General features: G+C 40.0%; 2 protein-coding genes across 4 annotated transcripts; one reads left to right on the top strand and one right to left on the bottom strand.

Moving 5' to 3' along the window:
• Positions 1–75,154: 75,154 nt before the first annotated feature.
• On the top strand, positions 75,155–75,920 carry LOC104589173 (uncharacterized). Its single transcript, XM_010247392.3, has one exon. The coding sequence runs from the start codon at positions 75,370–75,372 to the stop codon at positions 75,787–75,789; it is 420 nt and encodes a 139-aa protein (XP_010245694.1). The 5' UTR covers positions 75,155–75,369; the 3' UTR covers positions 75,790–75,920.
• A 1,050-nt stretch (positions 75,921–76,970) lies between these two features.
• On the bottom strand, positions 76,971–137,728 carry LOC104589174 (Chaperone DnaJ-domain superfamily protein). 3 transcript variants are annotated; one of them, XM_088900157.1, is made up of 10 exons: positions 136,805–137,728; positions 136,380–136,709; positions 124,783–124,912; positions 98,539–99,032; positions 90,248–90,328; positions 89,682–89,780; positions 79,201–79,314; positions 79,013–79,096; positions 78,651–78,722; positions 76,971–77,630 (listed from the first exon to the last, which is right to left on the bottom strand). In XM_088900157.1, the coding sequence occupies exons 2-10, from the start codon at positions 136,701–136,703 to the stop codon at positions 77,361–77,363; spliced, it is 1,668 nt and encodes a 555-aa protein (XP_088756283.1). In that variant the 5' UTR covers positions 136,704–136,709; positions 136,805–137,728; the 3' UTR covers positions 76,971–77,360. The 3 variants fall into 3 exon arrangements, with proteins under 3 accessions (XP_088756283.1, XP_088756284.1, XP_088756285.1); XM_088900158.1 differs by lacking the exon at positions 136,805–137,728 and adding an exon at positions 132,855–132,987 and having other exon boundaries at positions 136,380–136,500; XM_088900159.1 differs by lacking the exons at positions 124,783–124,912; positions 136,380–136,709; positions 136,805–137,728 and adding an exon at positions 100,203–100,239.
• Between the last annotated feature and the right edge of the window lie 6,451 nt (positions 137,729–144,179).

The raw sequence follows: 144,179 nt of genomic DNA, 5'->3' as shown, positions 1-144,179 counted from the left end.
TATTATCCATAGATTTCTATTTACTTAATTTACTAAATTCTTAATTAATGAATTATTTTCCTAACAAATTATTTTTCTCTCATCCCGGAGCCTATTTTTAGGTCAATCAATATGTTTGGTCAGGTGGGTCATAGGTTGTACCTGTACTGTCCCAATAATAAATGAAATTTTATTAATTTATTTTACTAAAACAATTTAATCATTAATTTTTGTACAAAATTAAGTAAATTGTTATCCATAGATTCCTATTTGTTTAATTTATTAAACTTTTCAAGTAATTAAATTTCTCTCTTTCTCTCTCTCGCCCCCCCCCCCAACCTAAGCCTAATATTTAGGGTTATCAATAGGATAGGTATTGGTCAGGCCACGTTTAGTTTGGGCTCTGCCTTTATATCAACATAACTTATTGAAGCCCAAGTCTAAGCCTAGGCCAACCGTCAAGCTGATATTTTGAGCATGCCTGATCATATAAAGCTCGGAGTGCGATAAGGAAAGTTTTATTCTTTGTTTCTCTCATTTCCTAGAAATCTCTCTTCCATATTTGTTGCTAACTTGTAACTATTTACAATGATGCCATTATTGAAGAGGTAGTTATTCTCTCTTATTTTCTTGCCTAATTATTTATATACTTATTTTAAAAAGTTAAAAGATTTTGTTGATTTAATTTACTAGATTATTTAATTATTTCCCTCTCTTTATTACCGCTCTGTGTCCAACATTTAAAGGTTGCCAATGGGTGGGGTTTGTTCTACGTAGCAGGGATATTTTATTTATTTTATTAAATTAAATTATTCATTTATATATTTTACAAAATTATCTAAATTATTATCCATAGATTTCTATTTATTTAATTTACTAATTTATTCCATTAATTAACATTTTATGAATAGGTTAGGGTCTGAGTTGGGATTAAACCTATTCACAGGTAGTGGCATGTTCGGGAAGGGCTTTGTCTTTATATCTATAGAATATATTGAAGCCCAACTTCAAGCCCAACCCAACCATCAGGTCTATCTCTTGAGTCGAGCCCAATGAGGAAATTGTTATTCTTTAGTTTTCTCTCTCATTTCCTCACCAGTTAATTTATATATTTAGTTTTGTAAGTTAAAAATTTTATTTATTTAATTTGCTAAACGATTTAATTTTATCAACAAATTATTTATCTATATCTCTCCCTCCTCGAGTCTAATATTTTGGTTTATAAAGTCAGATTTCTGGTGGGCCTTAATCGGCTAGGGTTTTCGCACGCGTCCGTTTTCAGGGTTGTGGGCCCACCAAGTAAGGAGAGGTCATCCAATGACTTTAAGGGACACCATGGAAATGATGTGCATTCAGCCATGATGTGTGCAAGAGCCACTAACGAGTTATCATGGGCCAAGTCCTTATGGCCCATGGTCACAGCACATCAAACATCCAAACACCATATGTAAATGAGGAATTGATCCAATCAATTAACTGTTGTAAAGCCCATTGAACAGCCCATTTAAAATCCATAACATTAACAATTAATGTCTACTAGGTATATGCGCTGAATCGCAGTTAGCAGTTCAGCCCATACAGCTTTCCTCACAAGAGTGGGCTTTAGTAGTTTTAACCTTTTAAAACTAGGCTTTACAGGTGGGCCGAATTAATCCCTGCAATTGAACATCAGATTTGGAACTACAAGAGGGAGGAAAAATGGACTGAAAACAGTCCCCTTCCAACCCTAGATTCAGTCCAAACAGTTTTGGTCCAATCTAGTCCGAAAATGTCCGAAACTGATTTTCAATTCAAGAATTAATCCATGAAAGATTTGAAATTAATAATTTTGATTTTAAACAATCACAAATCAAATATGGACTATTCGCACCACCTGCAAAACAGAGGTTAATCACTAGGGTTGCAATTTCACAAACTGCAAATCGCAGAAAGCGATCTCTCCATCTGCAAATCTCCAGCGCCGCCTTCTTCTTCTTTCTTCTTCAATCGAGAAAATAAAAAAAAAACACAGAAATCCTATTTCTATTAATTAATTACATTCTTGATCAAATCCTATACATTCAATCTAGAAAATAAAAAGAAAATTATTTACAGACCGAATTGATGAATAATAAAAAAAAGGGTGCACAGACCATCTGTGCCAAATCTGCACTGCGATCTCCAGGTTCGAACAATCCATTAAATCAAAATTAATAAAGAATAGTTCTAAAAAAAATCTTGGATTTAACAGAAATTAATTTCAGATCAATCGCCCTTAACAAGAAACAGTTTCTTGAAATAAAGAAAATAATCTGTGCAAATCTTTGGCAGAACATCTTCTGTCCATCTGCGCAGGTTCAGATCTGATTTTCTTTTGGTTCAAGATTCGAACCTGTGGCTCTGATACCACTGAAAGAATGGTAGGATCCATTGTATGGACGCCATAAAGATTGCGGAATGGGTGGGCAAATTTCAAAAATTTCCTACCTTCTTCCAACTGGGAATCGTATTCCCTAATTTAAGAATACAATATTCAAGAATCCTACTTGAACCATAATCGAACCAGATCTAAACCAAAGACAAGGGAGGGATTATACCTGATCCAGAGAAGCAGTATCTCCCAAAGTTGGTGTTCACACCCAAAGAGGACACCGAGGTCCACTCCTGCTGAAGATGACACAACAATAGGTGGAACGGAACCAGCAAAGTGCGCCCTACACACTGAATCCTTCACAAGAACCCTCTGGAAAATCTGAGCACCAAATCTTTCCAGTCTTTTTCTGCAAAACTGATGTCAAGAACTGATTTCTTGACTTCTTTCTTCTTCAAAGATCGAATCTTGTCAGAAAGAATGGCAGCGGCTGGAGGAGAACTCCTGAAGTGAAGATGGCTGAAATCACTTCTCTTCTCTCTGGAGTGTGTATGAGATCTAATCTCAATTCGCAGGATGTTCTCTTGCACACAAACCCTAGGTTCGAATTTTGATTATTTTCTCTTAGGGTTTCTCCTCTTTTCTTCATGATTAAGAAACCTCCTAAGGAGTTATCCCAATTCAAATCTGATATGAATATGGTCTCCCAGAGTAGATAAGGTTAAAGGCCCAATCCTTTTGCTAACTTTAATCCCAGATCCGCCCCATAGATGGGTGATCATATCAGCCCAGCTCGAAAAGGGCTTTTGGTCCATTAAGTGTTCAGTGCTTAACTAGTTTCCAATCTGCTGCCTAGTTGGGCTTCTTTGTATGGCGTGGGACCCAAGCATTAATCTACACACCAGCCACATGGGTTTGGCCCAGCCTTTATTACAAGGCCTAGCCAAATTCACTGAAAAGCTCAATGAACCCCTGAGCCCATCACATGGACCCTATGGGACCAACACTTACATTAAGTGGTCCCTGGGCCAAGCCATCTTATAAAAACCCAAGATTAACCCATCAGGTACTATCCTAAATGGCCTTACACTTAACCTCTCAGCCCATAATGATCAAGCACTCCCCGACAAGAGAGGACCTCTCCCTTGGCTGCAAGGAACAGTGCTGCACTCTCCACTCACATGGATCCCGAGAATTAAAACCATTTGCAAACATTTTGAAACTGTACATATATATATATATATATTAATTCTGTAAAACAAAATTCCAATGATTGAAATCAACTGCTGGCAGTTTGGTTTCCATCAGAGAGAGTGCATTCCCGATCATTACCTTTGTCCGACAAAGGGGCTGATCCTGTCACTATGATCACCCACTCAGATGAATTCTCAAACTAACATGCCCAGGTTTTGACCCCCGCTAAGGATCTCACTGATTGGCATATCAAAGACAGTCCGATCCGACACCCAGTGAAGTATCATAATCGAGTCAAGGGGTCAGGTGTAACTTTTCAGTTTTGCCCATCTGTCTCCAAGGTCCAGGGCAATACTAGAAATCTGGTCCGGTTCAAGGACTTGAGTAATCCCATATTGCATGTGCCTTGGGTCTCACCCTGGTGGCCGAGATAGGCCATCCCAACACTTGGTGGCACACCAGTATCAGCCTTGGTAGGATGAATCTCCCCAGACTCATCCAATGGCTATGAACATTTAAAACTAACACAAGTCTCAATAAGTGTCCAGTTTTAGGGTCTTACACAGAATTATACCAAACAACATGAATCAAACATGCACTTTATTTATTTACACTAAATATCAAAAGTATATCAATTCAGATTGAAGCTAAGGGCATACAAAACTGTCCAACATTATGTTTAGATCTAGATAGCTTGGATATTTATTTATTTTTACCAAATGTTAGTAAATTATTATCCATAGATTTTATTTATTTACTTACTAAACTATTCAACTAATTAATGATTTAATTTATGAACAATTTATTTCTCTTTCTCTCTCACTTTTTAAGGCTACCAATGAATTAGTTCTAGTACCGGATAGGCTATACATGTCTTGTACTAATAATAGCTGAAATTTTATTTATTTATTTCACTAGATTAAATTATTCATTTATTTGTTTTAATATATTAAATAAATTATTTTCCATAAATTTTTATTTATTTAATTCAACCCATGACCAATATTTACGATTGTCAATGGTGTGGGTTTGGTTCTGGATAGCTTGGACCAGTCTTGCACCAATCACAAGTGAATATTTATTTATTTATTGTTAAAGTTAATTATTGATTTATCTATTTTAGAAAATTAACTAAATTATTATCCATAGACTTCTATTTACTTAATTTATTGAATTCTTTCTTTAATTAATTAATTATTTTCCTAGCAAATGTTAGACAGTTATGCCCTTAGCTCCAATCAGATTGATGTACTTATTGACATTTATTGTAAATGAATAAATTGCATAATTGATTCATGTTATTTTGGTGTGTTTCTATGTAATATTGGACACTTATGAGACTCGTATTAGTTTAGAATCTTCACAGCCGTTTGATAGATCTGGGGTGGCTTGTCTCAATTGCTAGGGTGAGACCTAAGGTACCTGTAATGTGAATTTTCTTAAAACCTTGAACTGGACCGAATTCCAGTATTGCCCTGGACTGTGGAGATAAATGGGCAAAAATGGAATGTTACACCTAACCCCTAGACTCGATTATGGTATTGCACTAAGTGTCGGATTGGGCTGTCTTTGATATGCCAATCAGTGAGATCCATAACCGGGTCAAAACCTATGTATGTTGGGGCAGTCCGAGAATTCACTTGAGTGGGTAATCAAAGTGACAAGATCAGCCCCTTTGTCGGACAAAGTGAATGATCGGGGAATATGCTCTCTGATGGAAATTTAAACTGCCGACAGTTGATTTCAAAGTGTTGAGATTTGTTTTGCAAAATATATTTATATAGAGATATACATATATATATATATAATATATATTATGGTTTTATAAAATGTTTGCAAAAGGTTTTAATTCTTGTAATCCAAATGAGTAGAGAGTGCAACACTATACCTTGTAGCTGAGGGAGAGGTTCTTTCTTGTTGGACAGTGTTTGATCATTAAGGGCTGAGAGGTTAAGTTTAAAATCATTGAGAGTTATACCTGATGGGCTAATCTTGCATATGCCCACAATCCTTGGTCCTTCATAAGGTGGCTGGACTCAAAGACCATTTAGTGTAAATGTTGGGCCCATTAAAAGCCCATATTGATGGACTCAGGGGTTCATTGTGTTCTGCAATGAATTCGGCCAAATCTTGTAACAAAGGTTGTGCTTCTGATTGATGTGTAGATCAATGCTAAGGTCCCACGCCATACAAAGAGAGCCAAACTAGCCAACATTTAAAGGGAAAGTGAGTAGTGTGACTTAATGGGCCTAAGGCCCATTTCAAACTAAGCTTAAGTGATTTAATTAAATGAGCATATTTTGGTTTATAATCTGATTAGGATTAGCAGTTGGATAAGATAAGTATTATCCACTTGAGAATCTAGATCCAAATATAAGATTTGGATTAAGAAACTCATTTCTAATTGGATTAGGAAGCTGATCAAAGGAAGGTTATAAATAAGGGGGCGAATTCTATAGAAAGATCACTTCTTTTTTGCATTCTTTTTCTCCCTCTGCTCTTATTGCCCTGCCTAGTTCAATCTCCACCTCTTGGAGTGACCAAGAACTACTCTTCATATTGTTTCTTGGTGAAATAACAATCTGAAGTCATGCTCACACAACCCTACACGATGTTAGACAGTGTATGCCCTTAGCTCCAATCAAAGTGATGTACATTATGATATTTAATGTAAATGAATAAAGTACATATTTTATCCAACGAGACAATGATATAGTAGCGGGCAAGGGAGTTTTTCTCCTCCCATTCTAGGTATTCTCTTCTTCGGGCCTCAAAAGCCCTATCTCCCGGACGATCCGAGGTAGGATTCTTGGCCACCTTATCCAGTTTCTCAGAGGTTAAGACCAGCATAAGGTTTTGGTACCAATAGGCATGGTTTGGGCCCTTAAGCTTGTTGTCGTCAAGAAGATTTGCAAATTGTCCGTTTGCCATTTTCTGATAAAAGAGCAAACATCAGTCCGCAACCTAATTTGATTCATGTTCATTACATAAATACGGCTTTTAATCTATGTTCCATTCTCATTTGTTCATTTCTGATATTTCCCTCCTATCTCAGTGACGGAAGACAGCAACTTGTCTCCGGAAATGTGGAAAACTACATAGGGTGCATGGAACCAACTGTTTCAGCTGCAAAACCCCACCACCTTTCTGTAAAGGGTCATATCCACTCATCATATGAGCTTTCCCTTTGGCCTCTGTTAGACAAGGTTCATAGCCATTTTAGGTTAAACCTTTCTGTCCAGTGAGTGCTCACCCATCATGTTCGTGAACGCCAAGGTACCGTGAGAGAGTTCCCATTTTCTGGTGAAGCCCTTCCCACATCGGTCTTTGACGCCCCGCCCCTATCATCTTATGAAACACTTAGACAAATTCAATAGCAAATGGATAGCCCATTTTCTGGTGCGTTTCCTCATTACTAAAGGACCCATCTTCATGCTAATGATGGAAGGCCTTTAGAGAGTTCATCATATGAATCTCCCTATCACATGCACTCATATTGCTAGAGGGAACAAGAATTATGCCCTAGCTTAATTTAGGTCAAACCAGAGTGGCTCCTACTGGCTTTCTTAAAGCTAGATTTTGGTGGGCCCTAATCGGCTAGGGTTCCGCATGTATCCTATTCAGGAGTTATGGGGCCCACCACTGAGGGAGGTCATCCAATGATCTTTAGGGACACCATGGCAATGATGTGCATTCAGCCATGGTGTGCGCAAGAGCCACTGCCAAATCTGCATGGGCCAAGTACTTATGGCCTATGAACGTTGCACATCACACATCCATGCATCACATGCAGGGATAAATTGATCCAATCAATTAAATATCTGTAAAGCCCATAATTAAAGCCCATTTTAATCCATAACAATAACAATTAACATTATCTAGGTATATGGGCCGAATTAGGGTTAAGCAATTCGGCCCATATAGCTTTCCTGCAAAAGTGGGCTTTTAGCAGTTTTAACAATTTAAAACTGGGCCTTACAGGTTGGGTCGAATTAAACTCTTAATTAATTATCAACCCTTAGGCCCATCAGTGGGAAATTAGGGCTGACAATCAACCTCCATCGAACCCTAGATTCGGTCCAACCAGTTTGGACCAATCTGGTACGAATGGGTCTAGGGTTTGATCTTTAATTAAAGATTTAATCCAAGAAAATGATCTGAAATTAAATATTGATTAAAGAAAAGCAAGAATCAGTCAAAGAGGGTTGTTCACACATCACATCCTGCAAAACAGAGGTGATAAGAACCCACTAGACGACCTGTTCTAGGAACTCTTGAATCAATTTGTTATGCGCACCCAGAAGGTAGAAAACAAGTTGTAGTTGATCAGATTAGAACCTTAAGGAAACTAAGTCCTTAAAGACCCCAATCTTGAAGACCCCACAAAGGTTGATCACTCCCTTGATAAGTCAAGATATTGTATTCTACCAAGAACACAAGAAGGCAAAGCTAAGCTTGCTGAAAATACTTCTATATTATTCATTGATTTTCGTGTTACATAGTTGTGGCATTTATATAGGCATGTAAACATCATTATCTTATAAAGAAACTCCTAATCTTATAAAGAAATTCCTAACTAATGATGATCCCTTTAATTTAGGAAAGCAAATCTGCTTTGAAATAGAAATCCTTCTAAAAGACTACAACTAATGACAACTAAGCATAGAAAAGTCAAAGTAAACCAAAACAAGACAAAACAAGCCCAACAAGCCCATCAAGCCCATCAATATATCTTAGCATGCGAATTGGGCCTTTTCTTATTATGTCCATGCGCCAAACCCATCAATACATCTTATGTCATGGATTTGAAGCTTTGTTCTTCAAGATCCAAGCCTTGCTCATCGTCTTGCACATAAGGATAGGTGATTATCCTTGGTGAAGTTTTGGACACTTCTAGAACAATCTTAGAGAATCTTCTAGAACAACCTCTTTGTCATGCACTTTAATGATTAAGCCTTGTAAAGCCTCTTTCATCCTCTTTGTTCTTGCCCTAGTCATTGGTCCACCGATTCCTTGCCAAGGATCTTTAGAATATTTGGGAATAATAGCTTGAGCCATTTGGCCAGCACCTCGATCTCCATTAAGAGGTTTGATCACAAAATGCAATTTCATAAACTGCAAATCGTAGATTGCAATATCCCCATCTGCGAAATCTCCTTCTGCGTCGTCATCTTCGATCCAAAATTAATAAAAATAGAAACCCTAAAATTTCTATTAATATTACATCAGATCAAATCCTATAGATTCAGTCTAAAAAAATAAAAAAAAATATTTTACAAACCAAAATAAATAGGAACTGCAAAACAAATGCAGTTTTCTACGCCAATCAAGATTTCGATCTCCAGTTGTACGAACAACCCATAAATCAAGAAAATTATAAAGAACAATATTAAATAAAATTCAGATTTATAAAATTTAATTTTAGATCATCATGAACAATCATTGTCAAGAAGCTATTCTTGATGAAGAGAGCTCAGGGGTAGTGGGAGATGTCTCACAAGTTCCAGTTAATAACCAACCTAGGAGATCTACCTGGGCATCTAGGCCTCCAGTTCGTTACGGCTATGACCAAGAAAGTTACTTGGTGGAAGCCACGACCAGTGAGGACGATCCCATGACTTATACGGAAGCTATATTGGACATAGATTCCTTGAAGTGGTTAAATGCCATGAAAGCTGAGATGGACTTAATGGAGGCCAATAGAGTCTGGACTCTGGTAGATCGCCCCCTGGGGTAAAAGAAATTGGTTGCAAATGATCTATAAGAGGAAGAAGGGTCCCGATGGTAAGGTTGAGACCTATAAGGCTCGTCTTGTGGCGAAAGGGTATACTCAGAAAGAGAGAATCGATTATGAGGAAATCTTTATGCCCGTGGCCATGCTTAAATCCATTAGGATCCTACTAGATGTAGCAACATACCATAACTACAAGATTTGGCAAATAGATGTCAAAATTGCATTCCTGAATGGAAATCTTACAAAAGATATCTATATGCAACAACCGCAAGGTTTCATAGCTACAGGCCAGGAACACATGGTATGTAAACTCAACCGATTCATATATGGACTTAAGCAAGCTTCTAGGAGCTAGAACATTCAGTTTGACTCTACTGTCAAACACAGTTTGACTCTACTGTCAAACAGTTTGACTTTGAGCAGAATCTGGATGATCCCTGTGTTCACAGGAAGGCCAGTGGAGATAAGGTTACGTTCTTGGTTCTGCAAGTAGATGACATTCTACTCATTGGGAATGATGTAGGAATGTTGACTATGGTGAAAGTATGGCTTTCACAGCAATTCTCCATGAAAGATCTTGGAGAAGCCTCTTATATCTTGGGACTTCGACTCTATAGAAATAGATCGAATATGATAATAGGATTATCCCAGTCTACTTACATTGACAAGATAGTCAAGAGATATAGTATGGAGAACTCCAAGAAATGAAATGTTCCTTTCAGGCATGGAATCACTCTCTCCAAGGGTATGTCTCCCAAGACACCTGAAGAGATTGAGGGCATGAAAGAAGTCCCCTATGCCTCTGTCGTAGGGAGCATCATGTATGCCATGCTGTGCACTTAGCCAAATATTGCTCAGGCCATGAGGGTGGTAAGTAGATACCAGTCTAACCCAGGACAAGAGCATTGGACCACTGTGAAAAACATACTGAAATACCTTCAAAGGACAAAAGAGTTTTGTCTGGTATTCGGTGGTAGTTCACTACAGATTCTTGGGTATACTGATGCCAATTTCCAGTCAGACCTAGGTGATAGAAAGTCAACATCTGGATACATCTTTATGATGGGGTCCTGTGCAGTTAGCTGGAAAAGCAACAAACAAGGGTCCACTACAGGTTCCATAACTGAGGCCGAGTACATTGCCGCAAGTGAAGCTGCCAACGAATCCGTATGGATGAAGAAGTTCATTAAGGAGTTAGGAGTAGTTCCATCTAGCACATCACCCATTTCACTCTTGTGTGACAACACTGGAGCCATTGCTCAGGCTAAGGAGCAACGAGCCCACTCGAAGTCAAAGCACATCGAGAGGAAGTACCATGTACTACGAGAGAAAGTTGGAAGAGGGGACGTCCTGATTCAGAAGGTAGCATTAGCTTAAAATGTAGCAGACCCATTAAATAAGCCACTAACATAGAAAGTGTTTGAAAAATACGTGGAAAGTAGGACTGCGGCTTGTACTCGATTAAACCTAAGTGCAAGTGGGAGCTGTTAGACAGTGTATGCCTTAGCTCCAATCAGCATGATGTACATTATGGCATTTATTGTAAATGAATAAAGTACATATTTGATTCATGTTATCGTAGTGTATTTCTATGTAATACCCTTAAATTAGACACATATGAGACTCATGTTAGTTTAGAACCTTCACAGCCGTTGGATAGAACTGGGGAGATTTATCCTACCATGGCTGACATTGGTGTACTACCAAGTTGGTTGGGGTGGCTTGTCTCAACTGTCAGGGTGAGACCTGAGATACATGTAGTGTGGGTTTTCACTGTATTCAACAGTGAATTCGGTCAGGCCTTGTAACAGAGGCTAGGCTGAACCCATGTGGCTGATGTGTAGATCAATGTTAGGGTCCCACGCCATACAAAGAGAGCCAAGCTAGCCAACATTAAAAGAAAGTGAGCCTGAAAGCTTAAATGGACCTAAAAGCCCATTTCGAACTGAGTTAATTGGATTAATTAAATAGGGGCAGATCTGGGTTTGGATCAGCAGATAAGGAACTCTTATCCACTTAAAGAGTCCAGATCCAAATAAAGATTTGGATTAGGACACTCCTAATTTGATTAGGAATAAGTTGATTTTGAACTGCAAATAAGACAAGGGATTATGCTTATCACTTAAAGAGTCTAGATCCAAATAAAGATTTGGATCAGGAAACTCCTAATCAGATTAGGAGGTTGTCTCTTTAAGGTTATAAGTAGAGAGCAGGGCGGACCTGAAAAGACACCAGACACAACACAGAGAGAAGACAAGTCAGTTGGACTGATCTTGCCTTCAGTTCTTTTTCTTCTTGCTCTTGCCACCCTACCCTGTTCGATCTCCCGTTCTTGGATTTGATCCTGATATTATTTCTTGTTGGAAGAAACAATTTGAAGCTGTGCTCACTACCCCATTCGATTCTTGCTGAAGAATCACAAGTTCTTGGTGAAGAACTACCTACTGATCCTACCTCATCCTAAGTTGTGCCATCATCAGTGGAGGGAGGATTTGGTACACTCTTTGGGCATGAACACCTACGTTGGGAGGAGCTTTTTGCGTGGATTCTGTATCAGGTATATCCCTCTCTAATCTTGGTTTTAGATTTGGTCCGGTTTGGTTACAAGAACGAACATTGAAAATGCAGTTTTCTAAATTGAGAATAGGATTCCCGGATGAGAGTAAAGAAATTTTTGGAATTTTGCCCAACCTTCCTGTAGGGTTCGGCCATCCATATGATGAATCTCCCATCCCTTCAATAGGTTCTTTCCCTTCTAAAGGATCCACTAGATGGGGTTTAGAGAGGTTTGGAGAGGGTGGATATACAAGTGCATCTCATCAGCCTCTTTCTCATTGTTAATCAATGAGGTGTCTCAGAATTTTTCCATGCTTCTAGAGGGCTAAGGCAAGGGGTATCCACTGTCCCCTCTGTTAAGGAAGCTCTAAATTTGATTATGAAGAAATGAGTGCAAAGAGGATGGTTAGAAGGCTTGAAATTTGGAAAGGAAGGCTGTGTTTATCTCACCTACAATATGTTGATGATACACTAATATTTTTTTCGAAGATAAATAAAAAAGAAATTTTATTGCTAAAAGGCAAGGTTCAAAGTAATGACACAGGCTGATACACCAGTATCGGCCTGTATTGGTAGGGTGTATCAACCTACCAACACACCAGTAGAGTGTATCGGCCTGTATTGGTACTTTTCATTAGGTTTTTCTTTTCAAAATCGGTTCTAAGAGGTCAGTTTAAGGCCCGACCACCCTCTGAACTAGTGTTTGACCCGATATAACCCCTGAAGGGGCGTATCGGGAAGCCATCGACACAATACATATTGGCCAATATGGGCCGATACGTATCAATACTTAGAACCTTGTTAAAAGGAAAAAACAATACAACATAACTAGGTGACAAGATGTCACCCCCTCCGGAGTACATCAATAAAGCCACAAAACAAAAAACAAACTTGCAGAAATAATACACAGCTAAGTACACCTCTCAAGAATTCAGATTAGACCAAAATTCAGCTCCAAAGTCCCTTTTCTGCAGTCCTTGAAACTCTGGAAGCAGTAGCACCCAACCAGTAACTATTGAACTAATAATAGCTACCAACTCTTCCATTCTTTTTTCTTTCCCCTCACAGCACCTTTTGTTTCTTTCCTTCCATATTTCCCAGCATACAACAAAAGGAATACATGTCCATAGGATCTTAACTTTGATTCCACCTTGAATTCTTGGCCAACTACTGAAAATCTCAGTTGGATGAGCCAAAGTACTCTTGACCATCTTGAATAACTTCAAAAAATAGGACTAGATTGGGTAATGAAAAGTTACAATGGAGCAAAATATGAGAAAAATCTTCCTCAGCAGCACAACATAACACACATCTAGCACCTAGTAACCAGATTGGGTAATGAAAACTTCACATGGGAGTTTCAGCTGGTTTATCACCTAGTAACCATGTTTCTTCCAACAAGTCAAGAACATACTTCCGTTGACAGAGGTTTATACCTTGCTTTGATCTAACAACTTCTATACCTAGGAAATACTTCAACTTCCCAAGATCTTTTGTTTGAAAGTGATCTTGTAGGAATGTTCTCAATCTATCAATCCCAACTCTATCACTGCCAGTTATGACTATATCATCCACATAAACTACAAGCAAGATCTTCCCGGTCACAAAGTCATAGCTAAATACCGAATGGTCAACTTGACATTGTTTCATTCCAAACTCCTTCACCACTTCACTAAATTTGCTAAACCAAGTACGGGAAGACTGTTTGAGCCCATAGATCGCCTTCTTGAGCTTACACACCTTACCATCCTCCCCGTAAGCAACAAACCCTTGTGGTTGCTCCATGTACACTTCCTCTAGAAGATCACCATGGAGAAAGGCATTTTTAATATCAAGATGAAATAGAGGCCAATCATGCATGACAGCTAAGGAAATCAACACACATACTGAGCCAATCTTTGCAACTAGAGGAAAGGTTTCTACATAGTCTACTCCATAAAGTTGAGAGTACCCCTTTGCAACTAAACGGGCTTTCAAGCATTTCACTCTCCCATCTAGTAGATACTTAATAGTATACACCAATTTACAACCAGCAACATGCTTACCTAGGAGAAGATTGGTGAGTTCCCAAGTATGATTGTGATGAAGAGCAGAGAGTTCCTCTTTTATAGCTTTTCGCCACCCTAGCAAGATAAGAGCCTCATGAACATCCTTAGGTATGGATACAGAGGACAGTAAGGTAATAAACTCACGATGGGAATCAGAAAGGTGAGATACAGAAACATAATTGGATATGAGATGTAGCATGCAACTATGTTTACCTTTTCGTAATGCAATGGGAAGGTCAATATCAGAAGGCAATTTGGTCGTGGAAGGAGTTGGATCAGCCACCAGAGTAGAAGGTGGTGGAGGTGCTGGTCTCTGTTGATGAGTATACACTTGACAGATTGGTGGTCTTTCAGTATGCTCTTGCATTGGGGTGGAGACTCGGGCATAATGGGAACCACCGGAATGGAATTATCAACCGGGAGAGGAAGAGGAACCTCTGTAGGAGGAGGGATATCAAAACCAAAGAAGTATGACACTGATTAAAAAAATGTAACATCAAGACAAATAAAGGATTTCCGAGTAAAAGGATTGTACCATTTATACCCTTTCTGGGTCCTAGAGTAGCCAAGGAAGATACATTTAATGGAGTGAGCATCTAACTTGTCTAGACCAGGACCAAGATTTTGAACAAAGCACACACACCCAAAGATCCTGGGAGTCAAGGGATATGGAGACAAAGTGGGAAATAAGATAGAGAACGAAGAATGACCATCAAGAATGAACGAAGGCATGTGATTAATGAGAAAACAAGCAATAAGTATTGCATCACTCCAGAAACGTTTAGGAACATTCATATGATGAAGAAGAGATCGAGTTGTTTCAAGTAGATGGTTCTTCCTCTCAGCCACCCCGTTTTGCTGAGGGGTGTGGGTACCAGACGTCTAATGAATAATAATACCATGTTGTTCCAAGTATTGCTGAAGTGAAGAAAGAAAATACTCTCTGCCATTGTCGGAACACGTCTAATGAATAATACCATGTTGTTCCAAGTGTTGCTGAAGTGAAGAAAGAAAATACTCTCTGCCATTGTCGAAACGAAAAATTTTACGAGAAACACCAAATTGTGTACACACTTCAGCATGAAACTTTTGGAAAATGGAAAATAATTCACTTCTTTCTTTCATTAGATAAAACCATGTCATTCTTGAACAATACAAAGATAGCAAAATATTTGTAACCATTATAAGACTCAATTCTGATTGGACCCCAAACATCTGAATGAACCAAATCAAAAGGACTCAACATATGACCATCAACTCTAGGACTGAAGGAAACCCGATGGTGTTTCCCATACTGACATGACTCACACTGCAAAGATGACAAATGACTCAATCATGGAACAAGAAGCTAGAGAGCTTTAAGAGATGGATGGTCGAGTCTACAATGCCACTGAAGAGGAGTCAAAGAGGTTTAAAGTGCAACTGTAAAGCCACCAATGTCAAGATAATACAATCTGCCAACTTCATGCCCTCCACCAATCTTCTTCCCCATTGTTAGATCCTAAAAAGCATGAGGAAGTGTAAAATGTGATAGAACAATTGAGGGTTTTGGTTAGTTTACTAATAGACATAAGATTAAAAGGAAAATTGGGAACATATAAAATAGAAGACAAAGAAAGAGATATTGTGTTAACATTACCAACACCGTAAATGGGGGAAGTAGATCCATTGGCAAGGATAACACTATTTGATGTAGAGGTTGGAGAAAAGGAGGAAAACACACCTGGAGTCCCGACCATGTGATTAGAGGCTCCAAAGTCAAATATCCTAGGTGAAGGCTTGGATGCTAGGCAAACTATACCTGAATGAGCTATGGTGGCAGTATTCTGATGTGAAGTGGCCTGAAGAAATCTCTCATACTCCTCTCTTGGAATACTCATCATCTTCTTCCCAGAAGTAGTTGTGACTATAGAAGATGCTGGACCAAATGGTTGAATATATGATTAGCCCATGTGGATGGTGGGCCATGCAAATCATAACAGAAGTTAACTATGTGTCCTTCTCTCCCACAATGTGTGCATTTCCTAGTAGTGCTCCCCCTTCCTCTGCCACAGCCTCCCCCTAAATCACAACCTCCTCCACTGCTACGACCACCCATAGGGTTACTACGGCCTCCCTTAACTGTACGACCACTCTTCTGTGCCCATAAGAACCACCTCAAGTGACAACAAGTGCTGATCTTCCGGAAGGTATGTAACTCTCCATGGGGCTAAGAGATATCCTATAGAAATGGGAAAACACTTCTTCTAGAGTAGGGAGAGCAAACCCTCCCAATATCTATGCTTTGACAGGTTCATACTTTGCTATCAGTCCCACCAAGAACCATATAACATCAAGTTGTTCCCTTTGCTGCTACTGAATTTTGATGTCTGAAGTTAAACGATGATAGACATTAAGTTCATTCCAAAGATTTTTTCATAATCACATAATATTCTTCAAGAGTCTGATTTCCCTGCTGCAAACTGAAATATTCCAAATAAAGCTGATAAACCCTTGTAGTGCTGTCTTGTCCAGAATAGAGTTTCTTGGCGTGTTCCCATATATCCCTTGCTGTATCTAAAAACATGAAGTTAACACTAATTTTAGGCTCCATACTATTCCACAACCGCGTCATAATTTGAGCATCCTCTTGCTCCCAATCACTAAAACCTGGGGATTCAACACTAGGTTTTTCCTCCCATACATGTTTCACTTTCTTCTTAGACTTCAGAAACACTTCCACTGACTTAGCCCACGGAACATAATTTTCAACATTGAGTTTGATGGATGTCATTTGGACACTTAAAAAATCAAAGGAAATCATCACACTCGATTTCTAGTCACCACTCGCATCACCCATTGATGCCATTTCAATCAACGAAGTTAGTTCTGCCCGTCACACACGAAAAAAAGTTCCAACCACTACACTACTGTTCTTCAACAACCACACCACACACTTATAATCACCACAAACTTGCCCTAGCATACATTCGGCCACCTTAAACACCACTGTACTGCGAACAGGCTGATTTAACACCACAGAGAAACCCTCTTGAAATTGCTCATTAGAGGGTCCACCACCACGATTGCACCTATTCGACCACCACAACTGTCACACATGGTGACAGCAGTCCACACGAAAAAAAATGTTTTTTTTGTTCACTCGAACTATTGCATTCATCCCCTGTCACCAAAAGTCAAGCCACCGAAACCCTGGAGGTTGCCGTAGAGATATGGGTTTCGCCACAGCCTTCTACTCTAAATTTCTCGCACTAGAAAAAAAAATGAGGGGAAGATCGGTAGAAAGCTATAAACGACTTTTATTAGTGGCACTTTGATACCATGTTAGAACTGTTCAGTCGAACTGAGAATAAAGAAAGAAAAAGAGAGAAGAAGGGAGAGAAGAAGAAGAATAGTGTCAAACTGAGAAGACAAAGAGTCTAACCAGTCGACCATACATTTAAATTTGACAAATAAGTAGATAGAAAATGCCCCTGCAAATGTAGGAGGCATATAACTAACACATTACTTAGATGGAAAAGACTAAAATACCTCTGTTTAGTCGACCCTAACAGATCTTTTGAAACAATCGTTCTAAGCTTGGGTGCTTTAACACAGCAAGACATTTGGACTTCTTCTTTGTTGTCACTCTAAATAATATTCTTGTCTATCACCAAGGCCAGTTTTTCCTATTGAGTTATCATGTTGGTCATTACCTGAGTACCCTTTCCTCCCATCTGGTATTCCAGAACAGTTTCCAGTATCAGACTCCATCCCTTCCTCTGTTTTCCCATCAGGAAACAAATCAATTGTTTCATGTCTTTCTCAAATCGTTGTTAATGCAATATACCAGCCCTCTTGTTGTTTCATGTTTCTACTCCATTGAACTTTCCGTAACTTTTCAGACTCTTCCTCTATTCCTATACTTTGACTGATTTACAAGCTCCTGTCAAAATACACTTGAACCAGAGCAAAACCTCCTTCAACCAGAAAAACCATGGCAATCTTTCCTTTCCGTATTTTCAGAAGCTCCAGACCTTTTGCTCTCATTTCTTCAAATATGAAATTCTTTGTCTCCACCTCTATTTTTTTTAGAGGAATTTAATCAGATTTGATTAAACGAAGAAAAAGTACATGAGAAGATGTACAAAATGGGGGAAGATCCCCAAAAATCACAGAGGAAGCTTATCACTATATAAATGATCCAAAAACATACCACATTTGGCTCATTCATCTGCTTATATGATTTAGTTCCCTAGGAATCCAAATTGATTTTGCATTTAAACGGTCCAAGGAGTCCCTACCCTCTGCCTAGTGGTTCAATCTCCAAGGTCTCCCCTCCTTGCCCCTTAGCCATGTTATAGTATTTGTTGAACACTTCCTCCATATTTTAGTATGGTATTTACAAGGTTTTTTTCCCAACTCAAATTTGCTATTTCCTCCCAACCAATCTCCTATGAGCATCTACATCATTCTTAAAATTCTACTGCACAAACTTAAGATCATCAATCTCTTAATATGAATAGGGTAGAAAAATACAAAGCAAAAGATATTTCCCCCTTTTTAAGAGTATCCACTTCCAACTAATGTGCTCTAGAAACATCCAATGATTGTGTACCATCCCAAAATTACTTTGCTTCTTCTCCAAAGATAACTTCTACAATTCTACTTATGTGTGGTTGCATAGATTTTTTTCGTTGATAATTAATAAAATTTATTAATATAATTCAATAGTTGCATACAAGCAAACATCCCTTAGAAAGAAGTGCGACATGCAACCTCTTCCAAAATAAAAGAGGGCATGCAAATTACAACTAAGTCCAAAACAATTGTTCGCTTGATACCCCTTGCTTAGCTAATGTATTAGCCATTACATTAGCTAACCTCCCAACCCATTGAATGCTCATAGCCATATTCCTTGTCAGCCATTTAAATTTATTAATTTCATCCCTATAGCATCAAGCTACAAACTTCAGATCTAGATCCTTCAGCCAGCCCACTACCAGTTCTGAATCCCCTTCAATCACCTAACTTCCCGCATTCAATTCATTAGCAATTTCTATTCCTTGAGAATCTCTTCCCTAATAGAGATTAGAGACCCCTACTCCCACTGCCCTAAGAATAATTCTTTCATAAGTCCATCTCTCAACAGTCAACACCCCTCTAATTCCAGAAGGACCCAACCCAACTCACCCAAGTTACCTTGACTACTCCATCAAAGTTCAATTTTATAAATCTTTTAGGAGCATCCACACCAATTTTACCCATTCCTTCTTAGATGAACTACTCACCACCACATACTAATTTGTCCAAATATCCTCGAATGAGAAAGGATAAAATATATTCATAGATTTGATGTATTGTATTACTCTATTCATCACACATTCTTCAACCACTCCCGTACTTCACTCCTCTAAGAATATCCTTGCATTCTTTTCTTCACAAATGGTCCAAATTAGTGTTGCTCTCACACACTTCCACATGATTCTTCCCCTTTTATTGGGCCAAGCATACGAAGCCAAATTAAAGAGCATACTTACCTTCGTTGGCAAATTCCACCTGCACCCAGACGAAAAGAAAAGCCAATCCCAAATATTAGCAGTAAATGGGGCATGAGATTAGTAAGTGGTAACAACTCTCCCCATTAGATTTACAAAGAATATACTAGTTTGAGGAAATGCACAAGAAAGGTTGTTTTCATTTGTAAATTATCCATTGTATTTATCTTTTTTTTTAATCAATATCCATTCTATTTATCTTCCCATAGTACACTTCCCAGAAAAGAAAAAAAGAAAAAATCTATTTTAGGAGGAATGGACCTACACCAAATTTCAATGGATGGGTAAACCTGAGGGTTGCTAGACTGAACAAGAAACTTGAAAAGGATACACAAGTGAAGAAACCTTTGGGAAGCAAGGTCCAAACTCATCTACCCAAATTAGAAAAATCCAAACAAACTTTTTCAAGGGTGTGCAACAATCTCACTACAGAGTGAAACTCATCAACTCTTTGGAAACCAAAGTCCCAATTAGGTCCTGAAGGAAACAAAGGAAATGCAAGGATTTCGAAATAGACTCCTTTCTTAACATAGAAATGGTATACAAAGAGGGAAACAAGTCCTTAAGAGAGACATTACCAATCCAAGCATCTTCCCAAAACTTAACATGGTTCCCTAAACAAAAATCATACCTGACCAATTTGAGGAATTGATGAAGGATCTCATGAATGGCCTTCCATAGTGATCAACCACAAAATTTTCATGCAATTTTCTTAAGTCCATCATGGATGTTGAGGATCCAACATATTAAGCTTCAACTCACTAACTACAGTATAACCCAATTAACTACATTCACCAATATCAATTCTCATAGACTTAGCCCATTCTAGATGGTTTGTACCACCTAGTTTAGCTGTAACTGCCCTAGGTGTTACCAGCACCTCCTAGCTTCACTCCATTATGAAATATGAAAAAATATAGAATGATATTTTATGAAATAATAAAAAAAAAGCATAAGCAAACATTTTTAAATTATTATCTTGTACTGAATCATTATATAAAGCTAAGAAACTAAGGTTATACAAAAAATTATACGTTGTCATCATGCCTTGTAAAACCTAAGAGTCAAAATTACATGATAGAATGAGTTCATGAAAAATTTAAACTCATAAAAAATGCAAATGATTCTAATAAATCAACCAAATTACACAAACAAAAACTAATATAGCCTCATATTTGAAAAGAATATTGAACCCGCTCAAAGCGGTAATTATGTCCGTTAGGAGGGCAATAAAATTGCTGCTCCACATATCTAGAATATCATCACAAACTTATGTATAATACTATCTCTTGTAGTCTACATAGTGCCAATAGTGTTCACTAGGGAATATATCGATTCGAGTAAAGTTTCATGTCAGTACCTGTGAAAATGAAAATATCTCGTGGAAATATTAGGAAATTTATGGGCATTTTAAACCATGTAGTAGGTGGGCTATGGCCCCACCAAAGTACTTCTTATGTGGAAGGAATGGTAGGATACAGCCCCTATCCTAATAGAGTGGCCTCCCAAACCATGAATCCTGGCTCCACCTGTGACTACCTAGAAAAGAGAGGTGTGTACACCACATTTTAGTAGTGTTTGATAATTGATGAAATAAAGACATTTTTCTATGAAATACAAACTGTTCTAAAAAAAAAAAGAAAAAAAAAATAACCCACTAAAGTTTCATTTTGGCTTTTGAATAACATATGGCTCAATTTTCAAACCCTTTATTTAAAACTATTTTTTAAAACAAAAAAAAAAAGACAAACTAGAAAGTCTCATCATGGACAAAGTTATTCCTTTTGCAGTAAATGGTTCTTGGGATGAAATTTCCGATTTTAAGGGCAATCCCAAACAACTACTATAAATCAACCAGTTCAAAAAAGTCACCAATCATACCTCATGTTCTGTATTGTTGCCGAATTCTGGATTCTAGTGAAGAATATGTTATCTCTGAGCATACTACAACTTCACTTTACCTTATCTCAACATCTGGGTACCTTGAGTATGATGGTACTGCAACAAACCAAACAAAATCCAAAAAGAAATGAATATCTTGATTACGAAAAGAACAGAAGCAATTTTCATTTATCAAAAAAATGAAAGAACAGAAGCGAGTTCTCAAATCAATCAAAATTAAATATTTCTTACCATAAGCAGGGCAAAAAGTATGGAAACTATTACTACAAGACTAGTTATCTTCCTTGCTTTTAGGATCTATTAAAAAAATGGTGAACAGAAATAGGAAAATTAATTTGAGTCGAGTTAAAATGACAAATATTTCTAACAAGCTAGAGTTGTATGATATATATGCTCCAACCATTGATTTAAAAGACATGCTCAAGCATGCCTAATTGCCTAGGCAAACAGGCGACGAGCATTGTAGGGTATGCACCTTGCCTAGGTCCTAGGTGCAGCACTCCCAAAAGGCCTGTGCCTGATGCACCTTGCCCTTCAGCCCAAGCACATGCGCCTTTTGAAAATCTATGCATATTTTCTGCTTTTTGTGCATAGCAGATGGGAGTAGGCACTAGGCAGTAGTGCAGCTTTGCCCCATGTGCTTTTTTGCGCCTTGCACTTTTATAACATTGGCTCCAACTTGTGGGAGAGTGTTAGAAGTAGTTTATTCTGTCTTGTATAGGCAGTAGTGCAGCTTTGTCCTACTCCAAAATTGTAGAATGGCCATTTTACATAAATTGATTACTAATACAAGTGTGGGCATGTACAGAACTAGTTCTATCTCATATGCCAGACTTTCCATTCACTCTATCTATTCTCTATTCTCCTCTCTTATTGAGGCATTCCAATTTGAGGTAAAGCACCATCATTGCAAACTAGGCAGCTAGATATTAAGAGGATAGATAAAAGATTGTCAAGTTGGTTAACTGTGATTCAAGGTTTCGACAAAGCCCTATGGAGATGCAGCTCGATGGAGGAAGATTATAAGCAGCTAGCTCAAGATCACAACCTCAAACCATCGAGTAAAACAATAAATTAAACATAGTGTATGCTGCACGATCACTTTGAGAGGTGTTTTTGTGATGGATTTGGGCAAACTTGAGGAAGAATTAGTGTTCCTTCACTGGTGCATAGTCCCCATAGCCAATTAGTCCTGAAAGCAAAGCAATGATGTGTCCTTGCGCATTTCTAAAAGCCCCTCCCACCTGATGGACTCGGATTAGCTACATTACTCCCATCAAAGCTAAGCTTGACAAAACCCTCCTCTAGTGGTTCCATAGAATACAGATTTTTGGTTTCTTGGATGAAGATGCAGCCAACCCCCCTTTCTCCATAAACCATCATGAGAAAAAGGTGAGAAGAGCACCATAGATAGCCCAATGCACTACCCTAGCCATTATGCATTCAAAGATTACCTGCTGACTTTCTCTTCTCCTCAAAGATTCTGGCATTTCCTTCCTCCCAAATTGTCTAAACTATTGCAGCCCTTGTGCACCTCAATGGAGTCCTTCCTCTTTTTCTTTTATTGGGTTGGTTTTAGTCGGGAGTAGGTGGGACTTTGACATATTTCCTTGTCCCTCAGGTGACTTGCAGTCGCCTTCCTTGTATCTTTTCTTTATTTTCTTTTAATAAATTTTATTTTATTGCCCACAAAAAAAAGATTGGCAAGTTGGAAAGGGAGATATTATTTTCTGGGAGGGAGAGTTACTTTAGTCAAAAGTGTGTTGGCAAATCTTCCTATGTATTATTTGTCCAAGTTCACACCCACTTTAGCAAATAACAACTTTAATGCACCTCTGAGAATTAGGTGTTTCCAGACCTGCTAGAAAACCATCAACTTCAATCTCAATCAACCCAGATTCATCTTTGTCTTCACCAAGATCTACTCTCAAAGTTTCAACAAGCTCAGCTGTTAGCATGAAATTGTTTCAGGACTCCCAACACCGCCCTTCAAATCTGCACTCAAAGAAACCTCCCCCCACTCGCATGGCTCTCATTAGTCATCTGAAACTCATCAGAGCTGGTCCAAGAAGACATTTGTTGAACAAAATCTGATACTACCTTACCTCCAATTGAGGTTCCAAAAAGGACAAATGGGATAATTTGCTTCCACCTCTGAAACCTCAACCCTGAGAGCCTTCCTGTTATGAGCTGGTCATAGCAAAGGTCATGTGGCAAGAGATCCAATGAGCAATGCAGGATTCACCTAGATAATACACCCATAGGATCAGCCAACCTGGGGTTGTTACAAAACAGTTGAAGATCAATCAGGCGCACTTATTCTCATGTCCTAGCAATCATTTGCAATCATATCTTTTTGTATCTATCTAGATTTACCATTTTGTTATGGCTTTCTGATGTAACCGTCCAAGGCAACCCTCTATTTATTTTGAATCATCTACTAAATGAACTATCAATCATTTTACCCCCATCATTTTGTTTCCGTGCCTTCTATGTGAGTAGGTTTCAAATCCCTCTTTGAGCGGTGCTCCAGCACTATAGCTCAAGGGCAGATATGACTTTCCTCTGGAAACGAAAAAAGGTTCATATCACTTCCCATCTATAATTTCTTCATTTGGGCTTAGAATAATCTCTTTCTCCTAAAATTGCTTTCATAGATTGTTAGGTGAACATGTCTTCTCAGACACCCAAACAAATCCATGAAGGGATGAGAGATCCATCGTATGGATCCCAAATCTTGCGGAATAAAGAGGCAAATTTCAAATTATTTTTTTTCTCCCTTCAACTGGGAATCGCATTCCCTATTTAGAAAATCATATTTTCAAGGATCAATCTTGAACCATAAACTGAACCAGATCTGAACCAAAAAGAGTAGGAGAGGATTATACCTGATACGGAGAAATAATATCTCCCAACGAAGGTGTTCACGCCCAATGAAGGATCCAAAGACTGCTCCTACTGAAGATGGCGCAGTGTAGGATGGAGCAGAATCAGTAGTGTTCTTCTCCAAAAACTCTGCCCTTCGTAAGAAACAGCAAGTTGGCACGTGAGCACAACTTTCTTTCAATTCTTTCACAAAGAGCTGATGCCAAGATCGAATATTGACTTCTCCCACAAAGTTGGAGATCGAACTGGATGTCTGGCGGCTACAGGAAGGAGGCAGCAAGAAAGATCTTTGCAGGGATTGTAGAAATCTTTCTTCTGTGTTTTCAGCTCTGAAGAGGATGTGCGTATATCTTCTCTAAAGGCTGCCGCCCCCTCCTTATTTGTAACCCCAAAGGATCAACTCCTAATCCAATTAGGAGTTGCTGATCCAAATCTTATTTGGATCAAAACATCTCTTTAGGTGATAAGGATAAACCCTTATCTTATCTGCAGATTGGATCAACCTTCTCCTAATCTTATTAGGAGGTTTCCAGATCCAAATCACATTTAGATCTGGACTCTCTGAGTGGATAGGGTTAAGGCCCTATCCTATCTGTCGGTCCATCTCAGAATTCTCCCATATTTAACTTATTAAATAAGTCCAGATTGAAATGGGCTTTAGGCCCATTAAGCTTATGTGCTCACTTAACCTTCCTAACTGCTGCCCAGTTGGGCTTCCTTGTATGGCGTGGAACCCAGGCATTGATCTACACATCAGCCACATGGGTTCAGCCCAGCCTTTGTCACAAGGCCTGGCCGAATACACTGCTATGGACAGTGCACCCCCTGAAACCCATCAAATGGGCTCTATAGGCCCAACACGTACCCTAAGTGGTCCCTGGGCCAAGCCACCTTGTAACACCCAGGGACTGTGGGCAGATGCAACATTAGACCATCAGGTATTACCCTCAGTGGTCTTACACTCAACCTCTCAGCCCTTAATGATCAAACACTGCCCGACAAGAGAGGACCTCTCCCTCGGCTGCAAGGAACAGTGTTGCACTCTCTGCTTATATGGATCCCGGGAATTAAAACCTTTTGCAAACATTTTAGAAACCATAATATATATACTATTATATCTCATATAAAATATATTTTGCAAAACAAATCTCAACGATTGAAATCGGCTGCCGATAGTCTTGGTTTCCATCAGTGAGAGTGCACCCCCGATCATTACCTTTGTCCGACAAAGGGGTTGATCCTGTCACTATGATCACCCACTCAGATGAATTCTCAGACTGTCCCAACATACCCAGGTTTTGACCCCCGCTAAGGATCTCACTAATTGGTACATCAAAGATAGCCCAACATTACAACTCTAAACAGCTTCTAGAACTCAGCTGGGCTACAAACTCCCTAGACTGCAGCTGGGCTACAAACTCCTTTGAACTGTTTGCCAAGGTACAAGAAATTAGGTGTTGTACATCCTTTGAACTGTTTTGGAAATTTTTGCTATTTCTTTATGCCCATACGGTGCTAATCACTGCTGCAAGAACAGACATGAGACAACCACACACTTTTTGCCAACTTGGACAAGCCTTGAAACTCCTAGCACCATAACAGGTCCAATACAGTATTCATCATGACCTAAGATATAGGCCCCAAGAATAGATAAAGTTTCCCCAGATTGCAGAAGAAAAAGAGCAATGCAGGAATAAATGGTTGTTGTCCTCTTCTCACCAGATTCTTTTTGGATAGACATTTATCCAGCACTACAGCCCAAACCAACTTACCTTAGAAGGGGGAATGGAGCTCCAAATTTTATCAGTAGGAATATCAGTTCGTGAGGCATTTGTGAGCTTCCTGGCAAAAGAGTTAAATGAGAACAGCCCATTTGCACTCCAATTCCAGGCCCAGGAGTCCTCTCCTAAGTTTTCACAAATTTAGAAACTAGTTGGACAACAAATCAATCCACATTGTGAAGACCTTGCTGCCTTCTAACTTGTGCTCTTTCGAAATGCCATTGATCGTTGGTTGCTGCCATCTCCTCTGTCAAAGTACTAAAGAAACTGAAGTACACTAATCAAAGAAAGCAATCTATCAAACAATCAGCAATCCTAAGAAATAGGGACTGTTAAAAACTAATATAGCAGCAATTTACAAAGCCAAAGAAAACTGAATGCTATCTCAAAAGAAAAACCTCAAGAAAAAGAACAATCAACAAGCTGAAAGCTAATATAGACAGATCTGAAATCTGATATACAAGATTGAAATCAGAGAAGTACCCTATCAAATCAAAAAAACTTGACACTACTAAAACTATAACAGGAACCTAAGATAAAGCCAATCGGCAAGAAGAACAATCAGCTATCTACAAAACACAGAAACTAGCTAAAAAGAAAAAGCAGCCTACAAATTCTATCAAATCAGAGAAATGACCTATAGACTCAAGAAACTACACTCTACTGCAACAAGAACAGCTATTTTTGTGTGTGCACAGATCTGATTTCTGATTTCAGCAATAAAGATGTGTACAAATCTGAACTACACTATTTTTATAGTATATAGAACAAAAATTCAGCTACACTACCTAGACTAGAACAGTAACCAAAAACTAAGCAAATCAGCAATAGGGAAGAAAACTACTGATATTAGTAATGAAGGTTACTATATACAAATCTGAATCCTACTACAAATCAGAAATCTATCAAATTAGAGATCAAAACTATAACAACAAACTATAGAGTTCTTCCTACAAAACATAGATCTGAAATCTACCAAATCAGCAAAGTAACCTATAGAATCAAGAAGCTACATTCTACAGAAACAAGAACAGCAACCTAACTAGATGCATTCGGCAAGGAAAAAGAAATCTGAAACTACTGAAACTAGCTACAATACTGAAACTAGAACAGCAAAGTAAGGTAAAAGCAATTAACAATAAGCAAGAAAACTACTTCTATCAACAAGGGAAGTTACTCTATCTACAGATCTAAACCTAGTATACAGAAGAAAAAAAATCAGATTACCTAGTACAGAACTAGAAGCATTTGGCAAGAAGAAAGAGATTATCTAAATCAGTAATGTAGGTTAATGCACAAAAATCTGAACTACAATGCACAAAGTTAGAAATCAGATTAACTTAGAATAGTGAGATTGTCCGACCTGTGGTATTAGTTATGATGGGTTTGTTTAAGTTAGAATGGTGAGATGAAAGTAGTAAGAAACACTATTCTTGTAGGTTAAATTGATTATGTAATGTTTTTGCTTCGAATTGTTTTAGATTGTTTAGACGGGATTGTTGGGATTGATCTAGGTTTATCGTTTTTATTTTCCTTTGACTATTCCAGGTTTTATTTTCCAAAGGAGCTAATTTGATTTCCTAGTTTATCTAGGTTTGGTGGGTTCGTTTCAAATTGTAAAGGGAGTTTTTCTTTCTAATAAGCTATGTTAGTTGATATGGATTTGATTGATGGTTGATTGTTTGGCTAGGGCTTGGTTAGTTTTGGATAGTGTGTAGTTGGTTCTACCGCGGTTTGGCAGGACTCAGTTTCAATGTCTACCAGATGGTTTTATCTAGGTTGAGTTGGATTCATTTGTATCAGCATAGGTTGGTTTGGAAGTGAGTAATTTAAAATTGTCTGCATCTTGTCCAGCTTTGTTGAATTTAATTTAGCTTTGTTGCAATAGGTTAGGTCAGTTTGGATAATTTTGGAAAATTTGGATTAACTTGAGCTACGTTTCAGTTTGATGGCTTTCTTTTGGCAATGTCTTGATTTCTTTGGTTGGTTTTGTTAAATAAAGTGGATCACTTCTTTATAGGCTTTTGTTAAATCAGTTGCTAAATGACAGATTCAGCTGACCTTGCATGGTTTTGTTGGTTCCAATTTGGGTTCGCCATGTTGTATTTGGTTTGTGCTCTGTTGTAACTGATTCTTTTAAGAGGATTCTTTTAAGAGGTTGAGAGTAATAGCATTTTATATTTTACAACTGATAATGTGTTATCCCTTAACATTTTTTTGGAATCTTCTAATTGAGTAATTGTAAGTGCTTTGAATAATTTTGGCTACGAAATATGAAAATTTCTTTTTTGGTTTGTAGAATTCTATGCGAGTTCGTTTGGCATAAGAACATTTATGTGGCCAGTGTGGATTAGCTTGAATTTGTTCCTATAGGTTATGTTTGGCGTTTAAAAGTCTTAGTGAGTAGATTTAGCTTATCTAGGTATGATGAGTTCGACTAACTTAAAATAGTGACTTTAGGGTTTTAATGCTCTTGGTTCTCGTTGGTTGATGTGATTATGTCAAGTTTTTGCCCAGTGTTTTTTTACATGGTTTAAATAGGTTTGTTTGGATTGATCCTTGATAATTGGCTTTGTTATGATTTGAGTAGGTCTGGTTTCATTTTTTGATGGGGTTGAGTCGATTTTCTAGTTTTTCTAAATATATTGGGTTTGTTTAACTTAGAATGGTGAGATTATCCAACCAGTGGTATAAGTTATGATGGGTTTGTTTAAGTTAGAATAGTGTGATTAAAGTTTTTGCTTTGACTTGTTATAGATTGTTTAGACGGAATTGTTTGGATTGATCTAGGTTTATTGGTTTTATTTTCCTTTGACTAGGCCTGATTTTATTTTCTAAAGGAGCTAAGTTGATTTCCTAGTTTATAGGTATGTTGGGTTTGTTTCAGTTTGTAAAGGTAGTTTATTTTTCTAATAAGCCTTATTAGTTGGTATGGATTTAAGTGATGGTTGGTTGGTTGACCAACGCTTGTCTAGTTTTGGATAATGTGTAGTTGCTTCTACTTAGGTTTGGCAAGACTCAGTTTCGAGGGATTTGGAAGAATGGGTTTGACTGATGTTAGATATAATCAATGTTTACCAGATGGATTTATCTACATTGAGTTGGCCTCAATTGTATTAGGATAGGTTGGTTTGGAAGTGAGTAATCTAAACTTTCTTGCATCTTGTTCTGCTTTGTTGACTTTAATTTAACTTTGTATCAATAGGTTAGGTCGGAGCATGGTTAGTTTTGGATAATGTGTAGATGGCTCTACTATGGTTTAAAAGGACTCAGTTTCACGGGATTTGGATGAATGGGTTTGATTAACGCTAGATATATTCAATGTCTACCAGATTGTTTTATTAGATATATTCAATTGTCCGCATCTTGTTCAGCTTTGTGGACTTTAATTTATTTTTGTCTCATTAGGTTTGATTGGTTTGGATAATTTTGGATAGTTTGGATTAATTTCTGCTTCATTTCACTTTGATGGCTTTCTTCTAGCAATGTATCGATTGCTTTGGTTGGATTTGTTAAATAAAGTGGATCACTTCTTTCTAGGCTTTTGTTATTTCGGTATTGAATGACAAATTTGATTGACCTTGCATAGTTTTGTTGGTTCCAATTTGGGTTGGCCATGTTGGGTTCGATTTGTGCTCTGTTGTAATGGTTCTTTTGGGATGATTCTTTTAAGAGGTTGAGAGTATTAGCATTTCAATTTGGGTTGGTTGGCCACAACTAGGTTAGTTTTGGATAATGTGTAGTTGGCTCTACCATGGTTTAGTAGGACTCAGTTTCACGGGATTGGAAGAATGGGTACGATTTAAATTAGATATATTTAATGTCTACCAGATGGTTTTATCTAGGTTGAGTTATATTCATTTGTATCAGCATAGGTTGGTTTGGAAGTGAGTAATCTAAAATTGCCGCATCTTGTTTCAACTTTGTTGACTTTAATTTAGCATTGTCTCAATAGGTTACGTCGGTTAGGATAGTGTTGGATAGTTCGGATTAATTTTAGCTACATTTTTCTTTGATTGAAGGGAAGGGATATCCATCATATGGATGGCCGAACCTTGCAAGGAGGTTGGGCAAAATTTCAAAATTTCTTTCTCCCATCCGGGAATCCTATTCCTTGATTTAGAAAAATGACATTTTTCAAGGTTCGTTCTTGAAACAAACTGAACCAAATTTGAAACTAGAAGAGGGAGACTTCAAATTGTTTACCAAAACCTGCCTCTACTGAAGATGACACAGCTTATGTTGAGGTAGGATCAGCAAAGGGGTTCTTCACCAAGAATCGAGTAGGGAGTGTGTGAGCAAGACTTCAGATTGTTTCTTCTACCAAGAAATAATATCAAGAACTTTTCTTGATCACTCTAGGAGATGGAGATCGAACTGGGTAGGGTGCAAGAGCAGAGGGAGAAAAAGATTATAGAAAGAATTGCTTCCTTAAGAAGAATTTGCCCTCCTCCTATTTATAACCTTCTTTGGATCAGCTTCCTAATCCAATTAGGAAAGAGTTCTTTGAACCAAATCTTTATTTGGATCTGGACTCTTAAATGGATAAGACTTATCTTATCTTTTAACTAATCCTAATCAGATTATAAACCAGAATTCACCCATTTAATTAAATCACTTAAGCCCAATTTGAAATGGGCTTTAGGCCCATTTAGTCACATAGCTCACTTTCCCTTTAAATGCTAGCTAGTTTGGTTCTCTTTGTATGGTGTGGGACCCTAGAATTGATCTCCACAAAAGCCATATGGGATCAGCCTAGCCTCTGTTACAAGGCATGGCTGAATTCACTGCTGAATACAGGGGTCCATCAGTATGGGCTCTTAATAGGCCCAACATTTACACTAAACGGTCTTTGGGTTCAGCCATCTTATAAAGTGAAGGGATGGGAGATCCATCATAAGGTTGGGTGAAATTTCAAAAAAGTTCTTTCTCTCCCATTTGGGAATCGTATTCCCTAATTTAGAAAACTGCATTTTCAAGGTTCGTTTTTGAAACAAAACTAAACCAAATATGAAAACAAAAGAAAGGAGAGGGATATACCTGATACGAAATCAAAAGGAACTCCCAATGTAGGTGTTCATGCCCAAAGAGGATACCAAATTCGCCTCCACTAAAGATGATACAGCATATGTTGAGGCAGGATCAGCAAGAATGGTTCTTCAGCAAGAACTTGGGATTCTTCAGCAAGAACTGAGTAGGGTGGTGTGAGCACGACTTCTGATTGTTTTTTCACCAAGAAACAATATTAAGAACACTTCTTGATCACTCCAGTAGGTGGAGATCGAACAAGGATGGCGCCAAGAACTAAGGGAGAGAAAAGACTACAGAGAGAATTGTGTTCTTTCAGTAGAATTCGCCCTCTATTTATAGTCCTTTCAGGATCAGCTTCCTAATCTGATTAGAAATGAGATTTCCTAATCTAAATCTTGTATTTAGATCTGGACTCTCAAGTCGATAACACCTATCTTATCCAACTGCTCATCACAGTCAGATTATAAACCCAGAATGGGCTTTAGGCCCACTAAGTCAAATTGCTCACTTAACCCATTATATGTTGGCTAGTTTGGTTCTCTTTGTATGACGTGGGACCCTAGCATTGATCTACACATCATCCAAATGGGTTCGGTTCAGCCCAGCCTTTGTTACAAGGCCAGGCCGAATTCACTGTAGGTCACAGTAAACCCCTGAGTCCATCACCATGGGATCTTAATGGGCCCAACATTTACACTAAATTGTCATTGGGTCAAGGAGCCATCTTGTGAAAACCCAAGGACTGTGGGCAGATGCAAGATTAGCCCATTAGGTATTACCTTCAATGGTCTTACACTTAACCTCTCAGCCCATAATGATCATACACTGCCCGACAAGAGAAGACCTCTCCCTCGGCTACAAGGTACAGTGTTGCACTCTCTACTCACATGGATCCCGGGAATTAAAACATTTTGCAAACATTTTGTGAAACCATAATATATAAGTATATCTCTATATAAATATATTTTGCAAAACAAATTTCAAACACATTTGAAATCCACCACTGGCAGTTTAGGTTTCCATCAGAGAGAGTGCATTCCCCAATCATTCACTTTGTTTGACAAAGGGGCTGATCCTGTCACTATGATCACCCACTCAGGTGAATTCTCGAACTGTCCCAATGTACCCAGGTTTTGACCCAGTCAAGGATCTCACTGATTGGCATATCAAAGACAACCCAATCCGACACCTATTGCAATACCATAATAAAGTCTAGGGGTTAGGTGTAACATTCCAGTTTTGCCCATCTATCTTCAATGTCCAGGGCAATGCTGGAATTTGGTATGGCTCAGGGTTTCAAGCAAAGCCACACTGCATGTACCTTACGTCTCACCCTGACATCTGAGACAAGCCACCCCAACCAACTTTGTCGCACATTAGTGTCAGCCTTTGCAAGATAAATCTCCCCAGATCTCTCTAACGGTTGTAAAGACTTTAAACTAACACGAGTCTCATAAGTGTCCAGTTTAAGGGTATTGCACAAAAACACACCATAATAACATGAATCAATTATGCACTTTATTCATTTAAAATAAATGACAATAAGTACATCAATCTGACTGGAGCTAAGGGCATACATTGTCTAACAACTCCCACTTGCACTTAGGTTCAATCGGGTACAAGTCGTAGTCCCATACTTTCCACATGTTTCTCAAACACTTTCTATGTCAGTGGCTTAGTCAATGGGTCTACTACATTTTCCGCTGATGCTACCTTCTGAATCAGGACGTCCCCTCTACCAACTATCTCCCATAGTACAAGTACATCCTCTCGATGTGCTTCGACTTCGAGTGGGTTCGTGGCTCCTTAGCCTGAGCAATGGCTCCAGTGTTGTCACACCACAGTGGAATGGGTGATGTGCTGGAAGGAACTACTCCTAATTCTTGAATGAACATTTTCATCCAAATGGCTTCCTTGGCAGCTTCACTTGCAGCAATGTACTCGGACTCGGTTATGGAATCTGCAGTGAACCCCTATTTGCTACTCTTCCAACTAACTGCACAAGACCCCATCGTAAAGATGTAACTAGATGTAGACTTTCTATCATCTGGGTCTGACTGGAAATCAGCAATAGTATACCCCTAGATTTGTAGTGAACCACCATCGAATACTAGAAAAAACTCTTTTGTCCTTCGAAGTTATTTTAGTATGTGTTTCACAGCTGTTCAGTGCTCCTGACCTGGGTTAGATTGAAACCTACTTACCACACTCGCTGCCTGAGCAATGTCGGGCCGAGTGCACAGCATGACATACATGATGCTCCCTACGGCTGAAGCATAGGGAGTCTCTCTCATGCCCCCAATCTTCTCAAGTGTCTTAGGAGACATGCCCTTGGAGAGAGTGACCCCGTACCTGAAAGGAACATTTCCTTTATTGGAGTACTCTATACTATATCTCTTGAAAATCTTGTCAATGTAAGCAGATTAGGATAATCCTATTATCCTCTTCGATCTATCTCTATAGAGTCGAAGTCCCAAGATGTAGGAGGCTTCTCCAAGATCTTTCAAGGAGAATTGTTGTGAAAGCCACACTTTCACCATAGTTAACATCCCCACATCATTTCCAATGAATAGGATGTCATCTACATATAGAACCAGGAACGTAACCTTATCTCACACTGTCTTCCTATAAACGCAGGGCTCATACAGATTTTGCTCAAAGTCAAATTGTTTGACAATAGAGTCAAACCAGATGTTCCAGCTCCTAGAAGCTTGCTTAAGTCCATAGATGGATCAATTAAGTTTATATATCATCTGCTCCTGAGCTACAGCTATGAAAACTTGCGGTTGCTGCATATAGATATCTTCAGTAAAATTTCCATTCAGGAACGCGGTTTTGACATTCATTTGCCAAATCTCGTAATCATGGTATGCTGCTACATCTAGCAGGATCCTAATAGACTTAAGCATGGCCACTGGCGAAAAGGTTTCCTCATAGTCGATTCTCTCTTTCTAAGTGTACCCTTTCGCCACAAGACGAGCCTTGTAAGTCTCAACTTTACCATCACGACCCTTCTTCCTCTTATAGATCTATTTGCAACCAACTACTTTTATCCCAAGGGGCGGATCTACTAGAGTCCAGAATCCATTGGTTTCCATTGAGTCCAACTCAGCTCTCATGGCATCTACCCACTTCAAGAATCTAGCATAGCTTCTGTATAAGTCACAAGATCCTCCTCACTGGTCATGGCTTCCACCAAGTAGCTTTCTTGGTTATAACCGTAACGAACTAGAGGCCTGGATACTCGGGTAGACCTTCTAGGTTGGTTATTTTCTGGAGCTTGTGGGACATCTCCCACTACCCCTGAGCTCTTCTCATCAATAACAACTTATTGGTGATGATTGTCCAGGATATAGTCTTCTTCCAAGAAATGGGCATTTTGACTGTAAAACACTTTTTGCTCATTTGGATCATAGAATAAATAACCTAGAGAGCTTTTGGGGTAGCCTACAAATAGGCAACGGCTAGTCTTGAATTCCAATTTGTCACCACTTGTTCTTTTAACATGTGTCGGACAACCCCAAATCTTCAAGTGTCTCACACTTGGTTTCTTACCGGTCCATAGCTCAAATGGAGTCTTAGGAACGGATTTGGTTGGAACCCGGTTCAGCACGTATGTCGCAGTCTTTAATGCATAGCCCTAAAAGGATATAGGCAATTCCGAGTGGACGAGAAGTGAACGGACCATATCCAATAGAGTCTAATTTCACCTCTCCGATACACCGTTTATTTGTAGTGTAGCAGGAGGAGCTAGTTGTGATACAATCTCATTTTCCCTTAAGTAGTCCCTGAATTTATTGGAGATATATTCGCCTCATCAATTTGATCAAAGGACCTTAATTTGTCTCCCCAATTGTTTCTCGACCTCTTGTCTAAACTCCTTGAACTTTTCAAAGGATTCTAACTTGTGTCTCATTAGGTACATGTAGCCATTCCGAGAAAAATTATCGGTAAATGTAACAAAGTAAACATGTCGGTTATGTGTCCTAACATTCATGGGACCACATACATCAGTATGTATCAGATCTAATGTGCCTATAAATCTTTCAGGCTTACTTGTAAATGGTCGTTTCGTCATCTTACCCTGAAGGCAAGGTTCACAGGTTGGAAGATCTTTTACAGTTAGAAAATCCAAAGGACCATCCTTTACCAACCTTGTGATACGATCTATGTTAATGTGGCTAAGTTGGTAATGCCACAGGCACGTAGAATTAACTGTATCTCGTGTTCTTTTCTTGGGGATTATTTCTGATGTAATTTTGGTTAAATTAGTTTCTAGAGATGGATAGAGAACATAGAGATCATTCTCAAGTTCTCTGTAAGTGAGGAATTTGTTATTCCGTTTAATAGTAATCACATTACTGAATAAAATAGAATAACCATCCATACACAAATTTGAAACAGAAATCAAATCTTCTCAAATTAGGTACATAAATACAATCTTAAGTAGAATAACTGCTCCTCTAAAATACAATTCTACAGTTCCTATGGCTGTAGCTGCAACAGTTGCAGAAGTCCCCAAGTAAACAGTCACTTCTCCGTCACTCAGCCTTCTACTTGTCTTGAACCCCTGGAATGTGTTACATGCATGAGTAGAAGCCTTGTAGTCAATACACCATGACATAGAAGTGTCCAATAAATTGGTTTCTATGATAAAAGATTCGAAATTACCTTGCTTCTTGGTCTCTAGATATTGAGGACAATTCCTCTTCCAGTGGTCGGTCTGCTTGCAGAAGTGACATGCATCTGATGCCTTGTCCTTCTTCTGCTTTTTAGGTTTGCCAACCTTCCTCTGAGGCTTCTTCTTTGCCTTTCACTTTTTCTTGCCCGATTTGCCACCTTCGACAAGCATGGCAATCGGCCTATCCTTCTTAATCAGTTCTTCAACCCTCTATAATATATTGTGAGTTCCTGAATGCTAACTTTTAGCTTATTCATGTTGTAATTCATGATAAACTGGTTGAAGGAGGGTGGCAAAGAGTTAAGAACAACATCAAATTTAGTGTCATCATCAAGCCCTGAACTGAGAGCCTCTAGTTCATTGATATAGCCCATCATCTTTAGACAATAGTCATGAACCTATTGGTTCTCAGTCATTTGAGTGGTTATAAACAATTTTATGACCTTTTGTCGAGTAGAATGATTCTACTCTTCATACATCATCCTCAGACTATCCATGGTATCATTGGACAATTCGATCTTATCGAACTGTCATTGTATCAAATTGTCTAAGGAGGCTATGATATAACACCAGGCAAGAGAATTTTTCTCCTCCCATTCTTGATACTCTTTCTTCCGTGCCTTGGAAGCCTTGTCACCCAGACATTTCGGTGCAGGGTTTTTGGCTACCTTGTCTAATTTCTCGGACGTCAACACCAGCATAAGGTTACGGAACTAAATTGATTCATGTTATTTACCTAGAAATGGCTTTTAATCTATGTTCCATTTTCATTTCTTTATCTCTGAGATTTCCCTCTTATCTCAATGACGAAGACACGATTATGTCTCTGGAAATGTGGGAAATCACATACGTTGCATGGAGCCAATTGTTTCAGCTGCAAAGCCCCACCACTTTCTATGAAGGATCATATCCACTCATCTTATTTGTTTTCCCTTTGACCTCAGTCAGAAAATGTTCATTGCCATTTTAGGTTAAACCTTTCTGTCCAATAAGTACAGACCCATCATAGTCGTGAATGCCAAGGTACCATGAGAGAGTCTTCCCTTTTAGGATAGGCCCCTCCCACATCGGTCTATGAAGGCCCTATCATCTTATGAAGCAACCAAACAAACTCACCAACAAATGGATAGCCCAATTTTATGGTGCATCTCTTCATTACTGATAAACCCATCCTCATGCTAATGACGAAAGGCCTTTTGAGAGTTCATCATATGAATCTCCCTATTACATGCACTTATATAAATCTGGAGGGAACAAGTTGTTACATCCCTAGATCTGATTTAGGTCAAACCAAAGTGGCTCCCACTGAATTTCTTAAAGTCATATTCAAATAGGCCCAAAACAGTTAGGGTTCCACACAGTTCCTCTTGGGGAGGAAGCTGATCTAGGACCCATCAAAAAGGGAGATCATCCAATGATCTTTAGGGCACCATAGCAATGATGTGCATTCAGCCATGGTGTTTGTAGATAGCCACTAACGAATGAATATGGGCCAAGTGCTTATGGCCCATGTACATAGCACATCACACATCATACATCGCATGCATGAAACAATCACATAATTGATCCAATCAATTAAATCAACTGTAAAACCACAAATTAATTAAGTTAAATCAATATCAGCCCAATAAAGCCCATTCATATAACATTATCTAGGTATATGGGCTGAACTACAAAAGCCAGTTCGGCCCATATAGCATTTATGCTGAATTAGGGCTAATGCTATTTTAACTTGACAAAACTAGGTTTTATAGGGAGGGCCAAATTGCATCTTGTAATGGGCCATCAAACCTGGCCCAAATCAGAATTTGGGGCTGAGAACAGATTCCTATTGAACCACAGGTTTGGTCCAACCAGTTTGGACCAATCTTGAGTTAAATCGGCCAAGGGTTTGGTGTTCATTGCAAGATTCAATTCAAGATTGTGATCTGAAATTAATTACAGCCGATTAAAGACAATCAAAAATCAGCAAGAAAACATATCAGAGGGTTTGTACATGTGATTGCAATACATGCAAAACAAACGGTTAATCGCAGATAGTGAAATTGATATCTACAAATCACAGATTGCAGTTTCACAAATTGCAAAAGGTCTTCTCTTCTTCCATGTGCTCCAGCAAGTCTTCAAATGAAAAATAGAAAAACCTAATTTTCTATTAATTACATCACATCAAATCCTATACATTTTGTCTAAAAAAAAAAAATTTACAGACCAAAATGAATAGAATGAAAAATTGTAGGGTGCACAAATCTTGCCACCTTTAAAGAATTTGATCTCCATCACACGACAGCTCAAGAATCCAAGAAACAACTACAGAACCATTCCATAATCAATAAAGAATAATAAAGAATTAATTTCATATCTACATGCCCAAAACCGGGAACCGATTCCCAGAAAAACAGTAAACTTGGACAAATCGGGTAGAGCAGTTTTTGCCCATTTGTGCAAGTTCAGATCTGGTCCAGATTTGGTTCAAGACATGAACCTGACTCTGATACCACTGATGGGAGGGGAGATCCATCATATGGATGGCCAAACCTTGCAGGAAGGTTGGGCAAATTTTCAAAAATTTCTTTCTCCCAACCGAGAATCCTATTCCTTGATTTAGAAAAACTGCATTTTTCAAAGTTCGTTCTTAAAACAAACTAGACCAGATTTGAAACCAAAAGGGGGAGAGGAATACCTAATACAAAATCCACGCAAAAACCCCTCCCAATGTAGGTGTTCATGCCCAAAGAGATCACCAAAACCCACCTCCATTGAAGATGACACAACTTATGTTGAGGCAGGATCAACAAAGGGGTTCTTCACCAAGAACCCAAATTCTTCACCAAGAATCGAGTAGGGAGTATGTGAGCACGACTTCATATTGTTTCTTCTACCAATAAACAATATCAAGAACTGTTCTTGATCATGCCAAGAGATGGAGATCAATTTGGGTAGGGCGGTAAGAGCAAAGGGAGAAAAAGATTACAGAAAGAATTGCTTCTTTAAGAAGAATTCACCCTCCAATTTATAACATTCTTTGGATCAGCTTCCTAATCCAATTAGGAAAGAGTTCTTTAATCCAAATCATTATTTGGATCTGGGCTCTTAAATGGATAAGATTTATCTTATCTTTTAGCTAATTCTAATCAGATTATAAACCAGAATTCACCCATTTAATTAGATCACTTAAGCCCAAATAGTCACATAACTCACTTTCCCTTTAAATGTTGGATAGTTTGGTTCTCTTTGTATAGCATGGGACCCTAGCATTGATCTCCACAAAAGACATATGGGTTCAACCTAGCCTCTGTTACAAGGTCTGGTTGAATTCACTACTGAATACAATAAACCCCTGAGTCAATCAGTATGGGCTCTTAATGGGCCCAACATTTACATTAAATGGTTCTCGGGTCCAGCGATCTTATGAAGGCCCAAGAACTGTGGGCAGATGTGAGATTAGCCCATCAGGTAAAAGCCCTAAATGGTCTTACACTTAACCTTGCAGTCCATAATAATCAAACACTGCCCAACAATAGAGGACCTCTCCCTCAGCTGCAAAGTATAGTGTTGCACTCTCTACTCACATGGATCCTAGGAATTAAAACCTTTTGCAAACATTTTGTAAAACCATAATATATATATATATATATTTTTCAAAAACAAATCTCAACAAATTTGAAATCAATTGCCGGTAGTTTAGGTTTCCATCAGAGAGAGTGCATTCCCCGATCATTCACTTCATCTGACAAAAGGGCTGATCCTATCACTATGATCACCCACTCAGGTGAATTCTTGGACTGCCCCAACATACCCTGGTTTTGACCCCCTCAAAGGATCTCACTGATTGGCATATCAAAGATAACCCAATCTAACACCTAGTGCAGTACTATAATCGAGTCTAGGGGTCAGATGTAACTTTCCAGTTTTACCAATTTGTCTCCAAGGTCCATGGAATAACTGGAAAATGGTCTGGTTCAAGGTTTCAAGAAAACCCACACTACATGTGCTTCAAGTCTCACCCTGGTAGCTGAGACAAGACACCCCAACCGACTTGGCAGCACATTAGTGTTAGACTTGACAAGATAGACCTCCCTAGGTCTATCCAACGACTGTAAAGATTCTAAATTAACACGAGTCTCATAAGTGTCCATTTTAAGGGTATAACACAAAAACACACCAAATATAACATGAATGAATTATGTACTACTAGTCATTTACAATAAATGCACCAGTACATCAATCTAGTTGGTGCTAAGGGCATAAACTATCTAACACTGATGGCTTTCTTCTGGTAATGTCTTGATAGCTTTGGTTGGATTTGTTAAATAAAGCGGATCACTTCTCTCTAAGCTCTTATTATATTGGCCACTCAATGACAAATTCGACCAACCTTGCATGGTTTTTTAGGTTCCAAATTGGGTTGGCCAAGTTGGGTTTTGTTTGTGCTCTGTCGTAATGGATTTTTTAGGAGGATTCTTTTAAGAGATTGAGAGTAATAGTGTTTCATACTGTGCAACTAATAATGTGTTATCCCTTAGGGTTTTTGAAGAATCTTCTGATTAAGTGATTTGTAAGTGCTAGGAATAATTTTGGCTTTGAAATATGAAAACTTATTTTTTGGTTTTTAGTAGTATAGACGAGTTCGTTTGGCACAAGAATGCTTATGTGGCCAGTGTGGATTAGCTTGAATCTGTTCCTATAGGCTATGTTTGAAACTTATAAGTCTTAGTGAGTGGATTCAGCTTATATAGGTTTAATGGGTTCGACTAAGTTAAAATAGTGACTTTAGGCTTGTAATTCCCTAGGTTCCTTTGGTTGATGTGATTATGTCCAGTTTTCGTTGTGTGCTTTTTTACGTTGTTTAAATGGGTTTGTTTGGATTGATCCTTGTTTATTGGCTTTGTTTTGATTTGAGTAGGTTTGGTTTCATTTTTTGATGGGGTTGAGTTGATTTCCTAGTTTTTCTAAATATGTTTGGTTTGTTTAACTTAGAATAGTGAGATCATCTGGCCAGTGGTATAAGTTATGATGGGTTTGTTTAATTTAGAATAGTCAGATTAAAGTTGTAAGAAGCTCTGTACTTGTAGGTTAAAGTGATTATGTAACGTCTTTGGCTTTGAATTGTTTTAGATTGTTTAGACGGGATTGTTTGGATTGATGTAGATTTATTGGTTTCATTTTCCTTTGACTAGTCCAAGTTTTATCTTCTTAAGGAGCTAAGTTGATTTCCTAGTTTATCTCGCTACGCTGGTTTCGTTTTAGTTAGTAAAGGGAGTTTCTTTTTTCCAATAAGCCTTGTTAGTTGGTATAGATTTGATTGATGGTTGGTTGGTTGGAAAGCGCTTAGTTAGTTTTGGATAATGTGTAGTTGCTTCTACCTCGTATTGGCAGGACACAGTTTCGCAGGATTTGGAAAAATGGATTTCATCAACGTTAGCAACATTCTGTTAGATAGTGTATGCCCTTAACTCTAATCAGATTGATGTACATTATGACATTTAATGTAAATGAATAAAATACATATTCGATTCATATTATTATGGTGTTTCTGTGTAATACCCTTAAACTGGACACATATGAGACTCGTGTTAGTTTAGAATCTTCACAGTCGTTGGATAGATCTAGGGAGATTTATCCTGCCAAGGCTGACACTGATGTGCCGCCAAGTTGGTTGGGGTGGCTTCTCAGCTACCAGGGTGAGACCTGAGGTACATGCCTTGTGAGTTTTCTTGAAACCCTGAACCGAACCAGAAATCAAGTATTGCCCTGGACCTTAGAGATAGATGGGCAAAACTGAAATGTTACACCTGAAGGGAAGAGAGATCCATCGTATGGATGCCCGAATCTTGCGGAATAGAATGGGCGAATTTCAAAAATTTCTCTCCTACCTACTGGGAATCGTATTCCCTATTTTAGAAAAATCATATTTTTCAAGGATCAATCTTGAACCAAGAACCGAACCAGATCTGAACAAAAGTAGTAGGAGAGGGATATACCTGATATAGAGAAATAGTATCTCCCAATGGAGGTGTTCACGCCCAAGGAAGGAACCAAAGACTGCTCCCACTGAAGATGGCGCAGTGTAGGATGGAGCAGAATAAACAGCGTTCTTCAAAAGAACTGGATCCTTCGCAAGAATCACCTGGATGGCACGTGAGCACTACTTCCAATTAGTCCTTTCACAAAGAACTGATATTAAGATCCAATCTTGATCACTCTTACTGAGAATAGGAAATCGAACTGGCAGATATGGCGGCGACAAGAAGGTGGCAACAAAAAAGAATTTTCGCAGAGGTGCTGAATTCTTTCTTTTGTGACTTCAGCTCTGAAGAGAATGTGAAGATTTTAATCTCTAAAAGGCTGTCGCCCCCTCCTCCTTTTATAAGCTTAAAGGGATGAGCTCCTAATCTCATTAGGAGTTGCTAATCCAAATCATATTTGGATCAGAATTCCCTTTAAGTGATAAGGGAAAACCCTTATCTTATCTGCATATTAGATCAGCCCTCTCCTAATCCTATTAGGAGGTTTCCAGATCTGAATCTGTATTCAGATTTGGACTCTCTGAGCGGATAGGGTAAGACCCTATCCTATCTACCAATCTAATCTCAGATTCGCCCCTTCCTTAACTGATCAAATCAGCCCAGTTCGAGATGGGCTTTAGGCCCATTAATAGTATGTGCTCACTTAGCCTTCCAAACTGCTGCCCAGTTGGGCTTCCTTCCAATCTCCCGCAGTACATGGTACTTCCTCTCGATGTGCTTCGACTACGAGTGGGCTCGTGACTCCTTAGCCTGAGCAATCGCTCCATTGTTGTCACACAACAATGAAAGAATGGTAGGATCCATCTAATGGACACCATAAAGATTGCGGAATGGGTGGGCGAATTTCAAAAATTTTCCTACCTTCTTTCAACTGCGAATCGTATCTCCTAATTTAAGAATACAATATTCAAGGATCCTACTTGAACCATAATCGAACCAGATCTAAACCAAAGACAAGGGAGGGATTATACCTAATCCAGAGAAATAGTATCTCCCAAAGTTGGTGTTCACGCCCAAAGAGGATACCAAGAACCGCTCCTACTGAAGATGACACAGCAATGAATGGAATGGAACCAGCAGAGTGCGTCCTACACACTGAATCCTTCGCAAGAACCCTCTAGAAACTCTGAGCACCAAATCTTTTCACTCTTTTCTACAAAACAGATATCAAGAATTGATTTCTTGATTTCTTTCTTCTTCAAAGATCGAATCTTGTCTGAAAGAATGGCGGCGGCTGGAGGAGAACTCCTGAGACGAAGATGGCTGAAGTGCTTCTCTTCTCTCTGGAATGTGTATGAGATCTAATCTCAATTCGCAGGATATTTTCTTGCACACAAACCCTAGGTTCGAAATCTGATGTTTTTTCTCTTAGGGTTTCTCCTCTTTTCTTCTTGATTAAGCAACCTCCTAAGAAGGAGTTATCCCAATCTAAATCAGTATTTGGATAGGGGATGATCTTAATCCTATCTGCAGATTAGGTTAACTTACTCCTGATCTTATCAGGAGGTTACCAGATTCAAATCTAATTTGAATTTGGTCTCCCAGAGTGGATAAGGTTAAAAGCCCAATCCTCTTGCTAACTTTAATCCCAGATTCGCCCCATAAATGGGTGCTCAAATCAGCCCAGCTCGAAATGGGCTTTTGGCCCATTAAGTGTTCAGGGCTTAACTAGTTTCCAATATGCTGCCTAGTTGGGCTTCTTTGTATGGCATGGGACCCAAGCATTGATCTACACACCAGCCACATGAGTTCAGCCCGGCCTTTATTACAAGGCCTAGCCGAATTCACAAAAAAAACTCAATGAACCCCTGAGCCCATCACATGGACCCTATGGGCCCAACACTTACATTAAGTGGTCCCTGTGCCAAGCCATCTTATAAAAACCCAGGGACTGTGGGCAGGTGCAAGATTATCCCATCAGGTATTATCCTAAATGGCCTTACACTTAACCTCTCAGCCCATAATGATCAAGCACTGCCCGACAAGAGAGGACCTCTCCCTCGGCTGCAAGGAACAGTGCTACACTCTCCACTCATATGGATCTCGAGAATTAAAACCATTTGCAAACATATATATATATATATATATATACATATATTAATTTTGCAAAACAAAATTCCAACGATTGAAATCAACTACCGACAGTTTGGTTTCCATCAGAGAGAGTGCATTCCCGATCATTACCTTTGTTCGACAAAGAGGCTGATCTTGTCACTATGATCACCCACTCAGATGAATTCTCAGACTGCCCCAACATGCCCTGGTTTTGACCCCCCGCTAGGGATCTCACTGATTGGCATATCAAAGATAGCCCGATCCGACACCTAGTGAAGTATCATAATCGAGTCTAGGGGTCGGGTGTAACTTTCCAGTTTTGCCTATCTGTCTCCAAGGTCCAAGGCAATACTGGAAATCTGGTCCGGTTCAAAGACTCGAGTAATCCCATATTGCATGTGCCTTGGGTCTCACCCTGGTGGCCGAGACAAACCATCCCAACATTTGGTGGCACACCAACATCAGCCTTGGCAGGATGAATCTCCCCAGACTCATCCAATGGCTGTGAACATTTAAAACTAACACGAGTCTCAATAAGTGTCCAGTTTTAGGGTCTTACACAGAATAAACGGGTATCCAGGCCACCAGTCCATTTTGGTTATGACCAGGATAGTTACCTGGTGGAAGCCTTGACTAGTGAGGAGGATCCCGTGACTTATGCGGAAGCTATGTTGGACATAGACTCCCTTAAGTGGGTAGATGCCATGAGAGCTGAGATGGACTCAATGGAAACCAATGGAGTCTGGACTCTAGTAGATCCGCCCTCTGGGGTAAAAGCAATTGGTTGCAAATGGATCTATAAGAGGAAGAAGGGCCCCGATGGCAGGGTTGAGACCTACAAAGCTCGTCTGGTGGCGAAAGGGTACACTCAGAAAGAGGGCATCGATTATGAGGAAACCTTTTCGCCTGTGGCCATGCTTAAATCCATTAGGACCCTGCTAGCTGTAGCAGCATACCATGACTATGAGATTTGGAAAATGGATGTCAAAACTGCGTTCTTGAATGAAGATCTTACTGAAGATATCTACATGCAGTAACCGCAAGGTTTTATAGCTGCGGGTCAGGAACACGTGGTATGTAAACTAAATGGATCCATATATGAACTTAAGCAAGCTTCTAGGAGTTGGAACATCCGGTTTGACTCTACTATCAAAAAGTTTGACTTTGAGCAGAACCCGGATGAGCCCTGTGTTTACAGGAAGTCCAGTGGGGATAAGGTTACATTTCTGGTTCTGTATGTAGACGACATTCTACTATGTCATCTTTAGCACTCTACTGGTTTCCAGAGGGTTCTTGCGAAGGATTCAGTGTGTAGGACGCACTCTACTGGTTCCGTTCCATTCATTGCTGTGTCATCTTCAGCAGGAGCGGTTCTTGGTATCCTCTTTGGGCGTGAACACCAACTTTGGGAGATACTGCTTCTCTGGATCAGGTATATAATCCCTCCCTTGTCTTTGGTTTAGATCTAGTTCGATTATGGTTCAAGTAGGATCCTTGAATATTGTATTCTTAAATTAGGGAATACGATTCCCAGTTGGAAGAAGGTAGGAAAATTTTTGAAATTCACCCACCCATTCCGCAATCTTTATGGCGTCCATTAGAGGGATCCTACCATTCTTTCAGTGGTATCAGAGCCACAGGTTCGAATCTTGAACCAAAAGAAAAACTGATCTGAACCTGCGCAAATGGACAGAAGATGTTCTGCCAAGATTTGCGCAGATTACTTTCTTTACTTCAAGAAACTGTTTCTTTTAAGGGCGATTGATCTGAAATTAATTTCTGTTAAATCCAAAATTTATTTAGAACGGTTCTTTATTTATTTTGATTTAATGGACTGTTCGAACCTGGAGATCGTAGTGCAGATTTGGCGCAGATGGTCTGCGCACCCTTTTTTCCCTTTTTTTATTTATTTTATTCAATTCGGTCTGTAAATATTTTTTTTTTATACTGAATGTATAGGATTTGATCAAGAATGTAATTAATTAATAGAAATAGTATTTCTGTTTTTATTTTCTTGATTGAAGAAGAAGGAAGAAGAAGGCGACGCTGGAGATTTGCAGATAGAGAGATCGCTTTCTGCAATTTGCAGTTTGTGAAACAGCAACCCTAGTGATTAACCTCTGTTTTGCAGGTGGTGCAAACAGTCCATACTTGCTTTGTGATTGTTTAAAATCTTTTTTTAATTTCAGATCTTTCATGAATTAATTCTTGAATTGAAAATCAGTTTCGGACATTTTCGGACTAGATTGGACCAAAACTGTTTGGACCGAATCTAGGGTTCGAAGAGGACTGTTTTCAGTCTAATTTTTTCTCTCTCTTGCAATTCCAAATCTGATGTTCAATTGCAGGGATTAATTCGGCCCACCTGTAAAGCCCAGTTTTAAATGGTTAAAACTGCAAAAGCCCACTCTTGTGAGAAAAGTTGTATGGGCCGAATTGCTAACTGTGATTCAGCCCATATACCTAGTAGACATTAATTGTTAATGTTATGGATTTTAAATGGGCTGTTTAATGGACTTTAAAGCACTTAATTGATTGGATCAATTCTTCCTTTACATATGATGTTTGGATGTTTGATGTGTTGTGCGACCATGGGCCATAAGAACTTGGCCCATGATAATTCGTTAGTGGCTCTTGCGCACACCATGGTTGAATGCACATCATTGCCATGGTATCCCTTAAGGTCATTGGATGACCCCTCCTTGCTTGGTGGGCCCCACTACCCTGAAAAGGGATGCGTGCAGAAACCCTAGCCGATTAAGGCCCACCAGAAATCTAACTTTATAAAAGTCAGTGAGAGCCACTCTGGTTTGACCTAAATTAGAACTAGGGCGTAATTTTGTTCCCTCCAGCAAATATGAGTGCATGTGATAGGGAGATCCGTATGATGGACTCTCTAAAGGCCTTCCGTCATTAGCACAATGATGGGTCCTTCAGTAATGAGGAAACGCACCATAAAATTGGGCTATCCATTTGTTGTTGGGTCTGTCAGAGTGTTTCATGAGATGATAGGGGCGTCATAGACCGATGTGGGAGGGGCTTCACCAGAAAATGGGAACTCTCTCACGGTACCTTGGCGTAACCTGAATATGATGGGTGAGCACTCACTGGATAGAAAGGTTTACCTGAAAACGGCTCTAAACCTTGTCTGACAGAGGCCAAAGGGAAACTCATAGGATGAGTGGATATGATCCGTCACAGAAAGGTGGTGGGGTTTTGCAGCTGAAACAGTTGGCTTCACGCACCCTATGTGATTTCTCACATTTCCAGAGAAATTTCGCCATTTTCATCACTGAGAAAGGAGGGAAATCTCAGAGATGAACAAATGAGAATGGAACATAGATTAAGAACCATATCTATGTAGGTAACATGAATCAAACTAAGGTTGTGGACTAACGTCTTTGATGTTTTATCAGAAAATGGCAAACGGTCAATTCGCAAAGCTTCTAGACGATAACAAGCTTAAGGGCCCAAACTATGCCGACTGGTTATGCTGGTCCTAATTTCCGAAAAGTCAGATAAGGTAGTGAAAAATCCTGCCCCGGAGCGTCTGGGTGATAGGGCTTCTGAGGCTCGTAGGAGGGAGTACCAAGATTAGGAGGATAAGAACTCCCTAGCCCGCTGCTATGCCATTGCCTCACTAGACAACTCAATACAGAGGCAGTTCGATCCGATCGAACTAGCCAAGGACATATTGGACAGTCTAAAGATAATGTATGAAGAGTAGAACCGTTCTACTCAACAGAAGGTCTTGAAACTGTTCATGACCACGCAGATGTCCAAAGGGCAGAAAGTTCATGACCATTGTCTTCGGATGATGGGCTACATTAACGAACTCGAAGCCCTTGGATCCGGGCTAGATCTTGGCACGCAGGTGGATGCCATCCTGAATTCTTTGTCGTCTTCCTTCAATGCGTTCAGAATGAACTATAATATGAATAAGCTGAATGTCAGCATCCAGGAACTCAGCAATATGTTGCAGAGATCCGAGGATTTACTTAAGAAGGATGAGCCTGTTGTTATGCTTGCTGAAACTAACAAATCGGGCAAGAAAAAGAGAAAGGAAAAGAAGCCCCAGAAGAAAGCTGCCAAGCCCAAGAAGCAGAAGAACAAGGCATCTAATGTCTGTCACTTCTACAAGCAGACTGGCCACTGGAAGAGGAATGGTCCTGCCTACCTGGAATCTAATAAAGGTAACGTCGAAACTTGTGTCATAGAAACTAATATGTTAGTTACTTCTGTGTCCTGGTGTGTTGACTCTGGGGCTTCAACTCATGCATGTAACTCATTGCAGGGGTTCAAAGTTAGCAGAAGATTGAGTGAAGGAGAAGTGACACTATTCTTGGGAACAATTGCAAGTGTTGCAACTGCGGCAATAGGAACCGTAGAATTAGTATTTAGAGAAGGAGTGCTTGTACTTAAAGATTGTCTTTATGTACAGAACTTAAGAAGAAATTTAATTTCTGTTTCAAAACTGTGTTGATGGATTTATTGTTTATTTTAGTAATGTGATTACTGTCAAACGAAATAACAAATTCATCGCATGCGGGAAACTGGAGAACGGTCTCTATGTTCTACATCCTTCTCTAGAAACTAACTTAACCGAAACTACGTCGGTTGAAAATCCCAAAAAAAGAACTCATGATACAATGAATCCCACGTGCCTCTAGCATTACTGACTTGGCCATATCAGTATTGATCGAATCACAAGGCTAGTAAAGGATGGTCCTTTGGATTTTCTAACCATAGAAAATCTTTCCACTTGTGAGCCTTGCCTTCAAGGTAAGATGACTAAGCGACCATTTGACGGTAAGCCTGAAAGATGTGTAGGCACACTTGACCTAATACATACAGATGTATGTGGTCCCCTGAGTGTTAGGACACGGAACAAACACGTGTATTTCATCACCTTTACAGATGATTTTTCACGATATGGTTATGTGTACCTAATGAGACACAAGTCAGAATCCTTTGAAAAGTTCAAAGAGTTCAGACAGGAAGTCGAGAAACAGTTAGGGAGACAAATTAAGGCCCTTCGATCAGATCGAGGTGGCGAGTATCTCTCTGATGAATTCAGGGACTACTTGAAGGTGAACGGGATAGTGTCACAATTAGCTCCTCCTGCTACACCTTAACTCAATGGTATTTCAGAGAGGAGGAATAGGACCTTGTTGGACAAGGTCCGGTCACTTCTCGTACGCTCAGAATTACCCACATTCTTTTGAGGATATGCATTAGAGACTGCTATCTACGTGCTGAATCGGGTTCCAACCAAATCGGTTCCAAAAACTCCATATGAACTCTGGACCGGAAGGAAGCCAAGTGTGAGACACATGAAGATTTGGGGTTGTCCTGCACATGTTAAAAGAACAAGTGCGGACAAGTTGGAATCCAAAACCAGTCGTTGCCTATTTATAGGCTACCCAAAAGATTCGATGGGTTATCTATTCTATGTCCCAAGTGAGCATAAAGTGTTCTGCAGTCGAAACGCCCAATTCTTAGAAACCGAGTACATCCTGGACACTCATCGTCAGGAAATAGTTCTTGATGAGGAGAGCTCAGGAGCAGTGGGAGATGTCCCACAAGTTCCAGGTAGTGACCAACATAGAAGATCTACTCGGGTATCCAGGCCACCAGTCTGATATGGCTATGACCATGATAGTTACCTGGTGGAAGCCTTGACTATTGAGGAGGATCCCGTAACTTACGTGGAAGCTATGTTAGACATAGATTCCCAGAAGTGGGTGGAGGCCATGAGAGCTGAGATGGACTCGATGGAAACCAATGGAGTCTGGACCCTAGTAGATCCGCCCTCCGGGGTAAAAGCATTTGGTTGCAAGTGGATCTACAAGAGGAAGAAGGGCCCCGATAGCAGGATTGAGACCTACAAAGCTCGTTTGGTGGCGAAAGGGTATACTCAGAAAGAAGGCATCGATTATGAGGAAACCTTTTCGCCCGTGGCCATGCTTAAATCCATTAGGATCTTGCTAGCTATAGCAGCATACCATGACTACGAGATTTGGCAGATGGATGTCAAAACCGTGTTCCTGAATGGAGATCTTAATGAAGATATCTACATGCAGCAGCCGCAAGGCTTCATTCCTGCTGGTCAGGAACACATGGTATGTAAACTTAATAGATCCATATATGGACTTAAGTAGGCTTCTAGGAGTTGGAACATCTGTTTTAATTCTGCCGTCAAAACGTTTGACTTTGAGCAGAATCCGGATGAGCCCTGTGTTTACAGGAAGTCCAATGGGGATAAGATCACCTTCTTGGTATTGTATGTGGACGATATCCTACTCATTGGGAATGATGTAGGAATGTTGATTTCGGTCAAGGTATGGCTATCACAATAGTTCTCCATGAAAGATCTTGGAGAAGCTTCATATATACTGGGTCTTCGACTATATAGAGATAGATCGAAGCGGATAATTGGATTATCCCAGGCTGCTTACATTGACAAAATTGTCAAAAGATATAGCATGGAAAACTCTAAGAAAGGAAACGTTCCTTTCAGACACAGAGTCACTCTCTCCAAGAAGATGTCTCCCAAGACTTTTGAGAAGATTGAGGGCATGAGAGACGTTCCCTATGCCTCAGCCGTGGGGGGCATCATGTATGCCATGTTGTGCACTCGCCCGGACATTGCTCAAGCGGTGAGTGTGGTAAGCAAATTCCAAGCCAGCCCAGGGCAGGAGCATTGGACTGCGGTGAAGAACATACTTAAATACCTTCGAAGGACAAAAGAGTTTTGTCTGGTATTCGATGGTAGTTCACTACAAGTTCTAGGGTATACTGATGTCGATTTCCAGTTAGATCCAGATGATAGAAAGTCTACATCTGGGTATGTTTTCATGATAGGATCATGTGTTGTTTACTGGAAAAGCAGCAAACAGGGGTCCACTACAGATTCCACAACCGAGGCCGAGTACATTGTCGCAAGTGAAGCTGCCAAGGAAGTCGTGTGGATGAAGAAATTCATACACAAATTGGGAGTGATTCCGTACAGCACATCACCCATTCCGTTGTTGTGTGACAACAATGGAGCGATCACCCAGGCTAAAGAGCCTCGAGCCCACTCGAAGTCAAAGCACATCGAGAGGAAGTACCACGTACTACGGGAGATCGTTGATAGAGGGGACGTCCTAATTCAGAAGATAGCATCAGCAGATAATGTGGCAGACCCATTGACTAAGTCACTGACATAGAAGGTGTTTGAGAAACACGTGGAAAGTATGGGGCTCTGACTTGTACCAGATTGGACCTAAGTGCAAGTGGGAGATGTTGGACAGTTTTGTATGCCCTTAGATTCAATCTGAATTGATGTACTTTTGATATCTAGTGTAAATAAATAACGTGCATGTTTGATTCATGTTGTTTGGTACACCTCCCACTACATCCGGGCTCTCCTCATCAAGAACAATTTCCTGACGATGATTGTTCAGGATGTAATCATTTTCCAAGAATTGTGCATTTCGACTACAGACCACCTTATGCTCACTTGGGTAATAGAATAGGTAACCTACGGAGCCTTTTGGGTAGCCTACAAATAGGCAACGGCTAGTCTTGGATTCCAGCCTTTCCGGACTCGTTCTTTTAACATGTGTCGGACAACCCCAAACCTTCAAGTGTCGTACACTTGGTTTCTTTCCTGTCCAAAGCTCATAGAGAGTCTTCGGAACTGATTTGGTTGAAACCCGGTTCAGCATGTATGTTGCAGTTTCCAATGCGTATCCCCAAAAGGATGTGGTTAACTCTGAATGGACGAGAAGTGATCGGACCATATCCAATAAGGTCCTATTCCTCCTCTCTGAAACACCGTTAAGTTGTGGTGTAGCAGGATGAGCCAACTGTGATATTATCCCATTGACCTTCAAGTAGTCCCTGAATTCGTCAGAGAGATATTTGCCACCTCGATCTGATCGAAAGGACTTAATTTCTCTCCCTAACTGTTTCTCAACCTCTTGTCTGAACTCTTTGAACTTTTCAAAGGATTCGGACTTATATCTCATTAGGTACACGTAACCATACTGAGAATAATCATCGGTAAATGTAATGAAGTACATGTGCTGGTTACGGGTCGTAACACTCAGGGGACCACATATCAGTATGTATAAGGTCAAGCGTGCATGTACATCTTTCAGGCTTACCGTTAAATGGCCGCTTTGTCATCTTACCCTGAAGGCAAGGCTCACAAGTGGGAAGATCTTCTACAGTTAGAAAATCCAAAGGACCATCCTTTACCAGTCTTGTGATTCGGTCAATACCGATATGGCCAAGTCGGAAATGCCACAGGCACGTGGGATTAACTATATCACGTACTCTTTTCTTGGGGATATCAGCCGACGTAGTTTCGACGATGTTAGTTTCTAGAGAAGGATGTAGAACATAGAGATCGTTCTCAGTTCCCCGTATGCGATGAATTTATTGTTTCTTTTAATAGTAATCGTATTACTGAAAAAGACAGAATATCCATCCGCACATAGTTTAGAGACAAAAATCAAATTTCTTCTTAAATTTTGCACAAAAAGACAATCTTTAAGTACAATGGGTCCTTCTCTAAAAATTAACTCTACGGTTCCTATTGCCGTACTGCAACACTTGCAGAAGTCCCCAAGTAGAGCATCACTTCACCTTCATTCAGCCTTCTGCTTACCTTGAACCCCTGTAGTGAGTTACACGCATGAGTTGAAGCCCTAGAGTCAACACACCAGGATGCAGAAGCCACCAATAATTTAGTTTCTGTGACACAAGATTCAAAATTACCTTTCTTGGATTCCAGGTATTGAGGATAGTTCCTCTTTCAGTGGCCGGTCTGCTTGCAGAAGTGACACGCATCCAATGCCCTGTCTTTCTTCTGCTTCTTTGGGTTTGGCAGCTTTCTTCTGGGGCTTCTTTGCCTTCCTCTTTTTTTGCCCAATTTGCTAGCTTCATCAAGCATAGCCACAGGCCCATCCTTTTTAATCAAATCCTCGGCCCTCTGCAACATATTGCGGAGTTCCTGGACGCTGACATTCAGGTTGTTCATATTGTAGTTCATTATGAACGGATTAAAGGAAGGGGGCAAAGAATTAAGGATGGCATCCACTTGCGTACCAAGATCTAGCCCCGCTCCAATGGTAGTCCTTTAATATGCTCTTTCCAGATGCTCATTAATTGCAACGTGTGGATGGAGATGAGGTTGACAGAACTTCTTGGGTCAACCATCGAACTTTTCATTTCAAAACCACCTATTTTTTCCAAGACGTATAGAGGTCTGTTGTGGTGGGGGTCGGCGGCCAACATGCCTTCTGCTGTGAACTCCACACTGTTGCGGTCGCGGCTGTCGGGCTGTAGCGGGTGCCTAAAGACTTTTCTACCTGTGCCTTGATGGCCAGTTTCTGTGTTGTCGTGTTGGCTCCCTTCTTGGTGAAGAATTGCTGCAGCTCCTGGCTCTGCTCCAACTTTTCTATTAGAGCATTGGACTCGTACTTACTAGTCGGCTGCTCCTACCACATTGATGTTGCCTCCCTGGGTATGGGCTGGGAGGGGATCAGTCTCTACACATGCCGGGTCTCTTTTGACAAACTGATCCAACTTCACTTTCTGTACAAATAGTCTTCTCAAAGTGAAACAATCCATCAGGTCATGGTGCGGCGACTGATGGAAGTTGCACAACCTCCCACCGCGCTTGTCCTTCTTCGGGTCCACTCCTGCTGGCAATGGCAGCAGGCTAATGACCCTATCCTCGACTAACTTGTTCATTATCATGATCACCTCCTCCCTTGTGCAGAGAAAGGGGGGAGGGACATTTCTTCTTCCTGGGGCATTGTTGCACTAGTACGGCCCCTGCCTGACTTCTCCATTGCTTCTGGGCTTCTTGTCAACTGCATACACCTCATTCCTGTTGTATGGGGAGGTGTCTTTGATGGTCCGCTCCGTCCTCTCCACACACCTCTAGAGTTGGCTAAAGGTGTCAACTTCAAAGTTCTCGATGCCAATCCTATAGGTGGGGTGCATGCCCTGCACGCACTGCTCAACAAAACTTTTCTCAGTGGTGTGTTCGTCGAAGACGGAGTGTGTTAATTTCTGGAACCTCATAACATAGACCAGAAGATCCTCCCCTAGTCCTTGCTCTACGTTCTACAGATCGGTCATTGTCAATTTTCTCTCCAGGGTAAACCAATTTGATAGGAACTTTTTGGCTAGTTCACCCCATGAATCATTGCTCCTAGGGGTGAGACTCACAAACCATGTGTACGCTGGGCCAATTAATGATTTTGAGGACTCACGTACTTTGAGGTCCCCGTCAAGAGCGAAGGAACCGAGGGTGTTCTCGAACTTGTTGATGTGCTCCTACGGGCTACCTCTCTATCCATTGTATTGTGGCCATTGTTGAGGAGGGTTGTACCCAATAGGGTAGGGCTTGTACAGTATAGGGTCAAAATAAGGCTTTTGTAGGACGGCCGAGTCCTGGGCTCGGTTGCGGCTTTCAACTACTAGCCCCTGGATGTATTCCCTTAGCTCGTTTCAACTGAGAGGGGTCTCTGCTATCGGGTCGATACTGGGAAAGGCATGAGACTAGTGGGCAAGTCGGTGGCCTGTTTGGGTTGGGGTTGGGTTGGCCCTGTTGGGGTGCTCTGGGATGGCAGGGATTTGGTTGGAGGCATGACAAACGGCTGGGGTTGGGATTAGAATTAGGGATGATGGAAAGAGTGGCAGCGAGGGTTTGTTCGGCTTAGGCCGAATGGTTGAGCTGGATCTAGAGGGCGCTTCTTGTTTCCTCCTGCATTTGTTCTAGCCTTCTGAACCTATTTTTGAAAAGTGCCTCAAACTCGTAGACTTTATTTGAAAGTATCTCGATATCGGCCGGGATAGGCGTTTCCATCTCGGCCTAGTTCTCCACCCCGAGGTTGGTGTTGTCTGGGGCGTTGCTCTGCTCTTTGGGGATGGTGGTGAGATTGATCCTTCATGAGGCCATTCTCTGTGATCAAAGGCGAACCAGAGATTCTACTATAGGTAGGGTAAGGCTTGGATGGGGAATGGTCTCTTTGAAAGATAGAGAAAGGTCGGGAAGTGGGAAGATTGGCTTTTAGGGAAGGATGCTAGGGTAAGGGATCAGAGCAAGAAAGTGCTCGAGTGCTGGATGCTAAAAGTTGAATACTAAATGAATTTAAATACGAGGAGGATCTCTATTTATGGGGGAGATCCTGAGATCTTAAAAGATAGGAGATAAAGGTGCTTGTCTCCTATCGGGAAGGGGAATATTGGATTCACTGTCGATCATTAAGTGCGCCACTAGGGTTTTGCCACGTGTCTCATGAGGATTTTCTTGAGGATTGGCTTTCCTTCCCCTGAAGATCCCTCATTACATATGTGTGCTACTTCCTCTTGTGCACTTTATTTAATTGACATGGCATTCAGTGATGTCATTGCCCAACGGGCAGCATCCTATTAACCCTATGTGGTGCTCCGCCACATCTTTTTGATAGGTTATGGGTTTATTGTGGATTTGGGCAAGCGCGGGCCTCGCCAGGGGCTCAGCCCAGGTTTCTCTTGACTTGAGTCGTGAATGGACTCGTATGCGTGCAGTGAAGCGTGGGTTTATCACAATTCTACGATGCACTCTATGAGTTCATCGCAAAACCTGCAGTGCGTTGCGGGTTCATCATAGTGGGCAAGTTGACTATGGGCTATTCGCATGCAACCCCGTGGTGTTAATTTAGTGTTTAGTGTTCTCTAAGGGTTTGAGAAGACACTATATACCTACAGGGAGGATTCTTTTAAGAGTTTGAGAGTAATAGCATTTTATATTTTGCAACTAATAATGTGTTAACCCTTAGGGTTTTCGAAATACAAAAATGTCTTTTTTGGCTTTTAGAAGTCTAGACTAGTTCATTTGGCACAAGAACGTTTATGTGGCAAGTGGAGATTAGCTTGAATCTGTTCCTATAGGTTCTGTTTGGTACTTATACATCTCAGAGAGTGGATTTAGCATATCTAGATATGATGGGTTCGACTAAGTTAAAATAATGACTTTAGGGTTGTAATACCCTTGGTTCCTGTAGGTTGATGTGATTATGTCAAGTTTTCGCTCCAAGTTTTTTTATGTTCTTTAAGCGGGTTTGTTTGGATTGATCCTTGTTTATTGGCTTTGTTTTTATTTGAGTAAGTCTAGTTCCATTTTTTGATGGGGTTGAGTTGATTACCAAGTTTTTCTAAATATGTTGGGTTTGTTTAACTTAGAATAGTGAGATTATCCGGCTAGTGGTATGAGTTATGATGGGTTCGTTTCAATTAGAATAATGAGATTTGAGTTCTAATAAGCTCTATTCTTGTAGGTTAAATTTATTATGTAAAGTTTTTGCTTTGAATTATTTTAAATTGTTTAGACGGGATTGCTTGGAGTGATCTAGGTTTATTGGTTTTATTTTCCTTTGACTAGGCCTGGTTTTATTTTCTAAAGAAGTTAAGTTGATTTCCTTGTTTATCTAATATGCTGGATTCATTTCAGTTTGTAAAGGGAGAATATTTTTCTAATAAGCTTTGTAACTTCGTATGGATTTGATTGATGGTTGCTTTGTTAGCAAGGGCTTGGTTATTTTGGATAATGTGTAGTCGGTTTTACCTCGGTTTGGCAGGACTCTATTTTCGCGGGATTTGAAAGAATGGGTTTGATTAACGTTAGCTATATTCAATGTCCACCATATGGTTTTATCTATGTTGAGTTGGATTCATTTGTATCAGGATAGGTTGGTTTGGAAGTGAGTAATCTAAAATTGTCCACATCTTGTTCAGCTTTGTTGACTTTAATTTACCTTTGTCTCAATAGGTTAGGTTGATTTGGATAATTTTGGATAGTTTGGATTCATTTGAGCTACATTTCGCTTTAACGGCTTTCTTCTAGCAATGTCTCGATTTCTTTGGTTGGATTTTTATAATAAAGTGGATCACTTCTTTCTATTCTTTTGTTATATTGGTTATTGAATGATAGATTCAGCTGACCTGGCATGGTTTTGTTAGTTCCAATTTGGGTTGGCCATGTTGGGTTTTGTTGGTGCTTTGTTGTTATGGATTCTTTTGAGAGGATTCTTCAAAGAGATTGAGAGTAATAGCGTTATATATTTCGCAACTAATAATGTGTTATCCCTTAGGTTTTTCGAAGAATCTTCTGATTGAGTAATTGTAAGTGCTATGAATAAGTTTAGATTCAAAATATGAAAACTTCTATTTTGACTTTTAGAAATCTAGGCAAGTTCGTTTGGCACAAGAACAGTTATGTGGCCAGTGTGGACTAGCTTGAATTTGTTCCTATAGGTTATGTTTGGCACTTAGAAGTCTCAGTTGGTGGATTTAGCTTATCTAGGTATGATGGGTTTGCCTAAGTTAAAATAGTAACCTTAGAGTTGTAATACCCTGGTTCTAATTGGCTGATGTGATTATGTCAAGTTTTCGCTCTATGTTTTTTACGTTGTTTAAACGGGTTTGTTTGGAATGATCCTTGTTTATTGGCTTTGTTTTGATTTGAGTAGGTCTATTTTCATTTTTTGATGGGGTTGAGTTGATTTCCTAGTTTTTCTAAATATGTTGGGTTTGTTTAACTTAGAATAAAGAGATTATCCGGCCAATGATATAAGTTATGATGGATTTGTTTAAGTTAGAATAGTGAGATTAAAATTGTAAGAAGCTCTGTTTTAGTAAGTTAAATTGAATATGTAATGTTTTTGCTTTGAATTGTTTTATATTGTTTAGATGAGATTGTTTGGATTGATCTATGTTTATTGGTTTTATTTTCCTTTGACTAGTCCTGGTTTTATTTTCTAAAGGAGCTAAGTTGATTTACTAGTTTATCTAGGTTTTGTGGGCTCGTTTCATTTTGTCAAGGGAGTTTATTTTTCTAATAAGCTTTGTAACTTGGTATGGATTTGATTGATGGTTGGTTGGTTGGCCAGGGCTTGGTTAGTTTTGCGTAATGTATAGTTGGTTCTATCTTAGTTTGGTAGGACTCATTTTCGAAGGATTTGGAAGAATGGGTTTGATTAACGTTAGCTATATTCAATGTTTACTAGATGGTTTTATCTATGTTGAGTTAGATTCATTTGTATCAGGATAGGTTGGTTTGGAAGGTAGAAATCTAAATTTGTCCGCATCTTGTTCAGCATTGTTGACTTTAATTTAGCTTTGTCTCAATAGTTTAGGTTGGTTTGGATAATTTTGCATAGTTTGGAATAGTTTGAGCTACATTTCGCTTTGATGGATTTCTTCTAGCAATGTCTCGATTTCTTTGGTTGGATTTGTTAAATAAAGTGGATTGCTTCTTTCTAGGCATTTGTTATATCAGTTACTGAATGACAAATTCAGTTGACCTTGCATGGTTTAGTTGGTTCCAATTTGGGTTGAACCATGTTGGGTTTGGTTTGTACTCTGTTGTAATGGATTATTTTGGGATGATTCTTTTTAGAGGTTGGGAGTAATAGTATTTTATATTTTGCAACTAATAATGTGTTAATCCTTAGGGTTTTCGAAGAACCTTATGATTGAGTAATTGTAAGTGCTATGAATAATTTTGGCTTTGAAATACGAAAACTCTTTTTTTGGTTTTTAGAAGTCTAGGCAAGTTTGTTTGGCACAAGAACGTTTATGTGGCCAATGGGGTTTAGTTTGAATCTGTTCCTATATGTTATATATGGAACTTATAAGTCTTAGTGAGTGGATTTAGCTTATCTAGGTATGATGGTTTCGACTAAGTTAAAATAGTGACTTTAGAGTTGTAATACCCTTGGTTCTTATTGGTTGATGTGATTATGTCAAGTTTTCGCTCAGTGTTTTTTTACATTCTTCAAACGGGTTTGTTTGGAATGATCCTTGTTAATCTTTTTTGTTTTGATTTGAGTAGGTATGGTTTCATTTCGGGATGGGGTTGAGTTGATTTCCTAGTTTTTCTAAATTTGTTAGGTTTGTTTAACTTAGAATAGTGAGATTATCCACCTAGTGGTATAAGTTATGATGGGTTTGTTTCAGTTAGAATAGTGAGATTAGGGTTGTATAACCTCTATTCTTGTAGGTTAAATTTATTATGTAAAGTTTTTGCTTCGAATTGTTTTAGATTGTTTAGATGGGATTGTTTGGATTGATCTAAGTTTATTGGTTTTATTTTCCTTTGACTAGGCCTAGTTTTATTTTCTGAAGGAGCTAAGTTGATTTCCTAGTTTCTCTAGGTATTCTGGATTCGTTTCAGTTTGTAAAGGGAGTTAATTTTTCTAACAAACTTCGTTAGTGGGTATAGATTTGATTGCTAGTTGATTGGTTGGCCAAGGCTACGTTAGTTTTGGATATTGTGTAGTTGGTTCTACCACAGTTTAGTAGACTCAGTTTCACGGGATTTGGTAGAATGGGATTGATTAATGTTAGATATATTCGATGTCTAACAGATGGTTTATGTAGGTTGAGTTGAATTCTTTTGTATCAGCATAGGTTGGTTTGGAAGTGAGTAATCTAAAATTGGTTGCATCTTGTTTCAGCTTAGATTACTTTAATTTAGCTTTGTCTCAATAGGTTAAGTTGGTTTGGATAATCTTGGACAGTTTGTATTAATTTCAGCTACGTTTCACTTTGATGGCGTTCTTCTGACAATGTCTTGATAGCTATGGTTGGACTTGTTCAATAAAGTGGATCACTTCATTCTAAGCTTTTGTTATATCGGTTACTGAATAACAAATCTGGCCGACCTTGCACGGTTTTGTTGGCTTCAATTTGTGTTGGCCATGTTGGGTTTGGTTTGTGCTCTGATGTAACAGATTCTTTTGCGAGGATACTTTTAAGAGGTTGAGAGTAATAATGTTTTCTATTTTGCAACTAATAGTGTGTTATCCCTTAGCATTTTTGAGGAATCTTCTAATTGAATATTTACAAGTGTGAATAATTTTGGCTTCGAAATACGAAAACTTCTTTTTTGGTTTTTAAGAAGTCTAGGCAAGTTTGTTTGGCACAAGTACATTTATGTGGCCAGTGGTGATTTGCTTGAATCTATTCCTATAGGTTCTGTATGGAACTTATACATCTTAGTGGGCGGATTTAGCTTATCTAGGTATGATGGGATCGACTAAGTTAAAATAATAGCTTTAGGGTTGTAATACCCTTGGTTCCTGTTGGTTGATGTGATTATGTCAATTTTTTGCTCCGAGTTCTTTTACGTTGTTCAAACGGGTATTTTTGGATTGATCTAGGTTTATTGGTTTTGTTTTCCTTTGACTAGTCCTACTTTTATTTTCTAAAGGGGTTAAGTTGATCTCCTAGTATCTAGGTATGTTGGGTTCGTTTCAGTTTCTAAAGGGAGTTTATTTTTCTAATAAGCTTTGTTAGTTGTTGGTATGGATTTTATTGATGATTGGTTGGTTGCCAGGGCTTGGTTAGTTTTGGATAATGTGTAGTTGGTTCTACCTCAATTTGGCTGGACTCAGTTTCACGGGATTTGGAAGAATGGGGTTAATTAACTTTAGGTATATTCATTGTCTACCAGATGGTTTTGTCTGTGTTGAGTTGGATTCATTTGTATTAGGATAGTTTGGTTGAAGTGAGTAATCTAAAATTGTCCACATCTTGTTCAACATTGTTGACATTAATTTAGCTTTGTCTTAATATGTTAGGTCAGTTTGGATAATCTTGGATAGTTCAGATTAATTTCACCAACGTTTTGCTTTGATGGTGTTCTTCTAGCAATGTCTTGATAGCTTTGGTTGCACTTGTTAAAAAAAGTGGATCACTTCTTTCTAAGCTTTTGTTATATCGGTTATTGAATGACAAAATTCTGCCGACCTTGTATGGTTTTGTTGGTTTCAATTTGGGTTGGCAATGTTGGGTTTGGTTTGTGCTCTCTTGTAACGGAATCTTTTGGGAGGATACTTTTAAGAGGTTAAGAGTAATAATGTTTTATATTTTGCAACTAATAATGTGTTATCCCTTAGCTTTTTCTAAGAATCTTCAGATTGAGTAATTGTAAGTCTGAATAATTTTGGCTTCGAAATATGAAAACTACTTTTTTGGATTTTAGAAGTCTAGGCGAGTTCGTTTGGCACAAGAACATTTATGTGGCCAGTGGGGATTAGCTTGATTTTTTTCCTGTAGGTTCTGTTTGGCTCTTATACACCTAAGTGAGTAGATTTAGCTTATCTAGGTATGATGGGTTTTATTAAGTTAAAATAGTGACTTTAGGGTTGTAATACCCTTGGTTCCTGTTGGTTGATGTGATTATGCCACGTTTTCGCTCCATGTTTTTTTATGTTGTTTAAACAGGTTTGTTTGGATTGATCCTTGTTTATTGGCTTTGTTTTTATTTGAGTAGGTCTGGTTTCATTTTCTGATGGGGTTGAGTTGATTTCCTAGTTTTTCTAAATATGTTGGGTTTGTTCAACTTAGAATAGTGAGATTATCCGACCAGTGATATAAGTTATGTTGGGTTTGTTCAACTTAGAATAGTGAGATTATTCGGCTAGTGATATAAGTTATGATGGGTTTGTTTAAGTTAGAATTGTGAGATTAATGTTGTAGGAAGCTCTATTCTTGACTTCTTGTAGGTTAAATTGATTATGTAAAGTTTTTGCTTCAAATTGTTTTAGATTATTTAGACGGGATTGTTTGGATTGATCTAAGTTTATTGGATTCATTTTCCCTTGACTAGTCCTGGTTTTATTTTCTAAAGGAGCTAAGTTGATTTGCTAGTATCTAGGTATGCTGGGTTCGTTTCAGTTTGTAAAGGGTGTTTATTTTTCTAATAACCTTTGTTAGTTGGAATGGATTTGATTGATGGTTGGTTGGTTGCCAAGGCTTGGTTAGTTTTGGATAATATGTAGTTGATTCTACCTTGGTTTGGTAGGACTCAGTTTCACGGGATTTGGAAGAATGGGGTTGATTAACGTTAGATGTATTCAATGTCTACCATATGGTTTTATCTAGGTTGAATTGGATTCATTTGTATCAACATAGGTTGGTTGGGAAGTGAGTAATCTAAAATGGTCCCCATCTTGTTTCAACTTTGTTGACTTTAATTTAGCTTTGTCTCAATAGGTTAGGTGGGTTTGGATAATCTTGGATAGTTCGGATTAATTTCACCTACGTTTCGCTTTGATGGCATTCTACTCACAATGTCTTTATAGCTTTTGTTGGACTTGTTAAATAAAGTGGATCACTTCTTTCTAACCTTTCGTTATATTAGTTACTAAATGACAGATTCGGCCCAACTTTGCATGGTTTTGTTGGTTCCAATTTGGTTTGGCCATGTTGGGTTTGGTTTGTGCACTATTGTAACAGATTCTTGTAAGAGGTTGAGAGTAATAATAACGTTTTATATTTTGCAACTAATAATGTGTTATCCCTTAGTGTTTTCGAAGAATCTTCTGATTGCTTCGAAATACGAAAACTTCTTTTTGTTTTTTAGAAGTCTAGGCGAGTTTGTTTGGCACAAAAACATTTATGTGGCCAGTGGGGCTTTGCTTGAATCTATTCTTATAGGTTCTATTTGGCATTTATACGTCTTAGTGAGTGGATTTAGCTTATCTATGTATGATGGGTTCGAGTAAGTTAAAATAGTGACTTTAGGGTTGTAATACCCTTGGTTCCTGTTGGTTGATGTGATTATGACAATTTTTTGCTCTGAGTTTTATTACGTTGTTTGAGCGGGTTTGTTTGGATTTGATGGAGGACGATTTGACCCGACCTATGAAATGGTAACACGTGGACACTGACTCAGCACGAGCGACAACTCAAAATTGTAGCCTTAGTGCGACCAAGTGACGGGCCCATGAAGCAGCTCGCTACATTATAGCTCACAAAGGGAGGAGCTCGCCACAACGCGAGCTCCAGGTTCCCCGAGCTACCTTTGAAGGGATACTCCGAGGCAACTTTAGCTCGCGAACTGGGGGAACTAGCTCGCCCGAGCTCCCAAGCAGACAAGTCATCCCAAGGACCAATTCTATTAAGGGTAATCCTGAAGTATTCCGAGCTCGCTGCAAAGTAGCTCACGAATGAGCCGCGTGAGCACTCCTCCAGAAGTTTCTATCTGACAGGTCGTACCGATCCGACTGCGCTACGTCCCTTACTGACGGCGCAGTCCCTGTCCTTCTGACAGTCTGTGTCCACGTCTCTCAGCAGGCGAAGGCGTGCCTGTCACTTTGGAGATGTGTCACTCACCCGGACGAGAGACGTACACCAAAACGGCCACCTGCACAGCCCTGGCAGGTAACGGCTGTGGCAGGAGCCCAGTGGCCATTATGCCCGACCTGACGTGGATGCCCCTATAAAAGCCCTCAGGGCAGAAGAGAAACTTCTTCTTGATACTTCTAATCTCTCGAGTATAGTGGTAACACGCTATCTGCACTCTTAGCCTTTGTCTTCTCTTCGCTTCTCCTACCGAGTACTAACTTAAGCATCAGAGTGTTCCCGCCGGGTAAACCCCCCGGGGATTCTTCTTCTTCTTCATCTCAGGTATCTTCCAGGAGCCACGTGAGTGCCAGCTAGGAGTGACCGGATCGCACTACATCATTTGGCGCCGCCTGTGGGAAACACTTCAAAAAGCCTTTCTCTAAACCCTTACAGCTCTTTCTTCCTTGAAAAGCTTGACACTTATGGCTTCCTCAAGCAATATCGGACGAAGCGTGGAGATGGGTAACTCCGGGGAACAGCCCCAGCTTCCTACTATCTGTATTGGGCAGTTTACCGTCCCCCTCTTAGCGGATGGGATCCCTAGTTTGGACGTATCTCTTGCAGGGGCACCCGTCGTTGCTCCACTCCCTACTACAGTCAGAGCAACCTTCGCCGAACCTTCGGTTGTGCCCCCAGCGGCCAACCCGAACCAACTGGAGGACTTAGTGCAGTGCATGCGGACAATGCAGGCCCAAATGCAACAGTTTCAATAGTTCCAGCTTTATCAGCAACAGGTACTACACCAGGTCTCCCAGTACCAGTATCAGCAGCAATTCCCTCAGCAGCCACAGCCACAGCTTCAGCAGCCACAGCTCCCTCCTCGGTACCCAGCCTCATAACGAGTTGGGTCTCGCCGTCAGGAGGAGCACCTTTCGCGCCCAAGGAGAAGCCCCTCAGAACCCTCCTAGGAGCCAAGCCTCCTCCCGCGGAAGACAAGAAAGACCGGTCACTCTGGTCTCATAGCGGGCAGTCAGGTCGGAAGGACCTCAGCCCTCCAAGCCCGATACCCCATTCCTAGAGAACCGGTTCGAGATTCTGGCTGCAGGCTCCAAGCAGGATCCCTCTATCCGTAGCCACCACCAGCGGCCTGAGCTACTTCCTACGCACACCATCCCTGACAGCACAGAGGTGAGCAGCACAAACGCCGAGCCCACCAAGAAGCAGAGATGCCGCCGTCGAGCTCGCCGATCTGCCTCCCGCGACCTGCCCGAGCTCGGAGGCAAAGAAGAGGTAAGCTCAGGTGAAGTCAAGGCTCCCCTCCTTTTAGTTCAATCCCCCTATCTCCCGAGCTCCTGGCAGTCCCAATGCCTAAAGATTTCAAACTCCCCTCTCTTGATAAGTACGACGGGTCGATCGACCCAAATGATCACGTAGATACTTTCCAGTCGCAGATGCACCTGGCGAGAGCCATTGAGTCGTGCATGTGCGTGGCCTTCTCCACCACTTTTAGGGGAGCTGCTCGCACATGGTACCGGAACCTGGGGATCAATAAGAAGTTGGGTGCAGTTCGTGCAAGCCTTCACGTCCCACTTCGTTACCAGCAAGCGGTGTTTGCAGACCGAAGAAAGCTTCCTCAACATAGTGTAGAGAGAGGGAGAGTCCATCCGGAGCTACATCAAGTGGTTCAACAATGCTTGCATGTAGATACCGCGCCTGGACCCGGCCATGCGCCTCGCAGCGGCCAAGAAAGGCGTGATGCATAAAGAGTTCAAGTGGCACATGGTCGTCAACCAACCGGCGACCATAACCGAATTTCTTAAGCTCGCGGACAGGTTTATAGCCACAGAGGAAGAGATCAACCAGAAGAGGAAAAGGGAAGGAGAGCCTTCCAGCCAAGGGGATAGCCGAAAGAAAAAAGATGCAGCTCGGGGGGCAAAGCCGGGTCAGTCTTTCCGAGCTCCAGTAGCGGACCGAACTGATTACACCCCACTGAACGCGAAGCGGGCCGAAATCCTGATGGCAATCAAGGACGCCCCGTATGTGAAGTGGCCATCCCGTTTGAGGGGGAATCCCAATGAGAGAAATAAGAATCTATACTGCAGTTTTCATAGAGATCACAGTCATAGTACCGAAAATTGTAAAAACCTTCGCGATGAGATTGAGGAGCTCGTCCGTCGCGGATATTTAAGGAACTTTGTACAAAATAATAATAATAGTAATAATAAAATAGGTCGGCAAGGGGAGCACGGTAAGGATGCTCCCGAGTCCAGCAGCAGGCCGGCCGAATAGTCACAGAGGCAGCCTCCGGAAGAGAGGCCGGTTCGGGGCACTATCCACATGATAGTGGGAGGTTCGATCGTCGCGGTTTGTACTTCAGCAGCAACTTAGATGTCGGTTTGTGAAGCCTCCCGGGAAGAACAGAATCCTCCGAAGTGGCCGAGGACAGAAGAGCCATATTTCTTCACGGAGGACGATGCGCGAGGGGTCCACTACCCCCACGATGACGCACTTGTGATAAAGCTGAGGATCAACGACCTCGAGGTCAGGCGCGTACTCGTTGACTCGGGCAGCTCGGCAGATATCCTCTTCAAAGCCGCATTCGACCAGCTTCAGTTGCGGAAAAGTGACCTGAAGTCCGCGGACACTCCTTTGGTGGGTTTCAGCGGAGAAGTCCGGCCCCTTGGGAAAATAACAATACCTGTGGAAGTCGGCACATGGCCCTGCGTAGTCAGACTCAACCACGACTTCCTGGTGGTTGCGACCCCCTCCCCATACAATGTCATAATAGGTCGGCCGATCACCCATATCCTACGGGCGGTGGTCTCCACCTATCATTTGGCTATGAAGTTCCCTTCAGACTTCGGTGTGGGGGTAGCATGGGGCGACCAGCTCGAGTCCCGCAAGTGTTATGTCACCGCCCTGAAGGGAAAGACCAAGGTGGCCAACGACCTCGAACTGGAGCGGCCCACGGAGCAAGGCGAAGAACGAGCCGCGCCCACGAAAAAACAATTGTAGTCCCGACCTCAGCAGTAGACCCAGCTCGGACGCTTCAGATCGATGCTTCCATCAAGGAACCTCTACGATCTAAACTGGTAAGTTTCTTACTTCAAAATTTAGACATTTTTGCATGGTCTGCGGCAGAAGAAACGCAACCTAGCCCCGAAGCGGTGGAAAGCGGTCAACGAGGAGGTCGAGAAGCTCCTCGCAGCTGACATCATAAGAGAAGTCTATTACCCGAGCTGGATAGCCAACCCCGTCCTGGTAAAGAAAGCCAACGGCAAGTGGCGCATGTGCATCGACTACACCGACCTAAATCGGGCTTGCCCAAAAAACTGCTTCCCGCTCCCTAGAATTGACCGCTTGGTGGACGCGACCTCAGGGCACGAGTTGCTAAGTTTCTTGGATGCCTATTCGGGCTGTAACCAAATCAAGATGGACCCGGCGGACGAAGAAATGACTGCCTTCATCACGGAGTTCGGTCTATACTGTTACAAAGTTATGCCCTTCGGGTTGAAAAACGCAGGGGCAACCTTTCAAAGGCTTGTAAGTAGGGTGTTTGCGCCATTGATTGGCAAAAAAGTAGGGTGCTATGTAGACGACATGGTCGTCAAAACTCAATTTTCGCATGAACTAAACTTGCATTCTGTTTTTGAAATTTTGCGTAAGTTTAATATGAGATTAAACCCAAACAAGTGTGTATTTGGTGTGACCTCGGGCAAGTTCCTAGGGTACATCATCAACCGGCGTGGCATTGAGGCCAACCTGGATAAAATTAAGGCCATCTTAGATATGAGACCACCCTGGAAGTTGAAGGAGGTTCAGAGGTTGAATGGCAGCATAGTCGCCCTGAGCCGCTTCATGTCCAAATCGGCGAACCGTTGTTTGCCGTTCTTTAAGGCAATTAAGAGCAAAGGGTTCGAATGGACCCAAGACTGCCAGCTCGCGTTTGACGAGCTCAAGAAGTACCTCACTAACGTGCCGATCTTAACCCGACCCGAGGAGGGTGATGCTTTAGAACTGTACCTCTCGGCAAGCGACGAAGTGGTCAGTTCGGCACTAATAAAGGAAGTAGATCGGGTTCAATGACCCATCTATTATGTTAGTAAAGTATTGCAGGGAGTGGAGACGAGATATCTAGAGATAGAAAAGCTAGCATATTCACTGGTAATTGCAGCTCGGAAGCTCCGCCCGTACTTCAAAGCACACACTGTTATCGTCCTCACCAACAAACCTCTAAGGCAAGTCTTACTTAAGCCCGAGGTCTCTGGTCGGTTGACGAAGTGGGCCGTTGATCTCAGCGAGTACGACCTTCAGTACAAGCCGTGAACTGCCATTAAGGCCCAAGCCTTAGCAGATTTCATTGCTGAGTGCACATTCAGCTCCGAAGTTCCTAGGTCGGTTGAGCACAAGGCTCCCAGCTCGGGTGAGCCCGAAGCTCCCAGTCCGGTCGAGTCCGAGCCCCGTGAGGTAGCAGCCAGTGTGGCACCTCTCCTAGTACGGCCAAGCGCGAGCTGGGATGAGGAGCCCTAGATCCTTCACGTAGATGGCTCCTCGAACCAACAGGGCAGTGGAGCCAGAATAGTTTTGCACGGCCCAAGTGGCACGAAACTAGAGTACGCGCTACGCTTCGAGTTCGTGACATCTAACAATGAAGCGGAGTACGAGGCGTTGATGGCTGGACTAGCTCTAGCCAGAGAAGTAAAAGCCAAGCACATCGTTATCTGCAGCGACTCCCAGCTCGTGGTCAACCAAGTCACTGGCGAATACGAGGCACGTGAGCCAACCATGATCGCCTACTTAGCCAAAGTCAGAGAAGCCTTGCTCAACTTCTAGTCACACTTTATCAGCCAATCCTAGGTCGGAGAACGCTGAGGCCGACGCCCTGTCCAGATTAGTCAGCGCCGGCGACATCACCATGAGAACCGTGTGCATAGAGGAGGTCGCTCCCGTCGTCCAAGCAGAGCCGAGCTGGACCGACCCTCTCGCGAGCTTCTTGCTACACGAGACCCTCCCTGCAGATCGCAATGCAGCCAGAAGGGTGCAGCGCCAGGCAACCAAATACGTCATAATAGACGAACGGCTATACCGGAGATCCTACACACTCCCCTACCTGCGTTGTTTAAGACCTACCGAAGCCGAGCTCGTACTCCGCGACACTCATGAGGGTCTGTGTGGCAGACACTTGAGGGGCAGGGCCCTCACCCAAAAGGCACTTTGACAGGGGTATTATTGGCCAACAATGAAGGTAGATGCTATTGAGCTCGTTAGAAAATGTGACAAATGCCAAAGGCACGCCAATATTCACCACCAACCCGCTGCCGACCTCAGGTATCTCACCAACCCGTGGCCCTTCGCACAATGGGGCATTGATCTACACGGGTCATTCCCACCAGCAACGGGTGGGAGGAAGTTCTTAGTAGTAGCAATGGATTACTTCACAAAGTGGGTAGAAGATGAACCCCTGGTAACGATCACAGCTCGGAACGTCCAAAACTTCTTTTGGAAGAACATCGTGTGCCGCTTCAGGTTACCTCGGGTATTGATTTCTGACAACGGCAAGCAGTTCGAGGACATCAAATTCCAAGACTGGTGCCAAGACATGGGAATCCGACAGAATTTTACTTCAGTCGCACACCTTCAAGCGAACAGTCAGGCAGAAGTCACAAACAGAGCCATCCTTCGCGGACTGAAGGCACGGCTGGACCGAGCTAAAGGGTTGTGGGTAGATGAGCTACCTAGTGTTCTATGGGCCTACCGGAACACGGAGAAGAGTGTCACAGGAGAAACACCCTTCAACCTCACCTACGACACCAAAGCAGTCATCCCCGCAGAGATCGAAGTCCCTACGCGGCGACTAGAATCATACAGTGACCAGATGAATGAAGATGAGCTTTGTACCATCCTCGATCTGCTCGACGAAGTAAGGGACCTCGCGTACATCAGGACCGCAGCCTACCAACAGAGAGTAGCTCGGTACTATAACGTCAGGGTCAAGAAATGGAACCTCCGCGTTGGAGACCTGGTTCTTCATAAGGTTATGGTACCTGAGCCCGGCGCTGGCAAGCTTGGGTCTAACTGGGAAGGTCCTTACCGAGTCAAACGAGTACTCAGGGAAGGAACATACGAGCTCGAGACCCTCGAAGGGAAACAAGTACCTCGGGCATGGAATATTGTCAACTTAAGACAATACTATCTGTAACAAGTGAGTAGGCCACGAGCCACTCCCAGAGCCTAAGGGCCGAAATGTTGAGCTAACATGACCTCGGCGTAATAGGACCCAGTCGCCTTTGAGGCATGGGCGAACTCCAAGAGTGGACTATAAGTCACTCCCAGAGCCTAAGGGCCAAATTGCCGAGCTAATACGATCTCGGCGCAATAAGACTCAGTCGTCTCCATGACATGGGCGAACTTCAAGTGAGAAGCGTAAGTAGCTCGAGCTTAAACCCCGCCAAGCATAGCTCGTTCTAGTATGATGATCTGACTAGAGAATAACCGACAAGCGTATAGTACGGGCACATGTGGTAATCACTTCTCCGTGCGCCATAGAGATGCCTTAAACGATTTAAGGGGCAGCTCGAGATAACGATCATCGAGGAGTCCTACTTCGGGTATGCAGCTCTAATAGCTTGGGTGATGAGATCGCCTTAGAAAAGATAAAGAGAACACATCATACTTGGAAGAAAAAAGAAGAACTTTCATTACCACCTACTTTCATTACCATTTCAAAAAAAAAAGGGAGAAAAAAGAGAAAGAAAAGACAATGCAATAACCGAGCTAAACACCTCGGGAAAGTTGACAATCACATGGCACAACCGCCCAACCAAAGACCTTTGAAAGACCGGGTTTATGGCACCCGGGAGCCACCAGAAGTCCAGAAAAACATCGCCCCAGGGATCCGCCTCCTCATCCTCATCCTCTGGGGAGTCAGGCTCTTCTTCCTCTGCTTGATCCGCCGTCTCAGGAGACAGGCCCTTCATAGTGATGCCGTCGAGGTTGAGCCCGGAGAACTTCTTCCGAACCAACCACCGGCAGAGCTTAAACCTAGAGCGGTACGAACTCGAGCCATATTCCACCTGGAGGTCATGGTATTCCTGGGAGTCTCTGAAATCCCAGACCACTTTCTCTCGTTCAGCCTCCACCATCTGGTCAAATCCATCACGCTTCATGAACTCCTCACGCTAAGGCAATGCTCTCATCTCAAGGAGTGGGGGGCATTTGATGGAGGACGATTTGACCCGACCTATGAAATGGTAACACGTGGACACTGACTCAGCACGAGCGACAACTCAAAATTGTAGCCTTAGTGCGACCAAGTGACGGGCCCATGAAGCAGTTCGCTACATTATAGCTCACAAAGGGAGGAGCTCGCCACAACGCGAGCTCCGGGTTCCCCAAGCTACCTTTGAAGGGATACTCCGAGGCAACTTTTGCTCGCGAGCTGGGGGAACTAGCTTGCCCGAGCTCCCAAGCAGACAAGTCATCCCAAGGACCAATTCTATTAAGGGTAATCCTGAAGTATTCCGAGCTCACTGCAAAGTAGCTCGTGAATGAGCCGCATGAGCACTCCTCCGGAAGCTTCTATCTGACAGGTCGTACCGATCCGACTACGCTACGTCCCTTACTGACGGCACAGTCCCTGTCCTTTCGACAGTCTGCATCCACGTCTCTCAGCAGGCAGAGGCATGCCTGTCACTTTGGAGACGTGTCACTCACCCAGACGAGTACACCACAACGGCCACCTGCGCAGCCCTAGCAGGTAACGGCTGTGGCAGGAGCCCAGTGGCGGTTATGCCCGACCTGACATGGATGCCCCTATAAAAGCCCTCAGGGCAGAAGAGAAACTTCTTCTTGAGACTTCTAATCTCTCGAGTATAGTGGTAACGCGCTATCTACACTCTTAGCCTTCGTCTTCTCTTCGCTTCTCCTACCGAGTACTAACTTAACCATCGGAGTGTTCCCGCCGGGTATCTTCCAGGAGCCACGTGAGTGCCAGCTAGGAGTGACCGGATCGCGCTACATCAGGATTGTTCCTTGTTTATTGGCTTTGATTTGATTTGATTTGAGTAGGTCTAGTTTCATTTTTTGATGATGTTGAGTTGATTTCCTAGTTTTTCTAAATATGTTGGGTTTGTTTAACTTAGAATAGTGAGATTATCCAGTGATATAAGTTATGATGGGTTTTTTTTTTAAGTTAGATTTGTGAGATTAAAGTTGTAAGAAGCTCTAATCTTGACTTCTTGTAGGTTAAATTGATTGTGTAAAGTTTTTGCTTCAAATTGTTTTAGATTGTTTGGATTGATCTAGGTTTATTTGTTTTATTTTCCTTTGACTAGTCCTAGTTTTATTTTCTAAAGGAGCTAAGTTGATTTCCTCATTTATCTAGGTATGCTAGGTTCGTTTCAGTTTATTTTTCAAATAATAACGTTTTATATTTTGCAACTAATAATGTATTATCCCTTAAGGTTTTCAAAGAATCTTCTGATTGAGTAATTGGAAGTGTATGAATAATTTTGGCTTCGAAATACGAAAACTTCTTTTTTGGTTTTTAGAAGTCTAGGTGAATTTGTTTGGCACAAGAACGTTTATGTGGCCAGTGGGGATTAGCTTGAATCCGTTCCTATAGGTTCTGTTAGGCACTTATATGTCTTAGTGAGTGGATTTAGGTTATCTAGGTATGATGGGTTCGAGTAAGTTAAAATAGTAACTTTAAGGTTGTAATACCCTTGGTTCCTAGTGGTTGATGTGATTATGTCAAGTTTTCGCTCCGAGTTTGTTTACGTTGTTTAAACGGGTTTGTTTCGATTGATTTTCAGGTGATGGATTCTCATTTATAAGGAGGGATCCCGAGATCCTGAAAAGAAGGTGCTATCCCATTAGGAAAGGGAATATTAGATTCGTTGTCGGCCATTAAGTGGCATTGCTAGGGTTTCACCACGTATCTTTTGAGATATTCTCAAGGACTAACTTTCCTTTCATCTGAGGATTCTCATAATCCACATGTGCTACTTCCTTTCATGACCTACTTAACTGACGTGGCATGGGTGACGTCATCACCCAACAGGCATGTTTTACTAAACCTACATGGAATATTATCATGCACGTGATCCTGAAGTTTCCTGTCTAACCAATACTTAACTCTAGTTTGTAATAACCCATAGTTCTGTAGTGGTCTCGTGTTCATCACAGAACTGTGTGTATCCGAACTTCATCACTGAACTGCATACGTCTAGACTTCATCGCGAGTTCACATTAGCCAGTGTTTACTCTGACTTGCGTCAAGTGCAGGTTTGTCGCGGACATGCGATGAGTAATATGTCCATCACAGTCGTTCGATGAGTTATAAGTTTATCGCAGGTAACCGATGAGTCATGGCCTGATCGCAAGCACTCATGTGGTACCTGTTTAGTGTCTTCTGTACTTTGAGGGTTTGAGTGGGCACTATGTACCTACACTTGGAACTCCTAGTTAATGGTGAACAAACCAATGGTGACCGATAGCTCAATGGACCCCTCCATGACAGATGCATTACTGTTAAAATCTCTTACCCATAGGCAACCCTTTAACGGTCTCTTTCTGTATGCTCATCAGCTTGAAGGTGTGGATGGAGATCAGGTTCATAGAACTTCCCTGATCAATCATTGATCACCGCATCTCGTAACCCTCTATTTTGGTTATGATATATAGGGGTCGGTTGTGGTGGGGTCTATGGCCAGCATATGGGACTTGTCCACTCGATGGGGTTCGAGTGGCCTTCTGAATGTTTATGCTAGCGCCCTAATGGCGAGTCACCTTGTTGCAACGTTGGCTCCCTTCTTACTAAAGAATTGTTGCTACATGTCTGGACTCTGTTCAAACCGTTAGATCAGCATATCTGGACAGTCGCCTCCTGGTGTTCCTACCACATTAATACTGCCTCCTTGGGTGTGTGAGGGGAGGGGGTTAGTCTCTACCTGAGCTGGCTTTCTTTTGATAAAGTCATCCAACTTTACCTTCTGTGCAAACAACCGCTGAAGTGTGAAGCAGTCCATTAGATCGTGATTTGGCAACTGATGGTAGTTGCACCACCTTCCCCCATGCCTCTCTTTCTCTGGGTCAACTCCTGGTGGTGGTGGTGGCAAGTTGATCACACGATCCTCCACCAATTTGTTCGTTATCATAATAACCTCATCCTTGCTGCAATCTGCAGGCAAAGGGAGGAGGGGGCAGGGGCAGCGGGCTATTCCATTGATTTTGATTACCACCATGGTAATAGGGCCCTTGGTTAGGCCCCCTGGCATTCCTAGGCCTTCAGCCGATGGCATACGCTTCATTCCTTCCATATTGTGATGCTGTCAAGATAGTTGACTAAACATCTCAACTTCAATGTCTCGATGCCTATCTTGTAGGTCGGGTGCATTCCTTGTATGCATTGTTTGACGAAGCTCTTTTTGGTAGCATGCTCATCAAAGATAGAGTGGGTCAGCTTCTGAAACCTCATGACTTAAGCCAGGAGGTCCTCCCTTGCGTGCTGTTCTATGTTGTGCAAGTCCACCATCATCAATCTTCGCTCTAGGGTGAACCATTTGGACAAGAATCCTTTCACTAACTCTACCCACGAGTCTATGCTACCTGCGGTCAGGTTGACGGACCATGTATGTGCAGGTCCGGTCAGGGATTTAGAAAACTCTCAAACTTTCAGGTCCCCATCCAAGGCAAACAATCCCAATGCGTCCTCGAACTTATTGGTGTGTTCCTATGGGCTTCCCTTCTGTCCATCATATTGCGGCCACTACTGCGGTGGGACATAGCCGGAGGGGTATGGCTTATATAAGATGTTGTGGTCAGAGTAGGGCTTTTGGAGAATGAGCGCAAATTGGGCCTTGTTCTGGCTTTCCTCCATCAAGCCCTGGATGTACTCTTTCAGTTCATTGTGGTTGATGGGTGCCTCTATTGTTGTGATGTTTTGTGGGGTCACACGGGGTTGTTCAACAATAGAGAAGTGGGTTCTTTGTACCATATCTTGTGTAGGCACAGGGTTGGTTGCTGAGGTTTAGGTTTGCAGGGTGGTTAGCAGGGATGGGTGCGGAAGGGCCGATAGGGGTGAATGGGGAATGCTTGGTTACAAACAATGTTTTAAGAAGTAACTGCAAGGTGTTTCTCATCTTGGCCTACATTTGCTCTATGCAGTCGAAACGAATCTTGAAATCGTACACCTTGCTAGAGAGGATTTCGATGTCAACTTGCTTGGCTAATTCTTGGCCAATCTGGTCTCCGGCCTCCGAGTTAATGTTGCCAATGTTCAATGAGTTGTTCGTTTGGAACAATGGAAAGGTTAATTCTACAGGCCCCCTTCGTGATCAAGGAAGAACTAGAGATTCTAATGTGAATATGGTGGTAAGGCTACGTACGGGGGTCTCCTTGAAAGACGAAGGAAGGTTGTGGGCAAAGGGTAGGGTAAAGGCTCAAATTGACAAAATGTGGTGTTTCGTTATGAGTTAGTCCTCCTTTTATAGGTATGATCCCAAGGTCCTAAAAGGAAAGAGCCAAAAGTGTTTGCTTCCCATTTGGAAAGGGAATCTTGGATTCGATATCAGTTGCCAGGGGGATACCGTGAAGGGTTCGCCACGTGTCTTATGAGTTCTCTCAAGGACGAGTTTTCCTTTCGTCTGAGGATTCTCATAATACATCATATGCTACTTTCTTTTGCGGGTCTCCTATACTGATATGGCACGAATGATGTAATTACTAATCTTACGTCTCCTGTACCTATGATGGTTGTGAGCTCATCGCAAGCTCACGATGGCCTTGTGCTCATCGCAAATCTTTGGCGACTTCGGATTCCTTTTCGGTGCATTAGCTTTGGGTCTTTTACAGGCCAGTGGTGACCCTAAGCTCATCACAAGCTCGTTTCAGGCTTTGAGCTCATTGCAGATGCGTGCCGAGTCATGGACTTGTCACATGTGTCTCTGTGGCATCAATTTAGCACCTTCTGCGCTATTGCAATTGTGGTGATCAGCATGTACCTACAACGTGAGAACCCTTAAGAGAAAGTTCTCGCTAGGCACGTGGCAAAATCCCAAGGGCAAAAATACTCATGTATTGTTAGAAATAGTAATTTCAATTTGGTGCCCTTTTTAACTTAAGGGCAAAAATACTCATGTATCTCCATTATGATTTAACGATGGCTATAATTGTTAGAAATAACTAAAATAGTTTAAGAAAGTTGTCATTTTCAAAACTTCAGTTTACCCTAAAATAATTATTAGAAAATATTATTAAGTATTCACCGCAAGACAAAGAATACAGCGGCGGGACAACAGCCTGTTCACGAGACAGGCCTCTTCACTTTTTCTGATTTAACAGAGAGAGAGAGAGAGAGAGAGACGCAGATAGGCCGTTCTCTCCTTTCCTTCCCCTGTAATTCCTAGAAAAGAAAGGGAGAGGCAATTGAGCTCACTGTCTCGGCAAGCTTGATTTCGGGGCTCGGAAAAGGAGAAAGGTGGAAGAGATGCTACTCAATCGGGGAAATGGCGTCCTCCTGGCCATCCTTCTACCCATGATTTGGATATGGGTCATGGGGCTGACGGAATGTCGAGAGATCCGGCCGTCCGGCCACGGGCTGACATACCAGACAACCCCAACGGAAACGGAGACGCCGGAGATGAAGTCTTTCTTCGGATCATCTTATTCCGACGACGTTGTGGAGAAGCCGGAGGCAAGAAATGCGACCGACCCATGGTGGAGGGTCGCCGGCGTTGGAGCTCCGATGAGGTTGCGGGCAGAAGGGAAAAGCCATGAGCACATGAGGAACGCGTTATTGATTGCCAGCGTAGTGTGTGCTGTCCTGGGAGTGTCGCTGTTGACTGCTGCAGCTTTCCTTTACTTCACTCAGTTTCGTGGAAGGCCCTCCATGTCCAACAAACAGTAATTTAAGATACAGTGGAGGAAAAAAGAGTTTGTGTTGTTTGTTCCTTGTTGTGGACAGCGAATTCTTCGTTTAAAGGATTTTCTTCAGTATCAATGGTCATTGGATTATTTCTGTTGCATTTATTATGACAATCAGGATTGTTGTATTTTTTTTGTTTGGCCGTTTTTTCCAGTTATAGAATAGGATGATATTGCCATTTATAAAAATTATGCCAATTCAGCACCACAAAGTCATTTTTTCCATATGAGGTTTCAAATAAACAATATTGTTTAGTTAATTTGGTTATCAATTTTCTTGAATTGTATGAAAAGCTATTTTGTTGGTGGGAAACCCCTCTATCAACATTTTTGGCATTTTTTCACAATTCAACTTAGCACTTGATGTAGTCTAGTTGTTAAAAAAAAAGGTTAAGGATACAATTGGTAGTGCAAATGATTTTGATGCAAATTCTGATTTATTTTTGTTTCAATTTTTATCTCAAATGAAGTAAAATAAGACATGAAGAAGAATAAAGTAAAATCCAAAACAAAATTAAAGTAGAATTTACATTTTTTTCATTTAAAATCCTATGCATTTATTATAGTACAAATAAAATTACACTACAACCAAACATAGCTTAAAAAATGTTTTTCAACCAATTTTCTCAGTTTTCAAAGAATACGCCTAACAAAATATTTATTTAATAAATAAACGACAATGAAACTAAATTCAACCATCTGGATCAACAGTTTTTTATTTACTTTTTCAATGTGTTTTAGCAAATAACAGTTCAAGACATAACCAGACCCAGAACCATGACTGGTTCCCGGTTTGAACGGTCCAACCATGAGTCTGTTACGGTTCTCAAAACAGTGGTGGGGAAAAGATAGAATGATCCTCGGATTTACAGACATGGAAACATGTTCTTTGTTCATTGGCATACTTTTTCAGCGATAGTACAATACCCTCTTAAGAACGTTGTCGAATATTAGATAGTGCTCTAGTATCTGGATTGTTGATTAAACACAAACTAGTATTTACTTGGTTGGATGCAAATGCAATCCCTTCAGAAGAATTAACAAATGATTTTTGTTAAGTTTCTAATCATTCAAGATTCAATGCCAATACAAGTTTATTAGCATCACTTCCCATTTTAACGAGAGAGAGAGAGAGAGGGAGGGGGAGGATGTGAACGGCTCTCATTTCAGTCATTTGTAATCATATTGCACATGAAACTGTTTTTTACAAGGAAAAGTGATACAAATGATGTTAGCTGGATCAAATTTACAAGGACGAGCTCGATTTCATTACTGTTCCCCTCTCAAATTTTTATCGTGGAAGAATTACAACATGCCAGACGCCCAGAGCTCCGTCTGAGTACTCTTCATGATTTAACTTTGCAACAGAAATGATGCTACAACAAACACCTGAATATATTTGTACGTATAGGATCCCATTATTCATTGACTTTGTCCCCCAAAATCCCAATCCTATCCTTCCAAAACTAAGCACCCATCTTCCCTTCCGAAAGACGAGATAGAAGGCCCATTCAGCCAATCAGATTTAGGAACTCAGATCTTTTCTGACACCTTTCATGGTGATCTCCGCCATTGCTTCTTCCCTTTCTTTGTATTTAATTTAAAAGGGCTCCAGCTTTTTCTGTGCTTGGAAGTCTCTGAGAATAGGCCAGAGGCCAAGGCATGCTGAAGCCACAACTCGAACTCTTCATCCTCTTCCTCCATCATCTGAGCATCCAAATCCCATGGGAATCTACCTGGATTTGACCTCTGTGCAGCCTTCTCTAAACCAACCATATTTACATGGAAGCTTGGTCGATGTGTATTGGGCCTACAAGTCATTCCCTGCATCAAACAACTAAAAAATGTAAGGCGAAACTAAAGATAGCAGTTCATGCAAATTTTCCAACAGATGAGGAAAACCGTTTAAGTGTCAGACATCAAACGACCATGAAATACATGAAATGCTCCATATTTTGTAATCTATTTTTTTTGGTTGTTAATAATGCCCCCCCCCCCGACCAAAAGAAAAATATTAGTTTCATAAATATATCTAGTCAATAAAATCATAAAATTTCTCATAATAGATTATTAATAGTGAAAAATAGTTACCATAATAATAATTATCAGTAAATGGCTGTAAAAAAGTTCACCAACATTACAAATAACTTTTTTTTTTAATTTTTGGTCATTTAGTCTTTTGTTCTTTCGTAAATTTCATCGTGCAGTGAACTGTGCTGATAAATAATCATCTTAAATAGCATACTCATGGACACACGAATTGCTTGGTGCAATGGAAGAATCTAGGTCTGACAACCGTGAGAATGTGGGTTCAAATTTGAGAGCAGCCACTTCATGTAAAAAAAAAAAGAAAAAGCCAAAGATTGGGTACATTATCCAGTTCACCCCTCACAACCCAAGATAGCTAGGACCAACAATGGGTGATGGCCCTATATTTCAAAAACCTTACGATCCAGTTCACAGCCAAAACTCTGATGTCTATGAAGTAGCCAAGTACACAACAGTGAAGCAAGTTTTTGCAATTAATCCACCAAAATAAAGAGAAAAAAAGGACAAGAAAAACACTAGAGTTGATAAGAAAAAACGTAAAATGATTTCCATCAAGCAAATATATACATTGTCAAGAGATTGAGATTTTACTTTGCATGGTTCAGTTTATGGCAAGTAATTTTACTCTCAGCTCATTGTTTGTCTGAATTACCGGAAGGGGCATCATTTGAGAAGAGAATTTTAAGTTGATAATTTACCCGCTTTTGTCAATGTTCGTAGGGTGGGAGTAGAATAAATTCCAATGCATCATAATATGCATGTTCTCATCCTAGGAAGGAGAGTTGAAACACTAACCTGACATATGGCCCATTCAGACACATCAAAGATCTTGCTCTCGGCACATACAAAGGCACGAGGTATTTCCACCTGGAAGACAAGAGAAGCAAGTATATATAACTTTCAAAATAGTGCAACATACCTTATGTCTGATCCACAAATTTTAAAAAATGCCTTGACTGAACAGAGGGAAAAATAGTGTTAAAGATGTAATCCAAGAGCCATGATCTAAGGTGCAGAAAGCAAAAGAAAGGCTTGGTTCCCAGATTAGCAATTATCATTTTTCCATGAGCATTACCTTATTCAGCATCCCAGTCCAAATCACAGTTCAGTTCTGGAGACTCTAACCACATGAAATACCTAATTGAAAGAAAACTTACCTTCTGAGGCCTTGCAGAGGCTATTGAGCAACCATATTCAACCCATCCATCTCCGTCCTTAGCTAGATGATATTGACAGCAGTCCTGATGCCATATCATCCTTAAATCATATACACATCCTAACAATGAAGTTCTAAGTCTAAAGAAATATAAACAGCAATTTTGAATACACTCAAAACTGGTCTAACCTGACACCACCTTGCCTTGGACTTGGTTCTATTGGTACATATCCATATATGTGAATTGCCACACTTTGTGCACTGTATCCGCCTCGACTCTTCAGATCGATAATCCATACCATCCTGTTGATTGTGAAATACATAATAAGCCATACATTATTTGGTAGAATAGTGGAACCTTAAAATTATGTTCTTTTAATCGTTGTTGACTTTCTCGCACCAACACCATAAACAAACACAATATGTAAGGGAACAAAAGAAGGATATTAATCTTTATATGAAGAAATCGATCTTGTTTCTATGTTCCCTCAATCATTACTTCAATTAATGGCATTCCACCATTATACTGAATGAACAATATCAGATAACACAGGTTACAGATACTGTAGTAGTCCATCTCTATTTTCAGGGTAGAAACTGTAAATTCCACTAATTTAAATCCATTGAATCCTATGTTTAAGTTACCTTTGTTCCTCATTAATAAATTCCACTAATTTAAAATCCATAACAATAATTTCAATGGTATAAAACCCTATATTTTTAAAACAACCCACAAATAAAACCTTTTTTTTTTCGAGTGGTGGGTAATCAGTTCAACCATTTGAGTCAAATAGGTCAACCCATTATAACATAATTAAATAGTAAAAATTTTAAAATATATAAAATACAAAAATAAAAAAATATATATACACATCTCTAATATATATGTCATATTAAACAAAAATAAGTATGATAAATAATAATTTCTTTTATTAATGATGTAAACGAAATAGAATATTCAAAAATAAACTTGTTTCCTATCTAGATGGTCAGTCAATAGTCCAACCTTTTAGACCAAATAGGTCAACCCATGATGTCATAATTAAATAATAAGTATTTAAAAAGATAGAAACACAAAAATACAAAATGAAGTATAGAAGTTTTCTAGAAAACATTTGAGTACATCTCTGATATTATATATTCATCACATTAAACAAAATTTACTGTGAAAAATAAGATTTGTTTTTACTAATAATGAAAATGGAATACAATAAAATTGACCCAAGAGTAAACCAGTTTTTCTATTCATGCAAGCAGTGGGAGAATGGTTCAACCATCTAGGTCAGATGGGTATACCATGATGTCATAATTTAATAATTAAAATTAAAAAATAGATAAAAATGCAATAAATTGTAAAAAATAGAAATAAAAATTATTAATGTATTTGTCATATTACGAGTATAAATGTAATAAACAAAAAATATGTTTATCAATGATGGAATACAAAAATCAAGAAAAAATGAGAATTAATGTCTAACTTGTGACCCCAATAATTAGGTTAAATTGTTCAATGGTTCAAATGGTTAGGTCCCATACTGTTGATCGAGCTAATGTTTTTTGCAAGCAAGTAATTTGATATTTTGATGATAAATGGATCCAAAATACTAATTTAATGGGCCAAATGGTTGACTAATTGATTTCACCATGAGATAAAAAAAAAAACTAATAAAAAACCAATGTTCTAAAAATCAAACAAAACCGCATTTCCCTCATTGTCAAATGATGTCATAAATTAAACAACAAAAATAAAAATATAGAAAACATTATAAAATTTACAAAAAATTAAGCATGTTTTAATATTATATACTCATATTAAACAAAAATAATTCTAAAATTGATATTATTGTGATTAATGATGGAAATAGCTTCTTGACAGTAAATCCGGTTGAAGGTTACAACAAAGAGAAGAGAAGAGGAGAGAAGATAAGAGAACAAGGAAGAAGTGTTGAGACAATGGAACAGTGCTGGCGGCGCCAACTTCATTATAATATATAGGGCAAAAAAAATAAGGGAAATGACCCTTGTGCCCCTACTAAGTGATAGTACAATAATAGATTAAAATAAAAAAGGCTTTAATCAGCCAAACAGACCCTAACAAACATAAAATCAATTATTTTAACACTTTCAACACCACCTCAAATTGGAGCATAGATGTCAATCATGCCCAACTTGTCACACAAATCATTATGCCGCACATGATGAAGGCCTTTGGTGAAGATGTCTGCAAGTTGTTCTTCTGAGTTGACATATGGGGTGCGCACTTCTCCACTTACAAGTTTCTCTTTAATAAATGCTTGTCCACTTCCATGTGTTTCGTCCTATCATAGAGGACTGGATTAGCTGCAATGTTGATAGCAGCCTTATTGTCGCAATAGAGTGACATAGGATTGGTAACTATAAAACCCAGTTCTTCTAACAGATTTCTTATCCACATGATTTCAGCAACTCCATGAGACATAGCTTTGTATTCTGCTTCAGCACTAAACCTAGCCACCACACTTTCCTTCTTACTTCTCCATGTGACTAGGTTTCCCCCTACAAAGGCACAATATCCACTTGTAGACTTTCGGCCATCAACTGCCCCTGCCCAATCAGCATCAGTATATACCTCCACCTTTAAATGTCCATGTTTCTGGAACACCAAACCAGCTCCAGGAAACTTCTTGAGGTATCTGAGGATCCTCTCTACAGCTTCAAGGTGAGTTGTCTTAGGATTGTGCATGAACTGACTAAGGACACCCACTGCATAAGCAATATCAGGCCTGGTCATAAACAAATACAAGAGTCTAACTACAAGTCTCGGAAACTTCTTCACATCTTTCAAGAACTCTCCCTGACTGTCTCCTAGATGATGGTTAGGTTCAATTGGTGAGTCAATTGCTCTCACCCCCATATTGCTTGTATCTTCTAGTAGATCTAGTACATATTTCCGTTGGGAAATAAAGATGCCCTTGTGAGAGCGGGCAACTTCAATTCCAAGGATATAATGTAAGGGACCTAGATCTTTCACCTCAAATTGAGTGGCTAAGAACTTTTTTAGTCTCTGTATTTCAGCCTCCCAATCTCCTATGATCACTATGTCATCCACACACAATTAGAGCTGCAATTTTCCCTTCACCTTTCTTTACAAATAGTGTGTGATCTGACTGGCATTGTTTGAACCCCAGCTATTGAACTACTGAGTGGAACTTACTAAACCAGGCTCGAGGAGATTGTTTCAGCCCATATTAAGATTTTTTTAGCTTGCACACTTTTTATTCACTGCCTTTAGCACAAAAACCTGGAGGTTGGGTCATGTACACTTCCTCTTCTAAGTCACCATTCAAGAAAGCATTTTTTATGTCCAATTGGTGAAGTTCCCAGTCAAGATTTGCCGCTAGTGAAAGGAGAATTCTGATAGAGTTCATCTTGGCTACTGGGGCAAAAGTCTCTGCATAGTCCACTCCACATACTTATGTAAAACCTTTTGCCACCAGTCTGGCCTTATACCTTTCAACAGTTCCATCAGCCTTGTGTTTCACTATGAACACCCACTTGCACCCCACTGGTTCCTTCCCTTCAGGAAGATCCACCAACTCCCAAGTGTCATTTTTGTGTAATGCATCAATCTCCTCCTTCATTGCATCTGTCCATTCAGGTTTGGACAAAGCTTCTGCCACATTCTTAGGAACGGAGATACTATCAACAGAGGAGAGGAATGCACGATATGAAGATGAAATATGATCATAGGACACAAAGTGAGAGATAGGATGGTTAGTGGTACAAGATCTAACACCCTTTCTCTTAGCAATAGGAACATCAAGATCATTAATGACAGGGGAATCAACATTGAGAGGAGCAGGCATATCAATAGAAGCAAGTGTACCTGGCTGATGGGAAGGATCAACATCCGGTGAAGCCGATGATGTTGGTTGCATAGTGTCAGGTTCCACGGCTCTTGAACTCTGCTGGCTTTTGTGGCGGCAAAGAAAGACATGGAATGGAGGAGGGTCAGATAGAGGAGGTAGTTGAGTCTGAGCCTGTTTCTCTCCTCAACCCTAGTCTCCCCCTGAGGAGAAACCGAGAAGAAATGTTGATTCTCAAAGAAGGACACATCTATTGAGACATAGTACTTACGAGAGACGGGATCATAGAATGGTACCCCTTTTGAGATAGAGGGTAACCAAGGAAGACCCAAGGAATAGCACGAGGATCAAGTTTACCCCAAGTAGGTGACAAGTTATGAACAAAGCAACGACACCCAAAAACACGCATTGGAATGGGGAACAACAGAGTTGTAGGAAACAAAAGCTGATGTGGGGGGCCTTATACTCTAGTAACCGAGAGGGCATACGGTTGACGATGTATGTAGCACACAGAACAACATCCATCCAAAAGCGCTTCGGAACATTCATATGGATTAACAAGCCATGAGCTACTTCAAGAAGATGACGGTTTTTTATTTCAGCAACACCGTTTTGTTGAGGTGCCCTAGCACAAGAGCTTCGTTGAAGTGATCCACTCGAAGCAAAGAATTCTGTGAGATCACTATGGAAGTATTCATTTGCATTGTCCGACTGGAAAATATGGATTTCAGTTTGGAACTGAGTGAACACCAGGCATTGAAAGTCTTCACAATTTTAGGCACTTCCTCTCTAGATCACATAGGGTAAACCCAAGTGTATCTAGAGTAATCATCGGTCAAGGTAATGAAGTACTTATATCCAGCCTCAGTAGGTAGGGTAACAAGGCCCCAAACATCATAATAAACAATATGAAACGGAAATTCAGATCTTTTATTTCAAAAGGAAAAGAGCTTCTACAATGTTTACTCAACTGACATGTCTAACACTGCAACTGACTCACTAACAAAGACTCAAACAACTTTGGAAACATAACTTTTAACGACTCAAAAGAAAGATGGCCAGGACGACTATGCCATAAATAGGCTTGACTCTCACTGGACGAATTCAAAGACTCTGTAGCCACAAGACCAGCTTTATTCTCTAACACATAGAGGCCATCCACCATGCTTCCTCTACCAATCGTCTTCCCCGAGGCCAAATCCTGAAACACACATGAAGACGAATAGAAAGTAACTGAGCAGTTCAAGGAGTGAGTAATATTACTAATAGAAAGTAGATTTATAGGTAATTTAGGAACATGTAGTACATTAGAAAGGGTAAGGCCGAGTGGGAGAGATATGGTTCCTTGGCCGGCTATGGTGGAGAAAGAGCCATCAGCTAGTCTCACCTTATCTCTCCCAGCGAGAAGATTGTATGCCTAAAATAAATTTGACTTACCGGTCATGTGGTTTGAGGCTCCGGAGTCAATTATCCAAGGGAATCAGAGGTACGAGATGACACATGGAAGGCAGTGGCAGTGTTACCTGAAGCAGATGCAAAAGAGGTAGGAGTAGGACCAGTATCCATCTGGCGAAGAGTCCTACCATATAACTCCAAATGGTCATGAAAGGAGTTGATGATCTCTTCCTTAGGGTCAGAACTGGGATGCCTTTCCTGAGTTACCATGGGACCAGTCTCTTGAGATGCCATATTAGTTGAATTGTACCTTTTCTGATTCTGCTGACTTGGTTTCTTGCCTTGATCAGTTGTTGACTTCTTACCCAAATCCTGTGCCCATTTAGGTTTTCCCTGGAGATCCCAGTAGGTATCTCTGGTGTGTCTTGCCTTCTGGCAGTGAGTGCACCAAAGCTTACTCTTATCATCTGTTCTCTTCTGAGAGTCGCCCTTCTTAGAACCACCTCCAACATTAGTATCTGAACTACCCCGGACAGCTAGAGCAACTGGCTCCCCCTCTGTAGAATTCATCACATTTCTTCTACTTTCTTCTGACTAAACCAAGGCATAAACCTCCTGAACTGATGGCAAGTCTTTACTTCCCAACATCTGCACCCTTATGGACTCGTATGAAGGATTCAGCCCCAAGAGAAAGGCAAATACCCGTTGCTGAGATACAAGTGATTTGTATGCATTTGCATCCTCATCACACTTCTAGTTAACATTCTGATAGTGATCAAGTTCTTTCCATATCGATGTCAGATCCGAATAATACACCGAGAGGCTCCTTTCTCCCTGCTTACAAGTGGACGATTCAGCTTGCAGTTGGTATATCTTGGCATAGTGTCTCTGCTCTGAATAGGTGGACTTTGCTTGTTCCCATATTTGACAAGCAGTTTCAGCCCACATAAAAGTTTTCTCACCTATGGTAGCATGGAAACCAAGAGCCAAGACATCACCATACTATTTTCTTGGTTCCATCTATCATATTCAGCACTTCCACTCTTCGGTTCCTTCACTTTCCCATTTATGTATCCTATTTTTCCCCTAGCAGTGATGTAGAGTTTTATTCCCCTAGACCATTCAAGGTAATTCAGACCATCAAAGGGAATGACAGGCATGGGGAAACTCATATCCATTCCCCCACTTACCCCATTTTGATTTCCAGAAATCCCTGAAGTAGCAGAATTCTCAGAAGACATGGTCAACACAGAATTTTTTTTTATCAAAAAACTTCAACTTAGGATCCCTCCTTATATCAGAACAAAAAACTCCACACACAACAAGTGATTAGTCCACCCATGCTGCAGTTTTTGGACTTAATCTGAGCACAAGACCAGCACCAATTTCCAGAATAAACAAGATAACAGATCTGATTTTCAGACCTGTACGGAGTAGCAGTCCCAACCTACTAGTTTTCTCAGCAGGTCTACAAGCAATAATCACAAAGAGAGATCCTTACACACAAGGCATCAAGCCAACAAGTAGAGAAAACAGGTCATATGTGACCTACAACAGCCTTTCATAGGTACAAGATCACACGGTCCAAAACAAACAGAGGAAAAACCTCACAAGGGTGTGCCAACATTCAGTGGTTCAGGTCCATTCGTTTTCCTCTTGGTACACGACCAAGGGAAGAGAAGAAAAGAAAAGAAAAAAAATGGGGTGGTACCAGTTGCAGGTCTGATTCGAACAACCCAGATGTACTCCTCTATTCCGCCCAGATTCGGCAGCTTGGAGAAGACACTTGATCGCCCAGATTCAATGGCCACGCTCTGATACCATCTTGACAGTAAATCTGATTGAAGGTTACAGCAAAGAGAAGAGAAGAGAAGAGGAGAGAAGAGAAGAGAAGGAAGAAGTGTTGAGGCAATGGAACAGTGCTGGCGGCGCCAGTTTCATTATAATATATAGGGCGAAAAAATAAGAAGGGAAATGGCCCTTGTGCCCTACTTAGTGATAGTACAATAATAGATTAAAATAAAAAAGGCTTTAATCAGCCAAACAGACCCTAACAAACATAAAATCAATTATTTTAACACTTTCAACATAGCTAAAATACAAAAAAGAATAAAGAAAACAAATGTCACATCCATAGCCTCTTGACATGGTCAAATAGGTCAGTTTCCACTATTTTGGGCTCATGCTTCAAGATGGGCCCTTTCAAAGTTTGCTAAAAGACAAGCTTGAGCCCATCCCATGAATAGGTCTAAATAGGTCATCTATTTCACCAATACACACTATGCTTCAAATACTTATCTTTGTTGCATAGGTTTTGATAAGAACATTAAAATTATTATTACTATTGTTTTTTTTTTTTGTTATTGTGTTTTTATTATCGTTGTCATTTGAAACTACCACGTGCAACGCACATGTACATTTACTAGTACTGGATATGAACTTTGAAAACCTACTTTCACTCAAATAACCTGTCTTTTCCTTCTAATCCTTGTTAGATAAGATAATGTATGCCCTCAGCTCCAATCAGAATGATGTATTCTAACATTTATTAGTGAATAAAATCATAGCATTATTATTTCATGTATGTCTTGGTATGTTTCTATGTAATACCCTTTAAACTGGGCATTTATGAGACTTATGTTAGTTTAGAATGTTCTCATCTATTAGATAAACTTTGAGAGTTTATCTTGCCAAAGCTAACATTATTGTACTTCCGAATTAATGGAGCACTCTGTCTCAACTGCTAGGGTTAATAAACTTGGAGAGTTTGTCTTGCCAAGGCTGATATTATTGTACTACTGAATTGGTGGGGAACTCTTTCTCAACTGCTAGATCATTGAATCTGGACATCATATTTGATTGTCTAATCCTAGATCGAACCTAGGAGAAAATAATTTCTCCATGGGAATTTTAAATTCTCCATTCTTGGACTGATTAAAGATTTGATTTTTGCACCTGTTAACCCAGCAAGGTCCAGCCTTTTTGGGCTTAAATCAGTCCCTGCAATAATCCTTACCTATGTTACCAGGATACGGCAAGTAAAAAGCTGGATACAGTATTGGGTAGGTAATTTACAATAAAAATTGAAGTATCTGGCGCAATATGGAACCCTTGTACAGGTCTCGGTATCATAGATTCTTATGTTTTCACTTTCTTGACTTACAGATCTCTATCTTGTATACCCATTCAGTGAAGCCAAACTATTCATACTTGAGGAGATCCTTCAATCTGTAGTCATAAACCTAAAAATTTGGAAGAAATGGTAGAGATTTCTTTTTCTTTGAGAGAGATCCGGTTCCATGCTTTCTGGGTAGCTTCAAAGAATTGTCACAAAATGGTCTTTCTGAGAAAAAGAAAGGTCCTATGCTCATATTTGACGGACTTTGGCCAAATTATATTCAGTAGATTCTGCAAGATCATAGAAAACCATTTTGGCCCCTGAAGGAAAAAGGTGTTTCTGAGAAAAAGAAAGGTCTTATGCCTGTATTTCGATAGACTTAGGCCAAATTCAATTCAGTAGATTCTGCAAGATCTTAGAAAATCATTTTGGCCCCTGAAAAAAAAAAAGATAAGGAAAGGGGTGAAATTGAATTACCTTAGTGGATGATTTGGATGGGTTTGTTGGTCAAATTCAAATCTAAACCCACAAGCTCCAAGAAGGTAACTGATTCACCTAAACTACCAGACAGTGGACAAATACTTGGAGATGGTTGCTGCTCCATCAAAGTCAGTGATGTGTGCAGAGTAAGTAACCTGAACTCTAATTGGAGGAAAGTAGCAATGGTTCTGGCATCAATACATAATCCAAGGTGAGATAAGATGCCCCTTTTGGTAAAAAATCAGAGCGTTGTTTGATTCCAAATCATCAGACCTTTTCTCTCAATATGGTTCAGATTAAATGAAAAAGAAACTTAGAAACTGAGAATAGAAGATTGAACTAGAGATCACAGGTTAGAGGGAAAAGAAAGTATTCTATCTTGTTTGGAGGGGAGAAATATGCTTCAATTGGAATTAATGAAATGAACTTTTTACTGATCAAATAAAAAAAGGGAGGACTTGGATTAGGGATTGCATTTTCTCTATGCATTATAATGTCCTGGAGAATGGATCAGCTAGAGAATTCTCTCTTGCAAAGCAGGAATTAAGGCAGGGTGACCCTCCATCCCCTTGCTTTATACACCAATAGCTAATGTTTTCAATTGGCTCATTTCTAGAGCAAATAGGGTAGAGGTGCAACTAGTTCAGACTAGGCTAGGTTTAAGGTCAAACCCAATCTGCACAACTTAGGCCCATGTCAAACTAAAATTTTACATACTTGAGCTGAGCCAATGTTTTAAAACGCAGAGACATGGCGTGAGGCGTTCCACTACCTAAGGCGTGAGGCATAGTTCAGAACGCAAGAGGCATAAACCTCCCGAACACAAGGAGGCATAAGCCTCCTTAAGAGGAGGGGAGTTAGGAGGAGGAAGGGGAGGAGGATGAAAAAGAAGGGGGATCTCATTTTTTCTTTATTTTTAATAAAAATCTTTTATATTAAGAAGAATAAAGAAGCATAACATTAGTTGAAAGGCGAAGCCCCCCGGCCGAAAGGAAAGGGGGCAAATATCTTTTCTTCCCTTCCCTTTCCTTTTCTTTTCTATTCTCTTTTTTTCTTATCTTTCTTTTTCATTCCCTTCCCTTTTTTTTCTTTTTTCTTTTTTTTTGTCTTTTTATATAAGATGTGCATGAGGCGCATGCCTCTAGCACACCACATGAAAAAAGCACATGAGGCATACGCCTCTTGCACCTGAGGCATACGCCTCAGAGGTGTCAACACCTCTGGCATACGCCTCAGGGTGTTTTCCCACACCTTTTAAAACACTGAGCTGAGCTTAGGCTTAGGTCAAGCTCAAGTTGGTCAGCTAGGAATAGCCAAGATTTTTTTTGTACCAAATGGCCACTTTCAGACTCAAACCAATTTTCTCATGCTTATCAGCCAGAGATTTTACCATTGCACCAAGCAATGGCTCCTCACCAAAAAAAATATTAATAGAAAATAAAAAATGTCCCTTTATATGTAATGGATGGCCAATTTGTAACAATTCCAATATGGAGTTAGGAGACAAAACAGCTTGACAGCATAGACCTCACCCTATGTATTATAAAACATAGATTTACACCCAAACAAGAAATAAAGGCAGTTTTACACACCAATAAATGTATTCACAACCCAAAGACATCATATAAAAACTGGCTATACAAACTTTATAAATAGATTTCTAGTGTTGATATATTTTTCTAGTTTCCTCTTCAAGAGTTTGATTAATACTCTCACTGAAGAAAATCAATTAGAATGGAAACTTTTAATAAAAGAGAAACCAAACCCCCCAACATGATCCTCAGAAGTCAGAGCAAAAAGTCGTGACAAAACAGGAGAACACGTGGCAATACCTGTTGTGAAGTATCATATGACTTCTGACAAACGACTCTAGATTCTTCCTTCCTTAATTGCTCATCATAATCTTTCTTCTTTGTATAATCTGAAAGAACCTGAAAATTTATCACAGTTGCTTGTTACAACCAATTATCTACAATTCACACGAAGGCTAAGTTTGGAAGTGCACAAAAATAAGCGCTTATTCGAATAAGCACTTATTTTGGACTAGGATCACACCAATAAGCACTTATTTGCATTTGGGAAATAAGCCCAATAAATGCTTATTCTTCAGAATAAGAACTTATTCGAGAAGCCCAAATTTCAGTCTTATTTTTTAAGTGTTATTTCCTTTCTGACCTGTCTTGGCCACCATTCATTTTGAAAATACCTATACTACCCCTGTTTGAAATAAGTGCTTTTTCACCAAACACTAATGAGTGCTTATTAGAATAAACACTTATTTTTCAAACTCCGTTGAAGATGTACTTGATGTTGTGCAATTTTCAATTTAGACAAAATAAAACATGGAATACAAAATTAAGTAGGCGTAAACTTTTATTTCTTGTGCAAATAAACATACCTCATATGCGCACTGAAGTTTTTTGAATGACTCACTTGCTAATGGACTTCCCATATTTTTATCAGGATGCACAAGCATGGCCTAGGCAGAAAAAGAAATAGATATCATAATTGGATAGAAAATGCCGGAAAGTACCATTAGACAAATATGACGTGCTACTCATTAACATGCTATACTATTATACACAACCAACCGTTTCTTTTGGAGGGTGAAAAAAAGAAAAATGAAAAGTAAAAAAAAAAAAAAAAAAAACTAGCTAGCAACGTAGCCAAGCAAGGGGTGAATAGGGGTCAATTACTCTAGGCTACACTGTAATTTATCTTTTTTTGAGGCAGCATCCCGTGCCTCATGGGAAATCTAAATGTTGTATCAGTTGTAAATCCATCTTAAAAAATATTTAATGAAATGCTTTATTATTCATAAAAAGTACATGCAATTTGCTGCAGGGGGTAAAAATTTCCGCCTGGTCAAATGAGATAAGTTTTGTAGACCCAAAGGATGACGAGGATTGGGGTTTAGAAGGGTGAGACTATTTAACAAAGCCTTACTGGGGAAGTGGTTATGGAGATTTGGGTCAAATAAGGAGGAAAATTCTTTATGGAGGGTGGTGGTGGGTAAATATGGGGTGGTGAGATTTGGATGGGAATCAAGGGAGGTTAGTTCATCATACGGGATGAGTGTTTGGGGATGGAGATAGATTAAGATTTTGGGAGGATGACTGATGTGGGGTGGGAAGATTATGTGAGGTTTGACCAAGAGTCCAAGATTCTAGTGTCCAAGATTCAGAAGACCACCGCTTGACAAGGGTAGAGGAGTTGGGAAGGGTGAAGATCTCAGCCCAGTCTAAGGATGAGTCATGGTGGAAAGAGTGCTCAAATGGAAAGTTTACGTTAAATCTTATTTATTCAACTTTGTGCAGGAACCAAATGGACTATGATCAAATTGTTGGGGAATGGGGTAATCTGGTGCCCCCAAGGTGGAAGCTTTTGCTTGGCTGATAGCTATGGACAATGTGTTGATACTGACTCATTTGAAGTCAAGGGACTTCAGCATGGCCAGCATGGGTTACCTGCATAGAGAAGAAGAGGAATCAGTCAGCCATCTTCTTTTCATGCAAAATTACTGGTTTCTTGTGGACCCTTTTCACGAAATTATTTGGGGTTAGAAATTTTCAGACAATGACACCAGAAATTTTTTCCTCATGGCCAAGAATCAGAGGAGGTAAGATGGCCAGAATAATCTGGAACTGTGGAATATTATGGAAAGAAAGGAACAGAAGACTTTTTGAAGACAAGGAATGGAAGCTCGACAAGTTGGTGGCAGCTGTTGGCAGATCTGTTGCAGATTGGGTCTTGATATTGCCTGACTTTTCTCAGGTCAAGAGAGCAGACTAGGGAAAAGCTTATGGGAGGTGGTGTGCTGGGGTATCAACATTGTAATTTAGATACTTGAAGATATGTAGTTTTGTACTTTTTGATGTTGTTAGGTGTTTCTTAAATACCTACCCAGATTGTATACTCATTTTCTTTTAATGAAATTTTACCTTTGATAGAGTTCAGATCTGTACAGGTTTCAGTTTCAGAATAATAGAAAATAAGAATGAAAGAAGAGAGAGAGAGAGAGAGAAGAGGAGGAGATAGAAGAAAAGACTGCATCAAAGTAGAGAAAACTAATCTCTCTAGTCGGAGAGATTTATTTATAGTTTTCTAACTAGAAGCACAATGACTATTGTGCCCCCACTTAAGTGTGGGACACATCACTTAACTTAGAATATAACAGTAATTACATCAAGCATATAATATATAGTAAAATGGCTAAACTAGCCCTTCTCTCTCACAAAGTGGCAATAAACTTCTATATGTTTTGTTCTTTCATGAAAAACAGGATTAGAAGAGATATGAACTACAACTTGGTTATCACAATATAGCTTCGTAGGAGTGTCAATCGAGTACCCATTTACTCTAAGAGATTCTTCAACCACACTAATTCACATGTTGTGTGTGCTATAGCTCTATATTCAGCTTTTGCACTGCTTCTTGCTACCACTATCTGCTTCTAACTCTTCCATGTCACCAAATTGCCCCCAAGAAAAGTGCAATACCGTGTACTAGACCTTCTGTTAGATATGGAGCCAACCCAATCAGCACCAGTGTATCCCTCTATCTCAAGGCTTCCTCCGCTTTTATATAACAAGCCACGGTTTGGAGCTCCCTTCAAGTACCGTACAATCCTTAGAACTGCATCCCAATGTGGGATTCGAGGGTTCTGCATAAACTGACTCACCACACTAACCGCAAATGAACGGGCCGAGTAATGGCATGGTGGTTCAACTTACTCAACAACCTCCCATACCTTCCAGGATCTTCAAATTCCTCACCTGCATCACTACTCAACTTGACATTTGGTTCCATGGGTGTTTCAACTAGTTTGGCACCCAACAACCTTGTCTCCTCTAGTAGATCAAGGAAATATTTCCTCAGGCAAAAATTAATACCATGCTTGGACCTTGCTACCTCTATCCCTAAGAAATATCTTAATTTACCAAAGTCCTTTGTCAGGAAGTGATCATGCAAAAAGGTCTTTAACCTATCAATCCCCAACCTGTCACTACTAGTAAAAACAATATCGTCTACATATACCACCAATAAAATCTTCACAGCACCAAAATCATAGTTGAATACTAAACGGTCGACCTAACACTGTTTCATGCCAAATTTCTTCACCACTTCACTAAATCTACCAAACCATGCACGAGGAGACCGTTTAAGTCCATAAATAGCCTTCTTGAGTCTACACACCTTACCATCCTCCCCCTGAGAAACAAACCCTAATGGTTGATCCATATACACCACCTCAAGAAGATCACCATGTACAAAGGCATTCTTGATATCAAGCTGAAACAAAAGCCAATAAATAGCAGCTAGAGAAATCAAAACACGAATGAAATCAATCTTGGCAAAAAGAGAGAAAGTCTCTATGTAGAGTCAATGTCATATAGCTAGGAATAACATTTAGCAACCAACCGAGCTTTCAACCGCTCAACACTACCATCAAGTAAATACTTGATAGGGTATACCCACTTACATCCTACAGCATGCTTACCAGGAGGGGACATTCAGCAGGAAGTTGCACCGGAGGCGAAGACTTAGTCGCGGTTGAAACAAGAGGAATGGGGTCCTTAACAATAACTGGAAGCGGAAGAGGAGAAAAGGCATCCAACCTAGAAAAAAACGGAACAGACTCAAAGAACGTAACATCTGAACACACAAAGCAATGTCGAGAAGTGGGATTATAACACTTATACCCTTAGAGTAGCCAAGGAAGACACACTTAGTAGATTGTGCATCTAATTTGTCCATTCCAAGTCCAAGATATGAACAAAACACACACACCCAAAAACCCTAGGAGTGAGAGGAAAAGGAGATGATGTGGAAAACAAAACTGAGGAGAGAATGACCTTCAAGGAAGGACATAGGCATTCGATTAATAAGGAAGCAAGATGTAAGCACATCATCACTTCAAATAAGTTTAGGTACATTCATATGATGCAAATGGGACTGAGAAGTTTGCAAGAAGTGGCAGTTCTTTCTTTCAGCTACCCAATTTTGCTGAGGGATGCAAGTGCAAGAGGTTTGGTGAATAATACCATGTTCCAAATTTGCTAAAAAGGTGTATAAAAATATTCACAACCATTATTAGAACCAAGGATTTTAATGTGTACACCAAATTGAGTGTGAATTTCAACATGAAACTTTTGGAAAATAGAGAATAATTCACTCCTTTCTTTCATAAGAAAGTCATGTCATCAGTGAAGGATTTTAATATGTACACCAAATTGAGTGTGAATTTCAGCATGAAACTTTTGGGAAATAGAGAATAATTCATTCCTTTCTTTCATAAGATAAAGGCATGTCATCCTTGAATAATCATCGACAAAAATTACAAAGTACTTGTAACCATTGTATAACACTTTTATTTGAACCCCAAGTGTCTGAATGGACCAAAGAAAAATGAATCAACAGATGACTATACCCTACGACTAAAGGGAACACAATCATGTTTCCCATACTAACACAACTCACAATCCAAAGTAGAAAGACGGCTCAATGCTGGAACAAGTAACTTAAGTGCTTTAAGAGACAAATGACCAAGTCTGCAATCCCACTGTAGAGGAGAAAGAGGCGACTGAAGAGATGTTGATGAACCACCACCATCAAGGTAACACAGTCCACCAACTTCATGCCCTCCACGGCTTCACCAATCTTCATCTCTGTCTTGAGATCTTGAGAAAACACAAGAGGGTTAAAATGCAATAAAGCAATTAAGAGACTTGGTCAATTTACTAACAGAGTCGATGATTAAAACTTAAAAGGGAATTTGGGAACATACAAAACTTAAGACGAAGATAGTAAACCAGTGTTAACATTACCAATACCACATATGGAAGAGATGGAGCCATTATCAAGTGTAATAGTGTGGATTGTAGAGGACGAAGAAAGAAAAGTAAACACACTTGGAGCCCCAATCAAATGATCGTAGTGATTTAAAAGGCGTGCCTAGGCACACAGGCGAGGCGCATTTTGGGTATGTGCCTCGCCCTAGTCCTAGGTGTGTCCCTTTCAAAAGGTGCACGCCTGGTGTACGTAGGCATGCACTTGATGGGCCTTGTGCCTCAACCCAGGCATGCACCTTTTTAAAATTTTGCGCTTTTTGGTTTTTTTTTAGTCTGACAGTTGGGTTGGGCGCTCCACCCCCGGACCCCCAACCACACCCGTCGAGGCAAGCTTCGAGAACCCCCCTATTTGCTAATGTTGTTCATTCATTTCTTTTGAATTTTTTTATTTTCTGACTTATTTTTTATTTTTTAGCTTTTTTTGTAGTTTTGTGCCTTGCGCCTCAGGTGCAAATTGGCCCTTGTGCTTTTAAAACACTGAATGATCGGAAGCCCAGAGTCAATGATCCAATGAGAGTGTTTGGATGCCAAACAAGCCATACCTGAGTGGGCAAGCATAGTTATTTTCTGCTGAGAAGTAGCCTAAAGAAACCACTCATACTCGTCACGTGGAACACTCATCATCTCTTTCTCGGAAGCATCTGTAGATGTAGGAGGTGTTTGATCAGCTTGCTGAATTTCTTGTCTCATACCACCACCACCACTAGCCACTACATGATTTGCCTAGGTTGAAGGTGGGCTACCATTGCGTAGTGTGTACACTTCTACAGACCACCATTACATCCTCTACCACGAGCTCCCCCTGAATCTCAACCTCCAATATGCCCACCACCATGATTGTACATGGGACCACTACCACCACCAAGACCTGGTTGAATTCCCCAAACTCCTCTACTACCACAACCTCCCCCTCTTGTCACTTCAAAAGTAAACCTATTAGATATGGTAGAGTTCTTTGTAGGTCCAACCAAAATCCTCCTGAGACGAGCAAACACTTCCTCAAGAGAGGGAATGGCAAACCCACTTAGTATCTATGCTCTCACCGATTCATATTTAGACTTCAATCCCATTAAAAATTTGGAATTCAAACATTTAGGTATATGCATATGATGCAAAAAGGAATCGAGCAGTTTCCAAGAGGTGGCAGATCTTTCTTTCAACTACCCCATTTTGTCAAGAGGTGTAAGTGCAAGAGGTTTTATGAATAATACCATGTTGTTCCAAATATTGTTGAAAAGGTGTATAAAAATATTCACGGTCATTATCAGAACAAAGGATTTTAATATGTACAACAAATTGAGTGCGAATTCCAGCATGAAACTTTTAGAAAATAGAGAATAATTCACTCCTTTTTTTCATAAAATAAAGCCATGGAATCCTTGAATAATCATCAAAACAAATTACAAAGTACTCCTCAAGACTAGCATAGTACTCGTCAAGACTTTGATTACCCTGTTGCAAATTAAAATACTCTTAGTAGAGCTGGTATACTGTTATGGGCCCGCGAATAGGATCTCATCACAGGTCGGTTACCGGGGAAAACCTCTTGTTTTCCCTTGTTTCTCCCTTTTCTCGAGGAACCTATCTTTAGTGCCTTAATGGTGATTTGTTAAAGAGATTACCAACTCTCCTCTGCTCTTTCTTGACTGAAATTCTGGATGGATTTATTGAATAACATCAGTCTTAAATAGGAATTACAAGAGTCCTTCTTAAGGAAACTTTCTAAAAAAGAACTTTCTAAAAAACATTAAGAGACTTTCTAAAAATAGACTTTCTAAAAACATTAAGAAACTTTCTAAAAGGAAACTTTCTAAAAGACCTAGGAAATAATAATGCTATTGCCTAATTAATAGGAACACTGAATCTAGCTAAGAGATAAGATAGGAACACTGAATCTAGCTAAGAGATAAGATAGGAACACTGGATCTAGATAAGATAAGATAGGAACACTGAATCTAAAGCCCATTACTGCTGCTGTCTGCAGCTGTATTCCTTTCCAACTAAAGCATCCACAATATATACTCTAGTTGTATTGTCCTGTCTTGAATAAAGCTTCTTTGCATGATTCCAAAACTCCATGGTTGTGTCTAAGAACATGAAATTCACACTAATCTTAGGTTCCATGCTATTCCATAACCAAGTCATAATTTGTGCATCTTCTTGTTCCCAATCATTGTACTCCTAAGAATCAACTGAGGGTTTTATCTTCTTTCACATGCTTCGCCTTTTTTTTAGCTCTGAGAAAATCTTGAATAGATTTAGCCTAATGTGCATAATTCTCTTCGTTCAATTTAATAGAGAGGTCATCTACACATTCAAGTAATCAGGGGGAATTATAACACTGGACTTGTGTTCATTGACATCTCCAATGGCTGCCATAAAAAAAAAAATATATATATATATATATATATATATTTTTTTTTCTTCTCACACTAATATGTTACACAACCTTACTAACTGATCCCCACACTGCACACCTACAGCTAACTACTGTTGAAACATCTACTGTCACAGGTTTTAGCAATGATAATCACCACTGTTCTCCACTTTTGACACCACAAAAAATCACCCAAATACACCTCACGCACATGATACTAGGTCTGCAACACATCATAAATTGCTTCCCAATATAATCTCATCCAACCCACCTATCTGAACCACACAAGTCAGACTTAAACCTGTCAGACCACTAAACTACTGTGAACAGCCCTCTTCGATCCATCGATTAGAGGGTTTTCTACCAACCACCTAAAACCACCACAACACCAACCTGAGGCATTAAAACTTCCAGAAACAAAAAACGATCATCCTTCTCAGCCTTTTTGTCAAACTCCAAGTGACTAAGAGAAAACCGTAAAATACTAGATTGGGAGGCACAGAAAACTGGACAGATCTGAACTGATTTATAACAGCTCTGATACTATGATAGAGTTCAGATCTGTACAGGATTCAATTCAGTGTCAGAATAATAGAAAATAAGAATGAAAGGAGAAAGAGAGAGAGAGGAGAAGAGAAGAGAAGAGGTAGAAGAAAAGACTGGATCGAACTAGAGAAAACTAATCTCTCTAGTTGGCCAGATTTGTTTATAGTTTTCTAACTAGAAGTACAATGACTATTGTGCCCCCACTAGTGTGGGACTCATCACTTAACTTAGAATATAACAGTAATTACATCAAGCATATAACATAAAGTAAAATGACTAAACTAACCCTGTACAGCCGACTCTAACAACCTTTACTTATCAAAAAAAAGCATGCAATTTGCTGCAGGTTGTACATTTCACCATTTCATTGCTAACCATATGTCTAATGCACCCACTGAAAAATAAAAGAATTAAGGCATCCATCTGTAAAATCAAAAGAGTGACATCAAAAAAAAGCTAGACTTTCTACCATGAATACAATTTAAAATCTTGATTAACAACATAATAGAAAAAGAGAATCCCACAATCCAATACAACAGCAATGAGCTGGCAACTCTACATACTCCTCTTAACTCTTAAAACAAGGATTTTTCAATAGCCCCTAGGGATACAGCCCAAATTTATCCTACTTTACCCATCCCTTACTAATGCATTCGCATTTGTAAATGTAACAAAGCTGCATACACACATTGGCCTGGCATTTGATGGGTCCTACCAAGATCTGACATCATGACCATTTAAATAATTGAAATGCCTCAAGTACAATAAGCATGCATACATAAGGTTTAGAATAAGTGTGTTCGGCATTGCCATGTTGGAAGAAAATGAATTAAGACCACCCAATCTAGTAGATACTGGAAAATTAGGGTACTCTCAAGCGGTAAACAGGCATACACTCAACAAAAATGAGCATACCTTTCTACGGTACTCCTTTTTCAATAATAAAGCATCAATGCTCTTGTGACGAGGAAAGCCCAATGCTTCATAGTGATCCGTGCTATTCAGAATTCTCTTCATCTCATCCACTGAACTTGTGTCTACCATGGCCACCCGGCTGGTGGAAGATTCTTTGCATGTATTCACAAAACTCGAAGCAGTAGACTGTTTACTGGATGATTTGCAAGAATGCAAATCTTCAGCTTCTCCAGTTGGCACAGAATGCTCAGAATCTGTTGAAAAGTTATCATCTCCTATGATGGGTTCTGATTCTTTATGCTCTTCAAAATTTGCACCATCACTAGCATTGTCACATCCTTTGAGCAAGTAATTGAAGACATCATTTGAAAGGAAGGCAAGATTTATTGAAAGGAAAACTCCAAGCCATCCAACACGAACTTTAACACAATAAAAAGCATACAAAGTTGCCATGAAGACCACCACCCGAGCATGGTTTAGGGAGAACAAATAACCTGCATTTCATGGTAGAGTATTAACAGATTTCAGCATCTGAAGAAAAACATTAATAGAAGGCAAAATAAATCAATGAGACAAGGAGAAGGGACTGTTTGGATCTTCTTTATTTTCAATCAATATTAGCATGCATTTTTTTTTTGAAAAAAGGTAGAGTATATTTATAATAAAATCAAAAAGAAGTATGCATGGTCCTCTGTACAAAGAGTTTCTGTACATTATAAACACCTCTTAAGGACCCCCAAAAAAATTCTACAGGTTGACAGCCATCTTCTAATTGTTGATACAATTAGAAGATGGTTGTCAACCTGTAGAATGATTACCACCTCCTATAGATATGGATTTTGCTCAAAAATTCAGCAATTCCTTTAAAGCCTGGTTTGCAATATCGGCAATATACAGTGAAATTTCCGGTGTAAGGGTTGTGCTTGGAGAATATACAGTGGGGTAAGGAGAACCGTTGTGTAAGGGTTGTGCTTGGAGAATGGAACGGGAGGAGAGAAACTTCCGGTCAGTGGAGAAGTGGAGGTTAGAGCTGGGCATTGAAGCTAAACACTTTCTGTTCGAACAGGGAGGGACATGAGGTAAGGCTTATCTGAAAATCAGGGAAGGTAGTAGGGCCACGCTACTATTACCAGAGGAGGCTTGCTACTGGCTGAAAGGCTTTGTTGATGGAACAGTAAACTCTATCAAGGTAGAAGGGTGGGAAAACTCAGTGGTATGTTGTGGGAAAAGTTATGAATCGGTTCTGAGAAGGAATGAGAGAGGATGGTTTATCATGGTAACAGAATACTTTGGTACTAACAAGAAACAAGTATTATGCATACCGGAAGGTCTGAGGGGTCAAGGCTGGACTTTCTTCGCCAATAATATCCAGGCCTTTCTCTTGGAATTTGAAAGGAAGGCTGTAGGAAGATTGGATAACAGATCGGTTGAAGATGCTCCATTAAGCTGTGGTACCCCGGAGCAGAGCAAGAAGCAAAGTCCCTGCTGTCAAGAGACTTTGATAGCAAGTTCATTCGGTATCCGAAAGTTAGCACTTGAAGAAGGGAGAGGCAAATGGGAACACAGAATGGTGTTAATGGCTGATAAGGTTGTAAGGGATTGGACGAAAGTGCTAGATGCAGTTGCAGAAAGACTGGGTTTAGAAGGTGATGCAGTAGTTCTACCGTTTGATGAGAAGAAAGCCATCCTCGATACAGGTGATGAAAAACTGAGCTTCAATAGTCCAAGTAGCTGGAAGACTGATACAAATACAAAAATGGGTTCCGTTATGCAACGAAGTTGTGCTAAAGGAATGCAACTTCTGGATCAAACTCTTAGGACTCCCTTTTAATCTCTGGAATGAACAGACCTTAGGAAGAATCGCTAGAGCCCTAGGGGGTGTTCTTCTAGAGCTGAACTTGAGAAGCTTGCGTGCTGCGGAGATCAGAGTTGCAGGGCTGAAGCCGGAGAGCTTGCCTCGTGCTCTTGAAATTCTTTCAGATGGAGCCTCGTATAAGGTTTGGCTGGCGACGGAAGTTGAGGCGTCTCTTTGGGGGAGACGACCAGAGGTAGGGGATGATGTGGCAGCGGAATGGAGCACACGTGGCACCCAAGGAGTAGAGAAGCAACCTGCTGCGCGTGACAGAGTAATTAGAGAAAATGAACAGTCGCAGGGTTTTTCCACCTCTCGAAGCCTTTCTTTAAAAGCAATTAATTCAATTTTTTTTGAATTAAATTCAAGAGTTTTAGGTGGCCCTTCCTATGCTGATGTGGCCAGAAGAGATTGTAACTCGGCACGTCTTAACAGGGCCACCACTTCTGAACCGGGTGTAAGATTGGCCAAGCCATCTTTTGGTCCACTCACCACTTGTAGTGGGCCACGTGACGACTTAAGTCATCACGTGGGGCGGGACAAGCTCTATTCGACTGTAGACGGAAAGGTCCGTCTATCTTCTTCCAGAAAAGAAGAGCCCGATCTGTTTGCTTCTCAGGGCTATCAGAAATCGCGAACAGGCGGAGGAAGGCGCCCTAAGCTGGAATCTTCGTCTGGACTGTGGAGAGCAGGCTTCCAGTGTAGAAGATCGCCCAAACCCATGTACAGTAGGGGTAAAATAGAAGAGAGAGAGGAGGAAGATAGAGGTTGAATAAGTTGCAGCACGGAGAGTGATGAAGAGGGGATTTCAGATGACTGTGCAAGCTTGGATGGCTCTACACAGGAAGATTCTCAGGCAGGACAGATCAGAGATGAGTTAAACTTAGAGCAGCTCTTTCTTGAAAATCCGATGGGTGTACAGAAGACAGATTTGGAGACTCTGGTAAACTTGAACAGGGTAGACCAAAGCTCAATTTCGGACAAGCCTCTACCAAGGTTCGGCCCCTTGCAAGTAGCCGTTAAGGTGGTAGGTCATGCTTTCCCAGATCTGAACAAGAGTACATCACAGAGAGGTGGACAACCGGGTAGAGAAAAAGGTATTTGTGTAAACCAGTTGATGGGGAATAGTTCCCTCCAACCCAAGGAGACGGAAAGCTCCATTTGTTCTTTACAGGGTTTGAAAACCAACCACCCTCCTCTGCCCCTTTCCTACAACCCTCAGTTGGAACCAGGTAACTCTAACAACTCTGTCAATTCAGTTTGTGCTACTGATGAGTGTTCTGTGTCCATTGTTCCAAATTCCTTTTCCAACCAAGAGTCAAAGGCCCATGGACAGGAAGCCGCAATGAGATTACAAGGGGAGGAGGGGGAGACAATAGTAGGATTACAGGGCAGGGATAAAAGGATATGGGGTATCATTGAGAGGATAATGGGTGAAGTGGAGAGGAATGATTTGCAAAGGGAGGGTACAAATGGGACAGAAAGAGTGCCTAGTGGAGAGGAAGAGAAAAGGAATGAGGAGAGGGGTAGACGTGGAGAGCTTGGAAAGCTAGATAAAAAGGAGAATTGTAGGGAAGATTCAGTGGCAGAATTTATGGGAAAGCTGGGGCGTAAACTGAAGAACCCAAATGATTTAAAAGCAATTCTACGAAAAAAGGAGGATAGAAAGTTCAAGAAAAGAAAATTGAGTGAGGTTGAGAGATTAAGAAGAGATACTGAGGGGGATAAGAAGTTTGGGGCCAGAGGGGACAGAAGGAAAGGGCCAAAGTAGATTTTGGTGGTGATAGGGTAGATTCTTGCAAAATTGTGATGAGAATCATAAGTTGGAATGTGAGGGGGCTAGGTAGTGCTAGAAAGAGAGCAACAATCAAAGAGGTGTTTAAGAAGTTCAATCCAGATGTGGTATTACTTTAGGAATCCAAAAGAATGGATTTTGACTGTAGGTGGGCGAGAAGTGTCTGGAGAGCTAAGGGAATTAAGTGGGCGGCTGCTCCGTCGTGGGGGTCCTCAGGTGGTATTGTGACTTTGTGGAAAGAAGATGTGCTTATAGGACTAGAGGAGTTGATAGGGGATCATTCTGTTTCTTTGAAGTTTAGGCAGGTGGAAGATGGTTTCGAATGGGTTCTAACAAATGTTTATGGGCCCAATGACTATAGGCAGAGAAAGAAACTGTGAGAAGAGTTGAGTGATATTAGGGGCCTTTGGGAAGGACCATGGTGTCTAGGAGGGGATTTTAATGTAGTGAGACTCATAGAGGAAACCAACAACCCTAGACAGAGAGTCACAACAAGTATGAGGAGCTTCAATCAGTTTGTGGATTCGTTTGAGCTTAAAGAACTCCCAATGCTTAACAATACCTTCACCTGGTCCAACCTCCAATCAAGCCCAATTTGCACTAAGCTGGACAGGTTTCTCTTTTCTACAGATTGGGAGGCACATTGGGGAACTTAACATCTAGGGTGCTCCCGAGGCTTACCTCAGACCACTGGCCTATAGTAATGTGTAAGGAGGATTTGAGAGGTGATGGTCCTGCCCCGTTTAGGTTTGAAAACATGTGGTTCACCCACCCGGGCTTCATTGAGAAAATCAAGGAATGGTGGCAGCACTATAATCCGCCAGTACAATGGGAAGGAATGAGGTTCCATAAAAAGCTTCAGTTCTTAAAATCCCAAATAAAGGAGTGGAACAAGTTGGAGTTTGGGAGAGTTGAGGAAAGGAAACAGGTGTTGGTAGAGTAAATAGAAGAGCTGGATAGGAAGGAAGGAAGGGGTCTTTTGGGTGAAGAAGATAGAGAAAGAAGATGGAGTGTAAGGAAAAGCAATTGGAGGATCTTTTGGTTAAGGAGGAAATAAGCTGGAGGCAGAAATCTAGGTGTAAGTGGTTGAAGGAGGGGGATAGAAACACCGGGTTCTTTCACTCAGTGGTAAACGGTAGAAGGAAGAATTTCATTTCAAAGTTGGAAGTCGAAGGAACAATATTTCCCACCTGGTAGAAATAGCAAAAACCTTTGTTGACCATTTCAAATCTATTTTCAGAAGACCTTTAAATGAAAGGATCTGGTTAGAGGGTTTAGATTGGCCGACTCTAAGTCCAGAAAACAGAGAGTAGTTAGAAAAGAGATTTGATTTGGAGGAGATAAAGGAAGCAATCTTTTCAATGGATAGAACAAAAGCTCCAGGTTCGAACGGGTTCACAATGGCTTTTTATCAAGATTGTTGGGGTATTGTGGAGGAAGATATTGGGTCAATGTTTGAGGAGTTCCACAGAAGGGGAATAATCAACCCAGGCTTGAACTCCACTTTCATTGCTCTGGTTCTTAAGAAGAAAGAGGCTTCACAACCAAGGGACTTCAGACCTATTAGTTTGGTGAACAGTTTGTACAAAATAATCGCAAAAGTGTTGTCTCTAAGGTTAAAGAAGGTTCTTCCTTCTATAATTGCACCTAACCAAGGTGCTTTTGTGATGGGAAGACAAATTACTGATCAAATCTTGATTGCAAATGAGAGTCTGGAGAGTTTTAGGAAATCCAAGAAGAAAGAAGTGGTGTGTAAACTGGACTTGGAGAAGGCTTATGACTTGGTTGATTGGTCCTTCTTGTTGGAGGTGTTGAAAAGTTTTGGCTTTGTAGACAGTTGGTGTAATTGGATTTGGGGTTGTATTAGAAGTTGCCACTACTCAATCTTGGTGAATGGAACTGTGGTGGATTTTTTCCCTGCCTTGAGAGGAATAAAATAAGGTGATCCACTATCCCCTTTCCTATTCACTCTGATTGCTGATGTACTTGGAAGATTGATTCAGAGAGCAGATTCAATGAATTTAATAAAAGGATGGAGAGTAGGAAGGGAGGAGATACCTCTTACTCATTTACAGTTTGCAGATGACACTATCCTTTTCTGTGAAGGTGGGGACATTGAGTGGATTCGGAACCTAAAGTTGGCAATACAACTCTTTGAGCAGGTATCCAATCTCAAGGTGAATTTGGATAAAAGTAGTTTGGCGGGTGTGAATATGGAGAAGAGGGAGCTTAGAGAGTATGCAGATGTCTTAGGATGTGCAACCTCGGATTGGTCGATGGCTTACTTAGGCCTCCCCCTGGGGGATAACCCTAAGAAGGTAAGCTTTTGAAACCCGGTGGTTGAGATATTTGGGAAAAGGCTTGCCTCTTGGAGGAAAAATTATCTTTCCATGGGGGGGAGAATCACTTTGATTAGATCAACCCTAGCTAATCCTCCTTTGTACTTCCTATATGTGTTTAAGATCCCCACAAAGGTCTCTAACACTTTGGAAAAGCTTATAAGGGATGTCTTGTGGGAGCCTGGAGAGGAGAAGCAAGACCATAGGGTGAGTTGGGAGGTGGTAACTAGAGGTAAAAAGCTAGAAGTTCTTGGGATTGGGAATCTTAGGAAGAGGAACATGGCATTGTTGAGGAAATGGCTATGGAAGTTTCCGTTGGAAAGAGACAAGTTGTGCACAAAGATTGTGGCTAGTATACATGGGTTGGAAGACAATAGTTGGGAACCTGGAATCTTGGCAAGGACTACAGCCGCTTCTCCTTGGTCAGCCATACACAAACTGCTTCTAGTATTCTCCCCTTGTATCAAGTATGGTCTTAACTCCGGTAATAAAATAAAATTTTGGGAACAACTTTGGGCCGGGGACTCACCTCTAATGGACCAATTCCCCTCTTTATATGCTCTTTCTGATTTGAAAAATGAACCCATTTCTTCCTTCTTAACCCCTCAAACTCTCCTTCAGGGTTTGGGTGAAACCTAGGGCTGAGAAGGTCAATTAGGGACATAGACTTGGACCACATTTTGTCTTTGTTAGCCATCCTTGAAAATGTCTTCTTGGATCCCATTAAGGAGGACACTAGATTTTGGGTTCCCTCCTCTTTAGGTGTTTTCTCTTGTGCCTCGTTTTTCGAGACTTTAACTCAGCCTTCTGATCCCATTGGGTTGTCTTTCCCGGTTAAAGAAATTTGGAGTAGGCCCGTTCCTCCTCGAGTTGGTAGTTTTTGTTGGGAAACTTTCCTGGAAAGAATTAACACAAATGACCTACTTCAAAAGAAGAGACCCAACTATTGTTTACATCCTAATAGATGTACTCTCTGTAAAGCTGATGGGGAAACTGGTTACCACCTTATGGTCACTTGTTCGGTTGCTAAATCAGTTTGGGAGTGGGTCTTTTCCCTTTTTGGGTGTGTTTGGATTCCCCCTGGGAGTGTCCAAAGCTTGTTCTCTCCATCTTTTTTCAAATGGCCGAAGAAGAGAGGGAAGACTATGTGGAGAAGCATTAGGGTTGTAGTGTGTTGGTCTCTATGGGAAGAAAGAAACTCACGAATATTTTCAGATAAGGAAAGAACCATTGGAAACTTATTAGATCTAATCCTGTTAAGGATGGCACATTGGTTGAAAACTATGGAATTGTTCTCAGATATTTTGTGGCTGATGTGGTGAGAAATTGGAAGGAGATAGCCTCCTCTGCCCTCTGTAAGAGGACCTGTAGTCCTTCGTGATCCCCTCCTCCTCCTCCTGGGTTCATAAAATTGAATTTTGATGGTAGTTGTATAAGGAACCCAAGGCCTTCTGAGATTGGGGGAGTATTCAGGAATGAGGCGGGGGCTATTATTGCTATGTTCTCAGGCCCAATTGGGGAAGGAGACTCTCTTAGGGCTGAGATCCTCGCAGCCCTAGAAGGTATCCAAAAAGCAAGGGAGTTGAACATCAGATGTTTGGTTCTTGAAGGTGACTCGGAGGTGGTGATTAGGTGGCTAAAGGGGGGAAGCAACGGATTATGGAGTTATAACAATGAGAAGAATAAATTAACTGGCTGAGTAGGGATATTGTGGTTCATTACAATTGGGTGAAAAGGACTGCTAATTCTTTTGTTGATGGGTTAGCAAAGCAAGGGGTGGATAGGGTTTCAACTTTTTGGGCTAATATTTTAATTTTCCTTGTATTCTTTGGTGGGGAGTTAAGTCTTTTTACCTCCCCTTTGTACCTAAGCTTCACATAGTTTCATATCTTTAATAAAGTTTCTTGTTATTGATCAATATATATATATATATATATATATATATATATATATACATACACATACAGTGAAATTTCCCCCAAATATCCCTATTCAGTATAAAGTGAAGTGAAACAGAAGAAAGGAGAGAGAAGAGAGAAGAGGAAAAGAGAAAAATTGATTGGGAGTCAAAAAGATTGAGAATGGTGGTGCCAACCCCATTTATCAAAAAAAATGGTTGTGCCAACCTTTCTATTTAAAATAGGGCAACCCAACTAATATAAAAAAAATGTACAATGACAAAAAAAGCCCATGTGGCATAAGTAGAACTCTCAACAGTTTTCATACTCCCTCTCAAGTTGGGACATAACCATGCTAAACTTGTCATAAAAGTCATTTTGTCACAAGTGATGTCGACCTTTTGTGAAGATGTATGCAAGTTGCTCTTCAAAACTAACGTAAGTAGTGCAAACTTCGCCACTCAGAATCTTCTCCTTGATAAGTGTTTATCCACTTCAATGTGTTTTGTTCCATCATGGAGGGGTTGAGTGCAATATTGATAGCAACCTTATTGTCAAAATAAACTGGCATGGGACTATATACTACAAATTTCGATTCTCCTAACAAGTTCTTTATCCACAAAATTTTGGAAATTCCATGGGACAGCCATGTTCCCGGCTTCTGCATTGGACCTAATCACCAAACTTTTTTTACCACTTCTCCATGTCATGGTTTCCTCCCAATCAGTGTTTTCAAAATCATGTGATTCACGATTTGAATCATACGATTCAAATCGAATCGGGGCTAAAACGATATGAATTGTATGTGTAAATCGTATTTTGAATTAATCATACGATTTGTAATCAAACCGGTAGTTTAAATCGTAAATCACAATTCCTGGATGATTTAAACAATCAAAGTTTGAAAGCCTCATTTGAGATTAAATGACCATTTAACACTCTTCCTTTTTAAAGTTTCACTTTTATAAAGAGAGGCAGAATCGTCATTTTAATTATAAAACATAGAATACCCACTTTGATCGATCAAAGAAGACTTACCATTCAAGGAAAATACTTGGGCATGAGACTGGGAGAGAAGAAACCCTCCTCCATTGTTTCGGTGAAGCTCCAACTTCCTTCTCTACTGGTCTGTGTTGAAAGGTAAGAGATTTTATTTTATTTTTTTTATTACTGTTTTTCTATTATCTATCTATACATGGTTTGTGTTGCTTTCTTCTCTTCTTCTTCTTCGGTTTCTTCTGTTTTACTGTTCGATTTCTACTGATTTCTACTGTTCTTCTTTCTTTCTTCTTCCTCCTCCTCCTTTTCCTCCTTGTTTCTTGTTTCTTCTCCTTTATTTCAGTCAGTTTTTTGGCATGAAAACAGGGGCTCCGCCCCATTTATTTCAGTCGGTTTTTTGGCATGAAAACAGGGGCTCCACCCTATTTGTTTCAATTGATTTTTAGCATGAAAACAGGGGTTCCGCCCCATGTCTTTCATTCTTTTTTTTTTCATGAAAACTATGGGTACCTAGTTTTGTCCTTTCTTTTTGGATAAAAACAGGGGCTCTGCCCTATCCCCCTTGTTTCATAATGTTTTGTCTGGATATTTTTGCATAAAAACACCCCCTTGTTTCATAATGTTTTGTCTGGATATTTTTGCATAAAAACAGGGGGTCCGCCCTTTTAATTTTCACCCTTTTTCCATGCACAAACAGGGGTTTTTTCCCAATATTTTTACTTGTTTTATTCCCCTCACCCTTTTCTTAATCACAAAACAGGGGTTCATCCCCAACTTTCATTCTTTTTTACACAAAATAAAACTGTATTATGCAAAAATAGATATGTATTTGCACTTTGTAGGTTAAAACAGATATGTATTCCTTTTTTTTCTTTTTGTTAATGTTAAAACAGATATGTATTCATTCATTTCACATGAGAAATTAATTTTTTTAGTTGTATAACATTCATTTGTAGTGTCTCACTATTGTATAAATTGTATGGATATTATTAATTGATGACTTGATGTGTGTAGTTTGCTACTTTGTTGAACACTTGGAAGTTAAAATTTAAAACAATAGAGACAAGACTCTATACTTCTAGACTCTAGAGAACATTATGGTTCCTTTTAAAAAAAACTGTAGGTAAGGACCGAAGGATAATTAAATTACTCATTTCATTAGGCTGCATTTATTTTAAGTGTAAATTCAAATTTACACTGATGGAAATTTTGATCCTGGTTTAGTGATCAATGGAAAATTGAACCGGGGCATCAATCGGGTAAAGACTCTTGAAACTCTGCTCTGAAACTCCATGGAGCCGACATCGAGCCCGCGGATCTCTTTCTCCGTTGACTTCGTCGACGACAATGATTTCATCTCCATAAGCCCGTGCTCTGAGTCGCCAAAGAAGCTTGACACAGAATGGAAAAAGGTGTCGGTGGCAATATAGATTTCAAGTTTCTCTCTAGCAACTCCACCGGTGATAGGATGTTAACAGCCAATGAGCTCTTCTTCGAAGGCAGACTCCTTCCCTTCTGGGAAATGCAGCATTCAAAGAAACTAAACAAGATCTCTCTCAAAACAAGGATGCAAAAGGAGACCATTGGACGGAGGAGGTCTTCTCACGCTCTCTTCAACTCTTCGTATAGAGAGGAGACCATTGGGTAGAGAAGAAGGAAAAGTTTACATTTTCAATGTATATATTGGTGAGAATGGACTTTTACATCAATTTACGAGGCAATATTAACACCTCTACCAAACACATGTAAAATCGAACCAGGGCGTAAAGTTTACCCCGGTTCGATTTTCTACCTCAAACAAGCGTGGCCTTAGTCATTATTCAAAACTCAAAAGATACTAAGACAATAGTAGCCTTGTAGGAAAATTGAAATGTGGACTTGTAATGATTAGTAACAATTTGATAATATTCTATTAATTATTAAATCAGTACTTGATTTTTAATATTTTTGGAATTAGTGTTGCAACTTTCAACTTACAAGTTTGCAACAATGCAACTTCCAAAGTTCTCAATTTATTCTATTCTTTTTAGTAGAAAATATGGTGAAGGCTCAAGATGTTACGTGAACGCTCAAGATGTTACGTAGGAGCATTGTGTCAAAGTTGATGAAAATAACAATTTGCATGTGAGATGCAATTACTGTGGTAGGGAATTTTGGGGAGGCACCTTTAGGATGAAACACCACCTTGCACGCACAAACAAGAATATTCAAGCATGCAAAAAAAAACCCAAAGGAAGTATATGAAAAGTTCAATGCATTATTAGAAAATAAAGAAGGGACAAAGAAACAAAAGGAGATGGAAATGTATGAATCCAATGCCGAGGCCAATTTGAGGGACTTCTATTTTGATAGTCACCAGGAAGCAAAGGATCCCAAAGGAAAACGCAAGGCATCATGCACACTTGATACTTATATACAAAGAGGAAAAAGTCATCAACAAGCAACTTTGAATCAAGTTTAGAAGAAAGATGATAGAGATAAAATTTGTCAATCCATTGCTCGACTTTTTTATACAAATGCTTTGTCTTTTAATCTTGTGAAAAGTCCCTTTTTTGCTAAAATGGTCAATGATATAAGTACATTTGAACTGGAACTTAAGCTACCAAGTTATCATGAAATAAGAAATACTTTTCTGAAAAAGTGGTAGGAATTATTGAACAAATGATTGAAGAGCATAAAGAGTGGAGGAAGACTGGCTGCACACTCATGCCAGATGGATGGATGGATGGTTGTAGAAGGTCCATTACAAATTTTCTAGTGAACAGCCCAAGTGGAACAGTATTTTTGAAATCTGTGGACACTTCAGAAATCACAAAAAGTGGAGAAAACTTGTTCAAGTTATTTAATTCAGTGGTTGAAGAAATTGGAGAGGAAAATATTGTTCAAGTGGTGACTGATGGCATCAAACTATGTAACAGCTGCAGAGTTGTTGATTCAGAAATGACCATTGCATAGGCAACATGTTAATGGACATTGGGAATTTGCCTACCCAAGCTGAAACAGTTAAGAAAGCAAGATTCTTAACTAGATTCATATACAAGCATTGTTGGGTTCTTAATTTGATGCGTCGTTATACTGGAAACAAAGAATTGACAAGACCAGTTGTAACCCGCTTTGCAACTTGTTTTCTTACATTAAAAAGTGTTCAACAGAAGGATGCATTAAGGAAGATGTTTAAATCAGATGAATGGGAAAGAATTCCATTTGCAAGGAAAGAGGAAGGAATTAAAGCACATGACATTGAGTTGATTGATGTTAACTTTTGGGCATCAGTTAAATATTGCCTAAAAAGTACTCTTCCCTTGGTGAAAGTTCTTTGACTTGTTGATTCAGATGAAAGGCCTGCCATGGGATATACTTATGAGGCAATGGATCGAGCAAAAGAAAGGATTTCCAAGAAGAACCTGGGAAATGTGAGGAAATGATACAAGCCACTATGGTACATTATTGATAGACATTGGGATTTACAACTCCATGGGCCATTACATGCAGCAACTTATTTTCTAAATCCAACTTTTCAATATGATGAAAATTTTAATGCAGATTTAGAAATTAAGCAAGGCCTTTATGATTTGCTTGGAGAAAATGATTCCCAGTACACGAGCGAAATATAATTGAGGATCAAATTGACAAGTTCAAGGCAACGAAAGGTTTATTTGGTAGAGAAATAGCAAAGCTTACTCGGAAGGCAAAGCAACCAGGTTTGTTATTAAACAACTAAGGTGGCATTCAGAAACTCTGAAGTCTGAAGTTTGAAAAGCAAAAAAATAAAACCTCAAAAAAAATCTCTGAAAGCAATCCGTAGAAAATTTGTTTTTCTGCTTTTGTAGGTATCTGAATATAGTGAAGTTGTTTGATAATCTGAATGCTCTCACATCTTACCCCTCAAATTTTACAAATTTACCCCTCAAAGTGTTACTTAAATAATAAAAAATTATTGAAGTTTTATAATGTTATAAAAATTATAAAATAATAAAAAGATTAAATATTAATAAATTAAAAATAAATAAATAAGATTAACAATATCAATAAAAGATTAAAATTATCAAAATAATATTAATTACAATATTGTTATTTTTTAATTTGTCTTCAAAAGGTTAATATTGTATTCAAATATTAATATTATAAGAAAATAATACTTTAAAGAATAAAATCGAATAAAACTAGAAGAAGAAAGTCTGATTGGTTGTAAATGATGTAGACATGCAATGGAAAACCTCTTAGGATCTTGTGGCCGAAAACCATATGATGCCTCTTATGCTGGTACTGTGCCATATATAGGATATGTCCCTGGTCCTTTTGATGTTCCCTTTGGAGGTACCCTACCACAAGATCCATTTGTTGGACAAGGATATATGTTGCTTGTGGTACCACCCTAAAGGGACCCTGTAGAATTTGCTATGGGTCCTCTAGTCATGAGTAGTTTGAGGCCTGAAAAGTTAGCAGAAGGGAAAGGTGAAAGTAAACGACACGGTGAAAGCAATGGATGTTCCAAGAAATGGGTTCTTTTGAGAAATGAAGAGCAGCGGTGAAAGAAGCTCCAATGGCAGACAAAGGAAAAAACAGAGCCACCACCATTACTTTGGTACTCGTTTTCTTTTTTCCCTTGCTATCACTACAACTAAACCAGACACAAAGTGGTTGTCTCTGTGCAAGAAGGTTCATTCAGGCTCTATTCAGCATTAGTTCTTCGTCCCATTCAAAGAACCCTAACCTCTTCATTCCCTTGCTACCACTGCAACCCAGAAACAGAATCGGCGTCTCATGTGCAAGAAGGTTCATCCATTAACCTATTCAGCATTGGCTCTTCAACCCAATCAAATCACCCCTATGCAAGACTCTTCATTTCCTTGCTACCATTTTTAATTTTTTTTCTTCTCATTCCTTCGCTACCACTGCAACCCAGAAACAATCACTGTAGTCAGTGTAAACTCCAACTGATTGTAATAGGAAGACCATAAATCATATTTGAATACCATTGGGTTTTCCAACTTTATAAAGGGATATCGATAGGAAATAAATTTCATCCACTACCTCCAAATGCGCTCGTAGGTTGCTCAGTCCCTGAAATTTTCAGAGGCATTTTCAGAGTTCAGAGGACATGTTCGGAGGTGCAATCAAACAACCACCGGCCGATGAAAAAGCAACATTTTCAGAGTTCAGAGGTCTGTTCAGTGCTACTGAATGCCACCTAAGTGTAGGTACATGTTGTTCACCACAACTGCAATAACACAGAAGGCGCTAAACCAATACTACAGAAGCACCTGCGACGGGTTCACAACTCAGCACAGATTTGCGATGACCTCAAAGCCACCACAGACTTGCGATGAACTCAAAGCTACAATACCAATGACGAACTCGAGGTCGCCACGGACCTGCAATGAGCTCAGAGCCATCGCAAATCGACGGCGAACGAATAATATAACGACTAGCTGATGTCACTCGTGACAGGACATCCAATAGGATTAAGAAAGACACGTCAAGACTAGCACTGACATCACCCATGCCATGTCAGTACAGGAAACCCGCAAAAAAAAGTAGCATATGTGTATTATGAGAATCCCCAGACGAAAGGAAATCTCGTCCTTGAGAGATCTCACAAGACACGTGGCGAACTAGCAGTGTCCCCTTGACAACTGACACCGAATCTAAGATCCCTCTCCAAATGGGAATCAAACTCCTTTAGCTCCTTCCCTTCAACACCTCGGAATCTCTCCTTATTAAAGGAGGCATGAATCATAACGAACATACGACTCTATCGACAGAAGCCCTCAAGCCTACCCTTGCTCCTAACCTTCCTTTGTCCTTCAAGGAGACCACCTCACTTAGCCTTACCACACCGCTCACACTAAGTATATTATTTTTTCTTTTGGTTGTGTTATGCTTAGTCACTTACATATTAATGCTTCGCAAAGCAGCCATATGGTGGGATAACTATGGAGATGACACACTAGAATTGAAGAAATTGGCAATCTGTATTTTGAGTTTAACATGCAGTTCTACGGGTTGTGAAAGTAATTGGAGCACATTTGAGCAAGTAAACCTTCTATTCCTTTAATTATTTAGTTTAAGAGATTAAAATTTATGCTAAGGGTATATTATATATGAATTTATATAATTCTTGAATCTTGATTTTTAATGTTTCTAGATACATTCAAAAAGAAGGAATCGTTTGGAACAAAAGAGATTGAATGCTTTGGTGTTTGTTAAATACAATTGACAACTTGGGATCTGCCATGAGAAGAGAAAAGTTGAGCAAGGGCTTGATCCAATTTGTCTATCAGACATGGAGTCAGATGATGAATGGACAACTGAGAAGGAAGATCCTGCCATTTCTGATGACACCACATGGATGGATATGGGAGAGTGTTTTACTGAAGTTGAAGGAGTTGTAGATAAGCGAAGGAAACATGGTAGGTTTTATTTTTCTATTATTATAATTTATAAATTATAACTTTATTATTTTATTCAAATAATCATAATTTGCTCTACCTTAAGTCCTACAAGAGGAGAAAGAAAAGGGACAGTCTAGCTTCAAGATGAAGAAGAATTTGTTTCAACTTGATGATGATGATGATGGGGATAATGATAGAGAGGATGATGATTGATATATTTTGATGGATTTATTTCTTAGTTTTTTAGTTGACATATGAACTTATACAAAAGATTTATAGGGCTATACTGTTATATATATTTGTGCATAGTGGGGCACTTTTTTGTATATTTTGTGTAGGGAACCTAAATAGTATATTGGGTTGTCCCATCTTTTTTGTTGACTAAACTCTTGGATATATGGTCACTGTCATGTAAAGCTCATATACATTCATATTTGAAGATACTGCTTTTCATTGACACTAGTGTAACTATAAGCCTGTCATTACTATATAGTTATAAGATGTTTATGGGTTAGAAATCTTGTGCAAAGCCATTTTTTCTATTTTTTGAGAGATTTAGGTATATTTTAGAGTTTTTAAAAGCTTTTGAAAAAATAAGAAAAAATCTTACAATTTACAATACGATTCGATTCAAACCCCTTTACGATTTTCAGAACATTGCTCCCAATACAATACTGCAAACTACTATCTAGCCTAGTCAGCATCTATATACACTTCCACCTTCAAATGCCCATGCTTCTGGAATAATAAACTAACCCCTAGAAATTTCTTGAGATACTTAAGAATTCTCTCAGCAGCCTCCATGTGAGTGGCCTTAGAGGCATGCATGAATTGACTAAGGACACCCATGGAGCAACGTCAGCTCTGGTCATAAACAGATACATAAGTCTTCCAACAAGTCTTTGAAACTGCTTCACATTTTTTATGGTCTCTCCATAACAGTCAACCAACCTGTGATTTGGATCAATGGGAGAATCAATGGGCTTTACTCCTAGCTTATATGTGTTTTGTGATAGATCTGGGATATATTTCCTTTGAGAAATGAAGATCCATTTTGTGAGCGCTCGCTCACAAAATGGATCTTCATTTACCTCAAGGGACCTAGATCTTTCACCAAACTAACTGGCTAAGAACTCCTTCAGCTTTTGAATTTCGCTAATCCAATCCCGAGTGACTACTATGTCATCAACATACAATTTCAAGGCTACAATTTTACCTTCCCCCCTCTTCACAAACAACACATCGTTGGACTAGCATGATTTAAATCTGATTTGTTGCACAGTTAGATGGAACCTACTGTTAGAAGTCGCCATCTCATAATCTTCCCTTCCTCTCAGCAGACCTTTCAAGTCCCTCTTCCCCTCCGCCTTCTTCATCTTAAAGCTCTGTTTTCTTTCCTCTCCCTCAACCCCAACTCCTCAACCTGTTACCCCCTTGTTTGAAAGCTCTGTTCAGCAAAGGATCAGTCTCTTCCGGCCGAACTGGAACATCAGCACCCTAAATAATCAATCCCAGTTCATAGGACTGCCCTGCGAACTCCAATAACAATCTATCTGGTATGTCGTCAGGACTCAAGATCTCTCAGCTCAACTAAAGTCCTTGCCAAACTGAGCTTGTCCCAAGTTCTATTTTTGTCATTGAATTTCAATCTAAAGCCCCAGTTATCCCTTCGAATGTCAAAATGCTCCAGGCATGCAGAGGAATTCCGACCACTACAACCCAAACAGTGTACATCAACCTCCCAGCTACTAGATCTCCGGTTGCCAAAAACCACCAATTGAGTAGATCAAATTCTCTCTCCTTTGTCTTTTCATGTTCCATAACACATTTTACAGCATGTCTGTTGTGAAACATAAACAAAAGCAAATCTGCACTCAATCTTCTCAGCAACAGAAAAATTAATTCATTAATTTAGAGAAGATAAATACAACAAGAAGTTGTGAGGAAAAAAAAATAAACCCAAAAAAAACCGTCCTAATATCACAAAAGAGCCAAAAACATGGATTGTCTCTGAATTCCTTGTTTAGCTAGGTTGCCAACCATGCTGTTTGCAGACCTTCTAATCCATCTTATCTCGATAAGCATATCTCTAGCAAGCTGTTTGAAGTGCCTGAGTTCATTCCTTAGCTTCCAAATTACCCCCTTCCCCCTTTTTCAACCAACCCACAACTACTTTTGAATCCCCCCCTATCACCTTCTCTCTTACCCATTCTAATGTTGCCCATATTTCAATCTTATCAGTCTCCACATCCTTTCCTACCATGCCTATTAGGCTTGCATGTAATACCTTCATTCTCTCCTCCATCTTACCAACTTTCTTGATGTCCACTATAATCTTCTTCACTCCCACTCTCTTCCCCATCACATCCGTGAGCTCAATGATAAATCAAATGAGTGTTCAAATGGTTCCCCCTTCAGATAAGTACGAAAACAAGAGAGCATATTTCTGGTCTACCAATCATTTTCCTGGAAGCTAAATACTATATCACACAAGAAGGAAAAAAAGGTATTGAGTAGTTCAACGAATTGGTGATGCTACTAATGGAAAACAAGTTTATAGGAAGTTTGGGATCATGCAATAAATTAGAAAGCGTAAGGCCAAAGGAGAGAGAAGCTTCCTTGACGAATTATGGTAGAGAATGAGCCATCAACTAATCTCACCTTATCCCTCCCAAAAAGTAGATTATAGAAAAATAAATTGGACTTACTTATCATGTGATTCAAGGCTCTAGAATCAATTATCCAAGGGGATTATGAAGTATGATTAGACACATGGAAGGTTGTGGCAAGAGTTACCTGATGCAGATGAAAAGAAGTCGAGGGAGTAGTATTAGAATCCATCAAACGGAGTAAAGCAGTTTCGATCAGACAATGCAACTGAATATTTTGAGAGTTCCTTGAATATCTTCCTTGAAGACAAAGGAATCCTCAATCAACCATTTTGTACACCTATATTCCACAATAAAACAAAGTTGTAGAAAGGAAAAATCGCCACTTACTCGAAACTACTCGTGCTTTATTGTTCCAACACAAGGTTCCAAAGAAGTTTTGGTCACATGCAATGCTTACTGCCTCTTATCTAATAAATAGGATGCCATCTAGGGTGTTGGGCATGAAGACTCCATTTTCAGTCCTATGTCTTAATAAGATTGAGTTTTCTCTACCACCCAAGGTGTTTGGCTATGTGTGTTTTATCTATCTCACAGGTCCCAAGAGAACAAAATTGGTCCCCAAGGCTGGTCATGGTGTTTTCCTTGGCTGTTCTCCAACTCAAAAGGACTATAAGTATCTTGATCCTCACACTGGGAGGAAGAGGTTTGCTCCCAATCATTCTTTGAGCCCCCCTGAAATCCTCTTCAAAGGGAGACTAGTAGGGTGGAAGAGGTTTTCCTCTAAGGTAAATCCTTTCTAGCCTCAGCCTCACCCTATTTCCCCACTTCCATCCTCTCCACCTTCTACCGATGATCCATCTTGCAATGAAAAGACTTCTACAGCTCCTAACCCAGACCACTATGCATGATGGAAATGATGGAATGGAGATGTGTGTATAAAAGAAAAAGGAAAAGGGTTTCTTATCAACTTCATGGCAGAGTCCTCCAGATGAAGTCCATTATCAATCGAGTGGCTCCCAACTCAGTCAAGATATTGTTTCTAATATGATTTGGACTTACCCATTACTTTACGAAAGCATACTCGCTCATGTACTTCGCACCCAATATCAAAGTTTGTTTATTACTCCCATCTCTCTCCTAACTATTACACCTTTGTGTCTACTTTGTCTTTTGTTACTATTCCTTCCAGATATTCAGAAGCTATTTTTTATCCCAAATAGAGACAAGCAATGAATGAAGAAATGAAAGCACTTTTGAAGGCTAGCACATGGGAGTTGGTGGATCTACCACATGGAAGAAAATTGTGGGTTGCAAGTGGGTTTACATAGTAAAATACAAGGCAGATTGGTCAATGGAGAGTTACAAGGCAAGACTAATTACTAAGGGATTCACTCAGAGAGAAAGCATTCATTACAAGGAAACATTTGCTCCTATTGCAAAGTTGAATACCATGCAGGTTCTCTCTTTAGTTGTAAACTTCTCTTGGAATTGTATCAACTTGATGTCAAGAATGCATTTCTAAGTGGAAATCTCCAGGAAGAAGTTTATATGGATCCTCCTCCAAGGTATGACATGAAAGGAAAAGTGTGCACGTTAAGAAGAGCTTTGTATGGCTTAGAGAGACTATGCAAAGCTATGAAAAATGTGGGGTATATGCAAAGTAATGCAGACCATACTTTATTCTATAAGAAGAAAGATGACAAATTGACTGCCTTGATTGTGTATGTTGATGATATGGTGATCACAAGGATCCAGTGTTTTAAAAGCACAAGGCGCAAAAAAGTGCAAGGGGCAATTTGAGCACAAGGCGAGATGCACACCTTTTTCAAGAAAGGCACAAACATACAAAAAAATGCTAAAAATTAAAAAAAAAAGTGTCAAAAATTCAAAAAAATGCCAAAAAATAAAATATATATATTAAACATAATATTAATAAAAAATATAAACTTAAATTTTAAAATAATTTTTTAAAAAACCTATTATTTAAAATTAAAATACATAAACATAACATGTAAAGCATATTTAAATGAAAATTTAAAAATAAAATCAAACATATAAAGCATTTTCAAGTATGTGAAACCCACAATCTCTTTTTTTCCTCAATTGCATTACTTCAAGTAGCTAAAGTGATGTAAAACATATTGCATTCCTGATTCTACAAGCCGCCTTTGTACCACGCCCCTCGAGGCAAAGCCCAAAAAAGTCCATGTTAGGGTCTTAAATTCTTAATTCTCACATAAAAAAGAGATTGTGAGTTTTACATGCAAGAAAATGCTATAAGTTGCAGACTAGACAGATTTCTTCCATCTCAGGATTGGTTGGAGATATTTCCCAATCTTTTCCAGGAATTACACCCTCAGTGCAGTTCAGATTACTGGCCAATATTGTTGAACATTGACCAGATTATCAAGGGAAAGACCACTTTCAGATTGGAAAAGTTTTGGACTCTACACAAAGATTTTAACAAGAAGGTAGCAGATTGGTGGGAAGAATGCAAAGTAGGATGGGTGGGTTTCAAGCTGTTACAGAAATTAAAACATCTAAAGAAAAAAAAAAAACTCAAATCTTGGGGAAGAGAGGAATTCAAAGCATTTGAAGATGAGAAGAAAAGAATTCTGTTGGAACTAGAAGAGTTAGATAGAAGAGAGCAAAACGGCATCTTAGATGACCCAAGCAGAGGTATAAGAGCTGATTTGAGAAAACTATGGGAGGTGGTCAGAAGAGAAGAAACTAATTGGAGGCAAAGATTGAGAGTGAGATGGCTGAAGGAAGGAGATAACAATTCCAAATTCTTCCACAAGTATGCCTCGGGAAGGCGCAGGAAAATTTTCATCTCTAAGCTGAAAGTGAATCAAAGGGAAGGGAAGAATCCCGAGGAGGTCTCTGAATCAAAGTGAGATGGCTTTGAAGAGGGAGAAATTAAAGAACAGTGTATAGTATGGGTGGAGATAGGGCTCCTGGACCAGATGGATTTCCCTTATTTTTCTTCCAAAAGTGTTGGGAAATTGTAAAAGAAGATCTAATAGATTTTTCAGGGAATTTCATTCTTCTGACATTGTCAATAAAGGCATAATCTCAACTTTTCGTTGCCTCATCCTGAAGAAAGGGGGAGCCTTGGAAGTAAAGGACTACAAACCAATAAGTTTGGTAGGGAGCACATATAAAATCTTAGAAAAGGTGTTAGCAAGAAGGTTAAAAGAAGTCCTGGGTGATCTGATTTCTCCAAGTCAATTCACTTTCATTGAAGGAAGACAAATCATGGACAGCATTCTAATTGCAAATGAATGTGTGGAAGATAGAAAAATCTCAAGGAAACCAGGGGCCCTAGTTAAGGTTGATCTTGAAAAACCTTGTGACAAAGTGGATTGGGGCTGCATTTTAGACTGTTTGAAGCAAAGAGGTTTGGGTAGTAAATGGATCAGGTGGATTAAAGGCTGTATTAGTCATTCCTGGTTTTCAGTTCTGATAAATGGAGAGCCCAAGGGCTACTTCAGAGCCAGCTGGGGACTCAGACAAGGTTGCCCACTCTCCCCTTTTCTCTTCGCATTGGTGATGGACATTTTCAATCATCTTTTTGACAAGGTCATTCTTCTAAATCTGGTGAAAGGTTTTGAAGTGGGGAGAGACTTGATCCACATCTCCCACTTACAGTTTGCTAACAATATCATCTCGTTTTTGGATGCATCCTTAGCACATATTTCAAACATGAAGAGGGTTATTGAATGCTTTGAACTAATTACTGGCTTGAGGGTTAATTTCAGTAAAAGTGGTAACAGCAGCCATAAATTCAATAGAAGAGGATCTCCTTGAAAACTTCAAAAATCTGTTGGGCTGTAAGTGGAGAATCTGCCTTTATCCGACTTAGGGATGCCTCTTGGAGGGAATCCAAAATCCTTAAACTTTTGGGGACCAGTAGTGGAAAATTTTGAAAAGAAGTTAGCTTCTTGGAAGAAAAACTACCTCTCAAAAGGGGGAAGACTTACTTTATTAAAGGCCTCCTTAGCAAATTTGCCAGTTTACTTTCTTTCAGTCTTCCGGGTCCGACCAAAGCAAGATATTTGATTGAAAAACTTCAAAGGAACTTCCTTTGGGAAGGAGGAGGGAAGAAAGGAAATCACTTGGTAAGTTCGGAACAAGTTTGCAAGCCAAAAAAAGGAAGAAGGATTGGGACGTGGGCGTTTGAAAGAGAAAAATACCTCTCTCTTGGGTAAATGGCTTTGGAGATCCCCCTAAAGAATCTAACACTCTCTGGGTTGCTGTCATCTCCAAAAAATATGGGTCAAACGCAAAGGGTGGGATAGCAATCTCCTTTTGAACAGAACAAAGTCAACAAACCCTGGAAAGGTATAGTCTCCACTCACACTTTTTTTTTCCTTTTATTAGATATAAAGTGGGGAATGGATCTAAAATAAAATTCTGGAAAGACCTGTGGTGGGGAGACTCTACCCTGGCTGCATCTTTTCCCAAACTCTTCAACCTTTCTTTAGACCGAGAAGCCACTGTTTCTTCCTGCCTTCCGAACCTAACTGCTGAAAACAGCTTGAACCTACACCATAGAACCCCTAAGGGACCTGGAGATTTCTGACCTGATTGCTCTTTTACAGACCCTTAAAAAAGTCTACATCTTCCCCTCCTCCTTTGACACCCAAATTTGGATCCTCCACCCAATAGGTGAATTCTCTTCTAAGTCTATGTTCAAGGCTCTAACTGCAAGTGAACAAAGCTCTTCCTTCCCCTTCAAGAAAGTCTGGTGCAGCCATATTCCTTCAAGAGTCTGTTTCTTTCTCTGGGAAGCTTGTCTTCAAAGAATAAACACCTGTGACCTCCTTCAGAAGAACTTGGGAAGACTCTTTCCCCATGCTTGCTTTTTATGCCTAAATGAAGGTGAATCAGCTGATCACATTCTTCTTCACTGTAAGTTTACTCAAAAGATTTGGTCCCATTTCTTGAATCTGAGTTCTGACCGGTTACAGTTGGGTATTCTCAAAGCATATTTTGGATTCTGTGCATCAATGGCAAGGTACAGGACTAAGCAGAAGAGGCAAAGTTTATAGCAAAACCACATGCAGTATTGTGGGGAGTTTGGGAGGAAAGAAACAAAATGCCTGTTTGACGATAAATGCAGGCCTATTGAAGAGCTGATTTCAGACATCATTTCTTGTAACCTCTGGGCTGTCAACTCGGATCTGTTCAGACTTCAGAGGTCTTTCAATCAATGACCTCAACTGAGATGCTCACACTTTTCTGTTTCTCTCACATCCTCAACAAGCAAGCCTGAGACATCCACTTGTTTCCAATGAAGGTGTGTTGACCCTAAACTTTGATGGAAGCACCTTCAGGCAAACCTAGTTTAGCTGGCATTGGAGGTTGTTTAAGGGATGAAAGGGGTAAAATACTTGCTGGACTTTGAGTAGTCCAATTGGTTTGGCTGATCTACAAAAGCTGAAGTAGTGGCAGCTCTTACAGGAATCAGAATACTGAAAAATCTAGGAATTCAGAACTTAATAATTGCAGGGAACTCAGCAAATACCATAAAATGGTTAAAGGAAAAGGAGGGGGACCTTGGAGATACTTGGCAGAGTCTATGGACTCCCTGAACTGCCTAAATGCAAGACTAACTTGGACTCCTGGGGAACTAAATCACATAGCAGATGGTTTAGCCAAATGGGGTGTATTTCTGGAAGAACTGTATAGTGATAGAATTCCTCCTCTATAAGCTTTGGGGTTCTACCCCTGCTATGTACATCTTCTCATGTACTTTTCTTGCTTTAATGAAATTTGGTTTAACTTTCCTCAAAAAAAACTTTAATTGCCTTTTAAGAAGATATTTTATTAAAATGAATGAATGAACAACATTAACAAACAGGGGGTCCGGGAGCGGAGACCCCAGCCCAGCTGCTAGGTCCAAAAGGGCAAAAAAGCGTAAAATTTTAAAAAGGTGCACGCCTGGGCTGAGGCACAAGGCATATCAGGCACACTAGCCATGCGCCTTTTGAAAGGGCTGTGCCTAGGACCTAGGCATACCCTAAACTGCAACTCACCTGTGCGCCTTGGCGCACACCCTAAACTGCAACTCACCTGTGCGCCTTGGCGCACCTAAGGCCAGCCTTGTAAATCACTAACAAAGGAGATTCAAACATAAAAAGGATTTCCTAGCATCAAATTTGAAATCAAGGACCTTGGCCCTCTAAGATACTTCCTTGGAATAGAAGTTGCTAGATCTAAGGAAGGGATTTATATATGCCAACAGAAATATGCTTTGATATACTGAAAGAAACGGGAAAGTTGGGGAGTAGACCTATTGACACTCCAATTGAATAGAAACATGGATTGCAAGAAGGTGAAGAAGATGAGTTGCTCACTGACAGAGAGGTATCAATGCCTAGTAGGTGAACTTCTGTATTTATCCCTTACTAGGTCGGGTATTACTTTTGATGTTCACATTGTGAGTCAATACATGCATGCTCCCAAAATCTCTCACATGATAACAGTAGAAAGAATTCTGAGATATCTCAAGTCATGTCCAAGAAAGGGACTGTTATTCAAGAAACATAATAAAATGGTTATAGAAAGCTTTACAGATTTTGATTGGGCAAGGCCTATTGGGGAGAGAAGATCTACAATAGGATAATGTACCCTTGTTGGTAATCTAGTTAGTTGGAGAAGCAAGAAGCAAACAGTTGTGGCGAGACCCAGTGCAGACGCAAAGTATAGGTCCATGGCCCATGGCCTAGCAGAACTTTTGTGGTTCCGGATTCTACTCAAGGAGTCAAAAAATTCAAATTGATGGCCCTTTAAGTACTACACAATCAGGTTGCCATCAAAATTGCCAATAACCTTGTCCAACATGATAAAACCAAGCACATTGAAATTGCTAGACATTTTGCTTGGGAAATGATCACTTCTTGTGATATATGCATTCCTTATTTGCCTACTGCAAAGCAACTTACTGAAGTGTTTACAAAAGGATTGCCTAAATCAAGATTTCATGAGTTGTTGGGAAAGTTAAGCATGATGTATATCTATGTTCAACTTGAGGGGGAATGTTGTAAATCTTAATGTTGCATGGGTGGGACTGTTACTTCAGTTTATATCTTTTTGGGCCCAAGTTACTCATTTCTTAAATCTACTTATGTCTAGCCCACCTAATGAAGGGCAACCTTGTAACTTCTCATGTTTTAAGTTACATTTAAATTCCATCCTGAGCTAGACAGAAGTAGATTGCCACCCCATTTTCTTATTCTCTTCTCTATTCTTCTCTCATTTTCTCCTCTTCTCTTGTTCAAAACACTTTAGTAATCTGTTTTCTAGTGGTTAAAATGTAATCTTCTTTTGTAAGGAGAGGTCGCATCTCGTGCCTCTCCTTGGGATGCTTGCAATAGTTCTCATATGCTGCAAATAAAATCATATTTCAATTATCAAAAAACAAAAACAGTTTGACTCCTAGAATTATTATGAGTTTGAAGTCTATAAATACATATGGACGTTTTACACAAAGATCAATGAAGTTTATTGAGTATTCTTAAGCTTATGCTAGTTATAGTGAGTCATTACCATACCCTTGAGTGATTCTAGGTACCCCATGAGTGATTTCGAGTATTTTCTTTCCTTTCTCTCTCCATTTCCTTTCTTATTCCTTCAAGAAACCATTACACTATTACAGCCATCAACAGCCATAAATTTCTGCTCAAGGAAGATCATTCAACACTCTCATAGGACTGGAATTGCTGGTCCTACATCATCTAGTCTGCCTCGACCTACTAGAGATTCTGTAGCAAAGCTAGCAGGTCAGTCACTTGCTGGGTCCACCAATCATTAAAGTTCCTTCTAAAAGAAGGAACCCAAGAAAAGGATACACCATCAACATGGTAAGAGTCTGCTATCAATGAGAGGTCAAAACACAAAAGGCCAACAAGTACAAAAACAAGCCATATCAGAAGGGATTGACTCATCATTTGATGAATTTCACATAGGAATCTTTTATGGAAGAGAATATTTACTACCAATAAAAGAAACAAATTTCTTCCAAGGACAACCACAACTATTAAAACCATAGAAAATTAATTATTAAAGGCCAAATAGCGCAAGGAAATTTTATAGAATGGAAGATAGCAATTGTATGACCAGGTAGATATGCTTTTTATTATAAAGAAATAATATATAGAAATCAAATCCATTGGTCATTCACTGCCATCCCAATGGCCACATGATACTCTGTGATCTATAAAGTAACCTCATTATCATTGACTGCAGGTTCAGAATAAAGAAGTACTGATAGTTATCAAAATTGAATTAACCAATATGAAATGTTTGTCTGGAATCCAATGTCAGTGGGGAAGAAGATAATGACATACCTGCAATTATAAACAATATCCCTGTTATCCATAAGTTACCAAACATCCACAAAGTTAAAATGGCAATCAGCCCAACAATAAAAAGTCCAGGTGTATAACCCAGGCATCGGACAGCAATTCCAGCAGCAACCTGCAATAATAAATCCATCTCTAAGTCGCATGGATCTTAAGTCACATTACAAATCAAACCTAGTAAGCACAATCTGAAAAGGATAATAGCAGGTAGCTTAAAAATAAAGAAATTAAAAACAAAAGGAAACAAAGAAGTTTTACCAAGTGTTCTTCAGGTGATTACTTTTTTAACTGCTCACACCACTAAGCAAAATGCTTAACCTCCATGCATAAGGGTCCTGGGCTTCGAGCAATGCTTTGACTAAAATGTTACATAGTAATTTGACAAAGAAATTCTTAAGGGCAGAATTCAATCTGAAAGAGTTCAAAGCAATTGCACAAAGGTCAAGGTTTATTACTTAGGAGACTTTGAAAGAGTTCAAAGCTTTGTATTTAAAATGTCATCTGTTATTACTTAGGAGGTAGTTTGATATTTCTTTTTTCTCTTTTCCTCCTTTTAATTCAACTTGGGAACAGCCTGAGATACCATCTAATGTCAGATGGGGGTAATGCCAATTAATGCCTTTTCTATTCCTTTTTATTTTTTGATCAAATGTCAGTTGATTCCTTTTACATGTTATCTACGTTTATTGGGCTTTTATATGTCAATCAACAAAATAGAGAAGCCTATTTTTATCAATATGGATTGTCGCATAAACTTTTTTATTGGAAACGGTGGCTCATTAAAAATAGTAATTAATCATCATTTGTCAACCACTCAGAAAATTAGTGTTGACCTCAATGAAATTAGAAAGATACAATACAGGCCAAAAAACAGTTCTCCCTGAAGGCCCCCTGTTTTGCCAAACCATCAGCCACAGAGTTGGCTGATTTCCTTACCCATTTGAAGATTACCCCAGCCTCCCTTGCTAAGCACAGTATTCCCCTTATCTGTTGTCTGAAAGTACATACACCCAGACTTTTTGTCTGCAGCCATCCTATTAACAGTTTAGAATCTCCCTCCACCTCAAAGTTCTGAAATCTCCATTGCTTTGCCAATCTCAAGCCTTGTAGTAGAGCCATAATTTCAGCTCTCAGAGAGTCTCCCACACCTATGGGACCAGAATATAGTGCCATCAATCTGCTCTCAGATTGTCACATAAACTTTCTCTTCACAAAATTTCCAGCTCCAAATTATCCCCATCAAACCACGATGCACACTTCCCGGGAATGATTCAGTCAAGAAAATCAACTAGTGAAATGCTATATAGAATGGTGGCACATAACATATCTTCTCAATTTCATAAAATGCAAATGATTCACCCAAGATATTTCCAGATGATGGCAGCATTTACGCCAGCAAAGGGTTGGAGAAAGGTCTTGAAGATTGAGGCTAAAACTTTCGTACTGGAGGAGGTCTAGATAAGAAAATGGCAGCATTGAAGATTGTAGAGTTGAGGAAAGTGTCTCTGATACTCGCGGGTAAGGCAGTTTCATGGTTTCAAGAAGCGTTGGAAGGAGCAAAAGGATTAGAACCAGAAAAAGAATGGAAACATTGTCATATTGAAGAAGGTAGGAAATGTAGCAGAGAGGAGAGGAACAAGTGGTTCATTGGGGTTTATGAGTATTATAGAGAAGGACTAAGACAGTTCACCAGTTTTCCGGAAGGAAGGAAAGCCTCTGCTTGGTTGCAACTAGCAGGAGCACAGGAATACTCGTAATGTAAGTTAACATTGCTTAAAAAACCGAGGAACCTGTGAAGAGGACAATTGAAGATGAAGTTGAATTTTAAGAAGGCCATTGAAAACTCAAAGATACAAGCGGCTAGTGAAGAAGATGTGCAGTATACTCTCAGAGTAATGCAGCCGAAGCTTGGATTCATGGTCCAGAAGAATTATGGTGAGGTAGATTTGTACTATCTGTGAAAGAAAAATTAATGACTGGAACAGGTTGATGGAAGATATCAAAGGGGTATTAAAAACTTCAGGAGAACTGGAGATTGTTGCTTTTGAGGATAACAAGGCATTGCCCATCCTCTCACATTACCCGGTGGAAGACAGAGCTAGGCTTGATCACAATACACCAATGGGCCTTCACTAGTAATGAAAATTTGGTAGAGTGTACAAAGGGTGTTGACCTGAGAGTTTTGGAACTTCCATTCCATCTCTGGTCAGAGAATGTCTTTAGCAAGATTTCAAAGTTCTGTGGGCGAGAAATGGTTTTGTCAGTGTACAAAGGGTGTTGTTGACCTGAGAGGTTTGGGACTTCCATTCCATCTCTGGTCAGAGAATGTCTTTAGCAAGATTTCAAAGCTCTGTGGACGAGAAATGGTTTCGTTTGATGCCAACGATCTTTGAGCAGTTAGACTAAAGCTGGTGGGGGCAAAGCCAGAACTGATACCAAGAATGATAGAAGTTTTCTCTGATGGGATTGCCTTCAAAGTGTGGATTGCCTCCTCCATTGAAGCTCGATGGTGGAAGGAAGGAGTTGCCGGCAGGGAAGCTGACTCTGTGAAGAAAGACAGAAGTGCACATGGCAGGCCTCGAGATTACAAGCAGACTAGTAATTTGGGTAACACGAAAAAGGAAACGAAGAGGCCTGAAGTGAAGAAAGATGTAGCTCAGATGTCTACTTCTAAAAAGGGATTATGCCCACAGGATGTTGATCGGACAGGTGCAATTTAAAAGTTACATGCAGGCGGTTGCTTGTACATGGGATTTAAGTGCCTTCAAATTGTCCATCTTAAGGCGCCATTCTAACGGTTAGCTCTTCTACCGGGTCAACATCAGGGTTGCCTTTCTTCTCCGTAGTAAATTCTTTCTCCCTTTCCTCTTTCCTTAATCCTATTCAATCTTCCCCCTCCTTTAACTTGTCCTCTTATCTATTTCTGCTTTATTTTCCCCTTCTACCCCTCCATAGGCATGACTACTTCCCCCAGTACTCCCAAATTGCTGCTTCTTGTTATGCTCTTGCACTATCCCCTCATCTCCCTCAAACCCTCCCCCTAGTCTCTTATTATCCAAATCTTCCAAATTGGGGGCCAAGTCAAAGTCATGGCTGGGTGTCGGAGCGACTACCAAAGAAACAAAACCAATGTTAGTACCAAAAACCAAATTGACAGGGTTATCAAGGTTACCGGTTTTGGTCCAGCAAACAAGCAATGAAAGCAGAGGTTCCCCACCCTCGCCCTTTCCCTCTTCCAGATTACCATACCCTTCCCTCAAGAGAAGAATCTGGGCATTTTGAGAGGTAATCTAGGTTGCATTATCTTGTGTCGAGCTTGGCCTTGCTGCCCCAACCTGAGCTTCAGTGGAAACTATATGGTACAACTGAGTTTCCAGCAATTGGGCACCCTGTACTTGTCATTGATCTATGAATGATCCTTATCTTGGTTCAAGCTTTGGAATTCAAATTTTCTCCTCACAGAGCACACCTCAGACCAACCTCACAGCACGTTGCAGTTGTGCATTGGGAGATGATGTTTCAGATATGTGGCTCCAAGTGTTTGTGAGGTTGGTGTGAGGAGCACTTTGTGAGAAGCAAATCCAAACTCCAAGCTTTGCCTCTGCTTCATTTGACTTCTACTATTTTCACCCTTGTCTGTTTCAAGTTGAATCTCATTTTTTCTCTCTACACCCGCCATCAAGTCTACCTGTAGATCACTCACCCCTTGCACTCTCTACTTCACGCTCCCATGAACACGGTACTTCCTCCTGTGACTCCTGTGAACAATTAACTCTTGCTCCATTGAGAGAAAGAGAAGTTAAATGGTAGTGGCCCTCCTGTTCCAAAAAAAAATAAAAAAAACTTGGACCACTCCATCAACACTGCCTATAATTGATTCATCATTGAGGAGCCTTCTTCAATATTCTCGCAATTGATCCAGTCCCCATCACCTTCCACATCTTTGCAATCTTCCTTATGCCTAGAATATCTAGGACTGGGTTTGTCTTGTTGAGTGGGTTAATGTTTCATCCATTGCCAAGATTCAGCTTTCAATCCATGCTCCTTATTCACCATCGAGGGGGGTAATGATAGACCTTTCTTATCGTCCCCCACAAACCCCTTTGCCCCTTCCCACCTCTACCAGAGACCATTGAGAGGTCACATGGTGCAGTCACCTAGTTCGGTTGAGCCAAGTGGTCTGGCCTCAATTAAGTTACATGCACATTTCGCTTGGATTTTACTGATTCAATTGCATTAGCCAGTTGGACCCACGAGTCTGACCTTATGGGACCTTTTCTCTCACCTGTGTAGATTCCTTTCTTAAGAGCTTCCATGTAGAAAGATTTTAAACCAGCCTCCTCTGATCGATTATATTCAAAACAATTTGAAAATGATTCCTTATATAGAAAGTTGGAGCCTACAAATCCTCCTCTTGATGTTTCGCCTTCCTCATTCAGTTTCAGTCTATCCCTATTTAGTTCCAATCCAACCTCCCTTCTTCCATATGGCTCCCACCCAGCCACATCATCTCCATCCCCCATCTTCCTCCCTTCTTCCCACATCAATGCTTCCTCTCCCAATGTGATCCAGAACCTCCACCACCTACCACTGTTAAACACCTCAGCAGATCAGGGCACCATTTCCAGCTTAGCTCCTACCAGTTTAAGCCACACCGCACAAGGTCTGATATAAGGCTACCAAGACACCAACACAGATTACTACAATTTGGTTAAAGGCCTACTCTGTCCAGAGGTTGAAGGGAAGTCCAAACACTTTGATTCGAAGAGAACCTTCTTCAATCTGTTTTTCGTTGCAGGTCTGACTCCAATTCTCTGTTACCGCTCATCCATACCTTGTTTTAACACTATGGATTTCCTCTTGAAGATCACCCATATCAATGATAGCTGCATTGCCCTAAAATGGTGCCAGGACTGCCTCCTCTTTGCTAGGAAAAGCCCTCATAATATCTTCCAAAAACCCTTTCCAATCTTCCATTTTCCTGGTCGCTCTCACCACCTTACTTTTTTGCCACACAATCTCATTACCTTCCAACAGAAGCTTCAACAGCAGAGAGAATCCGCATAAGCCTCTCATCGCTTGCGCTTTCTCGTCCATTACTTGTGTTTCCTCTTCCTGTCTCTTCTCAGAACCTTCCCCTGGGACTATTGGAGTTTTCAACCTCTTTTCCACCAGCCATCTTCTATGCTCGAACTCTTCCAAAGCTTCTACAATCTTCACCCATCCCTGTTTTCCTCTCCCCTCTAGAAAACAGACCATCTGCCATCTTCCATTCCCAAATTTTTCATTCAACTCAATGAATAAACCTCTACTGCTATTTTTCTTCTCCACTGTGAACTTCCTCACTTCCACCATTAGTTCCCCTTTCCATCCTGGCTTGGAGATAGCAAAGATTGTTCCATCTATGAAGCCCTTAAACCAACCTAAAGCTTCTCTTCTAATTATCACTGTTGAACATTTATCTTCTTTGATTTAGATTGTAGGGCTCCCACCTATTTCTTTCAGCAAAATCTCTTTTTTCTCCAGCACAATCTCCTTCCGCTTGTTCAATGACATGAAGCACTCCATCTCTATTTCTCTTACGTCTGACTGCATATCCTGATCAGTTAATCGCTCCAAGAAACCTACAAATCTTGAATTATTTGAATGATAATTTCATTAATCAAGAAGATGCAACATTTACAAGCATCTGTAGGGGAGGTGCAAGATGCGACCACACCTTTAATAGTGATTACAGGTTTTCAAAAACTAAAATTACAAAGCAGCCCAATATTATGATTCCCGAGAAGCCCCTTGCTTAGCAAGAAAATCAGCCATTGCATTTGGCAACCTGCCCAGCCATTGGATTCTAATTGCCATGTGCTTTGTTAACCATTTCACTTTTTTGTGATGTCCCTGTAACTCCAAATGACAGAATCTGGATCCAACAGCCATCCCACAACCACCTTTAAGTCTCCCTTCAACTAGTAAATTTTCCACCCCAATTTGGTTAGAAATCTGGATAGCTTGTAATGCAACTATTAACTCAGCCTTGTAGAAAGAATCACCTATTCCCACCTGGCCTGAGAACAAGGATATGATATTGCTCTCTTCATTTCTCAGAACCCCTCCTATACTTGACAGTTCTAGATTACCCTGACCGCTCCTATTGAAGTTCAGTTTAATAAAATCTTCTGGAGGTGGTGTCCAGACTGCCTGTAATTGGGCACTGCTGAAACTTGACAATTGGCACAATGTTTCTAATAAAATCATGGTGATGTTCCAAGATTAAATCATCAAATGATTCTGGCACTTGGCCCAAGCAGGCAAGGTATCACAAGAAAGGCCATTTCCAGTAAAGAAACAGTTTGATATTTCTTTATCACCTCCCACTGTCATGACCTTTAGAGGGTGGCATGCTGAACACTCATGAAGACCTGGTTAATAGGCACCCATGCCACATACAAGGTAACACTATTGTGACTGAGATTTCCTTTGATAGTAAAATAAAATAAAATTTCATTAAATCAAAAGATAAGTACAGATACAACAGTTAACAAATTTTATTAAATCAAAAGATAAAATAAAATTTCACTCAATCAAAAGCAAAATTTCATCAAATCACCCACAAGAGTAAAAATAGGACTAAGTCAACAAGATACAACAATACAACAGGCTTTTGCATTTCACGTGACAAAACCAAAGTAGCCCATAGGGTTTCCCCAAGATCTGCTCCACTGATATCCTTGAATTCGGTAACAGACAATGACAAATCCACAATCCAGGAACATATCTCAGCTAGACCTGTTCAGAGGCTGGGCCGGGCTTTGCCTATATATTAACAGAATAGCCCACCTGGAAATTGGGTAAGAAGATTTTTTTTACGCAACAACAGAACTGATTTATTTATATTAAATGACCTCAAACCCCAAAAATGCTGAAAGATCTCACTATGGGTTGAGAAAAGAGAAGAACAAAGAAAAAATCAGGCCTAGTATTTTAGGCCTGAGCCTGAGCATGCGGGCCTAAAATCATGTCCAAGCCTGACGAAGAATGGGCCAGGTTGGGACAGCCCATTCAGCTCATGAATGGGTCAAATCTCAGCTACCACTTTCATTCTTAGCTGATACCTATCTAAAAAAAATGCAACTATTCCTAACTTTCCAGATGCCCCCAAGAAGTTGCAAATGGTATAGAACTACGAAGAAATTTCACTTTTTTCCACCTGAGATTTTAGGCCACTTGGAGAAGGTTTCTAAGAGATCATTCAGGCTTGGCTTATGGATGTTAAACAGTTTTTATTTGATAAGTGAATGAAGATATTTTATTGCCAAAGGATTAACACAATACAAGCAACCCTTGGAGAGGTGCAAGCTGTGACCTCTCCTAACCATTGTATTATCAAATTCATGTCTTTGGTAAGCCATTTAAATTTCTCCATTTCATTCCTGAAAACCCAAGTAACCAAGTCTGGATTTTACACCATGCCACAACCAGTTGAGTCTCTTCAATGATTAGGTTCTCCAAATGTAACTGATTTGCTATCTGAATTCCTTGTAAGGCAGAAAGAAATTCGACCCTATTAGAGTCCCCTACTCCCACTCCTAAAAACAAAGCCAATACGTGTCCATCTCCATCATTGTCTGTCATTACCCCTCCTATCCCAGAGGGGCCTGGATTACCTTGACTACTTCATCAAAATTCAGTTTCACAAAACCTATTGGAGGAGGTCTCCATACTAAATTTACTCGATCCTTGTTAAAGGAGAATTGTCAAAAACAATCCAATGTATTACCCTGGTCATCACACATTCTTCGAGTTCTTGTAAACTCTTTTCCTTTTCTAAGAAGGTTCTTGCATTCCTCTCTTTCCAAATAGTCCATATCATTGCAGCTCTCATACATCTCCACATTACACTTCCTCTTCTTTTACGGTTTTACCCCAGGCAAAGGTAGACAGGTTAAATAACATGCATATCTCTGAAGGCACATTCCAACCATACCCAAATAAGGAGAAAAACTGACCCCATAAGTTTGCAGCCCGAGAACATAAAATAAATAAGTGATAACAATCCTCACCATTAGATTTGCATAGAATACACCAGTTCAGGGATATATAGAGGAAGGGTCTTCGCTTTGGTAAGTTGTCCAAAGTGTTTACTTTCCCATAAAACACTTCCCAGCAAAGCGCAATGATTTTGGGGGTACAATCCTACAGCAAGGAAACCTAGGGTTAGGAGACTGATAGAGAGATTTGAAAAAGGATGCACAAGAAAACAAACCTTTTGGGTGGGGGAACCAAATCTGTCTATCTGGTTTGAGAGGACCCAAACAGACATTACCAACTCCTCTTCCCTTAACCCTCTTTGAAAACCAAGATTCCAATTTAGTTCCAATGGAAAAGCAGAAGTGAGGAAACTCAAGACAACCTCCCTTTTATACACTGAAATGAAATAGAGTACAAAGAAGGGAAGAGGTCCTTAAGAGTAGAGATACCAACCCACACATCCTCCCAAAAATAAACTGAGTTCCACGAACAAACATAATACTTGATAAACATATTGAAGAAAGTTGCCTGCAAGCAGTGAATAAATTGATGTCTACATTTTCCTCTTTTTTCTACATAAAAAACACATGTTAGGAAACAGAAAGCCTCTTGATTTCAAATGACCCAAGGTCAGAATGTTGTCCATTCCACCAAGCAAATGCCTCCACCCAAGGTGAGGTCGGGTTTCCCTGAACCCCACATAAATTAGAATTGAAAATCTAGTGTCTAGTTAAAGCCACAAAGAAGGATTGACTCTGAAAAAGCCATCTTTGCATTCTTTCCATCACCAGTTACCTGAAGCTATTGGATCCATCTTCAAAAACTTCAGTTCTTTCAATGGGATAGAACACCCCAACTTTCTATCGAAGAGAGGTCTTCTAAAAACTGCGCACCAAATAATTTGCTCACCTCTTCTCAAGGATTTAACTAATTCCTTCAAAGCTTAACCTGTAGCCTTGGACATATTTCACAAAATCTCCCCACCTAACCATTCACCCTCCCAAAATCTGACCCGTGTTCCATCCCCAACCAAGATTTTGGTGCGCCTAACTTGTGTGAAATTTCATTATGCCTTTCCACACACTTAACCCATACATTGTTGACACCTCCCTAGTGTCCCATTCAAAACTAGTGAACCCATACATTTTTTTAATCAGTAAAGTGAACCCATACTTGTTAACACTTAATAGTCACCTTTCTCCACAATGCCTCTCTTTCTTTACTAAACCTCCACAACCATTATCCCAATAGCACAAAACCAAGATCTCTAATCGTTCTGAAATCCAAACCCCCAAACTTCTTAGGCCTACAAAACTTATCCCACCTAAGCAAGTGCCAAGACAGATGATTACAGCATCAAGAAATATTTTGTTTGAAGAATTCTTTTCACAGTTCTTTTGTTTTCAATTTTGTTTTGAAGCCCTTCCTTTAATATCTTAAATGAAATGTAATTACTAAGTATTAAAAAATAAGCCTGAGTATAAGTTGTGAAACAAAGGCTAAAATGTGGAACAAAGCTCATTATGGAAGCAAATTATTTATCCAATTACTACCCTAGTAATTCTTCCATTCAATAGATGCTTAATAAGAATATATTTTGTTTTGGTCAATAAAAATAACTATTAATATAAATTGAGCCTAAAGAATCAAGAATTTACTCCAAAACAATCTTATATTTTCCTAATAGTAGAAATGAAAATGTGTATAGTAAGAAACTTGTATGCAGTTTTTAAAAGTGAGTGGCCAACAATGTTTTCAACCCATCATTAGCCTGGATGATCAGACCAGTGATCCAGTCACAATCCAATTATGCTAAGCATCCAACCTGCTATGTTACAGAAAAAAAATATTGACTTAGTCAACAACCCATTGACCTGGATGGTTGACTCCTTGACATATTTACTGGTTTGGCAGTTTTTTCTATTATTAAATACTTTGTTAAAAATTTTATTGTCATGACGCCATGGATTAACCCGCTGACCCAGACGATTGAGCCAGTAACACGACAACATGGCGGGGGAATAATTCAGCCTTAGGGCCATAGTTTAAAACTTTATAAAATTAGAGGGCCTTTCTAGCACCCAAGGTGCAAGTGCAAGGCAAGGCACTTGCCCTAACAAAGAAAGGTGCAAATTTTTTATTTCAAAACTAGAAAATTAATCGGTACATAAAAATATGCAATCTTGAATTTTAAAGGAAAACAAATCTGGGCTGGGAATGGATTTCTTGTATAGTGATCATACCTTGCCAATGTAGTGGGCTTTGTCTTTTGTTTTTGTTTTGATGACAAGGCTTTGTACATCTCCTCATGTACATCCCTCCCTTTTTTTGATCTTAATGAAATTAGTTATCTTATCTCAAAAAATAATTTTAAAGGAAAATAAATGTTCCAAGAAAAAACTATTAGCTCAACTAAAAATTAGAATAACATACAAAACAAATTCAAAGTAAAAGTAAAAGCAAATAAATATGTATCATATCAAGGTGTTTCAAGCATTCAACAATTCAAAACATGTAAAATTATCAACATTTTTGTCTATCACATAGTCCCATCACTTCAAGCAGCTAGTTTTCATTCCTATTCCTAGGAAATTCAAAGTTGGGGTGTTTGCAAAGGGAGAAAGCTGCAATGTTTTGGCCCATATATATAAAGATGTTGGTTTTGTGATCTTGGTAATTAGATCATAGGTCATTGTGTTTTAGCCTTTTAGGGACAGGAACCAGAGATCAATTGTATTTATTACTTCTTTAGTGGAAATTTTATGAACACTAAGATCCCATTCATGACAACCAGGGCTTCAAGTATTCAAAAGGTCTTTATTCTTTACTTCTTTCAAAAAGTTAGTAAACCATTACTAGTGCACAAGCACCAATAAAAAGGTTATTTTAGAAGCTAATAGGTTATTGCAAAGTCTTAAAACATGAAACAATGTATCAAAAAGTAACTAAAAAAGCAAATTTATAAAAGGTGCACACCTGGATCACCTTGTGCCTCAGCCCAGGCACATGCCTAGGCATGTGCCTTCCTTTTGAAAGGGGCTGTGCCTGGGCTCAAGCAAGGTGCATGCATGCCCTAAAATGCACCTCAAATGCGCACCTAGGGGCATGCCTTCTAAAACATTGCTTGAATGCATTTCCTTCAGTGCTTTGACCCATAGAATTTGCAGAGATAGACAACATAAAATCAAGAAAGAGTCGGTTCATCTCAAAGAGCGATAGTTACCATCATATGTAAACCATCTGACATGCAAATTTAGTTCCTCCTAATAGAGCTGATACCTAATTCTCATTTTTTATTGGTAAATAAGTATGAATAAAATGCTGGTAACATGAAACTAGAGTTAGTCATAATATAATCCAATCCATAATTTTCTTGAGAGGGTTCATTATATTATCAACATCGGATCTCTTGTATAGATTGATACAACAATAAGACCTCTTTACCAACAATGAGCGATTGATACAAGAACAGTCATAAATTAAAGAACATTAGCAATTAGCAAGCAACCCAGCACCAATAAAAGGTCAGAAAGACAAATTGATGAGGACAGACTTACCAGACTCAGAAATACATACAGCAGGCAAGACATCGATGTCAAGCTGAGGAAGCAACTCCACATTATAATCAGCAGTGCTGCAGTGCCCAAGCCTGCCAATGACCCAAAACCACGGACTATGCAGTCCCTCCACTGCAACAATAAAATCAGGAGGAACTTCCCAAATTTTACAGAACCACTGCATACCACTGGCCAGTGGCGATCTATCAAAAGTACAATTTTGTCTCTGAAGCAGCTCACCGCAGTATGTGTACCTGAGTATAAATGCTTCTGTGATTGGAGCCATTTCCAGCCTTGTTTGAAAAGCCATATATCCTCCATCATTAGAAGCTACAAACTCATTGGCAAAACAATCAACTACTTTCAAGCAATTCAGGCACGAACCATTTCAAAGCTAAGTTAAGGCAAACTCATATGTAATATACCAGTATCTTTCATCTGAATCGATGGCAACCCCTATCCATTTGTGACCATTCAAATTCGAAGTTTCCAAATATCTACGCTTAAAAGAATTTAAATGACCGGTTGGATCCATATTGAGAAATTCACCAGACTGCAACTCCAAAGGCTCTCACACCTCACGAAATTGTAGCATCCTTCAGCCTCTCAAGGAAGAACTTCAGTTCACATGTTTCATTCCAAAAAAAAAAATCGCGATAAGAGGATATAGAAACTTCCGTTTTAACATTACCAGCCCTCCATTAATGAATCCCACGACAAATTCAATAAACCTCCACTTTAAAACCCATCAAATCACTAAATTCGCACCAGAATCCATCAAAAAGATCTCCATTTCCGTCAAACTCAAACCGATTCCTTCACATGTAAGTTTCTCAAAAGGCAACTGACCAAAGCTCTATTAAATTCCAACTCCTCATTTAACATCACTACAATCTCTGACTATTGAAACCCTAGAAAAGAAAACCCCTCCAAAGCGAACTCTTCCTGCCCCCACTCCATCCTGTGAATCACATGTTCGAACCCAAAACCGTAAGAAAGAACCAAAAAGCAAACCACCAAATCAGATTTCGCGATTTCCTTTACTCTGCAATGGCGATTCCGTTCCGAACCCCAGAAACGGAGCCTCGCTAGAAGTGGATTACCAGGGGCAATTTCCGACAGGTTTTCAACTACAGAAATGAAAAAAGAATAAAACAAAAGAAAGAAAGAAAAGCAGGGGAAATGCCTTTAATGGAGATTCCAAGGACTCTAATCTCTAATAAATATTTCCCCTGTGAAAGTCGGAACCCTAGAACTTTCTTAACGGAGTATGACCAAGCCTTCTCTTTTGCTCAGGCAATGCTCGTGAAAAAGAAACAAAGAGAAAAGCTTTAAAAAGGTCTCCGCGGAGAGAGACAGAGAGATAAGCTTATGAACTTTACCGTGAGAGAGAGAATGATATTATGAAAATTCCTGATTATTGCGCTGTACTTTGGATTGTCTCAATTTAGCCCCTGAATTTCAAAACGTGCCATTGTAATACTTGAACTTTTAAAAACTATAAATTTAGTCCCCATCATTAACGATCCGTCAGTTACCTATATCACTAAAACTACCCTTCGAAGAAGACTGTTCATTTTCTCCTACATTGGGACTGAACCAAAACAAACATTGTTTTCATGCCATGAAAACTCAATCGCCAAGTTCATCCCCCTCACCACCTTCAACGAGGGGAGGGGATTTTGGCAAAATCCACAGAACTTGTTAGATTGGTAACGCTGTTCATTGTTTTTTGAAACTGACTTTCTGTGTTTTCAGTTCTTAAATATACTCCATGTTAGATTATGAAAATGCAAGATTAGATATGGATTCAAAAGTTATCAGAACCCATAGAACTTGTTAGATTGGTAAGATCCACATTTTGATTCCAGGATTTTTTTTTTGTGTCGTTACTAGGATTTATTTTTTATGTGTCGTTACTGTCTAATATTTCCCAAGGCTCAGTTTGGAAGGAGTAAAAATATAAATATGTAGAGTGTAAAGCCTTGTATTTTGTATTATTTTATATGTATTTACATTGTACATATTTGCATTTGTACTCCACCCAATCTGAGCATAAGGTGATTTTGTATATTTTGGAGTTGAGTACTTTGAGTTTTCTAGTTTCATTATTGATTTAAATTGATCTGTTAAGGTGCTTTTTATGTGTTGGTAGGAGTGGATTCGAGTCGAGCTGAGCTGAATACTTGGCTATTCGAGCTCGGCTCACTAATTATATTAGGCTTAAGCTTGAGTTTGAGCTCGAGCTCGGATCGGTTCAAAGCTTGCAAGTTCGTGCTCGGCTCGGCTCGAGCTCGACTGCAAGCCAAGTTTTTTCTAAAAAATAAAAATTATACATATAAAAATATTTAGTATTTTCCATACAAAAAATAAGATTTATAAAAATTATTATATACATACAAAAATGTTTTATTTTACATACAAAAAATAGGAATTATAAAAATTATTTATTATTATATATAAAATATTATCATATATATAATAAAAATTATTTACTATATATATATATATATATATATATTTATATATTGATATGTATATGTAATATGTATGTGTGTGTATGTATTTATATAATAAAAATTTATTATATACTAGGCTCACAGGCCTCACGAGTCGAGCTTCATTGGGCTCAAGCTTGGCTCAATTAGCAAATGAGCCTATATATCATGCTCGAGCTTGGCTCGAAGCTCAAGCCAAACTCGAATAGCTTGTGAAAAGCTCGACTCGTGGCCACCCCTGTGTGGGTAAAAGGTTAAGGATATGAAAGGGAAATTTTCTTTAGAAAAAAAAAAGTGCAACAGAATTATCCATTCCCATAAAAGAGAAGATAGCCGATGAGAACAACAAAGTGGGTGTGATCTTTCTCCATTATTATGCCTTTGATGTTTTAGAGATAGATGGGCAAAACTAGAAAGTAATACATAACCCCCAGACTTGATTATGGTACTACACTAGGTGTTGGACTAAGCTATTTTTGATATACCAATAAGTGAGATCCATCAAAAGTTAAATACCTGGGTATGTTCGGGTAGTAGATAACAAAAAAATGTATGTTTGAATAGTTTAAGAATTCACATGAGTGGGTGATCATAGTGATAGTATCGACCCATTTGCTGGACAAAGTGAATATCAGGGTTTACACTATCTTTGATGGAAACCTAAATTGTTGACAATAGATTTCAAATGTATTTGAATTCTAGTTTTGCACAATGTATTTATACACTATATACTACTATTTTATAAAAAAAGTTTACAAAAGATTTTAATCTCAGAATTCATTTGAGCAGAGAGTGTGGCATTGCACCTTGCAGCTAGGGGAGAGGTCATCCCTATCGTGTAGTGTTTTGATCATTATGGGTCAAGAATTAGACCTAACCTCTTTTAGAAGTGGGTCCGAACCCTCGTGGACTTGTGTGAGACCTTTGTGGGGTCCCACGCCATACAATATCAGGCCCAAAGTGGCCATGGAACACATGAGGGCATGAGCCTTTAAGAAAAATGAGCCTAAGGCCCATTACTAATAAGATTAGTTAAGCTATCACATTTGGGTCAAAATTGGGCATAGTTCTAAGTATGGAGCACCTATCCTCTTAAGAGAATAATGCTTATCTCTTAAAAGAGTCCAAACCCAAATCAGATTTGGATAGTCTCCTAATTAGATTAGGAGAATGCTTCATGTAAGGGGGTTAAGAGGAAGAGGGCAAATAGAACTTGCTCTCCTCACTCTAGTGCTCTCTCATTTTCTCCCTTCTCTCCTTGAAACCCCACTCATCACAACTTGGCATTTTCAAGAATTGATTTTTGCCAGTTTTTCCTTTGAGTTTTTGTAAGAAAAACATTAGGGAAATTAAGTTCACACATCTCATTCGTTCTAAGCAAGTTGAATAGCAGTCTTGCTGAAAACAATGTTATTGATCCGGCTTCTCCTGTACACTACGCCATCTTCAATTGGAGGCTAGTTTTGGGACTGATTTTGGGCGTGAAATACCACTCTAGGATCTGCGATTTGTGGACTTTGTATTAGTTATAATCTCCCTTCTCTTTGGTTTCAAATCTGGTCCAGTTTAATGCAAGAACAATCCTGAAATAATTTACTTGGAAATCGGTTCCCATAAAGTTTAATTTTTTTTTTTGAAAATTCGACCAGCCATCTGGAATGGTTCGGCCATCCATTTGATGGATTCTAACCTTACTCTAACACCTCAGAAACCGTCCTTTTTGGCTAAAGACACCGTTGCACTTGCACCTCTCGCAATTGAAGCACTTGAGGGAGAAACCGAGTGGAGACACCTCCCACTCTCTTCATCAGAGTCATTGAGTGAATAGGAATGACAACCCTGATAGAAACAACATATTCCCTCACCTGTCCCGCCATGTCCGTCCTCTATTTCTTCGTAGAAGGGGGTTGACTACTCTCCCCCACTTCCTCAAGGGGCCACTTACCCTTGTCATTGGCAACCAAGAGCTGACCCTTGTTAGCATGAGCATCAGGCGCCATCACTGTTGCAACTCGCCAACTATGGGTGTTGCGGGGACTCTCCTTAGGCTGTTCTGCCGCATGACCAGGTGCCTTAACATGCCTTGGACGGGGCTCGATCACCAAGAATAACAGAAATCCATTGAACAAAGAACAAAGATACCCACAATGGAGAGTTTTGCACACCTCTACACACTTGTATCTGGCCAGTGGGAAACATGTGACGCTTGTGAAGGCAAAACCATTGTGGTGTTGCCTCGTCTTCGATGTCGAAGTGCAAAAATTGGGACCCCAGTCTATCATAACCAAACTAATGGAGAAGGTGATCGAGACAGTACACACACGATTGAGCTTCCCCCATCTTGTCCAAATAGCTAATAACACCAGGCCACAAGACAAGGCATGCAGCACCCACCATTGGGTTATCAATGCCAACAACACACTATTGTTCACCTTCCTCAAGGGCATTCATGTCAATACGAAAAGGCATGGAATGGGCAACATTCTCTGCATATGGATGGGGAAAGAAACCATCTATACAAGCGAATTGGGCCTCTATTTCATTAATGTCAGAACTCTTACCCTTCCTGTAATTTAGCCAATGCTTTCCCGTACATACATCTAATGTGACATCCTATGAGTCTGAACCATCCAAAGTAGACATATGAACACCCAATGGAGAAAGTTCCCATGGAATTACATCTAAGTCGAACCGTTCGCAGATGAACATTAAGAGGAACGAAGTGAAAATGTAAGAGGGTTGCTGCTTGCAACTAGGATCCATCACTTGGTGAATTGTATCATCCATTTGCTCGTACAATTAGCTCAAGAACATCAAAGATAATGGAAGTTAATGCCCACCTGCTATAAGAATGGCAAGTGGTGCCAATATTATCTAGAGGCTTTAATCATGGCTGTCAAGGAATAGGAATCGCGATGCGATATAGAGAATGGATGTGACCAAGTGACATTGGTTGTCCACCTTCCTAACCATGGCATCCATCACATTTTTACGCTCAAACCAATGTTTAATCCATCCATCTAGAGGCATCTTCCCACAGGTTGATGTGGCATCCACCTTGGCCTTGAATCGATCCACTTCATTCCCCAACACTGTATAGATACTTGAAAATACACTAGGGATAGACTCGACATACTACAGGTGATGAATCGAGACAGTCCCAACCAAAGGGAGGTAGTAGGGCAAAAACATCTTCCACCATAACCTCAAACTCACCAAAAGCACCAAGGGAGGTGTGGGTATGACAACACCAATGCGCCAAAACCAGTTCCATAAAGTCCACATTGTCTCCACTAGGGAAGTGCATGAAACGATCGACTAACCTCAGAAGCTCAGCATTGTGCAAAATCCTACAATACATGGGGTTCTCCAAAACATAGAGCGCCTAAGACATAAAGCTGGCAGAACCTTTCGAACCATTAGTCTTTGGCTCAAAACACCTATATACCACGCTCCGCTTTTGCCGACCATACAAACATAAAAGCTCGTTACCTTCTACAACATTGTAGGTGTCATCTTTTCTCTTTCACACATGCATAGGGGCCCAAAAACCCTTGCCAAGATCATATGCTTTGGCCATTTCATAATCGGAAAGAAGCTTTGCTATATCGACTTAATGCATAAAATTCACAAATGGGCATACGTCCCACACCTTCTTTTGCTTCTAAGGAGCCATTTGAATTGGATCGGTAAAGAACCCTATAAATGCTCTAGTGAACGATACCTGCAATTGAGAGCAAGAATTGCAAACAACAATGAGTAATGAAGGGAGATCTTCGACGGTCAAAGGAAATCTAGAGTAAAGGAAGCTTAGAGAGGAAGAAGGACTTCCCCCCTTGCGTGTCCTTTTAAACAGGATCCCGCATGTGCCAGGGATTGTGGCCACATCGCACGATTGCTAACATGACAAATCGGTCACTCTCCACCAATTGAGTTGGAGTCTAAACATCACATAATTATGATAATACCCTTAAAAAGGGCACGACACTTTTAAAGACAAGTTAAATAAAGCCGCCATGCCCCAAAAATCATTGGAGTGATTAACCGCCATCCTACGCATGACCCAATGTGCCAGTGAGCGAATCATCTCTCACTCATGATGACTTGAACTATCACTGGCATGTTCAAATCATAAGGGGGCTGCACGTTTCGTCTACCAAGCCTTGCTTGTCCCTAATAGAACCCCTCCTACCAAAACACAAGGGGCTGCAATAGATTGTGGGCCATAAACCCCATAGGGAATGTTTCTTGATAGAAGACATTCTATCAAGACACAGAAGGGCTGAAAATTAAACGACCCGTGTTTCTTGACAGGAGGGTCATAAACCACACGCACCCACACATGTTTCTTGACACAATGTTGCCTTCTACCAAGAAATAGGAGGCTACAATAGAGGAAATATCGAACCATATCGCCCTCGTCTGATGCACCATTAGACAAAAGGCATTGTTGACAAAACCTTTTACTCAGAGCTATTGCCCACAATCCTTCATTACCCAAGCTCCATTAGACAGATCAGCTCTCATCACCATCATCAGAACCCAAAAATCCAACGTAACAAAAATTTCGTGCTTTCACAATAGACAACAAAACAGGGACACTGGGAAATAAGAACCGAGACGCAACATAGAGGATAAATGTTGCAATATGACATTGGTTGTCCCCCTTTTGAACCATGATGTCATCCAAACCCTTGCTCTCATACCAGTACGCATTCCATGCCTCCAATGACATCTTCCCACAAGCAGATGTGTCAAGAGTCATTTGCTTCCTTTCAAGACATGTGGCGAAACCCTAGGGAACACCCCTAGGGAACCCCGTCCTTGAGATATCTCATAAGACACATGACGAAACCCTAGGGGTGTTCCCTAAAACTGACACCGAATCCAAGATTCCCTTCCCTAGTGGGAATCAAACACTTTTATCTCCTTCCTTTCAAGACCTCGGGATCTCTCTCTATAAATAGGAGTCCAACTCATAAAGAGGATATCATTCTATCACTCTATTCGCCCTAGCCTTTAGCCTACCCTTTGTCTTCAACCTTCGTCTTTCAAGGAGATCCCCGCACATAGCCTTACCTCCCTACTCACACATTGTTAATTATTTTAAATGATTTATTTGATGCTTCATATTTCTTGAATTATTCTATTGATTTTTCTAAATATTTGTTATTCAATTTGGATATGTTTTAGCTACTATTGTTAAATGTGCTATTGAGACCCATGTGTGTGGATTATTGTATCTGTCTACATTTTGAAATTGACTACTCTCTAGACCCTGTCATTGGGGATGAATGCGATG

Source organism: Nelumbo nucifera, chromosome 3 (genome assembly GCF_055504915.1).
Source record: "Nelumbo nucifera cultivar China Antique chromosome 3, China Antique-T2T, whole genome shotgun sequence".
In the NCBI taxonomy this organism is placed as follows: Eukaryota; Viridiplantae; Streptophyta; class Magnoliopsida; order Proteales; family Nelumbonaceae; genus Nelumbo; species Nelumbo nucifera.
This window is presented reverse-complemented; position numbering and strand designations above follow the sequence as displayed.

What these genes read in the sequence shown, in the direction of transcription:
- LOC104589173 (XM_010247392.3), top strand. Translation starts at nt 75,370, where the DNA reads ATGCTACTCAATCGGGGAAATGGCGTCCTCCTGGCCATCCTTCTACCC.
- LOC104589174 (XM_088900157.1), bottom strand. Translation starts at nt 136,703, where the DNA reads ATGATGGAGGATATATGGCTTTTCAAACAAGGCTGGAAATGGCTCCAA. An exon ending in GATATTGTTTATAATTGCAG is followed by an intron (nt 99,033 to 124,782) that starts GTATGTCATTAT and finishes CATGAAATGCAG; the next exon opens with GTTATTTGTTCTCCCTAAAC. An exon ending in AACTTCAGTGCGCATATGAG is followed by an intron (nt 89,781 to 90,247) that starts GTATGTTTATTT and finishes ATAAATTTTCAG; the next exon opens with GTTCTTTCAGATTATACAAA.